Here is a 139,036-nt window from a genome sequence, read left to right on the forward strand (position 1 = left end):
AGGAATCAATTTTGGAATGACTAGACAGTCTCAAAGTTTACTTTGAAAAACTATGCCATCCAGAATCAATATCGATATATATAATATCCTGAAATCTTCAAGATGATAGATCATTTCTTCTTACCAGTGAAACATCCCATAGCACCAATTGGTTAAGTCCACAGTGAGTGTATATTCCAAAATCGTGACAGGCAGCATAGTGCATATTACAAGATCGTGTCGTAGGTACATCATCGTCCATGTGCTCTTCAATGATAGAAAGCTCTTTGAATTTCGGTTAAGGTTGCCATCTCCCTTTCGTCATCCCCTCGCTCTTCGATCCACTCCTCATCACCGCTTATATCTAAACCGGTCCAATGTTGTTTCTACACACTCGGGGCGGATTTGGCCGGCGAATTCAAGATCCCTCACGGACGCCAAGAGATGGGATGTGAGTGTGCGTGCGCGCGCTTGTGTGTGTGTGTGCTGTGATGCGCTGCTATCTTTACTCCGCTGACTGTTATCAGTTGGCAGGTTGGAAGCTGTGCGTACACCTATCCTGCGCACAGTGTAAGCGCCCCAGAAGCTTGCCGTGAGGCACGTTTTCCTCTAGCGCCCATTGCTGTCCATTACGTTGGGAGCAAAACCATCCGAGGCCGAGAAAACAGGAGCCCTCAGCAGCACGAGATTTGCTCGCACGGTGCACGAAAGGAAAGCCACCGTGTGGTAAGTTTACCGGAGCTTAGGCTGTTTAATGGCACCCCCGTAACAGTGGCTGGTTACTCGCTTATCAAGGTTTGAGGTCTCTGTAAGCCCTGTCGAGATGTTAGTTAGCAGGAGCAGTGTTTTAGGTAGCGCTGCCCTAGCACGCAGCAAACAAACGGACTGCTCTCCAGGCGCATTCATTGACAGACGGATTGTGTGTGGTTGCACAAGAAGCAGCCTGTTGAACGTGGAACAGAGGCAACATATTGCTGTGCTCGCGTTAAGCTGCGCTAATAATAGATAATAATATCGCCACACTTTCCACCATGCGACTTTATTGGTTTGTTACAAAAATAACACACAGCCAGATGCGAATTTCAAGAACTCAGCGTACGAATTGCAAAACGTAATCGTTCGGTTCACGGTGAAAAGTTCTATATTGACTCGGCTAGGCCAAGCTGATTGGCAAAACTGCGCCCCACGCTTGCTATAATCGCGAGCCTAATCTGCTACTACTTCGGCGAGGTGCCATTTTCTAACCCGACCTGCCAAGTGTCTCTCGAAAACCCGCGCCTCGACCGAGTGCGAAAAAACACCTTTTTACGCGCTGCAGTCGCTAGCAGCACGCGTTCGTCGCACATATTCGTACGGGAAATCGCGCGCGTTTGTGTGTGTGTGTGTCTGTGTGTTTTCACAGTGAAGGTTGAACCTGATTTCCCGCCATTGTGGTTGTCAGGGTTTTTGCTGTTGCATCTCCTCCTTCTTGACATCAGCTAAATGACAATTACACGCCATATTATCTAACATTAGCGGGAATATATCTAGAACCCGCTCACCCGGTGCCCACCGTGCGACCGTCAGCCGAGGGTGGAGGCGATCCGAGCAGTAGCCAGCCGAGGGCTGGATCGTCAAATGGCGATGTACGCACGCCGCTGCATTGTGCAGCAGCGCAGGCCGCTATTATCCGGGTTGCGCGGGTGCGGCTTTGAAGGCCTGCACAGCAACGACAAGAGCAACAAAAGCAAAATATGCTCACGATTGCTGGAGAGAAAAGAAATATTTAAACAACAACAAAAAAAAAGACATACACAGCGAAGCTTCCCCCACATTAATACTGCTGCTCGTTGTGCCATGGAAGAAAAGTGTGGGAGCTTCGCAGTTCAAAGTTTCGTCGCTGGATGTGCTTTCGCGTAGCGGAGCGCCATCTGTCGGATGGTGATGCTTGAGGGAAAGCGATTGTGTGGCTAAAACCAACGGCTACCATTCCCGGACGGATATTCTCAATCAACTATGTTAAAACTAGATGTGTTAAAATTTATTTGTACTCTTTTAGCAACAACAACACAATTCATGGCGGTTTTGGATACCTTAAGTCAATGCTATAAGTTCAGTAACCAAGGTAATACACATGTGCTCGTTTTTTATTACAGCCTAAAACTTTAATTTACTTCTGCTAAAACCCTAAAAGTTTTAAGATTTTAATATCTTGTGCCCGAAACAGCTGTGTCTTTTTTAGCTAGAAAACTAAGTAAAATAATGCTTTTTCTTCATCTGATTTTTTGTTCTAGTTTAATGTTGCACAGACCCAGTGTACAATTGTACCTGCTTATTGCAGAAATTAAGGAGATAAGAGATTATGAGATCGATAGATTACGCAACGCTTAATAAAAAAAGAGCCAGGTATACAGAAAGAGAGATAGAGAGAGTGAGATAGAGAGAGAGAGAAAGAGAGAGAGGGAGAGAGAGAGACAGAGAGAGAGTGAGAGACAGAGAGAGAGAAAGAGAGAGAAAGAGAAAGGAAGTTCTGCTATCAAACAAAAAATGAATTTGTTTATAAAACACTAGTTTTTATACTAGGGAGATGGTTTAACTATTTTGTTAGAGAACTTTTGAATATTTTTTTTTGTTTTTGTAGAAAATAAAAAATTGTAAAACGATTAGTCATCCAACAATCAGCTGTAACTTAAAGTTTCATAAAATTGTTAAAACTGGTGTTCATAAAATTGTTAACGAAAACCTCCAGTTCAAATCGAGGACTAGCTAATCGAGCGGCACTTTGTTTCTTGTGCAAAATTTTACTTCAATGCTGCAAAACATATAACGTTCAATATGACATGCGTTTATGGATTACAGCTTCAGGAATCGAAATTTCCGTTAAAAATGGTAAAATTTAGCTTTCACTACAGGTTATTTGGCTGCAAAATAGTCTGTTTGTAAAGAAAAAAAATCGTCCAACAAATATGTTATTTTTACTTTATTAGGTTATGATTTCATTCCTTAACTATGCATGCAATAATAGCAAACATTTGGGCTCTGCTAAAAAATCGCTGTGTTTTTGTGTCACTTTTGTTCAATCAGATCAGTTTTGAACCATTATTTGATAAGGATCTTACGGCAATTTAAAATAATTTTTCAAAAATCTTATTACATACTTTGGTCTATATTTTCAAAACAATCATCATCTGTTAAAAAAATGACAATTTTTAATACTGATCCAGCTATGGTTGTAACATTTTCTGGCTAACATGAAGATTTTTAAAGATGTTTTCAATGTTTTGGAAGACATCATTTGACCCTCAGTGATTCCAGGCTGGTTCTTAGAATCAGATGTAACGAGGGCAATTTAAGAAGGGGGTAATTTGATTACAAGGTAGGACTATGATGGACACTATTCAAGTATGTATGTTTGAATATGAGGAAAAAATTTGCTGCAGAGAAGAAATAGTAGAATGAAGAATGTAGAAATGTAGAATGGAAGAATTTTTAAACAGCAAATTAAAATGCACTAGAGATCAAGCCGGTCTCGTAGTACAGTCGTCAACTCGTATGACTTAACAACATGCCCGTCATGGGTTCAATCTCCAAATGGACCGTGCCGCCATACGGTAGGACTGACTAACCTGCTATGGGGGGAAATCAATTAGTCACTGAAAGCCAAGCCTACAAGTGGCCTTGACCGACAACGGTTGTTGAGCCAAAGAAGAAGAAGAAGAGACGGGCATTTCGGTTCTTTTAAGTGAACGTGAATGAACCGAGTCGTTCATCACAATGAACGTGAACGTGATCTTGGTTCTTTCATTTATTTATAAATAGCAGTAGAACTACAGGTTAAATGGCATGTCTGGTCAAACCGAACAGCAAGCCAAAATTGACAATCTTTCATATGATGCTATAACGAATTGCGCAGTTTAAAATAGACCGTTTCTTGTTTTGCATATAGGGGAAAGCGGGGCAAAATGGGCATGTTTAGCAGTTTACTGAATATTCCATTGAATATGCCACAAAACACAATTATTCATGCATTATTGTATGCCTCCACTATTTATCTTTCGATTTAAATTGCCACATAGAATGAAAACAACTTAAAATCATGAAAACAGTGTAAAATAAAAGTTGATGTTTTACGAGAAGCTATTTTGACACGCGGGGTAAAATGGGCATAGCCCTGGGGCAAAATGGGCATATGTAAACAAACTGTGAAACGTCAAAACACTGGGGTAAAATGGGCCACAACAACTGCGCTTAGGTAATGGTCTATGCTTTTGCGCACCGTTTCGTGAATTGTATTTTCGTTCTATCTTTTGTTTTGCTGGTCAGGTAAGCCCTTAAAATTCTACCAAAAATATGTTATGAAAATTAAAACAGTTTTTACACGTTTAAATCTACAAAATCGATTCTTTTGAAGCTGTGTCTGTTATCATTATTGAGGCGACAAATACAACACCATAGCCTCACCAAACGCCATTTGTCAAAAGTATCTGCCCATTTTGCCCCAAGCGTAACTGCCCATTTTGCCCCACGTGAAGCATTTTTGTATTTTATGTTATATTAGTAAAAATACGCATTCGATCGCCTTGCTTTCTTCAGACAAATTGTATAGAAATATCAAATCTTTAATAATATATAATGTAAAACTTCAACGCATCCCTGTGACACTGGGTTAAGCTTATTTTCGAAGTGACAAAAATTACATCAATATGCTACTAAACCGTATTTTGCACTTCTCTTGGTTATTTGTTGTGTTAGGGTTATGAAACTTACATGGTGTTCATAAAACACTCTAATGAATACATTTTGAGCATTGGAAAGTAGCTTTGTAGTCAAATAATGCTTAAATAGAGGGTGCCCATTTTGCCCCACATGCCCATTTTGCCCCGCTTTCCCCTACATTTGCATGTGTTGGTTTTTATGGATTTTTATTTCTTCAAAACGATCATGATTTCCATTAATTCATTTTTTTGTTTTTATTTTTTTATTTCAATGTATCAAACGAATCATAGCGTTCTATTCTTGTGAACCGGCTCATTCAATTTTTATCGTAAATTTAATGAACCGTACGGTTCTGGTTCATTTGGCACACCTCTATTTTGCATACCTCTATGCGATACGAAACACATGTGTTTAATCAACTCAAACTCATAAATCATCGCGTGGGTTTTAAAAATATCTAAGTTTAATTCCTATAGCGCTACAACCGAGCGCTCTATAGCTGAATACAAAACTCCATAGCTCTTCTTCTCATCTTCTGAGCGTTTAAAATATTCCCCTATATGCCTGCAAACCTCAATAGCAACGTTGCAAACATCATCTAACCATTTGAAACATGCCACCGAGCGCATCAAGTAGAATCCATTATATGATTCGAAAGCTTGCATGCTTATAAAACTTATAAAACGCTTTAAAAAATTATTAAACACGTTTTAAAACTTGTTAGAAAATGTATTTCTGTTAAACCTTTCTAAAATATGTTATTAGTATTTTTTGACGATTTTGAAATGCATTAGTTAGTACAAACAACTCATATTTCGAAGTGTCTTTATAGTTATGGTACGGCCCTAAATTCTTTTTTTTAAATAATGTTTTGTTTTTAATTATACACAGATATGAAATAGCATTTCGCACAATTCATACACTCACTGTGTTTTATCTATCTCTTCCGGATGGCGAATGTCCTTATAGTTATGGTAGGCGGTGTACTTATTTAAACTATCAACCAGCGATGTGAATCGAAAAAAGGTATAAAATAAAACAAACTATAATTAAATACAGGATCGTTTGATACAGAATAATCTAAGACTTATGATTTGGATCTTTAATTTAGAATGATTTTAGAAACGTTCTAGAAAATGCTTGTGTCAAAAAAATATGTCTATGTGGAGTGATATTGATAGCCTATGAATATGTTCACTGCATTGACAAAATACATCTAGTATACCTAATGTACAATGTGTTAGAATTGTCATTTGAATGCAAATATGTAGCTTAGAAAACCAACTATCGGGAAAAACTAAATTGTTTACTTTCGTATGCATATTCCAATGATTTATGTCAGCGGTCGGCAAACTTTTGAGGCACAGGGCCAAATTTAGTAAATGATCTAAAGTCGCGGGCCAGGAGAATGCGTTTATTTCCATAACTGTGCTTTAATTATTACATTATAAAATTTTAGAAACAAGAAAATTGGATAATGATATCAAGCAATGCGATTGGTATTATTGCTGTTTTGCTATAATTGTGTCATCCAAGCATGGTTCAAAATTGATAATACCTACTTTAAAACTAATTGTATCCATTAATCATTTCAGGATCGCTAAAAGAAGGACAAAAAGTTAACAAAATAACAAAGCAAGAGCAATATCACACGACGTAAAAATATAAAGACTATTCTGGGGATGATACAAAAGTGTTATTGACTGAAAAATTATTGAGGCAAACGTGCATTTAGTAATTATAAAAATGTTTTATGGACAAGTAATGCCATGTTAGATACATTGATTAATGATTCCTTATGAATAACTTTAGCACTTTGACAACAGCAACAGCGTGGAATCGTCGTTCTCGTTCAAATAACAGGGGTTTATTTAAATGTTCTTATTTATTTTCAAATACGATGCAAAATATCCCTAAAGTATATAAAAAAGAAAAAAAACTGATTTGTGTGAAATTAAGAAGAACGAATAGCAGAACAAATATTATAGCGGGTAAAATGTATGCAGCTATTTCACTACATCCAAAACATTGTTTTCCATGTATTACGTTGGTGACAGTCGCATGCAAAACTTTAAATAAATTCATTGCAACCAGACTTTAGTGTATCTTATCTTTATAAAATTTCGTATGCGACCTTCATTTCGATAGTCTTATTGTGGCGTTAAAAGATTGTTAATATTGTCGTTAATATTGTGGACAACAATTGTCGATTTTTCATGGGTTTATCTTAACTCGCACAGACAAAACGTTAATTGCACTTTGAGAAGTAGTATCCCATTAGTTAGCAGACAAAATTTGACACCTCTATCAGTCGAACTCTAACCATGATGGCCAAAAAAGTGAATCAAAAGCGTGCGCGATCAAAGAATGGCACCCCGTAGCGTCCAAAATGGACTCCGTGCGGAAGTTTGTAGACGTCGTATATACCTGTCGCATATACGCGGCATTTTGGTCGCCAACATCTTGGCATTATTAGGCAACAATCAAAGCATCGAAAGAAAGCCCAGGTTAATTTTTGAGGTTCCAAAAGAAGCTGAAATGAGGATAGAGGGACAAAAGGCTACATTACTGCGTTAGCTGGTCCGGGCGATCGATGCAACCCACAATCGATTTTTTTCTGCACCAACGTGATGCAAAAACTCTACTCTAACAATTTTGTAGCGAAAACTTAGGAGGAATTGATGAAAATCGAAGGTAGAACTTACATGTGAACCATGGTGAAAATTCCTAATAACTGACGAAAGGCAATTCGCAAAGTCGTGAACTTATTTGTGCAAGTAAGCTTAAATTATTCCCTTTCAACGAATGTAAATGTTAAGAAATTATCTTTCCGTCCGTCATTCCATAGTACGTTAATTAAAGTTGAAAAAGTACGATGGTATAATATGGTATACTAAAAGATCTTCAGTAGTTTGTGTACGAATCGTTTCTTCCCATCTTTGAAAATCAGTCATATCCTTTCGCGGGCCGGATTGAATGTTGCGGCGCGCAATTGGTTTGGGCAATTGGCTCAAAGTCTCTATAAAAAAAGAAGAAAAAAGATTTATGTTTTTGATGAACCACCGATGGTCAAAATTTTTAGATTTACACCTCATGAATTTAAATGCTATTAGCTAGCTGCATTGAAAAGCAGCTCAAAAAATTTCAAACAATTCTTGTAAATCCGGTAAGATATTAAAAAAAACAGAGACGCAATTATATTTTCTTAATTATTTATTTATTTATTTATTTATTTATTTATTTAAATCAATCATGCTTCATGCTTCATGCTTCAAGTTTGACCATATCCATTTCTATTTTCTATGTTTGTGTTTATAGTCCATTTTATCGCTATTGAATGTCAAAATGTTTTTGAAATTATTAAGATGCATAAGAAATATAAAAAAGAATAAAAATAAGTGGAGTTGGAAATTTGATTAGCGACTTTTCCACACATACAAACAAAGTACAGGGAAAAACTAATTTTCTTCAGCAAATCAAAAACAGTACAAACAGTATTCTTATTAGAAAAATCCAGAAAGTGGCCGTATAACTGATTAGTGGATTATTTGTCATATTATTGCTCTGCCTAGCGTCGCTTACATCTCAGTATACATAGCTCAAACAGGCTCATAAAACACTCCCCTGTGTAAGATAACGATTTAAAGTACTAGGTACAAGTCCAGGTCAACTACAATTACTGCCAGCGCCTTTCCCTATCCGATGTTGATCTTGAGCGATTGGTAAAGCAGTGTCCTTGCCAAAACACTTCTCCTCTCTATCTCTGTCTGCCTCGTCTGCCGATGTGTGGATTGCCAAAATGTATAAACAACCGCGGGACTTTCTAGACATCAGCTCGCCACACCGCATGACGGCCCAGCACGATTGAGCGGTGCCGCAGGGTAAACAAACTTTCCGTTTCCGTATGCCGGCTGACCACACGCGCAAACGATATTTCATATCGCAAGCGACGTACCACCACCACTGCTGGAGCAAATAGTCGGTAATAAGCGTTGGGTTAGCATAGGTTTTCGTTGGTAGCAACCGTCCAGCCGACCGGGCGACAGCAAAGGCAGCGTTAAAGCAGCTGCGAATTAAACTAGCCAGCGCCGTACAGTACAACCTGCAAGACGCTACCCGGGTGAATGTGTGCGACCGTTTGAAGTCGGTCGCTTGTGAGTAGCTTTTTACATCGAGCATGGCCGCTGGCATTCCCATCAACAGGGATTAGATTTTGCACCTCATTACCGCACAGCATGGGCTCCAGCCTCCCGCCATTGCTGGCCAGCGCTAGCAGTAGAGCCACGTGCTCGGCTTGGTACGAACCCAGATTGCGCTCCTCGGTAAGGAATGAGTTCACTTCGCTCAACTACATGCTTTAATGTGCAACATGTAGGGGTTTTTTGACGTGAGCCATAATGTGAGTTCGTTTTTCGCTTGCCCAAACGTCCTGTCGGTGACATGTGTGCGTTTGCAAATTTTATCAATGTAATACACTGTTTCCCTACACCGCCCATCGGTAATGACGGTGCGTCGCTAGGAAGGCGGGCAAATTATACGCCCACAATCAGCCACTTTGTGCTTTTCTTGCTTTCGGGGGGTTTCTTTTCCCTTGCTACCTCTACTTTAACATCACCGGCATCATCATCGCACTAGGATCATTGGTCAAGCTTGGGTAGCGATTGTCCTGCACAGCAGAACCGATTACGACCGCTCTTTGCGTTGGTGGCGTTCCAAAGCTCGGATCATGCAATGGTCGAGAGCCCGGAGATCCTATGCACACACTACTCGGTGTGCTATTACGACGCACAAGAAAATGGATTTCCCCGACACAAACATTCAATAAAAACGGTACGCAGAAGAGGCAAACAGTAACAAGCCCATTAACATGCGGGGTTCGAGAATGAATGACGATTGTTACAAGCTATGCACTTTTTTGTTCCGCTCCTCGTAGAATAATTTCATTTAAATATTCACTTCCTGTAGGATATCTCTAAGTGTTTGTCTAGTTTTTTTTTAATTTACGGTAACAGTAGAAGATGTAAAACACATCATTAGTGTGTCAACTCTTTGTTGGTTGAATTAAATATTTACACAAAGCAGGACGAATGAGGCCGTACAACCGTTAACGTTTATGGGTAGCAAGTTATTGCAGCAGATAATGTTTTATATTCTGATAATAGTGTTATAAAATAAACATCTATGCTATATGCACGATTGCGTAACACGCCTATAACTTTTTAAATCTGTGCTTTTATAATCAAAAACATCCCATACATAAATGAAAAGGAAAAAAAATGTTTTGTATTTTTATGTAATTACACCGTCTACCATAACTATATCGACAATTGCTGTTCGCGATTTGCGGCAAATCCGAAAGAGAAGAGAAATGCTATTTCACATCTTTGTATATTATTTTGTTCAAAGTTTTACGAACATTATTTCATGACTAATTACAACAAAAACGAATTTAAGGTCGTACCATCCCAATAAACATTTCCTATACCTTTTACACTTAAACATGTCTAAAGAATTATTTACTATGAATTTACTAAGCCACATAGTTTTAACATGTCTTTTTAAGATACTTAATATTCTATAAAGTTGTAAATCCTTTAAAATTTGATTTCAAACTCATTTGACCCCGCGGGCCAAAATGCCACTGAAAATAGTAGCACGGGCCGCAGCCTAGTTTGTACATAATAGTATTTGATACAAAAATCAGATCGTTAGCAGATCTTTTCATTTCATTTGGTCAACAACTGGCCATGACTAACGCGTTAGTTAGCGATTGGTGTCATTTTGATTATCAATATTTCTGAGCTGGAATTAAAGTAGCGAATTCCTACTTTTGATGCTGTCTAAAGTCCATACATTGCAACAGGTCGTTCAGTGCAGTGCATCTTTACAGAGGAGTGGAAGATGTCATACAAGTCTTTAGTACCCGTTATTCCCTTCCTACCAATCTCCATAGAAATCTCCATTCATTATGGCGACCAAAACCAGAGTCATAAGCCCACCTGTAGTTAATCTGATAACATAAGTCTTAATAGGATGTCTGATGGAAGCCTGATAGAGACCGTTTGTAATATTCTATCAAAAGTAACACGTGTTTGTGCTGACATCTGACTTCATCTGATTTCTAAATGTTTTGCAGAAATTTAATGTTCTGTCTTTGGTATACCTAAAGATGGGTTCGACTTTTTCCAAAAAAATATGTCAAAAAAGTGTGAGAGCTTGCGTTTTTAATTCCTGTTGGCTGAATGATTTTGTTAATTTGTACGTCTTTTTCTTATAGAAATTTTTTAATTGGTCGCCAAGTGCCTTGATTGATGGCTTAACAATAAAAAAGTAATGTCCCTAACTACATACATATGAGTAAGGAATGTAACCATAGTCTGATTGTTTTTTCTCCCACCACCCACTTCACCATCAAGGGTCTCGTAGACCGCTACAAACGCGCCCATAAATGTTTTGGAGGAAGTGCAGACGCATACAATATTCAATTGTAGTACATACATTTACTGTTTTTATCTATTTCTTCCGCGAAAAACGACTGTTCATATAGTTATGGTAGGCGGTGTATAAATAAATAATATGAAAGAAAATATAATTTATTAAATAAACTTACCGATGACATCTATCAATGTAGATACAATACTAAACTTACTTAGTTATTGTAGGAAAATTAATCAAGGAATAACTATCCATGGTTTACTTCAAAGGCGTTGATCTTTTTATGCTATTTTTCTGGCCAAACGCTGAAAGGACAGAAAAACATTGATTGGATTTATACTAACTAAATTTAACTTTCGTTATTTAATCTCTAAACCATTACATGCCTGCCGCAATATATATTTTTAAATAAATTTATAAAGTTTTTTTTTATTATTCAGGTGGAGACGCATGGTGCCGTACCGTAACGCTTTAGTTGGAAGAGTAAAAAATTCAAAACTGCAATTTTTACGTAAAAATTCAAAACAGATCTTTTTCGGAGTTTGTATTGTTTTCCCTTTTAGATTTGCTTACAGAATTTGCATTTTAATTAAGTGCAGTAAAACCCCAAAACTAATAACAGTATTACTTGCGTAAAGCGTTTCGTTTCTGTGATAGATTGAACCAGTCCTCCCACCGAGCTAATGGTCCATTCAATAAACATGGAATAAACTAGATCAATACAATAGCAAACAAAAAACGTAGCAATGAACCGAATCCGAAACCCCTAACCAAGAGCGCTTTACAACGCTCAGCTGAAGCTCGTATGGAGGCGCATGGTGTCTCGTGTCCTTTCGGATTTAAACTCATCTATTAAAACATCTCGGGGTATTTGAATCTTTTGTGCACCGCATAACCGCCACTCATCCCCACCTCTTTTCACTCATCAAACATCCCAACAGCGAGTGTGTCTGCATGCAACTGCGTGCATCGCACAAATCGTGTCTAATTGTGTTTCGTTTGTTTGCATTTGGTACTGGCTGCAGGCCACTCGTCGTCCGGCCGGCAAGTGTGATAAAGCGGGCATGGTGGGGAAGGGATGTGCGCGAAAGAAAAAAAAAATGGAAACAGAGTGACAGTGCTAGAGAGAAGAAAAAAAAAAGAAGCCATAGCGACAGAACACTTACACCCCAAACACCTAAGGACCTAGGCGCTCGAAAATCGCCCTGCCACGGACGTGATGGCCGTTGGAGTTCGTGCGCAGGCACGCCTCGCTACTCGTGCACACACAGCTGGTGCCCGGAGCGACCGCTGGTTTGCGAGCGGGTATATAAGCACGTGCGGACTGCCGGCCGTGGTCGCAGTTCTGCTGAGTGACTAGCCAGTGCTTCGAGGGCTGCATTCGTTTCAGTGTTCAGTGCGGTTTTGATTAAGTGTCGTTTCCGCTGCGGAGCATTCAGGCAGAGTAGCAAGTAGGTTTTGCGTTCCTGCAGCATGTCTTATTCATATCAGGTTTGCACAATGTTACACAAGTTTCGCAATGTGCGTGGCGTGTTACTGTCGTTCGGCCGCTAAATTCTTTCCAACAATTTGCACCAACAGTGTTAACGGTTAAGCAGTGCTGACTCTAAGTGAAATGATAGTTCCGAACTGCACCAGTCATGGACAGCGTGTCAATTACCTCTCAATTTCAACCATTCCTCACTTGCTTACTCCAGGTTTTGTGCTTTTTAAGCCATTTTACTAGGTTTTGAAAGCATAAATTATTCAAACTCTGCAGCTCTTTTCGCAAAGAAAGTGATCTCTTAATTATATTCCTTTATCTCGCCCAGCACTATTCTCCTTCTGTCTCCTGACACTTCAAATTACTTTCTGACACCCTCTGAATGCTCTCGAGAAGTGCATTTTAATCTACTCAAGTGCAACAAAATGTTATTCACACTCACACCCACAAACACACCAAGTGGCCAGAGCTAGGGTGTAATTTAATTGGCTCTAATCTTTTCCATCGCTTATGCTGGCGCTCGATCGTCCGAAATTCGTCCCTTTTCCCGCGGGCGAAACGGGGACTAGATAATGAAGGTTGATTTATGCGATCGCTCAGCTAGTGCGCTCGTTGTTTGCTTCGTTTGCTTCATCATTTGTGGGTTTTTTTTCGTTCGTTCAATGGATGAGAACGCCCATCGTATGCTTTTGGGAGCAAAAATTTGTGTCAAGTGATGTGAGCGGGATGTGACTCAATTTGGTGAGCAAATTAGCTGACAGATGCAAAAGGTAACGTTCAACACACAAACTGAGCAGTTAGAGTGTAGATAGTAAAGGGGACTAAACGGTCTGTAAAATTCAACCGTCCATGATCAAACAGGTATGAACGGAGCATTGCTGGTTTCCCGAAATTTATATTTGAAACCCCAGGGCAATGATTACGTTTGGTGAGTGAAAATCATAAATTGAGATTAATTTGCTCTATTGAAAAAAATCTACTCATTGAATATCTAAAATAGCCAAGGTCCGCATGCTAAACGGAAACGAAAGATATGCATCACGAATTTAGTAAAGGACATAACATTTGTATTGTTATGCCGTATGTACCTCATGAGCTTTGTAATGATGCTTGTACTCTATAGAATTCAATTCTTCTGAAAATATATTAGGAGTACCAATAAGTTCACATGTCGTGTGGATGTCAGATGTTCATCACTTGTTCTACATCAATATTGTTGATGTTTGATGTTTCTTATTAGGTACGCTCATACAGCCCATATCTTTGTTGGAGAATTTTGCGCCATCAAACTAGAAACAGCTACCAACAAAAGGTTCGCCCTGCGTTCACATACCACGAATCTTCGTCGGATACAAATATCGTAGTTTAACAAACTAGTTTGTAACAACGCGGGTTTCTGTTATAAGAAACATACAATTATACCACCGTGACTGCACTTTGACCCTGGGGGACAATTGAAGAGTTATGTTTAAACGTGAATAAAAACTTGTTATATATCTTGCGACGGATAGCTTCAATTGAACTACTTGACTTCCCTTAATCCTGTAAAAAGTGTGTTTTAAAGATATTTTCTAATAGAATATGGGCTATGTGAATAAGACTATTTTGACTTGCTTTTCCACTCTCTCTTACAAACGTTTTGTAAGAGTGCATTATTACAGGGAGCTCTGATCTTGTTATTTACAATATGGAGAAAACGTCTGCCGAAATCCATCGAAACTTGGTTGAAATGTGTGGCAAGCAGGCTTTAGCTGAAGCTTTATTTCCACCTTGATTGCAGGGTTTAAGAGTTATCACTTTTATTTAGAAGACCAGAAAGTTCCAGGGCGTAGAACCTGCACCATACCATGAAAAAGCTTGGAGTATCTCAGGAAGTCAATTTCCATTGATGAAAAGCAGCGAGAATTATCCAAAACGTGGAGTATTAGATTATATGTGAACTGAGGACGAGAGACGACGAAGGGCCTTTGCTCATTTGTGAGTAACTGCTCCAACGACGATTATTCAAAAGTACCAAGAAACATTGAAATGGGAGAAAACCACCTGTTGTATGGCAAAGACATTGCTCCTTTACCTTGCTATCTGTTCTGGAACATGATTTGGCCGATGAAATCAAAAATATGTGGATTGATTGTCTTATTGTATAAAAATTGTTGAGCCTTGAATTAGAAAAACAAAATAACAAAAACTGTCAAAGTTTGATTAAAAACGTTACGAAGTTATTGGAACTGCTGATGAACAATAATTTGATATAATAAAAGCGTCCAGTAACGAACCACACTTTCGGAGCTCTCACAGCAGAGTTGTTAACGTAGAGTTAAACAACGCAGACAAGCGCGTGCTCTATATTTCGGTTCCCGATTAGATCCGAGATTTTATCATTTTCCATGAACTGAGATTTCAACAATTCAAAACAGTGCAAAGGGACAAGAAGATTGAGAGAAGTGCCGCTCACTGCCATACTCCTAACGAATATAATGGGATTTGAGAGAGCCCATTAACACATGACATTTAACTGCCACACACACAATCTTGAAAAAGCGCCCAAATACATGTCCTCTCGTGCGGGAGTGAGTAAAAGGGTATTGAAATGCTGCGTATGTTAGGCACGCTGTGCATTCAATAGTCGTAAATGCAACCCGGCAATTATCTATGTCCTCTCAACATAAGCACCTCCAACATGTGTAGGGGAGGATTTTTTGTGTGTTTATGCTTGTTATCTCCAACGGCAAACATCCATTTTGCTCGTTCAGGATTTGTGATATTTCGCAGTATCACCCGATGTCCACAGTCGGTTATTGGACAGACCGAACAGAAAAAAAACGCAATCATCTCCAAAAATAGGGCCCTCACTCGCCAAAAGCAGTGTAAACAAAACTGCCGTACTAGCAAAGCTTACGCTGCGAAGATTGCAGACGAGTGATGAACGATTAACGGCTAGCGTTCGCACGTCGACGACTACAGCTGTGCAATAGTGACAGTATCATACAAAACTGTCTTCAAAGTTGATTGAAGAGCTATTGCTGAAGCAACACTAAACTGAACAACAATCAATGCTATAAAAACTGGTCGGTTTACACGCAATTAAGGTTCTTTATTGCTATCCATCGGGACACGCCATATTCCAGACGGTTAATTGGGTACGATGGTGCCCGTTGTTAACAGCACCTGCACAGACATCGTGACGTTTCAACACAGCTCTTGGGCTCACGTTAAGTAGGCTCTTTTTTCTGGGAAGTACATTGCTAGACATACTGGAAGCGGTGCTGCCACCCAGAAGACGACCCTAACAAAACATTTCAATGCTTGTGCTTGTTGGCCCATACCTAGGCATACTGCATTGGGAGTACTCATATATCTTCAGGGCTTCTTGCACCGCTAAGGACCATTAGCGTGTGACACCGTGCCAGCAACCACGCCCGTCTCTGGAATTAAGCGACAACTATAAGTTGTCGTAACAAGCGGAACATTCGAAACCCTATAAACCGTTGGGTTCTTTCTCTTTTAAGTAAATTTCATATATTTTCATATATTTTATATCTTTCGTTATTTCTTCCAGTTCACATCCCATCAATTACAAACCAAAACGCGGACATTGAATCTTTGAATCTTGTACGCTACATTGTAAGACATCAGACTTTCGCAGGATATTAGATCTCGCTCGCACATCTTCAAGGACTCTTGAAGCGACAGCGATGAAGATGCACCGGTGTCTGCTTTGTGTAGTCATCGCGCTGATGTCCGTGCTACACTGCAGCGGCCAGAGTTCGGAGGAACGGGCGCTGGGCAGCGATCCCAACTATCCGGAGCTGGATCGCAGCAAGATGCCGATGGCCAGCCTGAACGGCTTGCTGGACACGCTGGAGCACGATAGCACGCGACAGCTGGGCGGCGGACCCGACGACTACGAGCTGGTCGACAGCCTGGCGGCACGTCTTGGCTACCCGCATGCGAACGGTGACATCAAGCGAAGCTGGAGCAAGATGAACGCGGCCTGGGGCAAACGTCTCAGTGGTGGCAATCGGAATTCCGGCTGGACCAAGTTTGGCGGTAGGTATCGCGCTTTCCGGGTCGAAATGGCCCAACAGAGCCCGGGGAATGGTTTAGATTAATACGCTTGTTACTCGTTGAATTTCGTTGCCAGCGGCCTGGGGGAAACGAGAACCGGGATGGAACAATCTGAAGGGGCTGTGGGGTAAGCGCGCGGACAAGTGGGACAAGCTTGCATCGGCTTGGGGCAAACGGCAGGAACTGAGTCGAAGTTACTAAAGAGCCTCCTGGCACGGGGAGATTATGACACTAGCACATTGCAGCATCCTATCATCCACCTACGCTTAACCGTGGCCCAATAGCCATGACGGATAACCAGCAGCTCTACCACCCGATTGAAGTTCCCCTCGCCCACTGCAAGCAAGTTAAGAAAATCCAAAAGAATACAGCATCAGACATCGGAGCAAATCACGCTGGTGCAGACACGAAGACGGTTTTATGATCTCGTTAGCGTTCACTGTAACCAATGCCACCAACAATGTTAGTGTAAAGGATCTAGCAATGCAAAGAGGATGCGGTTTTACACTATTTACAGATACACTATTACTCACACCACACCACGCTAGTTGTACACATTTCGCTTTGATCAAATCTTCCCGATGTGACGATGAAAATCAATTTTTAACCCTCGGTAATCGTAATGTTTAATGATCAATGTATAAATAAAGAGAGAACAAACAAAAAAAGAAACGTACGCACACCAGCGGCATGCAATATGTTTTGGAATGATATCACAACCCGAAACTAATCAATCAAAAGCTGCCGTAGCGACAGGGTGTGCGGGGAGAGACAAAAAAGGGGCAATTTCGGCAACATCTCATATCGCACCACGTGTTGGAGTGCCGAGCAACCGGATTAGTTACAGCATTCTCGGCTAGCATTGGCGCAATAGTCTTGCACGTCAACCCGACACGTTTATTTACTTGCTTGCGGTACTACTAAAACACTGCCGCTGCGTGGTTGCGGCGCTTTAGTTATTTCGCCTCCAGTTAAAACCGCCCGGCTGATCCTCGGGCAGCGCTACGTAGTTTGGATCCTCTGCCACCTCGTCAAACAATAGTTTGCTGTTGGGGAAACATAGAAACAAACGAAGAGATATCAGTACCATTGGGGGGGTTGGAGACAGTACTACTGAAGACGTACAGGATTCGAGGTGTTTTAAGCAGCTTCAAGCCTCCCGGTTGATTTGGTAGCACATCCTCGAGGAAGTAGTACGTGTGGCCTACCACGATTCCGATCAGATCCACCCAGATCGTGTTGCCTATTAGCACGGAAAACCCGAGCAGTACCCACGGTAGGTAAGGAGCCTGGAAAAGAGGAACAGTCGCTCGGATCAATTGCACCGCTAGTTTGGACAGGAAAGGTTACATGTTGTGTTGTTGAGAGAATAACGTTTACATCTTTCACGATGGTAAATGATTGAATCAAATAAAAAGAGTCGTTTGACTAGTTTGTATTAATATATCGAGCTAGATAATGCAACAAAAGAACAACTGAATAGACATAGCATTGAATTACACAAACGTTTCTAATGTGTAACCAGTGCAACCAAAGGTGGTTTTAACTAACCCGGGGCCCTAAGCGGGGGATCGAAATGGGGCCCCTACTTTCCTCAAACGTCCCCAAAATGTATCAATATAAAAAAAAAACATTACAATTCGCTTTTTTATGGATATCTTTTTCGAATACCAAATACATAAATCCTTATTTGTTAGGGATTAATTTTCTTCTGCCCTTTTAAATGGCAGATATTGTATTAATTTAGTGGTATCTATAATCTTCGTGAAGAGAGACATAACTTCGTGTTAGAGAAGTCTTTCAAAACAAATATGCATTTGGTCGTCTTTCTAAAGTAAAGGCCGGGGGACACTGTCCGTACTCGCTAGTGTAATTTCGATTTTCACTAGCGCATCTGGCGGAAGCTTTTTTTGGTCATCGAGGGAATGCTCAAGCCGGATCTCAAAATTAAGTAGTTTTTCCATCGTTTTTTTTTGTCGGGAAAACGGATGCAATGCATGCAGGACATGTGCATCTACGTTTTACAAAACGGTTTTCATTGTAACATTGTTTCGTTACACTAGCGTTTCATTGTTTCGTTACACTAGCGAGTACGGACAATATACCCCGGCCTTAAGAATATACTACTATGAGAAAGATTTAGTTTTCCATTTCTATGTGCATTAATAGAAAATCGTTTATAAAAGCGAACTAACAAGTGGAGATTTAGCTGGGGGCCCTGCAGCCGCTCAGTCCACTTAGAGGAAAATCCGATTCTGAGTGCAACAAAACTAGATCGAACAATAGCTGCCCACATAAACCGATTGCCCTAATGTACTTCAAGAGTTTCCCGTTCAACACCAATGCGTAGAGTGTGGTAAAATGCTCTAACAATCACAAATATTGTTAAATGCTCAAAGGAAACCAACATTATACCGTTATGCTTCAAACTCTGGACACTCGGCATGTTTTTATTGAATTTCTTCAAATCTCATGATCATACCATTATTTAATTTAACATAATTACCATAATGTACTAGAATCGATTAAAAAAGTGTCTGTGTCCTAGTAGGCTCTGATACCACAGTCAATAAATATTTTCTGTCGATCAGTTTATCACCACAGGTATTCTTAGCAGTTTTACCTCAAACTGACGCCAGTGTAATTTATTCGATAATTCCTATTAATCGCGTCCAGATGCATTGAAATACATCGGAATCTCTTGTGGAGGTAGTTACCAATTTGAAGAAAAAAAAAAGTGTTTTATCATATTGTCCGGAATTCAACTCTGTCTGGAATTCGAATCACGATTTTTTACCTTGTTTTTAATTCCGGACAGCCCAAGTAAATTGAGATTAAATGCACAAAAATATGTGCTTAGACACATAATAACAAGGACATTTGAAGCTAGACCTTAAAGGCCGTTCGGAGAAGATCGTCGATTCGCACAACAGTACTTCAGTTCAATGCATCTACGAGTGCAATAGAAAAACCGCGCTCAAAATCAGTCCGTCGTCCTGTCGGTTCAGTAGGACACTGACCCTCCGAATTTAGTATCCGGACGTTAAAATAAGTTAAAAACAAAAAAAGGTGTAGTGTGTGTGTTAATGTGAATGTCCAGAATTCGAATTAAAACGTCCGTAGTTTAACGACAAGAGCTCGTAACTGACCGGAATATGAATCAAAATATCGTTGCTTATGTATGATTTTTACAAAGTTTCCAGTAAAGTTATTGGAAATATATGTTTCTCAATTGTAGAGAGTTTGCTTCATTAAACTGTGTGAGGTATGGCGGGTCAAATTTGAATTAGTGAGAAATTATTGCATGCCAAAAATGCCTAAGTGTCCGTAATTCGATGCAATACGGTATATCATTTTTGACTGATACTCTTAGATGAATTGTATGTTAAAATAAATAATGAAATAATTTTAGGGTAATTTAAAAATCAAATTATCAGCAAAAGCTGTATGATAAATTCCACTTTCAACTGGCTTAGATTCTACAGAGAATTTTGCGCGCAAAACATAAAATGTATCGCTACAATTTTGACGCATCTCGCGCCATTGCCCTAACAGTATAGGCTTGATAGACAGGGCATTATCTTTGCACGGTCACTGGCAGGATTTGTAATTTAAGGATTAATTTGTTGGCAAGATTACATATAACACCCCACGCGGATGGGGCACTGATGGCACAGATAACGCGACACTGCTTGCCAATTGATTTTACCTGAAAGTTTAGCACGCCGAAAAAGTTCATTCGCACGAACGGATTCCGCCGTGACCAGACGTACACCAGCATTATGGTAAAAGCTTGCCCTAAGAAAAGTAAATTAACAAACAACGCACAAATCTGGAGAGGTCACGTTAAGGGAAATGCTGTGTGTATGTGTGTGTGTGTGTGTGTGTGTGCATGCAAAGCGAAGCAAATGTTTGTTTTGTTTTCATTTGGAAAAGGATACCACCAACACGGTGCCGCCGAACAGAAACATCATTACAAAGTCGGAGCTTCTCCCGCGGAACGAATTTTCCTCCAGCATACGGCAATACCTTTTATCGAGGGAAGAGACACAAAGAGAGAGAGAGAGAGAGGAAGAGAGAAAATGAGAAGGAATGCATTGGAGCAGGGTTTGGTAAAAACGGAAAGGCAATAGGGAGGAAACTCACCGAAATGTGAAGATCATGTTGAACAGAAAGTTGAACCCGAAGGTGCCGAAGAACAGGAACGTGGTGCAGATGCGCCATAGCTGGTAGTGTTCGAAGATGAGCTTTGGGTTAAAGTACAGCTGAAAGGGCGTTACGATGTCGAGATGCTGTGAAAAGCAGAGGCAAAAGCAAAACAAAAAAACAACACCAAGGCAGCTGATTAAAGAGAAATCCCCAGGCCAGTGACACGCCTCCAACTCCTTCACTTACCACCGACAGTGTCGTGATGATGCAGGCCGTGGAGTACACCCGTGTCACTATCGGTATCTGGAGATATTCTTGCCGTATCGTTTGGTATGCCATTGTACATCCTAAAACGAGCCGGAACACACAAACACGAAAAAAAGGTTACTTTTGGAGGGTGGCCATCAGAAACGACAACAGCACGACAGTCGTCGGGTCCGTGTCGCCCGTCCGCGATCGACTGTTTCCCCGTGGAAAGGAGCGGGGGAGGCGGGGAGGGGGTCGAAGCCCCCTCCTCCCCATCCTTCCCCTGTCTTCGTGGCTGACAAAACACACAACCTTACCTCAACGTGCGCGCGCTCGACCAGAAAGGGTGTGTTACGGCGGGCACCACGGAAAACGGCTGTTGATGGAAGAGTCGGTGGCTGTCTGCTTGGACTCCGCTCGCTGGACGTTGGCGTTACATGGGTCGGGGAAACTGTGTGCGAAATCAAAATAAGCTCCCCTGGTGCATGATACTGTTCGGAGTCGCGGCTTAGCTCTGTCGTGTACCAATCACCAGCTCGACGGACGGGCGACGGTGCCCGCGATGACGTTTATGTTTTGCTTGCGTTCCCCGCACACCGCGCACACCGCACACACAGACCATCATCGCCGGTTTGACAGCTGTTGCCAAACTGCTGTGCGCCGAGGGAAAACCGTCCGGCAGTGACCAGAATTATTCGTTTATCTGTAGTCCTACCGATTTTTAATATGCTTACCGATTCTCACATGAGCACCCTAAAACTACCGATTTTTTTTCCGACAAAAAATCAAATACTGATAGAGAAACCATCAAATCATTTCCCCATTCATTTTATACATAGTACTTTCATTGTTTTTATTCAGGAGAGAACGGCTTTACCATATTGCTTAATTAGACTCCATATGTAGAAATTGAAATCGCTAGCGACAAAAAAAGAAGTTTTTAAGGCTGGAAATACACGAACCGAGATCGTCGCGGTATCGCAAAATTTGTGCCTTGTTTATAACAGTTGTAGAACAGTTGGGCTGTCAAATCTTCCGCGCATCCAATCGCGCCTGCTGTTTCGCAGAGATACCCAACTTCGGTATTGCTGAGAATTTCGCGGTGGCGCGAACCGATTGTTTTAACATTTCCTGGTGAATTTGTTTGGAAACTCACGTCGAGAAACGAGTTTTGCATTTTATTCTGCATAAGCCATTTGAAATAAATAGTTTGATGTGCAAATTGATAAAAACTATTTCATCTTGGGACATTCAATCGACACCAAACCTCGGATAAGTCCATACACAAACCACGATTATCTCGCCTGTCTGTCAGATTTTATAACAGTATAAGTTATACGACATTTTCATGGTACCTTGAATAACTCTCACTCCCCCCCCCCATCCCTGCTCAACACTTCTTCATAACTGAGGCTCGTGGCAACGCTCATCGGATGCGATTTTATCGGACGAGATTTATATGGGATTTGACAGATAATGTCGGACGTGCGATTTCGTCGTCCGACGTTATCTGTCAAATCCCATATAAAAATTTGACAGGCCGTCCGATAAAATCGCATGCGAAAAAGCGATCCACCCTGACCCGGCGCTCTAGTAGCAATCGAACACGACATCGGACATGAAAAATGTATGGGATTATTTATTTTAAATTTATCCCATAAATTTTTCATGTTCGATGTCGTGTTCGATTTCTGCTAGAGGGCTGCCTGAGTTTCAAATTTAAAAACCAACCAAAAAGTACAAAAAAATCTGAAACACCTACCGAAATCTGCCAAAGTAATCTGGTCACACTGAACGGTCCCACCCCGCTTGCGAGACCCAGAATGGGTGGTTATAAAAATAGGAGCACAGTTGGGGCAGCCCATCGCATCTCCGAGTTTGGCCAATTTGAATGAACTGTTGTCTCCCTTTCTCTATCTTCCTCTCACGTGTCACCAGTCGTGAAGCGAGATGGAAACGTATTTCTATAGCATTAGCATATCAAATCTCTGTGTTTTGGGGTTTCCTATGTAGTGATTGTTTTCAATAACATGCTTTTATACACATTGAAAAGTTTCGTTGCTTTGCAACAATCATACCTGTTTGAATTGATAGCTGCATACCTGTTTGATTTGATATTTTCCATTTTCTATAAGCAAGTATACCTGCAAAAATTGACCTACTAACGGTCATGTAAAGTTGAAATTTCTAATCTTATATTACAACCTAATACGGTTAATAGCAATGCGTATCATTTGCTCTGAGTAAACACAAAATTATAATATAGACGCACATTTTAAGATATTTTTCGAACAAACAGTATCGATCTTGATTCGATCACGCCGTTTTCCTTATCTATCCATTTGCCCACGTGTCGAAACGCTAGCTAGCTGTCTAACGGTAAAAATACCGTTACGATTGGGGATTCTTCGCTGCCAATTCCTACAACAGCCCACCGTTTGTTTGGCATTTTCCGTTCGAATGTGCTTGAGAAAAGGATTCGTCCGTTGCGCGGAGAAAGCAGTTTACAGTTTGAAATGGAAATCGCGACCAGGAGTAGCGAGAGGGTCGTCGAGCTTTATTCAACGCAAAAACATACACACACACCTCCGCACATCCCACACTTCTTCTTCTTCCTAGCAGCTTCGGAAAAACGCCTTCGCTCCCCCCGCCTCGCTTGGTGGGGCTGGGGGGTTTGTCAATAAATAATTACAGATGTGTTTTCTTTGCAGCCGCCGAATGAACGGAACGGAAAAACGCGTAGAAACTATTTAACCAAAAGTGGGAAAAAACGGTTAACCTCCAGCCACCACTTCACTCCTCGAACGTGAGCCGGCCCGGGCCGTGATTTTTCATGTACCGGCGGTACGCCTTGTACCGGGGATTGTCTGCCATCTGCTTCTTCTTCTCGTTCTCCTGCTCCACCTTCCACCGGTCGTAGTTGGACTTGATCCAGAGCTGCTGCCGCAGGAACTGCTCCACCGTTTCCGGCTCGATCGCGTCGAACTGGACCGCGGTGAGGCGCATGTACCGGCGGATCAGGTAGAGCTGCTCCTCGCGCCCGTACGGTTGCTTCAGCAGCGTAAACTTCCACACCCACCGGCCCGCCCACCAGAGGTACCGGCCGACCGTGTACGGCAGCAGGAACAGCTGTATCCAGAGGATGTCCTTGATTTCCGGCTTCGCGTACGCACCCTGGATGTCCATGTTGTTCTCGATCACCTTCCGGATCTGCTCGTCGTGCTCCTTGCGCTGCTCCGCCTTGGACAGCTTGATCCGGCCCTGCTTGCCACTCCCGCCACCGCCACCGCCGCCGCCTCCCCCGTTCGATTGGTTGATCATCTCCATCGCCTTGTTCCGGTACTTGGGCAGCGACATGAAGTACTTGATGGCGGTATCGTACCGCTGCCAGCGCGTCACGTACTGGATGCAGGAGATGATGCTTATCGTCACCACGATCACCAGCCGCACGTCAATCTTCGCCTTCCGGCGGTAGTATCGGTAGAAGTGCGCGTAGTACGCCTGCGGATTGTCCAGCAGGTAGTTGTAGTCGTTGCGCGACTCCTCGTCCTTCAGCACCTCGTACGCGGTCGCGATCCGCTTGAACGATTCCTCGGCCGCCTGCTTCTGCTCCGCGCCATGGTGCAGGTCCGGATGGTACTTCCGGGCGAGCTGGCGGTACGATTTGGCGATCTCCTGCTTGGTGCTTTCGCGCGACACGCCCAGCAGCTCATAGCAGTTGTCCTGGCCGCAGTAGTACGAGTCGAGGTAGTGGCCATCGCCAGTCGTGGCGCAGATGCCCAGCAGCACCACGCACCAGCCCAGGAGTCGTGCTGCCGTCGTCATCCTCTGCGTCCAGGTCGGTTGCCGGATTGTCGAACACTTACGGATGACACGAGACGCGTTGTCGGTCGGTTTGCGGAAGATGAGAGCGGGGTGGTATGGAATTTTGACAGATTGATTTGTAAACATACGCTGCGTTTAGAGCGGTGCAGCTGAGCGATCAGGCTACACGTAGCCATTCAGTAGCTTCTACACGTGAGAAACTGGCAAACATGAATTAGAATGGGAGAGATGATGTAAGCTGAAAATACACAAACCGGAATTTCGCTGCCGCGGAATTCCGCTTGCTGAAAAATGTATGGATATGGCTGTTCGGGAGAGTGGCCGTTGACACTTTGTTAAATAACTGTACCAGTTTTCGGCAGGCTAGTGCAGCATTTGGCAAACTAACTATGTAACCGTCCAAATAGACATACAGCGACGACATCGCGCTCGACAAAAAGTAGCTCAATTTTGCAAACAGAGCTACTCGTCGCGCGCGGAAATTTTGGTTCATCCTAAATAATCGAATTATCTAGTTTTTTTTACAAGCCAGATTAATGCCAAACGCAAAAAAATTGATTTGTACACATTTTAACCTATTTTTGTGTGTTTTCAAATAAAAAACAAGTTGGTTGACTGAGTCAAATGAGCTACTTTGATCTACACCGAGTAAAATTTTGAGCTATTTTTCGTCGCGCGCGACGTTGTCGCTCTATGTCTATTTGGACGGTAGTGGCTGATAATCGTTGCGATTCGTTGTCCGACGTTTTCTCTCAAATCTCTTATAAAATTTGGACAGGCCGTTCGATAAAATCGCATGCGAAAAAGCGTTTTCATCACCCTATCTCTGTCGATATAGAAGATTAAAAAAATTTAAACCCCAGCCCAAGGGGCTGCTCATGCCTTGTCTGCACGGTAGTGTAAAGCAGCCTTTAGCGATTGTCTCAAGCACTGGAGTGGCTCTGATAGCCACCGAATGTGCGGGCTGCCACTGAAGGGTGCGTTGCGTCCGTGCCCATAATCCGTGTCAGCTCGATTATCCGGCAGGAGCTAGAAACGCATCACGAAACACGAACCCAAAGCATACAAGTCCAGTGACGCTCTCGCAAACAACGCGCCCGCTCCAACGCAGGGAAGCCAAACGACACATCACATTGCAATTAAAACCGTCTACAGCTCCTGTAGACTGCCTCTGCTTCTATCAACCTATCAAACGTCGTATTTCAAACCTAGCAGCGTCCATCCGTGTCTCTCCAAGTCCTGTGCTTGCGTATCCGTGGCTGTGTGTGTGTGTGTGCGCGTGGTTGTTCGGCATCAATCCAGTTTAGTGGCGCGTTGATTGTGTTCATCCCTTTAAACCCTTCGCTGTGTGAGTGTGCGAACATAGTTTCAACATGAGTATGCCCGATGTTGTCGACATTAGAAATGAAATAAACAAAGAGCATGTGCGGGAGAGCTTGGACCGGAACGGCGACGAGCAACAGCTGGTGCAGGACGTAAACGATGCGCTCGGTACGCGCAAGGGCCAGTAAGTAATCGGGCGGCGGCGCGTCTATCCCTTTCCTTTGTGTCTGGTTTGGCGACACATCCTCAGACCCCCTCCCAGCGCTCTTTCCCATTGATGCATCTAATGTATACCGCTTTTTCTTGCCAACCCCACCCCTCTCCCGCTGCAGCGATCCCACTAACCATCTCGTGCGGGCGCGGATGCCCGTCGAGCGGTACGCGTGCGATTACAACATGAACCACAAGCGGCGCGGGCTGGCGCTCATTTTCAACCACGAAAACTTCGACGTGCCGCAGCTCCGGTCGCGCGCCGGAACGAACGTGGACTGCGAGAACCTGACCGCCTCGCTCAAGGGTCTCGACTTCGAGGTGCACGTGTTCAAGGATCTGAAGCTCCGCGACCTACAGAAGGAGGTCGAACGAGGTAAGCGCGCCCGCTTCCTGGCATGCTCGCCGACGCGCGGCCACCCAGCATTGCCGGACCAAACCAAACAAAGAGTACGCCACAAGGGCGAACGAAATGCCCATGCACGGTTGCAATCGAGCATAAGGGAAGGCTACCTTATATGTTGCTGCCGACCCTGTCTCGCTCGGCTATCTCGCTCGCACACTCTGTGTGTAAGGGCAAAAGGGTACTCCATCGGCGGTACCATATTCAGCGAGGAGTGATTTACCAAATAGGGGTTTTCGTTTTTCAGTTTAGGAAATGAAACATTGAGCCGGGACCCCGGTAGATAGGTTTTTTTTTTGTTCTCATGGTCGCATTAGTTGACCTATTGGTTGTTCTATTGCAACGGTGACAAACCGTTTTTCCTTCGCGACTTATTCATCTAGATGCGGATTTTTTTATGTTTTCACCATACATATAACACCTTTCCGTTTTAAATGATGTCAATAGGTTTCGAACACTTCGTAACATCAAAAACACGGCTAAAGTGTCTTTATTTTATGGCCAAGTTTTAAAGCGGCATATCATATATCTAGCAAACAATTGTTGAATGCATCACTTTCTTCATAAAAACCTTAAAAAAAAAACATAATGCATCATACCTGTCCACAAATAACTGATTCAGCAATAAGAAAAACGTTTCTGAGTACCTGTCACAACTGCTTGATGCGGAGGTGTACAGATATCGTAAAACGGATTGTCTACCTGGCTAAGTGTTTAAGGTTTGCATTCAAACTGGTGCGACATAAGGTACCTGAAAGAAAGGGGTCTTTCAGTTGTTTGCTGAAATTATTATTATTCTTATTATTACGGCACAAAAAAACCCCGTAAGCGAACTTGGCCTGGCTTAGCCACCGCTGGGCTTAGATTGCTACATTGGGTAATGGTGAAATTATGTTATTGCTGGACAATATAGGAAAGGTTGTTTCCATCATTCTTGATGCTTTTCGAGCTTTTATTTGAAATCATTTGGATACTCTCGTAATTCCTCTTTACAATGGTTTTTTGCAGAGTAAATTAGGCTAGGAAGCCTAATATTACAAAAATGGTTAAATTAGAGAACATGAATAGTGATAATTGTTCGTCGCAATCCTTTGTGAGAGTGTCTTTTTTTACAATTAAATATCATACTAATAGCCTATTAAAAATTTAAAAATCCTATACAGCAACAAGTACATGATGGATGCAAAAGTGAACCAATTTTATATTGAATTTTGTTATTGTCAAATCTACATTGAAATGGTTGTATTCCAAACCAAATCACTACTACTATCACTCTTCTGCGCAAGGGCGCATTATTAGGCATTATAAATGAGTTTGGTTATGAGGTTATGAGAATGAACTAGTGATGAGTAAAGTTGGCAAACATCCGAAGTCAACTCCGATCCGACTCCGATAATTTAGGAACCGACTCCGGACGGTAGGTCCGATATTGGAGTCCGGAGTCGTCCGGAGTCTTTGTCCTCCGAAGTCATTCAGAATCGTCTGAAGTTATTCGGAGTTGTTCGGAGTCATCCGGAGTCATCCGAAGCTATCCGGAGTTATCTGGAGTCATTCGGAGTTGTCCAGAGTCGTCTGGAGTTATCCGGAGTCAGAGTCGTCCAGAGTCGGAGTAGGCCGAAAACAGCCGGTGTAATGTCTGGACGTATCCGGACGACTCCGACTCTGGTCGACTCCAGATGATTCTGAATGACTTCGGATGACACCGGAAGACTCCGGACGACTTGGGACATCTTAGAACGACTCCGGAAGAATCCTGCTCCAAACAACTCCGGACGACTCTGGACGACTCTGGACGACTCCGGACGACTCCAGACGACTTCGGGCGGAACTAGTGGTTCGGATTTCGCCGGAGTCGAATCGGAGCCGTGGGTGCGAGCCTCAAAGAGCAAATCACTAGTCTGAACTTTTCAATCGATACTAGATTACGAAGGGTTTAACATACTTTGTAAGTACTAGGCAGGCATTTACCACGTAGTTTGATATGGTTGCATCGTTTGATTTCTTACGCTCTCTCTCTCTCTCTCTCTGTTCCCTTTTCTGGTTGCGGCAGTTTCACAGATGGACCATAGCGACGCGGACTGCCTGCTGGTGACGATCCTGTCGCACGGCGAGCTCGGCTACCTGTACGCCAAGGACTGCCAGTACAAGCTCGACACGATCTGGACGTACTTCACGGCCAACCACTGCCCGTCGCTCGCCGGCAAGCCGAAGCTGTTCTTCATACAGGCCTGCCAGGGCGACCAGCTGGACGGTGGTGTGGTGCTCGAGGCGAAGGATCGCACCGAAACGGACAGCTCCTCCTCGATGCTGACGTTCAAGATACCGATGTACGCTGACTTCATGATCGCCTACTCGACCATACCCGGCTTCTACTCCTGGCGCAACACGCAGAAGGGCTCCTGGTTCATCCAGTCGCTCTGCCACGAGCTGAACCAGAACGGCCGCAAGTACGACCTGATGGTGCTGCTCACGTTCGTCACCCAGCGCGTCGCGTACGATTTCGAGTCGAACACGCCGGACATACCGATGATGCACCAGCAGAAGCAGATCCCGTGCACCACCTCGATGCTGACCCGTTTGGTGTACTTCAATCAGAAGAAATAGTGCTAGAGGGAAAACTGGGAGCAACTATGAGCAAGTGTTTTCTTTTTTTTTTCAAATTCATTGCTCTTGTTCATTTTTATTGATGTCAGTCACTGCTGAAGTTTAAAGGAGTTTTTCTTTTTGTTTCTTATCAGTTCCCATTCCACGACCTTTATTTTTTTTCGTTTGGAGGCCGTTGTGGGGGTCTAAAGCCCTACCCAAAAACACACTTTGGCGCTACATTTCCCACGGTCTTATCACCGTAAACATTTACTTCAACTTTCCCAATACTTCTAATACTCGTCTAGACGCCCGCGCTGTCGCCCAAATACAGTCGTATCTCGGGGGACACCTGTATTTCAATCTCCAATTCCATGTACGTAACAAAGCAACACATGCGCGTGCCACGTGTGAGCGGAATTTTTAGTTTAGAGGCTGCTGTTATTTTCACACTTTACCTTTTGGTTTTATCCCACCCCAGGTGATGGGCTTAGGAATCGAATTGATCTCCCCTAAATTAATGTTTGCACTATAACAGCCTACAATTCCTTTGCACGAAAGCAAATCGCTGCGCAACGTAGTGTTTAGGCTAGCTTCGTAGCGGAATTTTTAACATTTTAAAGACGCACGACGGAATCCGACGGAAGTCAATTTTGCGCCGTGCTAGTGAATTTTTCCGTTTACTTAACATTCTTTACTTTAGTAGAAATTACTCTAGTTATCATTTAAATATGCTACAACAACAACAAAAACTATGAAAACGATCACTTTAACTACGCAAAGAGAAATACACATAATCGTAAGAGATAGAGATAGCAAGCTCTCGTGGAAGCGGCATACCTATCGTCGGAACAGCAAAATATCGTCTAAGCAGCATACGATGGTTGTATGGAGTGATGATTCGGTGTAAGTGATTTTTTTTTCTAAAAAAAGGTACTCAATTTGAAACCTTTAAATCGTCAAAGACAAAAAACAGCCAACAAATCTAACCTCTCAAGTAGCGCAAGCGATAGGCGATACAAAACAGGAAGGAAAGTTATTGTGCGCGCGACCAGTTTGCACACACACACAGCACAGGAACAAAATCGCAAATATCTACAAATTTATCCAAGTTATAAAGAAGAAGTGCCCAATGAATGATTGGGGAAAGGTGGGAGGAGGAGGAGAAGGATAAAACTATTTTTTTAAACAAAATCGAAATCGAAACGTGATAAAAATGGAACTAAAATTTAGAATGAAACAAAACCATAAAACAAAACGCAAGCATATTTACACCATTAGTTAGGGCTAGGGCAGATTCCTCATACCGGGGCTGTACGCTGTGTACGCGGTAGCACGGAAGGGTACAGAGAGAGAGAGAGAGAATGAGTTCAAGATTTCTTACACATTTAGGATTAAGCAAAAACACACAAACAAAAAAATGCATAAAATACATTAAAAAAAAAAACATATGGCTCTTATACATAATACCTCATAACATTGGCATGCTCCGCTTAATAATAGAGGTGCAGTGAGAAAATGGGAGAGGTTTAAAATAAAAGCTACAGCTGTACAAAAAAAAATGCTACCTTGGGCGTGTTTGCTACTTTTTCTGCTGCACTACATGTATCCGAAATGCGGCGATTTGGAGGTAACATGTTTGTCCCAAAGCGAAACATAACCGCACCCACACACATCCGTCTGTTTGCTGTGGTTAGCGACGAGCGGTGCTTAATCTCTATCACAATCGCGTGTCTCACAAGCAAAATCGTCATTAAAATGCTCTTATCGCGTACGCAGCGGTACTATTACGACTGGGATGCAATCATTAACTGAATCAAATAGCGATGGTGAGGAGGAGAAAAAAAAACACCGCAATCCGATTCGATTTTTCCGCCGTCGAGCGACAGGCAGGCAGTCGTTTGGGCAGCATACGAAAACGGTTGCCGGAGTCTTTTAAGGTCACATCAATGTTAGCGTCCCGCTGGGCTTTGCCCTTCACCCTGTCCGCACAACCGCACAAGCGCGCCGCATTCCTTTCCCTTTTCCGTCCATTTATGTGCAATCAAATATTGATCACAACGCAGCGCCCGGTAGCAGTTTTGTTTTCCCTTTTTTGGGAAAAAAGAAACGGCTCGCTACGATACAGTTTCCTCTTGCGCTGAGCGCGTGAGCGACAGCTCGAGAGAAGGACGGAGCTGTGAGGAGAAAAAAAAAGAGCTCAGCCCCGTCACAGTAGGACCAAAAACGGCAAGGAGGTTTGGGCTCTGCTTTTCCTGGTCGTGCCTTACTTGCTCATTATTGTGTAACTGCCCCGGGAAAGGCCCTTATAAGCCCCGTTGCTAGTTCTTTCGATTTTTATGGGCAAATGAAAACAATTAGATTTTCTATTTATTTTTTTTTCGTAACTGGTGAAGTGTGTCTTGTGGGCTATGGAGATTTTGTTTTTTTATTTTATCAATATCAGATCAATGAATATTTGAGAGTTCCGCCGTGTGTGCTTTTCTGTGTCACGCGGTCGCCTAAACACACGCACACACACACACACTAACACACGGACCGTCACGGCCAGTCGTGTCGTGTGATCATATCATCCGACCAGATTCGTCGGACCCGGGGTGTCGTTGTCGTTTGTTTTTCCTTTCCCGTTTTATCCGCCACAACCGACTCCTACCCCTCCCCACCCTCTCCTTCCCCACAACGCCGCCAGCGTGTTTGCTGTTAGAAGGACTTGTACGGCGACGACGATCGGCCTGCCAGTGTTAAATAAATATGGCCAACAAGTTCACGGGAAAGGGGGCAGGGTGGGGGGAAGGGGCCGTTTCTAGTTGGAATATCGTTTCCGGGTGGCGGTTTGCCAACGGGGGGGGGGGAGAGAAACACCATCACAGCTCGCCACCGTGCTCGCCCCGGCTCGTGCACGGTCTCCCACGCGGTCTTCCCGCCCGTCGCGCTCTAGGTTATCATGCGGGGTGAATGCAGCTCGGACACGTTCTCGATCGGCGGATAGTGGGTGGAGGAGGGCGGTCCCCAGTCGTGCAGGCCGCCCGAGTTGGCCAGCCGGTGCGTTAGGCGATGGGCTATGCTGAAGCCGCCGCTGCCTTCCAGCTGCGTCAGCACGATGATCACCTGTGGGTCCGCGAGAGCAAAAGGAGAGTGCGGGTTTTTTTGTTAGCAAGCCTTGGCGACACACTTGGCACAAGAAATCCCTAGTGGGGATACGCACCTGTCGCTGCAGCGGTGGTACGGAATCGACCGTCTTTAGTTCGCCTCGCGTCGAGACGACGTTGTAGCTTTCCTGGCAATCACACTTGACGTGTATCCACTTGTTCTCGTGCCGATTTTCCACCATCACGACCAGTCCCGCCCATCCCTGAAACGGAAGGAAGGAGTGTGAATGTTAATTTTGAAGTTTGTTTTTTTGCAATGTTCCGGTTACTTTGTCACTTATTGACAAATTTTAAGTACACTGATTGAAGTGACTGCTTTAGAACTCATGTTATGCGTTTGGACATAACATTAGTTACAAAAATAGTTAGTTTTTATCGTTCCAAAAATATTAAAAAAAAAAACGGAATACTTTGAGACTTTTTTGTTGTTTTAAGAATATCTACAGTGAGCCCAACAATCCATTCGTCCAGCTGAATATTTTACAGCAAAAGGCAAACTATGGCCGCTATAGGCATGGGTCGGTAAACGTAATGATGAGGTTTGATAAAGGAACCATCAATACATACGTTTGCCACAAACAAGCATTAAAATAGTGCAATAGAAACTAAAACACGTAAAAAAACAAAAATCAACGTTATTTGGTTCGCAAAAAATAATCGTCTATCCGGATGTTGGCTCATCTACGGTGGCCAAACACTACGTAGACACAAATTAAATGTATTACTATGAATCTGCTAGTTGCTCGATTCAAAATTAATGCATTTCTATTGTTTGAATTGCATTTTAAGTGGTCAGAGAGTAGCCTGATGGCGAAAGTTGTATCTTAAGCTTATGCATATCCTATCCGAACCATTTTAAAAGGCTGTAAGACATGTACGAGACCACATTCCTTCGTTTGGCCATATTTCTGTCCCGAAATGTGTGTCACACTGTCTATCAAGCAGCCATCTTTAATCGTAATCTTTAATGTCCTAAAAATTCAAATATATTCCAAGAATCAGTGCATTTTTTGATGGCCAATGAGATCAGGAGAAGAGATGGTACACATTTGGTTGATGCTGCATTACATTGTAGCTGGTCATCTTATGGCTTGAATGAGTGAGTTGTTACGAAAATGTTTTGTTGGAATAATACCATAGGCAGAAAGTGGCCAAATCTGGAAAGGAGTAGCAAATAATTCAGGTATTCATTTCAAATTAGGCTCTACTAACAAATTAAAACCATTTTGACTCGTCTAGGTCATACGGTCGCCGTATAGTTTTACGAAAACAGTATACTAAGATGCACCTAAGGCTAAGTAGACTCTCAATATGATATCAGTTGCATTGTTTTTCAATTGATTTTGGCCTCGTTTTGCGAAAATGGAATATTTCTACCAGAGATTAATTGGCACAAGTCTTGTAACATAAGTGGTTAAAAAGTACGCCCTTTTAACGATTTAAATGAGGTAGCGTGTTGGTCATGGTAGTTACTAATAGCCATAACTGGATTCAGAAAGATTTTGTTTGTTTCCATAACCTATTTTTTTCATATGCATGTAACGCCAAAAGCTAGATAGACTAGAATACTTTTTCGCAAAAAGACCCGCCAAACGACGTTTTGTTTGTTACGTGTGTTAGTTGCTATTGCACTATTTTAATGCATTTTTTTGCACTAAACGCATTGCAATACAAGAAACGACTTCTTAGATGATCACCCGTTGTAATATTACCTACTAACGACGTTCAACAGACTGTTACTATTAATAATTAAAAGTATTAAAATGTATTAAATGTTTTAATATTTAATTATAAGCTTAACCTCCTCTGGTTCAGTCTTTTCGACGGACGAGTTATCAAATAAATAAATAAAATAAATACACGAACAAATGAACAGATACAATTTACCGCAATTAATACGTTTGTTCTGATAAACTTAAAATTAATTAATATCCAAAATGCATTAAAAAGGTTGCAAGAGCAATCTTAACTGACTTATATTAAAAAAAAAAACTATAAAACATCTAAACAAACAGTTGTGTTTCTGTTTTTTATCTCTTGCTAGGAAATTCTTTATCGTTTCGACTTGCGATCCAATCTCGTAAGCATATTTTGATTAAATCGTTTCCCAAATTTGGTTCGAAGATTTGACGTCGCCTACAGTGATTTCAACGGCTCGTCTTACACCGTTTTCGAGCCCAAATAAACAATCAGCCATACCGGCGAACTCGTTCGTTCCTGAGAACGTTCGCTGCGACGCTCATTTTCACTCATTTCATAGCCTTCTAGATCAAAAATTAGAAAACCGAATAGATTTTTACAGGCCAACCTAGTGGTACAACCCTGTCCACTCATGATCGACGAATGTGTCTCGTACGGCTGAATGTTAAGCTGCTTTTGAACATTGTTCAGCTATAATCAAACTTTTGACGGCCAAGTGAAATTCTGATGCTTTGCCGAGCCTTGTTCAATCGTAACTAAACAAGTGAACCCCACAAGTTGATCAGTTTGCTCGCATGGATTTTAGACTTTTGTGTGTACCTTCATTTACAAAAATAGTTTCCAAAATACAACGTATTTTCCAATAATTTATCCCGCTACTTTAAAAATTAATAATTGGCTATTAAATTACTAAAAAATCAATTTAAATGAAGCTCCAAACAATTAAATTGCAACAAAATGATCATCGTAACCCCAGAACGAACCCGGGTAATATAAACGTTACGTTAATATTTGGGGAAAGCAAACGTTTAGTTCAAGGTGGATTAAAAATATCAGATGGTGGATAAGGGCCTTTGAGGGGTCGCCATAGTTGAGGGACTTTACGTCATTTTAAAACCGTTAACTAATGGTTTCCGCACTTAAAGCTTAGCAAATAGAACAGATTTCTTTGTTATTGTGTGCATTTTTGTGTGTCTATTGATTTTATCGAAAAATGAGACATATTAACAAAAGATTTGATGATTTGTTTATGTACGAAATTTAAAATCATGTAAGTAAGAGTTCTAATCTCAAGTAAATTGTCTATGTGGCTCGTAGATAATGAGGAAATAATGTGAAAATTGAAAATAAAAAATGATTTCTCAGTTTCTACCATCAAAAATGTCGAAAGTATAATGAATTATAGAATAAATTCGCGGAATAACACAAAATAACACACTTTAATCTATGTTTTAATGTTAAATAAGAACAAAAGTCCAAAATATAGTTTTAAAGAATATTTAATCAAAAAACTGGAGTAAATAAATTATATGAACAAATTTAATAGATGTAAACAAAGTTTGAATCCTGGGGACCTTAAGTCAAGTGACGAATTGTCAAAATGCATTAGAGTCCACCACCTGATAATTTTAAATCCACCTTGGTTTAGTTACACGAGTGAACGAAGTTCAGAAAAGCATCCGAATATCAGTTGGCCGTTAAATGTTTACTTATAGTTGAACAATGTTCAAAAGCAGTTTAACATTGTTTACTTGGGCTCGAAAACGGTGTAATTGTTTCTTCTTCTTCCTTTTTGGCATGGTGAAGGCCTGTCTGTACTAGTAATGGGCTTGGCTTTCAGTGACTTAGCAGGATAGTTCAGTCCCACGTATGAGGGGTACTTTCCATTCGGGGTTGAACTCATGACGGGCATGTTGTTATGTCGGACGAGTTGTCGACTGTACCAGACCGGCGCCATAACAATGTCTCTAATAGACTTCAAAGGCAAAATATAACTTTCAAGCAGCAATCTAGTTATATTGCTCAGCTCGAATCGAGTTTGAGAATGGCATAAGCCTATAAGCAATGAATACGAGACAATAGTGTTCGGGTTCGTTCACTTTTGCCATTTAAAGGTTGTAGAAAGAGCTTCATCCAATCCCAATGAAAAAAAAAAAAAACAACTACTATGAAGCCTTACGTAAACAGAAATCAATGCATTACAAATCCCTTTTACCCCTCATACCTTCGTCAGGTAGTACGCGGTCATGCCTTCCCGGCCCTCGTGTCGCTGCCCCTTGGCCAGCGTCAGGTTGATGATGGCGTCGGCCAGCAGGAACGGGGGCGGCGTGATCTGCTCGACCAGCAGCCGCTTGGAGCTGTGGATCGCCAGCACGCACTGCGGGTAGTGCATGAAGTCGTCAATTCCCGTGTGCCAGTGGTTGAAGGCGAGACAGACCAGCATGTACAGGTCCGTTTCCAGCATCTTGTGGCAGCCGACGAATCCACGAACCTGTGTGGAGTTGCAAACAAAAACAGAAAGTACTGTGTGCTGTGGGTTTGCTTTCCAACGCGTTGCCTCTCCCCGTCCATTACCTGCCGCTTGCTGTGCTCGACCAGTCGGCCCACCTCAGGGTTGGCGGGGTTTCGCGTCCGGAACAGCACCACACACAGGTCTAGCTGGGAGCGTTGCGATTTTTCCGAATTACTGCAAGCAAATGGGAAAACGGTCACTAACACAGACACAAGTTTATGTTTTTCAGACGCGACAACGCAGCTGGGCGATTGTTTCCTACCGTTGCCCCTCCTGGAACAGGGTGAACTCGGCCTCGGTCGGTTCGAGCACGGTTATGAGCACGCAGGACAACGCGCGGAGTGGTTGCAGCGTGCCAAACAGGCGCACCTCGTTCCATTCCGAGCGCACCTTGCAGATGTCGATGCAGTCAAAGTATCTGTGGATAGGTGTGGAATGGAAAAAAGGATGCATTTGCTTCTTCTGCTTCGGTTCAAATGCATCCCCCCTCCCCCCCCCCCCCCCCCCCCTAGTACCCTGCTTACCTCAGCACATCTTCAAACGATATCCAAAACACGCCCTCCGAACCGCCGTGCGGCATCAAGCTGTCGCGCAGCTCGTCCGTCCACAGCTCGGAATCATCCGACCAGTCGCCTGCGAAGATGAAGGTAAGGTTTGGTGTAGTGATGGATGTGTAGTGATGATGGAATCGATTCCGGATGGTAAGCCCGGAATCAGTTTCAGGAATCGATTCCAGAATCGGCTCCAAAATTGGTTCCGGAATCGGTTCCGGAATTGAAATTGGCTCCGGAATCGAAATTGGCTCCGACAACAGAATCGGCTTCGAAATCGGAGTCAGTTTCTACATCTCTATAAGAATAGACGTATGGATCCAATGACGCTACGCATTGATAGCCGCAAAGAATCAAAATTTTCTTGTTAACGATCCATTCTCATGGAGATTGCCGGACTGCTTTCGCTTCTGAAATTTCTTATTTTAATCCAAGAACAGATTCTCATTCTGGAGCTAATGCCAATGCTGGAGTCAATTCTGACTCCGTTACCGGAGCAAATTGCGATTCCCAGGACGATTTCGGAGCCGATTCTGGTTCCAGAGCCGATTCCGGAGACGGAATTCAACTCCAGAATCGGCTCCGGCTCCGGTATCGACTCCGGAATCGGAATCGATTCCAGCATCGAAATCGACTCAGGAATTGTATCGGAATACGGAATCGGAATCGGATTTGTTCAATTCCGTGTTTCCACCACTAGTTTAACCACCCAGAGAGAGAGAGAGGGAGAAAGAAAGATACGCAAGTTTCCCTGCGGCTTGCACGCGGTACCTTACCTTGCCAGGAAAAGTGTCCCCACGGGTTGCGCAGCTTGAGCAGCCGGTGCCCCTTGATGTCCCGCACGTCCAGCACGGAGTAGGCGTGGCGCGGCCGCAGCCCCTTCCGTTGGTACTCGTCCTCGTCCACCTTCATGTTGCCGCCGCCGCAGCTCGCCCCCATCAGGAACTTTACCAGCCGGGAGCTGAGCAGCTGGGCCCAGATCAGGTCGCGGTCGAGATCGTCCTCGCTCGGCAGTGGCAGTGAGCTGGCCTGCAGTGGAATGCTTTCGCACGGTGCGCCGGTCAGCGTGGCGAGGCCCTCGATCGCCCGGCCCGACACGAGCGCCTCGTAGCAGCCGTGTATCTTCGCGACCGCCTTCTCGATCAGCGGCACCCAGAGCTGTTTCCGCTTCGCCTGGGAGTAGACGAGGTGACCGCGCTTGTCGCACGGCAGCAGATCGTCCACCAGCACCGTCGTCCAGCGGCCGTCCTTACACAGCTTCACCTGGTACGCGCCCTGCGGGCAGATCTCCTTCGTCAGCAGCACCTCCTTCACCAAGTCCTCCCGCTCCGCCAGCACGGCCAGCGCGCTCAGCAGCCAGCAGTTGCCGAGCACGCCCTGGCAGATGTCCGACGGTAGCGGCGTGCGGAAGACGGCCCACTGCGGTGCGGTCGACTGGTTACCGCCCTCGCACAGGATCTCGTTCGGCCGGCGCCACTGGGCGACCGGGTTGCACTCGATGTTGGACGACGGCTGGTAGTAGAGGCTTTTCATCGCCGGCGGGAACGAGTCGTCCACGAACGCCTGTCCGTTCTCCACGCAGTACTCGATGATGCTTTTCCAGCGGTTCAGCGCCTCGAGATCGTCCAGCTGGCGCTGGTTCTCCTCGAGCCGGTTGCTCTGCTGCAGCTGCTGGTGCTGCTGCTGCCACACCAGGCAGCCGGTGTCGATGTGCCGGTGGCTTGAGCAAATGTCGCACACCACGCACGCGAGCGAGTTTTCGTACGTGCACGCCGGACACTGCCAGGTGCGCTTCGGTATCGTGACCTGCATCGCCGGCACAAGCGCTTTCGCTGCACCGCCGGACGGCTGGTACGCCGGCACTGGGGCCGGTGGATGGGCCAGCGGTTGCTGCTGCTGTTGCTGCTGCTGCTGCTGCTGGTGCTGCAGCTGGTGTAGCGGCTGTAGCTGCTGCTGCAGCAGCTGCTTTGGAATGGCACCGGAATCGATCGGCGGGACGACAGCCGCGCTCGACGCCCTGCTACTGTTCGACTGCTCGTCGCACTGGCCCAGTATCAGGCGGTTGGTGGCGAGCGACTCGTTCACCAGCACGCCCTTGCCGGCCGGGCGCGCCGTCTTGCAGGCGCTGCAGTCCGGCTGGACGATCGAGTTCTTGAGCGTGCACTTGTGGCACGCCCAAAACTCGCCCTTCTTTAGCGTCATCTCCTCCACGTTGCAGATGCTGCGCAGCTTCGAACCGCCGCAGGCAACGCACGCGAGCGCGGCGCTCGAATTGACGAGCGTACACTTCCGGCAGGACCATTCCTTTTCGTCGGTCCCTTTCGATGCAGCTGAGGGGAGGGGGGATATTATGAAAATGATTAGTAATCGTTTTTGAAAGGGAACACGAGCAGAAACGCTGCTTACACTTTGTGCACCACTCGTCGTCCAGATCCTGCTCGAAGCTCGCGATCGGCACCCGTACGATCGCTGGAATATTATCTAGTTCTAGTATCGTGGAATTCTGGTGCGTGCTGTACTCATCCATTACGGAGAAAATGTCATGCTCGCCACCGTGATAATTCGCTACAAAATAGAACGGAGCAAGAGACGGAAAATATGCGTCATTATTATTACTGCTGCCTGTCGCGTTTCCGCGCTCGGCTTCTGCTTGTCTGCTTAACCTTTATCAAAATTATTTTTATAGTTCGATAGTTGCTTATTATATTTGCATTTGGCGGCTATCTTCTCGCTGCCCGCGCCAGTGCTGAACGATTCGTCCTCCTTCTCCGCTTTCCTGCAGAAAACGGAACAAGGTGGGGCAGGGTTTCAGTTGACAGAGTGTTTTAGTGTTAGACGGCAACTGCCGGCGATCGGCCTTACCCATTTTTACAGCTCACCGGTGCCGGCAGGTTCGCGTACTCGTCCCGCAACGGGTCCTTCGCGTGCGGCTGCTGGCCGACGCTGGTCGGTGCATTATTATTTACAGCATCGCTCGCTAGCTTGTTTTTCCGCTTCGCCTCCTTGTTGATCACTGCGTAGATTGGTTCGAGGGCGCCGCCCGATGGGGCCGGATACTTTTTCCCTACAAAAAAAAAACAAACAAACGAACGAACAAACCTATACTGTAGGTAAGTGGAACATCGAATGGATGGGAATTCTCGAGATAGGTTTTAATTAAGTAATTTAAAAGAATAAATTAGCCTCTAAATGGATTAAATTTATTTATGCTCAATTGAACCAATAGCAATGTTTCATTCGTCATATAAATTTCTTGATACATCACATTCAGGGAAGCGCATTAACAAATAATACACAAAAACCTAAAAAAACACTTCACTTTGACGTGACCTCTATTCCTTATCGATATCGTGACCTCTATTCGATATCGATCATCTCTAAAACTAAACTAAAAGCATTTCCAGTAAGACATTTCAAATGACTATGGTGACTATCTAATTAGAAAAAAAGGATTTTTACCGAATGTGTAGCATTGAAGCAATTAAACTACTCAAATGTTTAGCATAATGCTGAATGCTAATTAAACTCGTTTGATGGAAATTCTCGTCCAGTGCTGCAAAATATCATGAGCATCACGGAATGCTCACCAACAAAAACAATAAACATATCCGTGGTAGCTTGATGCTCATTGCTGATAATAAACGAAAGAGCGTCATGACAAGCTGAACACGACATGCGAGTGCTTGAGTCAACCGTGATACTCTGACTCGCAAGCTAAGTGCGCAAGCTCATTTTGTTGCTGTGTGGTACACGCCAAGTATTTTGTTGGGATATACTCCAAGTATGTCGTGAATATGACCGACAGAAAATGTCGCGACCAAGTGACTGACCAAGAGATGGTTGTACACAATACCACCAAGCATGTGATGGTCGCACCAACTGTTTGAGTCTCACCTCTGATCATCACAGTAGAGCTCGTGACGCTAACATTATTTTGTTTTAGCCGTATTTTGTCATGACTACGTCAGTGATATTTTACAGAACTGATCACAGTAAAAAAAAGTCATGACTTAGTGACTGACCAAGCATTGTGGTCGCAACAATGTCACGAAGCGTGCATTGGTCACACAAATGGTTTTGAGTATCACATCTGATTATCACAATTGAGTACGTGATGCTGACGTGGATTTTATTTCTGACATCGACAGTGACATTTTGCAGCACTGTTCTCGTCATTCTCCACAAATTCTTGGAGAAAATGTGTTCGTTTGGTTCAAAAATTCAGTGGTCCGACGCTGTCATTCGTCCCCGGGAACGTATCACTACTTTCATAGCTATCTTGAGTAGTATTCGAGTCGTGTGGTCTTCTACGTATTAATTTATTATTTATGGTTCGTTGAATTTTAATCTAATAAAAAGAATAGATTAAGATGTAGAAAAAACGTTCGAATTTTCTACTTTTACACTCATAAATGTTGAATGTTTTTTCCATGAACCCTGGACGAGCGATTAAACCCTTTTCCCAGTCAAACCACAACTCTCCATGCGATAATTTCCGCATTTTCCTAACGCAAAAAAGTGACAAAAAATAATGGAAAAGGTCATACCTGTCTGGCTGTGCGCCGCCGCCTTGCCCTTGCCATTCTCCTTGAGCCGCACGTTGATTGTGGCGTTGTCGCTGCACCGGGCGGAGGACGTGGTCGACGGTACCACGATCAGCCCGCCCGTCCGCTTCGTGATCGTCGTAATGCTCTGGCCCCTACCCGGGCCTGAACAGGCGCCACCAGTTCCCCCCTCCTTGGGGGCGCGGGACGGTTTCGCCGGTTCCCGTCGGCAGCAGCAGCAGCACGCCTGGGCCGCCGTGTCGCCCTCGAAGCTGAACTGATTGTAGATGCAAAACCGGCACCGGGCGGCCGCCCCGAACTGCTCCATGCTGCGGGCGGGCGTAAGGCGCAACGAGGCGAACGGTACCGCCGTCGAGCCGCCCCCGCCGCCGCCGCCGCCGCCGTAATAATGGTCCGCGGTCCGCGGCGTCGCCCCGGGCTCGGCACTGCAAGCAAGCGGCGTCAGTGGCTTCCGTATTGTGTCCTTGTAGACCGGCGCGCTCACGCTCAGTGCCTCACAGTTGATGCAGTGCCAGGAAACGGTGCGATTGTACACCCGGCACCGGTGGCAATTCCATTTGCGGTTGATGCTCGGCTGCGACAGGTGCCGTTTCCGGTTCCAGCAGCAGCGCGGATCCGGCACCGGATACACGAACGATCGCTCGATCTTCTTCCGGTTAATGTGTTTGTGTGCGAGCGCTAGGCTGTCTATCACGCGGAACAGGCAATCGTTCGACACGAGCTTTCTGCTGGCCGGGTGCGCGTTTGGTGATGATGTTGGTGTGGTGGTGGTGGTGGTCGTGATGGTCATGGTGGCGTTGGTGTTGGTGGTCGTGGAGGGAAGAAAACAAAGAAAGAGATACAGAGAGCGAACAAAAGCTTGATGTGAGTGCGGGGAAACACTGTGCGCAAAGGTGCGGGAAAGGTCTGCTCTCCCTTGCTGCCGGCCATCGGGGTAGGGTGGGGTGCGGTGGTGCAGCAGTGCATACCGTACCTATTCACATCCTTCATGCGAACGCACGACGACGAAACGGGACCGCTGGCGGCGTTGCCGCTGGTGGCCAGTATCGGATGGTGCAGCAGGCTGCCAACGTTGCCGTTCGCTTTCCGGCTGGTGCGGCACCTAAGGCAGCGGACGCTCTCCGTCGGGTTCAGGTAGTTGCATTTCGTACAATACCACTGGAGCACCGATGCTATCGTACCCATTTTGACACATTTTACGTACGGTGCATGCTTTACCCCACTGCGGCTGTGCTCCCGGCGGCCGACCGTGCCATGTACTGCATGGAACACCCGGGGCCTGTCCCCGTTTGCTGGCCCCGTGTCCTCGTTTCCAGTTGCGGGCGTTTCTGTGTGTGTGCGTGTTTTTTTTCGTTCCCTTCACGTTTGGGCCCTCGAACTAGTTGGCTGCTCTGTGGCCTCTGTGTTTTTGTTTCACGCACGGTATCGATTCATCGGGCCTTCGGCTGAAGAAAATCCTTGGCTGTCAAACGGTTGTGTGCAAGCGGGGGAGGGGAGCGGGGGGCAGGTTTTGACAGTTCCAGTTCGGGCTGCCAAGAGCACGGCCTCAGCTGACGTACGGCTGTAGCTTGCGGTATGTTGTATGCGCTGACGGTACGCTGCGCTATTGCATACTTTCGGGCGCTTTCCCCCTTGTCTAGCTACGACCAGGTGCACATATGGGTCGTTTAAATGGACGGTTGACAAGCTGAAAAATAACGTGGCACCCGGAACCCATGGAAACGGTGCGGAACTGGTCAAGAATGGAGATGCACGACTTGAAAACGAAAATTCTTCAAATTGTTAGTGAGGGGTGGGATAGCGAATCGATGCCTTGTAATTGGAATAACCGCATCATCTACCCCATATACAAGAAGGGAGACAGGTTGGACTATTGCGTTGTTGAGTACCGCCTAAAAATATTCTCCTTGATCCTTCAGAACTAGCGGAAACTATCAAAGATGATCCCGACACGGAAAATCACCCACCGACTTCATCATGCGGCAGATCTTGGAGAAGATGGCAGAATACAGACACGACACATACCATCTCTTCAATGACCTCAAAGTCTTTTATGATAGCATAGCCAGGGTAAAACTGTACGACGCTATGAGCCCTTTGGGATTCCGGCCAAACTGCTAAGGCCAGTTAGAATGACTATGACCAACGTCACTTGCCAGATGAGGGTGGATAGAAAACTCCCAGGGCCTTTTGCTACCACCAAAGATCTGCGCCAGGGGGACGGGCTTGCCTGTCTCCTATTCAACTTGGCGTTTGAGAGGGCCATCCAGGACTGGAGGGTGGAGATTTCGGGAACCATATTTTATTTAAGTCAACCCAAATCTTGGCATACGCTGGTGACATATTTGGTCTGCGGCTCTCCTATGCAACAGAAGCCTACCAAGGGATCCAGCAGGTGGCAGAGATCCTCGGATTGAAGATTAACGAGGCAAAGACCAAATTGATGATGGCCAGATCAGCGGGCCTACCAACAACAAATCCAAACCTACGTAGGCGTGACTTAAAGATAATTGAAAGCACTTTTGAAGACGTGCCAGACTTCACCTATCTCGGGTCAAACGCTAAGTTGTGCGCAAGGATGCTGGCTGCCAATCGGTCATTCTACAGTCCGAGAGAGTAGTTCTCCTCAAATAACCTATCGGAACGGACGAAGCTGGGATTATATAGTATCTATATATTATAGTAGTACCTATATGGTCCTCTATGGGCACGAGGAGAATAATTTTTGATCGGGCCATGTCACATCGACGTGCTCTATTGTGAGCAGGCCAACAAGAAAGAGAGAGATATATGGTTCCGGTACTCACATACGCTTCCGAGACATAGACTCTTTCCAAATCTCCAAATCCAAACGATACCCTCTTAGCCGCGTTCGAGAGGAAGCTTCTCACAAGGATTATTGGCCGGGATAACAGACTGGCAGACGAAGGCGCGAGACCGTGAGCGGTTTCAGACACTCCTGAGGCGGATATGTAAGTATGTTCGGTTTTGGGGGAAATCAATAAAAAAATATGATTGCTCTCTTTTCATAGAAAACACAAAACGAATGGCTGCATGAGGGAACAAAGGACAAAGGTATTTTCCAATGCGCACGGCTCAAGACAAACAAATAATTCGTTATTGTATGCTAATCCGTTTTACATCGAGAATGTAACGAATCTCCGTTTAAGCTACAGAGCCAGTAGTTTGGGTAGAGCCGTTGTTGGAGTTGGAACTAGAGATGAGATTTTCACTAAACAAAATAAGCCCAGTTCGTTGTGACAAATATTCAATAATTTTATTGAATTTTTATTTTATTATTATAATTTTATTTAATTGTAAGGTGCAGGAAATATTAACACAAAAAAGAACATTAAATCTCCTCTCACATACGCTCAGGCTCATACGATCGCTTTCCTTGCGGGGAAGCGGCTTCCTACCACCCGTTTACTCGACCGTATAAGTATTGGCCGGGGTTCCAAATTCTTGTTATCCCGGAGCGCCCGAGTTTTAAAATTATTGCCCGCGTGTGTGTGTGTGTGAATGTGCTATCCAATCCTAATCTTACCGGCCGGGAGAGGCGGCCGTGGGTCGCTGACACTCCCGCACGTGCGCTACTTTACAAATTGAACGCTTTCACCTCCCGTTCGCTGTTTGTCGGCTCTCTAGTTAACGCCCGGCTCGTAATTTTCCCGCACATACTTCCGGAAGTCGACCCGGTACACGCTGTCCGCCGACCGGTCCGCGCCGTACTCCGGATCGACTTGGTGCACCGTTTCCCACCGCCAGAGCAGCCGGGAGTGGTACGTCTCCTCAAACAGGGCCATCGTTTCCGGCTCGTGGTTGGCCTGCTCGAACTGCTCCGGATACCGGGAGCTCTTCGTCTTCACGTGGTAGTAGTAGAACATGCGACGCGTCTTGGACAGCGACTTCATGTAGTCCGGCTTGGTTTCCTTTAGAAACAGCAGTCCGTACGGCACGTAGAACCGGTCCGGATCGATCAGGTTGCGGACGCGGTAGCCGAGCCGGGGCGGCCCCGTCTTCAGGCTGTACGTTTCGAGCGAGCCGAAAAAGTGCTCGATCTCGTGCAGCCCGTACAGCCGCTTCGCCCGTATCTGCACAGTGACGGCGGTCCCGTTCGTGCTGTCCGCCACCGTGCCCTTGAGCGGTTTGTTGAGCGCCTTGGCAAACTGCTGACAGCGGGCGAGCCGCTGGCGCAGCGGCAGCCGCCGTATGTTTTCGCCCCCGAGCAGCAGCCCGTCGATGATGTGCAGCGTGTGGATGACGATCTGCGACTTGCCCTGGCCCTGCAGCTCGCGCACGATCTCCGCGTAGATGATCGTGCCGGGCGGCAGCTCGATCGACACCTCCGTCACCGGTATCCAGCTGCACTGCTTCGGCTCGAACCGGTACACCTCCTTGCCGCCCTTGCCGAGCAGGATGGTGCGCAGGTTCTTGCCCGCGTTCTCGACCGTCCCGATCGGCACGAAGCACCAGTCGTACACGGACGGGAAGGTTTGCCGCAGCTCCGGGTTCTGCACCCGCTTCTCGACCTGGCACACCTCCTTGGTCAGGCTGTTCCACTCCTTGTACAGCTTCGCGACGTACTGGTCCGGGTCGCCCTTGTTTGCGAACTTCCGGATGCCGTCCGGGAGCTTCCACAGCGCGAGACACTTCTGCTTTACCTCCATCTGGCGCGGCTCGGCCAGATCGCGGTTCCGGCAGAACGCGGCTATCTTGAGCAGGGCGGCGATCTGGTTCCGCCCGATCGCATTGTTGCTGTCGCACACGTACCGGTGGAAGGTGGCGTCCGCCCGCAGCACCTCCTCCGACACGAGCTCGAGCGTGTCGATGTTGGCGTTCCGGTTGTCGTACATCTGCCGGTTCACGTCCTCCAGGTGCCGCTGGATCAGGTCGGTCTGGGGCAGCTTCCACTTGCACACAAGGTAGCGTTCCGAGTTGGCCGGCCGGCTGCTGTTCGGCTTGCAGATGGAAATCTCCCGAAAGCACCGGTACGCCAGATAGACCAGCCCGACGCTGAACGGCGTGAACAGGTCGAACACCTTCATCACAAAGTGGCCGTCCGGGCGCACGATCGCGAGCGCCACGATCAGCTGGCACAGGTACAGCTGCTTCGACAGGATTTCCTGCACGTTCTCCTGCCCCTCGACCGAGAACCCGCCGTCGGCCATCATCAGGTGGACGCCCGTCTCCGTCTGCGTCATCACGTACTCGGTGAAGCCGACGATGTTGGCCGGATCGAACACGTTGCCGTCCTCCTTCGGCCCGTAGTGCGGGTCGAACGTTTCCGGCGAGCCGGCGGAAAAATCGTCCAGCCGGAAGTCGTACGCCCCCTTCAGCGTGAAGCCGAACCCCTTGGCGTACCAGCGCTTGCGCCACAGCACGTACTCGGAGAAGCCGCCCGGCCCGGCACACACGTCCGCAAAGTAGAAGAGATCGTGGTCGCGCACCAGCGGCTGCCCGTGCCGGTCGACCGGCGACGTAAGCATGAAGCCAAACATCGAGTCCATGTTGGCCATCTTGACCGCCGCCCGGTTGATGAAAATGTTGCTCTTGATCAGCTCGAACGGGTTCGACTTCGAGCGGGCCTTGCGCATGTCGTCCGCGCCGAGATTGTTAAACACCGACTTGCTGGCGAGTATCTGGGCCAGCACGTCCGGCTCGCAGTACCGGTGCTCGTCGTCGATCAGCAGCTTGCGCGGCCCGACCCGGATCCACGCGTCCAGCTGCTCGCGCGTAATGCCCGGCGAGCCGGCCTCGGCGTGCACGTTCACCAGCCAGCTGCACACCTCCGGTATCTGGAGCCGCTCCTCTGCGCCGTCCCACTGTTCCGCTGCCGTGTTTAGCTCGTTTAGCTTCATGCCTTCGTTCGAAATGGGGGGAAAGTTTGAAAGAATGACAATTAATCAATTAATACAACCGGATGGGTGATCCACGCTAGATGGAAAGGAATGTGTTGTAACAATGATCGATGGCTAGAAGCATGGTATGGGAAGTGCTAAATTGTTTCATTTTTCCAACGATCCGAAACACCGGGCCGTATTCAAAGGATGCAGCGATTCTCATGCTAAGCATTCCTACTAGTGTTGGGTTTCAAAAATCTTTCGTTGAGATTAATTCATATGAATCTTCAGTAATGAGTGATTCGAATATCGAGTCGATTCTTCAAAGATTCAAGAGTCTAAAGATTCAGGAATCTTTGAGCATTTGAGCTTCATTCGTCTCTTTCAAAGTCTCTATAAGCAAACAAAACAACAACAACATCGAATCTTTGAAAATTGATTCACGAATCTTCATAAATTCATCAATCTTGAAAGATTCATGAATCTTCATAGATTAATGAAACTTCAAAGACTCATAAATCTCCAAGACTTCTATAAGCTTCATAAGTCCAATAAAATTCATAAAACTCAAGTGATTCATGAATCTTTAGAGATTTAGGATTTCCAAAATATCAATCCCACCTAAAATTTGCCCATTGTGGGTTCAACTGTCTACCCGTAGCTAAACAAACTACATATCCGGCTGCTTGGTATTTGCCAAGAAGTCTCGAAAGCATGTATAGGCAGCATGACCTTATAGGTTGTTATGCCAAGAAGAAGCTTTGTGATTTTCTAGAGATGTAAAAAAAGGACATCCCCACATCGTTTAGGTCCCCTACTTAAGCCCGCGTTAGAGCCATAGCGAAATTGAACGTGAAGTTTTGGTGTTTTCTGCTATATTTCAATATTTTTTTATCAGAATTCTGCTTATCGTAAAGGATATTCAATTACCCAACTATCTAGACCAGGGGCCTCCAAACTTTTCAGCTCGCGGGCCGCATTGCTTCAAAAATAACTATGTTGAGGGCCATTTGACGCTAGCTTTAACTGATGATTGAACGTTTAAATCTCGTTTTGATAACAAAATACTAACGTTACTTGTATAGCTTCGAGTAACCAAAGCTTGATTTTTGTCTAAGAAAAGTAAAAAATACATTTTTATTTGAAAAAGTCTTAATAACGTAATATTTATATTAACTCTGGCAAAGTCATCGTGGGCCGCATTATAAGCTCTTGAGGGCCGCATGCGGCCCGCGGACCGTAGTTTGGAGACCCCTGATCTAGACTATTAAAAAAAACATTGTATTCATAAATTAAATACATTTCCTTTTGATTCCCCGCTTTGCGCACGGTGAAAACTAGTTGTCAGCGGGGAATCACAAGTAAATGTATTTAATTCATTATTTTAATAAGTTTTACTAACTAAATCATTGGGGAATTGAATATCCTTGCTGTTGGTGTATGATAAGCCATATTCTGATACATATTTAATGAAATATTGTTAAATCACCAAAATTTCACGTTCATTTTCACGCAAGGTCTAAAGCGACCTTTAAAAGTGGCATGCGTTTAAATACATCGGCCTGCACTGCAAAAGGTAACCTACCCAAACCGCTCCGGCCCTTCTGCGAGGACGTTTCGATCAGATCCACCCGGCCCTGGCCGGTCTTGCCCAGGCCGGTGCCTGCCTTGTACCCCATCTGCTTCATCATCCGGAAGGATTTCTCCGAAAACTGTGAAAACGGTGCGGCGCCGCCGGCGGCGGCGGTGGTGGCCGCGGCTCCCTGCGACCCGTCCATGGCGGCCGGTGCCATCGAGATTCCCGGCCGCTTTTGCGGCTGATCCGAGTCGGAATCGCTCGTGTGCTTGCGCTTGCCGTTCTTGTGCGAATCGTCGGACAGCGTCTCCTGCTCCTCGGCGGACGAATCGGCCGACAGGTTCGCCGAGCTGGCCATCGTCGTGTCGCTTTGTGGCTGGGTGTGTGTTTGTGTGGTGCTGTCGTTGCTTGTCCGATCCAAGCTCCTGCTGCTGCTGCGGTTGCGATGTTTGATTGGTGAGAAATGCCTCCAAGCGTGTCTACTGCAGCACCAGTGAGGCTGCTGCCGGCATTATTGTTTTGATAGAGGCTATTTTTACGGCTATTCCAACGGCTGGTGCCGATAAACACTCTGGTTTGCGCGTCCTCCTGCCTGACCACCCGATGCCTGATAGTGCGGGCTGCGGTGTAGAGATCGCTTGGGTGATAATTTCGATGCCTGTGAGTGCACCACTGGTACCGCACGCGAAGCTACGGCAGCATCACATGCCCCTCTCCCGACGCGTTGCTGTCCACGCGAAACTGTCGCGGCTAGTGTGCAGAAGAACTTCCGGCGCGTCCGGCGGCCGGGTGGCGGCAGATATAAAGCTGTAGCTTTGGGCGCAGAACCCACACACGGCGTACGGCAGCGGCACAACACAACTGTGAAGCACAATGTGCAACGGTTGGTACTGTGAGTATGTGTGTGCGTGTGAAGGGATCGAAGCAAGCGGGACCAAGGTAAACACACGGTGTTTGTACGGTGCGCGAGCTACAGTGGAAAATGGAGAAAGCAGTCTTTCGCATGCCTCGTGTGCTCCGCGCCATGTGCCACGAGCTTGAGCTTGAGCAGAAGTTCGTCGGAATATACATTGCAAAGTTTTGATGCAATGTATTTTAATTCTTGTTGGACCATCATTACTTATAGCCCTGTCACTGGCAACCAAAAAACATCATATTCCAAGCTATCGGGCTACCCACGGGTAGCGCCGCGACTTTGCAGGCTTATAAGTTTTGAATGCGTAATCCAATACCGTTGCAATATCCTGGTAAAAATTGAATAAACTAATTTAGTTTCTATGAATTTACATCGATCGGTTCGACTCACCATCGTTTTTATGTTAAAGCTTTTCAAAGTTGACAGGATATTTTTGGAAAAATACAAAAAAAACATTTTTTTACTACTTTACAACATTTTTACAGCAAAATGGTTTTGACAGTTTTGAGAACTGTATATTACACATCTAACATAAATTTTTCAGAATGTTGCTACGAGCAATTACAAAGAAAAAGGAATTTTCATTTGAATAAAAACCGTTAAATTGTTACTCTTCCTGGTAGAAAGACACCAACATTCACACACAACGTCTAAAATCTGGCTCTCTACAATGTTTATTCAATACAATTTATCAATAGAGACCATTCTATGACGTTTTGTATTTCTTGCAATTACGTATTTTATAAAATTATGGTGACTGGTTTGTTGTAACCGTTTTTATTCAAATCAAAACTCATGTACATATCTTTTTTATGGCTCATAGGTAAATTCTGAAAAAAATAAATATTACACGTATAATCTATAGATCTAAAAACTGTAAAAGCCATATTCCTGTGAAAGTTTTGTAAAGTGCTGAAAAAAAGGTTTTTTACGTTTTGCAATTTAAAAAAAATCCTGCCAGCTTTGAAAACCTATAATATAAAAACGATAGTGAGTTGAACCAATCGATGCACAGTTATAGAAACAACATCGATATTGGATTACGCATTCAGATTCAGAACTCTTCTAGAATTAATGAATAAGTCATCAAAATCGATTTGACTGCCGTGCAGCCGTGCAGCTGTTTGCCTGGGAATAGAAATAGGACTTCGATCCGACTTCGACTGTCGTTAGTCCGATTTCGACTCCAGAAAAATAGAACCACTAGATTCGCCCGAAGTTGGAGTGGCCCGGAGTCGCCCGAAGCCGTCCGCCCAAGCCCAAGCCGCCGAAGCCGTCGTTGCTACTGCCCAAGCTAGTTAAGTTAATTGAAGGAGTAATATTCAGTGAAGTGATTTGGATTGTACAGTAAATTGTGTGAAATTTTGTATAATTCATGAATATTAAGAATTGAAAAATATACAAATGTACACAAACAAAACAAATCCTGTTGCTTATTTCATCAATGACGCTTGCTTGAAAATAAAACACAAAGAAAAATAATCCCCGGTACCCTGGCATAAGGAAGCTGCTTAAGCGCTGTTTGAAAGTCCCACCTGGAACTTTGATGCTGCTTATCTATTGCAAAAGGCGAATTCAAGCAGCGATCTTTAGCATGCCAAAATTGGCTGCTTAAGCAAATTTGGCTATTTGGGTAGTTCCGTCAGCTTCAACGCCAATGTTATTCGTTCGGCCGTTCGGCCGTTCGGTCTTGGAACTGATTTCGGTTTTTTTTCCTATTTCATTAGATGCTCAACCACTGGGACACTGTATGTAAAAAAACGATTACAAAAAAACTCAAAACCATTTTCAAACAATTCATCCTTTTCGCCACGGCCAACACCTCCTTGAGCAACCTTGGGCAACGGCTTCCCGACAGTGCTGAACTGTCCACCATAAACTCGTGCACAACTGTCATCCGCTTGCCATGGCCTGTCAAAACCGTGTATGTGTGCGAAGAGTTGTGCTGTTGCGTCTGTTCTCGCATGTGTAGTTGTGTGGCTATGTGTGTTTGATGTAAAGGGTGTGTATGAGCGGGGGTGGTTGAGGGAGTTGCGCGCGCGCTCGCGCGTGTGTGTGTGTGAGAGAGAAAAACACATTAGAAATAGAAGAAGGATCTGAGAAAGTTTTGTCACTGGACGGGTGCGCTGGATGGATGGGGGCCGCTCAGCCAGCAGTGTAGCCAACGCGAAATCCCAAAGGGAAGCGAAAACGAGCGAGCGCACGCCCAAGGCAAGGCACGCAGAGGCTTGCAGAGGGGCAGACAATCGGTCCCAGTGCGCACACGGGTTAGCAGCGATCATCGTGTGGCCCACGGCGCCACGGGCACTGTCTTTGAGGGGCCATTAGGGGCCTAGTAGCCCTGCCTGTCACTCCGGACCCGAAACCCGTGTTGGATCTTTTTTTGTTGGTGTTTTTTTTCTTTCGCTTCAACCCTACCACCCCCGCATTCGGCCCTCCCTCCGCTGGCATCCCTTTTGTGAGTGTGGTGAAGTGCGCGCGGGGGGCGGGAGGGGCGGGTCCACATGGTTTCCCCCTGAGACGGGCGGGTGCGCAACAACAACAACAACGACGACGACGACGACGGTCACACGGACGCGCGCGCACGATGGACGAGGAGGAAAGCCCGTTCCTGTCCGGATATCTTACCGTCAAGTCGCAGAGTGGCTTTTCATGGCGTGTCACCAAAAAGGTAAGAGAAATAGACAAAACACACACACACATACACACGCACCACAAACAGTGATGAGGAAAAGTCGAGGAAAAGTGAGGGAGAGTGCGATGTCGGATCGGTCCGCCGTCGCAGTTGTGGCCAACCCTCCCTCAATGCTAATGCCCGTCTATCCATTCTTTCTATTCCCCCGTCTGCTACTCCCCCTGCTGCTCCCCCTCTGCTGCCGATCGACAAATCAGGTCAAATACTGTCAGCTGTTCAAGGCGAGCCGCCACGGGATCGAGCGGCTCGAGATTAGCGACGGCGAGCACGACAAAACCCGCCGGATCGTGACGCTCGAGAACTGCGTCAAGATAGTGCTGGACCAGCCGCCCCAGAACACAATCAACATCGTCTCGAAGACGGGCCAGATTCAGCTGTACTCGCCAGACGAGGCGCTCGCCCGCCAGTGGACGAACGCGCTGCAGATCGTCGCGTTCCGGGACAAGTCCGGCCAGGGGGCGCCGCCGCCCCCGCCCCGCCCAAACACGATCGAGGAGGACAACGACCTATACTGCTCGTCGTACAGCGAGGGCATCTACACGGTGACGCTCATCCCGACCGACGCCTCGATCAAGAACGGGCTCGAGCCGACGATGTACACGCTCGAGCTCGGGCAGACCGATATGCGGCTGAAGTGCTACGAGGACGAGAGCGTCACGGTGGCGGTGTGGCCGTACCGCTACATCCGCAAGTACGGCTACCGGGAGGGCAAGTTTACGTTCGAGGCGGGGCGGAAGTGCAACACCGGCGAGGGCACGTTCAAGCTGGACAACGCGAACCCGCAGGACATCTTCCGCTGCATGCTGACCAAGATGAAGTCGATGAAGCGGTTCATCTCGTCCTCGTCCGAGGCGGAGGCGCACGCGCTCAGCAGCCAGCTGTGCGCGGCGCTCGCGATGGAGCCGGGCTCGCGCAGCCCGCTGCCGGGCGTGCACTGCGACGAGAATATGGCCGCTCATCTGTCCTCGATCGAGCTGCTGCACGAGATGTCGGCGCCGGGCGGCTGTTCGATCGGTGCGATCGCGCACCTCAAAAGCATCCCGACCAAGCCGCCGCGCAAGCAGCCGGGCGGTGGCGGCGCCCCCGTTGTCGAGCTGCCCGATCCAAAGCATGCGAACGTGTCGACGGTGTTTATCAAGAGCAATGGGCATACTAACAATAACAATAACAATAACTACAATCATAGCAACAGTAACAGCGGCAGCAATAGTGGCGGAACGACGCCGACCGGGCCGATCCGCACCGTGACGCTCGGCACCGCGCCCGATGGCGACGCGGGCGAACCGATGGTCGGAGCGGGCGTGGTGCTGGTGAGCGGAGCGAAAGCGAAGGGCGACCTGGACTACGAGTGCGTGAAGGACATTACCGACGCGTGGAAGCTGTACGGGCTGAACGAGGTTAGGCACACGGAATCGATGGTGGACGGTGGTGGTGGGCCGTTGGCGGGCGCCGTCAGTGCAGCGATCGTCACCACTGTCACAGCTTGCACCACCACCACCAGCACCACCACCTCCTCCACCACGACCGCCACCACCACCATTGGCCAGCAGGGCGCCGCCGAGCACGTGCGGCTCGAGTACGATCGGCTGGACTTTTTCCGCACGACCACGCGGCACCCGTCGGCCGACTACAAAACGATCGTCCCGATCCGGCTGTCCGGCGACGGTACGGGCGTCCCGTGCCCCGCCCCCCAATCCTCGGACGACTACGAAATCATCGGCGAACCGTCCCCGCCGCCGCCGCCGCTCCCACCGCTGGTAGCGGCGTCCGGCTACAGTGTCACGCTGCGCAGCCGCAGCCAGGAGGACGGCGGTGGCGGCGGTGCGTTCGACTATTCAGTATTCAGCGGCGGCGAGCAGGACGAGCAGCATCCGCCCTCGCCCCAGCACCCACTGCCCCACCAGCACCATCTCCACCATCACCATCTGCCGCAGCAGCAGCAGCAGCCGCCGCCGCCGCGCAACAACATAACAGCCACGATCAACTATGCGACGATCAGCAAACCGAAGCGGGTTTAACGGCGGGACCAACGTGGCGCGTGGAGTTTGTTTAGCCACGGTTTACGGTTCCAATTGGTTTCCTTTTGTTTGGCCGTTATTTTCAAACGATAAGGAAACCAATGCCACCGGCTAAGAAAAATGTTTTTTCTTTTTTTTTTTGCTCCTGGTTTCGTTTCGACATGGGTTAAAATTGATACTGCTTACTATTTTTTCTTCTTTACTAGTAAGCTGGTACGCAAAATGTGATATGTTTGTTTTGTACTTTTTTTAAAACTTTTTGGTATTGCAAACGGACCAAGAAAAGCGGAAAACTCGCGCACTGGAACACGCTCCCTCTGGAATCATTATCTGGGGGAGTGGGATTTTTTTTTTAAATTTTATCTCTCAACATTCCAATCTCAAAAAAACACGCCATTCCCCGAAGCTAACGAAAAAGGTAGATGTTAGGGAAGTGAGCGCGACTCTGTTGCTGAACTGAACTGCTTGCGAATGCGCACACCGGTAGGAAGGAAGTACGTACATCTGTCGCTGTGTACTGTGATTTGCAAAAAGTATTGTTTTATGTGGTTTTAGTTGTTTGTTGTTGTTGTTGTGTAAGCAAGCAAGAAAAACGGTGGCCCGCAGCATTGCGCAGGATGCAGTTAGTAGGCACGCGGACAAACTCGATGCAGCATAGTGTGTAGGAATTGTTAGGGACAGCGTTAGAGCGTTAGACCGTAAGCAAGGCAACTGCCGCCAAGTGCCCATTTTTGGAAACATCCAACCCCCAAGTGCCTATCGAGACAGTAATCACTATAGAGTGTACGCGCGTACACACAGACCCCGCATAGACCATGCACAGCAGAGAATTATTATAGTGTAAGAAACCAGCAGTACGGTATTCCGTAAACAAGCAGCACGTAGCAGTTTACGGCAAGCAAGCAAAACGTTGTGCCATAGATGTTTTTGGCAGCCCATTTTTTCTTTTAAACCTTTATTACCTATACCCTTGATAATAAGCGCCATTACGCGGTACTGACAACGAAACTGACCACGAAATAAAAAAGAACGCGACAGCGGCAAGGATTTCCACTTTAAAGTACGAAAGTGATAATGAATGTTCCTTTTTTTTCGTTTTTATCTGGCTCACTATATGCACAGAGAAAGAAAGCAAAGGACGCACCGCTCGGGCGGATTGGAATGTGGAGGACGGAGTTTGTAGGGAAGAGGTGCAAACAGCAATTGAGAGGAGGGGGCATAGCAAAACGGTTTGAAATGTGCTATGAATAAGATGGTTGTAACGAAATGATACAATTAAGCAGAATTTTAGGCACTCTGTTTAATGGGAAAGAAGACCCGAGAGAGACAGAGAGAGAGAGAAAGAGATAGAACCATAGAAAACCGTCGTTTTAGTATTAGGTAGATTTGTATTTGCCTTATTCGTTGGTGCTATATCTAAGGTAAAGAAAATAACCGCAAATAAACTAGAGCTAAGGTGTAAATAAATATCAGGGGTCGTCAACTCACATTAAAAAAAAAAACAATGAATCAGAAGGAATTAAATTTTGTTCGCCAATCAATCAGACTTAACAAAAAGTCTTACAATTAATTAGTCCAATTAATTCTAGTGAGAGTAGTAGCAGCAGTGGAATTTATTGTGGATACAATATACAGGCAGTCCCCGAGATACACGGTATCTTTTATATGCGGTTTTCTAAATTTGACAGTTCTTGGAGCAAATTGTACTGATTTGACACATCAATGGTAAAATGCCAAATAATTTCCCTACTGATCGAATGCTAAAAACCATTACAAAATGTTTACATCTATTATATTCATTCAGATTTATATCAAATAATTACACCCTAGATACAAAATTATACAAAAATTAGTGATATTTTGACTAGAAATGACGAGCTTTCGCGTATAGCGGATTCCTATGGAAAAATATACTACTGGTTCGAGGATCGAAACATATCGAAACACAGTTTTAAATTAAATATTTTTACTGAAAAAGCAGGTATCTTTTGCACAAATTCGTTGCAGCAAAAGTTTTTGAAGATTATTGAAATTCAAAATTCGCGTATAGCGAGTATCGCGTACTGCGGAAAATTGCTGTACGTGATATTTTGCGGCCGTTTTCGGTCTCCATTAATCGCTGTATTGTGCGTTCCTCCATATTTTGAACTATGTAAATAGCATAGCTGTGTTAGAATGTGCCCTTACTTGATTATAAATATACAGTGGAGCGCCGTTTATACGGGTACCTTTTATCCGGCTGTCCGTTTATCCATGCTGTTGAGAAATGATAGTTCAACAACAAAGGATACAGTCAGAATTCAATAGTTGAACGCTTTTTAGTTGGCATGCTTTTTAGTTGAACGCTCGATAGTTGACTGACTCTTCTTTCTTATCGCACCAACAGTTGACTGACAGTTCAATTCAAGAGCATGCGTTTGTATGGGAAAACCGGTTTTTTGAAAATTTCATAAAAATCTCAAGCCTTACCGAGATTTTTTGTATGGAAAAACGTGCTAAAGCTAAAAAGCACATATTAAATAGTTGGCAGGGAATCGAAGTTCAACAATTGAGTTCAGACTATATTGCGTTTTGAGGAAGATATTTGAAAAAAAAAAACGGTTATCGAAGCATATTGGCAAAACAAAAAAACAATATAATTCCTGGCAAATTTTAAAAATTATCATTTTAAAAACTTCAAGTTGATAAAAACTGGATAATTTTTATCGAAACATAAGATAAATTTAAAATGAGGAAATTGTGATTAAATGTGTCCATTGATCCGTGTTATTAGCATATCCGGGCGAGGTCGAGTCTCGATGAGTCCGGATAAACGGCGCTCCACTGTATGTGTATGGAAAAAAATCTAGCGCAATCCTAGCGAAATACTACAGCTTAATCACTTAAAAGCGAAATTAGAACTGCTAATATGGTCTGGGAATGGGCTAAAAGACAAATAATTAAAACATTTACAGGATGCTGGAATTGCAGATGAGGTTACGAAACTGTACAGAATATATTTATGTGTCTTTGATGTTATTGTTTTGTCTAAAAAGCCTACTGGAAAAGGAAAGGACAAATCCTTACCTTTTTTCTAGAAATCACATTTAGAAACCCACGTTTTATTTAACGATTTCATTTGAAGTTTAATTTAACGAGCAGCGCAAAAAAATGAGTTCGCTAGTAAAACTTTGATGACCCCTGGACTAGATTGTACCTCGATTTATAAAATGTTTCGATTGGATTTGTGTTGCATCGCTGATCTAAAATGGCCCATTCTGTTCACAGTCGGAAGAAATGCTCGTTTAGATATATATTTTTTTAAATTTGTTGATATTATACCATATAGGTTGAGCATATTTATTATTGCTTCTGTCTCCAGATTTTGAAGATTTTTAAATTTTATTGATTAATTATTTAATTTTACCACATTTAAACTATATGACTATGACTGTGTTAAATGTGTTCAATTCATTCGCAATTTACTCTGAATACTGTAACCGCCGCAGGCATTCATAGTATTCGTCCGAAGTGAGAGGAACTTATTTTAAACAAACATTTTATTTACATTTAATTGAAATGAATCATTTACCGACCCGATGCGATTTGTTATTTGCACAAATCGCACCAACACACGCAGTGCGACGAATGCGAGGAAGCAACAAAAAAAAAAAGAATGATAAAAAAATCCAAACCCAAACACGATTCCAGAGAGAGCGCTTGCCCCCAGAACCAACAACCAATAATGCTGTCGATTTTATTTACATTGCAAGCGCGCACGCGCAACCGCACACGCCAGCCGCCGACCGTACTGGACCGTTTTGACAGGCCTGCCGCGTTGAAAGTGCGCAGTCGGTCCGCAGTTCCTGGAAACAGCCACCCCTAACACGGGAGCGATGGCGGCAAGAGGGTGTGCGCGCGCTGCAGAGCGGCCCAAGATGCGAATGAAAGAATTTTATCTTTGCTCGCTGTCAAACTAGCTGGCTGCTGCTGTGGGAAGACAGAGATAGCGCGGGTATGCGCGAGCGAGTAGAAACGAGACACAGCGTGCTACAAGGGGCTAAGGCAGGGGGCTGCGAGAAGCAAGCAGTAAGGGCGCAGACGGAAAGGCTGAAAAGCAAGGGCAACAAAACGTCAAGAAACAGAGAGCACAAAGTTTGGAAGCGTGAGGATCGCGTCGCGTTGTGTGTGCGTGCTTCTTTTTGTGTGTGTGTGTGTTGTCTGCTGTTTCAATAGTTTTCAGACGCGACCAAGGGGGCGACAATTCGGGTAAAAAGGTCGACTGGGTGTGCAAAGGGAAAGTAACTAACCAACCAATCAACCAACCAGCCAAACCCATCCACCTCGCATCGCTGAAGTTAGAAGCTCGAGTGTGTGCATGAACGCGTCGAGTATGGGCCGTGCACTGGGGCTAGCGTTCAGGGTGGCGATGGGCTGTCTGCTGCTGCTCGGCTGCTGGACGCCCGAGGCCACCGCCGCGACGGCGACATCTACGCTGTCCGGCATCTACGTCGATAATGGCGTCGGGCAGACCGTGCTGGAGGACGCGCTCACGTACGAGGAGCAGCAGGAGATCGAGAACGAAATACTGAACCTGCTCGGACTTCCGGGGCCGCGGCCGGCCGTCCGCCATCTGCATTCCTCGGTCGGGTAGGTGTACTGGCCGCGCGTTTGGTTGCATCGGTGCAAACGCTCCTGTGCGACTGTCTCACTCTCTCTCTCTCTCTGTCTCTCCGTGCCGTTCTGTGGTGATATGTTCGGTTTTTGTCTTCCTCCAGCAAATCTGCGCCTCAATTTCTGCTCAATGTCTACGATCAACTGCAGCAGGAGGAGAACGACGCGCCAGCCGGGGCTGGCCGGATACGAAAGGTTCGTAGCACTGACATGGACATCCTGATCACCGAAGCCGACAGGAAAGCGATTGATGAGAGTGATATTATAATGACGTTTTTGAATAAGAGTGAGTTTTTGAAACCCGTGCCTGGCCCGGAAGATGCCACCGCCTTCGGCTCGGCGCCGCTCGGCCTTACCGGGACCACTTTTCCATTCGCGTACCTCCCACGTTCTACTGACAAATCAACGTAAACGTAATGGCTAATCCAACCAAGTAGCTGGCTGAAGGACATGGATTGATATCTTAACACACACACATACACACAAATGCCTACACACATATACATCTTCACAGCTAATATGACTAATAGTAGTCCACTAATTCTAGACGTTCGGAAGACATCGGTATGTCTCTCTCTGGAGTAGACAAGATCTCGCTATGGCTAATGCATGGGACCTAACTTCTCGCTCCCTTACAACACTAATTCAATTCCTGGAGGGTTAAAAGACACCCAGTGGGAAGGTTCTTACAGTACAGATGCCTAACATCGACAATGTCGGAAACTTATCCCTTGCTTTGCTGCATGTACTATTACCCCGCCAGAGCGTACTGGATGTGTGTTTTGGTTGGTGCATCGGATGTCTCACAGAGTATGGCAGTAGTATGGTTGTAGTCACTAGCACCCAACTCGGTGTAGCTCGGAATGTAACTAACGTAGCAATGGTGCCGTCTTGCTGTCTGGCAGTACCCACGTAGCACGTACACTACTAACACCCCAACGTTTCTCCCGCGCAGACCATCACGGTTCGGAGATGCGGCACGAGAAGGGACGCCGCCTCTGGTTCGGCATCGCCAATATCGAGGATGACGTGAGCGTGCTGATGGCCGAGCTGCGGCTCTACCGGAAGCTGAACCTGAACAAGTACACCACCTACAACACGTCCCTCACCCTGACCGTGTACGCACTGACCGAGCTGAACGGGTAGGTTTGAGCTGCAGGCGGGAGGATGCAGTTTTCTGGAATGTTGAGTGTTTTTTTTTCTTCTGTACGTTCCCGACTTCCAGCGAAAGTGAGATGACGGAAATCTCCAGCATGCAGCTGACGGGAGACTACGAGGGTTGGCTCGAGATCAACGTTACCGGTGCGGTTAATCTGTGGCTCAAGAACAGGCAGGCCAACCACGGTCTCTACATCGGCGCCTACTTTGGCGAACGGGTCGGTAAGTAACTCACTGCGGAGTAGGGCTTCCTGTCACTGCCGTGGCCACTGAACGTTGTCCCAATTTTTTTTTATTCCCCCCCCCCCACCCAATTGTACGTGGCAGAGCGGGAGGTCAAGCTGGACGATGTAGGATTCGTGAGTGCGCGGGGCAGCGAGGAGTATCAACCGTTCCTGGTGGTGTACGCGAACAGCCAGCAGGTATGAACGCAGGCGGTAATAGACTCAACTCCCCAAAATTCCCACAATATCCAGAGTTCGCATAATGCCGTACTTTTGCTTGTCTGTTTGTTTGTTTCGTTCGCCCACGGCCCACAGCAGATGATGAAGCCGATGCTGCAGCGGCACCTGACGCGCAATAAGCGCAGCCAGCCGGCGCGCAAGCGCAAGAGCGGCAAAACCGACCACCGGCACCCGTTCCAGTACCATCCGACGTACGATCAGCACAAGAGCTGCCGGATCCAGCAGCTGTACGTGAGCTTCAAGGATTTGCAGTGGCATGTGCGTATCTTCTTGTGTCTTTTTGTTGTTGTTTTCAATTCACGCAAACCCAAGCTAACATGTTGCGGCACCAATTGCAGGAGTGGATTATTGCACCGGAAGGGTACGGGGCGTACTACTGCAGCGGCGAATGTAACTTCCCGCTGAACGCGCACATGAACGCCACCAATCACGCGATAGTGCAGACGCTGGTACATTTGAACCATCCGACTAAGGTACTAAACGGGGGGATGAGGAAGGGGAGGGGGGGGGTTTTGAGCTTCGAGCATTGGTGATCATGTTGTGTGGTTGTTTGCTTCCCCAGGTACCGAAGCCATGCTGCGCTCCGACCAAACTGATTCCCATCTCCGTCCTGTATCACATCGACGAGTCGAACGTGAATCTGAAAAAATACAAGAACATGGTTGTGAAAAGCTGTGGATGCCATTAGGAGAAGAATGGAAGGAGAAGAAGCAGTGGGCGATAGGGTAGATTTTCATTTTTGTAACAAAACACACACACACATTTTGTAGGATATCTCACATGATATGAACGAATGAAGCGGTCATACTATCGCGAGCGTTTGCCGGTCGCACGCCTGCAAGCCACACGTGGAAATGGCGCTGGCTTGCGCAAGTGTTGTGCGCAAACTTCTTTGTTTGTGCGCGTGCGAAAGGGCCGTTCGCGAATTAGTGCTTAAGGGACGCGCGTCCAGGCAGGGCCCCATCGTCGGGCTGGGTGGTGGCTCATCATATTATGCTGCACGAGTGCAGTATGCTTTCGTGTCGCTTGCTGTAACTAAACCGGTAGGGGCGTGCGGTCGTTGCGAGAGGTGTGCTGCTGCTTTCCCGTGTTGGTGCGCAATGCCATGTTTTCGCCTCGTCTAACATGGCAGTTGCTGCAGCAGGAGAACAGTTTGAGAGAGAGAGAGAGCGAGCGATGCTTCTCCCCGCCCCATACGTCATCGGTATGGAGCGTTTGGCGAGAGGAGATTTTGGGGACAGTGGCTCACTGAACGGCACCCCCACTGGCCGTCATTGCAGACATGTACATCACATAAGGAAAAGTATTAATTGGTTAAACATAATGGCTAATCGGAATCTCGGGCCAGAGTACATATACACGAAGGAATTAAAAAAAACACAGAACAAAAAAGCAAGAAATGCAACGAATGTATATTAAACAAACTTATTTGATAATGCTGATCTACTTGTGTATAATATGCTCAACACTGAAAGCGAAAGTGGAAAATCAAAATAAAGCTACTCATTTATTGTCGTAGTCGGTGGTGTTTATTTACTATTAGCAAAGAAGCAATACAGTGGAACCCCCTCCCCCGCAAATGTGGTGGTAAAAAGGGCATATTCGTATCTGAAAAAAATGCTAATCATTGGGAAGATATCTGCAGTACACTATTTCTTCAGTCAGTAGCTTACTTTAGTAGCTCTTGTCGTTACTATTGGTGCTGAAAAAGTGGTCGATTGTATTAGTCTTTTTTTAGAGATCCTGCAATTTATATATATACGTCATCCGAAGACATTTGCAACATTTTAGCTGAACGTTTTTGCGATGCCTTCTCTAATTCTAGATCTAACGGCGATTTCATGGGCTGCATCTTACACGCCTCTGAACATGATTGATTACACTATACCTACGTTTGATATACGCACAGTAGAAAAGCATCCCGAGTTTCATTATCGGTAGATGCTGTCAGTCCCTAGCACCTGTTAATTAATAGACATATGTAACACGTCTCGGAGATCCGATATTTTCCCACGCTCATGGAAGACCTCGTGGATGGTACCAAAATTTAAAAAAATTATCGCGGTATCTCACATCACTCTGTGCGGAATCAACAGCTTTTGGGCTTCTGCTTTACGGTCCTATGCTCTCTGCCACATCGAATTACATTATGGATACCCAACACGGGTTCGTACCCAAACGATCAGCTAGTTTCTGCAAACGTAATCTCCACTCCGGCGGTCAAGTCGATGCCATCTACACTGATCGCAAAGCTGCTGTCGACCTCATCTCACACGACATTTTAATCGTCAAAATTGTAGGAGTTAGCGGTTTCGGAACAAATAGTTAAATGGTTGCATTTCTACCTCACAGAACGCTCATACAAGATCAAGGTCAGCGATCATACATATAGAGATGTGCTTGGCACCTCAGAGGTGCCTCAAGGTAGCAATTTGGACCCGTTGCTATTTGTTACTTTGATCAATCCATCGGGATGTTGAAGATCCTACAGGAATATATTTAATAAACTACACAAAACTTCTTAAGATCGGTTTGGGTCGGTGTGTTCCGCTATAAGACGTTTCCAACTAGACTTTTTTGTTTGTTTTCAAAATAAGTAAGTTTCATCACGTTTGAAACATTCTTCAGTGCAAAAAAGATCATTAAGAATTTCGATACAATTCTTGGCATGTAATCTACAATACATTTGCACACCACATATGTAGTCATATATAGAAATTCTTACAAAGAGGCAGCAATTGGCAGGGGAAACTCTCGCATTCGTAGTCAGCAAGAGCAAGTAGAGATCCAGAAAAAAACATGCTAGAAACACTCGTAAAAACAAAAAAAAAAAACACGCACTTGGGCTTGACACAATTATACAACACTGTTCTTCCTGAAAATAGCTTTATATTAAACGAAGCTTAGTATCAAAGATCTTATTTGCCTGAGCATGATAAGCAAAATTAGGGAAATACTCAATGTTTGCCGACCTTGCTCTTAATATCACATCGGTACCAAAAACGCATCAGGAACACAAACGATGTTGTTCGTTATGTGACATTTTACTCGGTAAGAGAGGTATTTGTTGAGCATTTCGATTTGCTCGATTTGCAAAAAACTCGTTTAAACTCGTTGGGTTCCACTATATTAAAAAAATCAATCTGCTTTTCCTAATTAGCAGGGAAATGCTGCAGAAATTGTCCTGTATAAAAAAAATGAAAACAGAAAAACGCATTAATAAATGACAATAAAAAACAATTCCATGAACAAACCTCATACGTTAGCCACGTATACCACTCATTTTATCACATCGGTGATCCTACACGTAACATGTAACACACACAAACAGGTAGGGAAGGGGTCAGACGGTGGATGAAATTACCGAACGAATATAAAATAAAATTTTATTCACCTTACAGTTTAGAGAACACAATCGATTCAATAGACATTTACCATAATTCGTTAGCGAACAATCTGGGATTCTGCTGCTTTTTGTTTCTATTTGTACGAAGAATGCGTGCGCGCGCGCGCTTGTGTGTACGATGTTTGTATCATTCAAGTTTACATACATATATAAGTGTTGTGACCTACGTGTAGGCAGAATGTGTCGCAACCCGCCGAAAAAAAAAGAACGGGAGTGCTTATATCTCGAGTACTACACTTGCTTTGCATCGTTTTGCTTTTCTTTGTTCGTTAAAGTACAACGGTAACTCTAGCTACGGACTCAGCGAGAAAAATATACTCATATGTGTGTTTGTATATATCTTTATATATATATATAATGTGTGTGTATATAGATAAACGTATAGTATTAAAATATTTAGCATTAGTTGCACTAATCGAGCGTGCCTACTAGAGTTCGATTTTTTTCTTGTTTGTTCTTTTGTAAGTGTGTTTGTAAATCATATAAATAAGAGCATAATTGCCATTTTTGTGTGTTTCATTTCTTTGAAAAGAAATTAAAAAAAAGCATCAAATATATCGATGCATTTTGTTTTTGGCTTTGGGGGAGGACGCAGATTACTACTAATACTACCATATTGTGTTAGTTCGTCCGCAGCACAGGCGGGCGGGTTTTGTGCGCTGTCAAACACTTATCAGTTTTAAAAATACATCTAATAAAACGATTCGTTAATGTTAACTAGGAGACGGATTAAGACGGAGAAGAAACGTGGTTAAGTATTATTTATCGTTTACGATTAAAAAACAAACAAAACAAAAAACTAAAAGCTTTGTCATGGCCATTTGTTGTTATAAGATCTACATCGTAGGGATTCGTTTTCGTTTCGTTATTTAGTAAATAGGTGTATGTATATATGTACGTATGGATACTAGCGACGGGTAAACCGATATCGCGCCTAGAGTGGATCCAGCTGCGGCCGCTCAGAACCTCTGCCGGAGTGCACTCCGACATCGGTTCTGGCAGAAGGCAAGATCGGTCCAATCGACAAAATACCTAAATTCACCCTTCGCTAAAGGATATACACCTATAAATATGCATACGACGAGGGAGACATATAAAAAAGAGGAGGGAGAGAATCATAATAAAAAAAGCAAACTGTCAATCGATGACCGATTTTGGCTTGGTTTGCTGCTGCTGCTGCTGCTGGCACTGCTTCTCCCCTTTTAGTGCTTGTAGTTATCGTTTCGGCGGATCGCGCAACACAGCAGCAGGGAAAGTATCAACGTCAGCAACTCGATGCCGACGATCGCCGCACCGACGTAACAGATCAGCTTGATGTTATCCTGTACCGCCTGCACCAGCTTTTCCATGCAACCCTGCCGAGGAAAAAAAAAGAGGGGAAAGAGAGAAAAGGTACGTATAAGTAAAATTAAGTATGCATCATCGCGTTGAACTTCAACAGTGCAGACACGCAATTCGCAAGCCGATACAGTGGGGAAAATTTGCACATGTGCAGTTTTGAGCTTGAGTTTAAAAATATTTTACTATTGAGTGTTTATTGGACAACCTTTTCAAGCTGAAAAAATCTGTTGACTGAAAATTTATTGTTAAATTGAGCACATTTTGGCTGGAAGAATCGTTAACTTTTTCATAAAAGAAAATTTCTATACCCTTTTAGACCAATATTACAATAAATTAATCATACTTCCCGAGTCTAAAAAAAAAACTAAGAGGCTTGCTGCAAGATGTGATAACTGCTAAGTATAACCCTTGAGAATTAAATTCTATTGCAACACTTGCAAAGTATTTGACAAAAAAGGAAGATTTTAGAGCAATAGTGAAATACTGTTGATAGTACCTTCGAAAAAAATTAACGAATTTCGTTACTGTTTGGTAATTACATCAATGACACGAAATATGAACCTTCAGTAAAATGATGATAAGTCCCACATCCTCTTAGCATGACAATGGTTCGAGAGGAAAAAAATATCACAAGGATACCTTAATTTACAAGATACAGTGACATCTCTTATTTATGTAGTCTCTTCAAGATGAATTGTTTCTTTGATCATTTCGACGGTCGCGTCATATTCCACACATTTTATGTTTCTTTAAGATACATATCTCCCTAAGGTGAATATTCTCTAAGTTGTGTATGCAATTAGACAGCCTAAATTTTCTGAGATGAATTTTGAAAGACAGTCCACAAAATAAAATAAATAAAAAATATTGGTTCAAGAATGCCAGGGTTTTCTCGTGATTTCTTGTAAACTTCATAGCATTAAACCTTCATTAGTTTTTCTCATCATAAATATCTCTCTAAGCTGACGGTCCCTTGCAGATACACCTTAGGGAGATTAAACTGTACTGCAATACAAAAATGTGTCAGTATCAGGACGTTACTGTATCATCCATAATAGATTGGAGCGAGCGTACAACATAGTTGACACTGTCCCACATTAAATTTGCCATCCAGTTTAGGTGTGGGTCGTGGAAAACAGCTCTCTGAGTACGAAATAGGCCATTTGGCAAATCAAATTAGTCTACTTATTCAAAGATCTGCGTAAGTTATTAACAATTATCACATTGATCAAAATGCTTATGACCAAAGGAAGTCTACGGGGCGCACAGAAAAACTATCCGTGAGAGATAAACGAAGAATAATCAGAGCAGCTTCGAACTCAACAAAAGGATGTCTGAGAATCAAGCGAGAACTAGGATTAAATATAAGCAAAACAACAGTGTGGCGGACACTCGATAAATCCTCCGATATTGCAAAAGAAAAAATGAAGAAAGCTCCCCATCTAACTGCATCCTAAAACCGCCAGAATAGAATTTGCTTCCGAACAAATGACGTTGAAAAGGGAATGACGTAAGTTGTCGTGATGTGGTATTGAACATATTTTAAACTATATATTGATTGTAGATCTTTAATTGATGAAAAAAAAGTTCAATGTTGATGGACCAAACCATTATTCTCACTAATGGCCAGATTCGCGATATGAACCACGGTATTTTTCAAGACGTAATTTTGGAGGCGGTTCTGTTATGATGTGGGGTGCATTCAGTAGCCATGGAAAATATGATTTGGCGATTGTTCCAACACGAATAGACAGTGGTACTGATCACCATATCATAGGCAATTATTTGAAACCTCATTTGAACATGAGCAACGACAACCAGTAGATATTCCAACAAGATAATGCCTCCGTACACGTCAGCAAGAAAACAAAGGATTACCTGGAAAGTATGCAAATTAATACTATGACTTGGTCAGCCGTTTCTTCTGATCTTATTATAGCATCGAATCTGGGGCATTTTGCTTCGAAAAGTATATGAAGATGGGAAATATTATAAGACCGTACAGCATCTGCAAGTAGCGATTAGAAATGCCTGGCGAACCTTGCCTGTTCAGCCTTTGCTAAATTTGCTGTTTATCGATAGTATGCCAATGCGGATGTTTCAGGTGATCAACTGTAAAGCAGGATGAACTGATCCCTATATTTAAATAAACTTATCAAATGAGTTATTTTCCATTAGTTTTCATTGAAATACTGAAGTGAGACTATCATTTTGAAACGCCCCTAATTCAAGTTTTTTTTATTATCACCAATATTTCCAACATTTTTGTGACTTTTTACCTGGCAAAAGTTTGTTCAAACGCATTGGAAAAAGTGTGATTATTTTCAAAATCTTCCGATAGTTTTTAATTGCCTTAAATCAACAAAAACTAGATGAGACTATCATTATGAAACGCAGTGTATCTCCATTACGCGTTTTCCCACATAACGAGCAATATCATTTATGTTCCTGGTGCGTTTTTGCTGCCAATCGGCCAAAAAAGGTCACTATCGGTTAACATTGAGCATTTCTTTAATGCTGCTTATCGCTCAGGCAGAATTTCGATCGCTTAATATAAAACTATTGTCAGGAGGAGAAGTTCCGTGTAGTACTGCACAAGTTAGAGGTACATTTACGAGTGTTTCTTGCGTTTCAACATTAAGATTTGATCAACCTATGATCGGCCAATTGCTGCCACTTGGAGGAGTTTTGACTACAAGTGTGTTGTAGATTTGATGGTAATGAATTTAATTATCGAAATCTTAATTCGAGCTAAAGAATATTTGCCACAAATAAATTTTCAATATTTTGAAAAAAAAAGTCTAGCAGGTGAACAACAAACTCCGATAAAAAAAAATCGTTTGTTATTTTGCAGCAATGCCTGACTAGAAATTGTTTCCTCTTATGTCCGCAAGCACGCTGCGGCTCTACACAGAAATCACGTGTACGATCGAATGGAATTTGTCCATTTTGGAAAATAATTTAAAGAAAGCTGATCATTATTATTGAACAAAGACAATACTGTCCCAAACATACTATATGAAGACAATTTTTTTCTTTTTTCATATGCGTGTATGCCCTTTCTACCAGCACATTTGCGGTTCTGAAACCAATTATTTCCCATTTCATAAAAATCATTTGGAAAAGAGTTTCATTTTCGTTTTAGAATTAGTAATTAACAACGCAATACTGTTTTTTGGGATGTAATGAATACATTATTCAGTTAAAAAAAAATTGGCGGGGTAAAAAATATTGTCCCCACTGTACAACGAATGAAAGTAAGAGACGATCGAAGTGAAAAAAGGAATGGTACTGGTGGAAGGCTATAAATACAATAAGCGGAAACGACGCTTTTTTATGATCTTAGCTTATTAGTCGATTCGGTTGGTAAGCCGAGTTTGCTTGCTACTTCCACCCTCCCCAAAGACTGCGTGTACACACGTACATGGGCGATATGTATGGATTGCCTCATCCAGAAAACCCGTGGAGGTACTATTTTTAGCGCACACTACATATTGTTTAGCGGACGCCCCATGCACATGCCCGCCCGGGTCTCCCAGCGCTTGCTCGAATTAAACTCGACTGTTTAGCGCGTCGGAGGGTGGGAGAGAATTTATTAAAAAAGAGAAACAAAGTAAACAAAAAACAACAACCCGTTCCCGGGGCTAATAATTTCCACCGGGCCACCGATGTGGTCAGAGCTTTGTTTTGTCTCGTGCATTTGGCTCGTGTAAGCATTTGTACCACCCGCCCCTTCCCCGCTATACTCACGTCGGCGAACAGATGCGGCTGCTTCTTGGTCGACGCCAGGAACTCCATCTGCGTCGCCTTTTCGCACTGCTCGGGCGTAATGTTGGACACGCAGCACGTTTCCGGCACCTTGTAGATGGTCGGTTGATTGGAGATCTCGATGCTCGGTGTCGGCCGCTCCGCGTTGTTGAACGCGCTTGATTGCCAGTCGTTCGGTCCCTCGGCCCCGCAGCACTTGTACTGTTGCAAGGAAAGCAAAAACCAAACAAAAATGCATCATTTTAGAACCAGTGTGCGTCTTGCTGTGTGCAATTTGCACGTGTGTGTGTGTGTATGCGAGAGAGAGAGAGAGAGACAGTGCAACGGTGACTCAAAAATGTGACCAAAAATAAAGTCGCTTACATGCTTCTGGATCGCATCAAGCGTGGCGGTGCGCATGGGAATGACGCCGTACTGCGTCTGGACCGCTTCCTTCACCGCCGACCGGACCACGTTGTCCAGCTTGTCCGAGTTTTGGAACGCCCAGGCACCGGCGGCCAGCTCGGCAACGAGCACCATCAGCAGGCAGCAGAAGAACTGTACGTGTACGTGCGGGTGGTGCGCGTTTTTCACGCGAATGGAGCGATAGGGAGAAAAGTTGAATAAAAAAAATATTTAAAAAATCACGTCACGCACGCAGTCAGCACCACCCTTACCGAAGTGAGCATCCATTGCGATTCCTTAAATGCACCGCAGCAGCCGAGAAAGGCGACGACCAGCATCAGCCCACCGACCACCAGGAAGATGTACAGCCCGATCGTGTAGTTCGTCTCGTTCTGGGTCATCGATATCAGGAAGGTCGGATCGGACAGCATCCAGATGGCGAGCGACACGATTAAAAATCCGACGACCTGCAAAACAGCCCACAGCCCCGTGCGGGCAACAGCCGATTAGAATGGGAGAACGAGGGGGACGCGTTCCGGCCACCAGCGCGAGCCACTCACCCAGAACAGCAGGTTCACCAGCACCACCAGGTACTTGACCACGGAGCAGCAGCCCTTGATCGCCATTTCTGCGTGTGATGGGAGAGATTCGTTGATTGAGATTCGGAGGGATACGCGAGCGCCGCGCTTCGAACGCTTATTCTATCGGATGGGCTGTATATGTACGGCGCACCCAGCTTGCATATGCTGGGCAGATGTTTCGATTATGGTTCGAAAATAATAAAAGAAAAGCCACACACGCCCGCACAAACACACAGACACACACACACACTTGGGAGGAACAGTGTCGTTTCCCTGGCGCGCACCAAATTTGTTAGCTGATTGTTGGGTTTTTTTCGGGGAGTTTGCGTTTTGCTTCTACTTTTTCCTCTTTCTGCTGGTTCGTTTTCCTTTTCGTTTGGTTCATCTGACAGCGCGACGCATCTGTTGACAGTACGTAGGGCAATGAGAAGTTAAGGTGTGCGTACATTCATAACCAAGGTTAATACAATTGTTTGGCATCAGCTGGTTAATTTTTTTTACAAATAGTAAATGCTTTAGAGAACATAGTTTAGAAAGAAATGGGTTAACATTTAAAATTGTGTACAAAAAGGACCATCAAAACAATACTATTATGATAAGTGTTGTTCTTCTTTTTCACTGGCAAAACAATTGGAATTTGCAGGCTAGTGATGGGTGGATCGATCGACTGATCTAAAAACACACTCTTTTTTTTTCTTCTGATTACTTAATTAGGTTCAAAAGTTTTAAGGAATCTACAAGCTATTCAACAGGTTGATACGTACACAAATCAGAAACGCGTACTCTTATGAACCTACTGAACTCATTAACCGAAATTACATTTGATTGTCTGGTTGGTTGTCTGAAAGAACAAAGTTAAAGAGTTTCTGTATAATGATGAGTTTGGTTTGAGCTTCGAGATAAAATTGGTATTATTAATAATTAATTTATTAATTATTACATAAATATTATTTTATAAATTATGTATGAATAGTTAATTTATTATTTACTAATTTAATTATTGATCACTTATTAATTTAATAACTATAGAAATTGTACTAAATTTCTTACGCTATTTCCTACGCTATTTCCTAAGCTAATTCCTACGCTAATTCCTACGCTGCGCTGCGGGTGGTTTGCAGACTGAAACTGGATTTGTATCGGTTCCAGGCCTAGAATAGGTCCAAATATCATTTCGAATCCAAATCAGGCACAGTTTCAGTAACAGTTAAAAAAAATATTTGGGAGCTATGTATGGTTCAGTATGAGTTCATGATCAGTTTTAGGACCGGTATGGGCTCAGCATCAGTTCCAGGTCCTTTATGGGTTTACTTTAAGTTCGAGGACCGGTGCGGGTTCATGATCGGTTCCAGGGCCGGTATGGTTACAGTGTCAGTTCCATGTCCGGTATGGAGTCAATATCAGTTTCAGGACCTGGATAAGTTCATGATAGTTTTCAGGACCGGTAAGGGTTCATGATCGATTCCAGGACTAGTATGGTATGATCGGATCCAGGGCCGGTATGGGTTCATGATTGGTTCTAGGACTAGCATGGATTCATAATACGCTCCAGGACCACAATGAACTCATTATAGGTTTCTGGACCGGTATGGGTTCATGATCGATTCCAGGGCAGCTCATGCGTTCATGATAGGTTCAAGGATCAGTATGGATTCATGATTGGTTCCAGGACCAGTATGGATTCATGTTAGGTTCAAGGATCAGTATAGGTTCATGATTGGTTCTAGGATCAGTATGGATTCATTATCTGTTCCAGGACCGATATAGTACATATTCATGATCGGTTCTAAGACCGGTATGGTTTCATGATAGGTTCCAGGCCTGATAAGGGTTCATGATTGGTCCCAGGCCCGGTATGAGTTCATGATCCGTTCCAGTACCGGTATGGGTTCATGACAGGTTCCAGGACCGGTATGGATTCAGGATAGATTACAGCACCGGAACGGGTTCAGTATCGGTTCCGAGACCAACATAGGTTCAGTAACCAAGTTCAGGACTGGCATTAGGTCATGAGCAGTTTCTGAACCAGAAAAGATGACGAGCGGTTTCGAATGACCGATTGATGACGAGCGATAGTTCATTCTGTGCAAAGATTCAGCAATGAACAGGGTTTTGGTTCATTTTTAGCCAAACTTTGTCCACTTGGGGACCGTTGAAATTCATTTTGGTTCATTTCGGAGTCATTATAGTTCATTTTGGTTCATTTTTTAATCATTTCATGAAATTTTTGTTTCCTGGGTTGTGTTATACATATAACTGAAGTTCAGTTTTGTTCATCAAGTTCATCGCAAATGATCGATCATGATCGATCGTTGGTCAGAAAGGGCCTCGATGTATTGGTTTCAGGACCAGTATGGGTTTCATCATAAGTACCTCATTTTAATTGGGTTTTGTGACCATTATTACGAGATACAGTAAAGAATCTTTGAAATTTCGCACTGTAACATGGCCAAATTAACTAATTGAATGAATTAAGGAGTTAGGAACGAGGTTCTGGAGCGGAACAACTTGGGTATAGTCTTTCCCCTAGTTACGCATATTCGAGAAAAATAAATTTTTAATTTTGATAGTTACAGTGGGACGTCGTTTCTCCGGCTGTCCGTATATTCGTGCTGTTGAGAAATGACAGTTCAACACAAAGGTGACATTACGTGCTCAGGAGGATTTAAAAAACTTTTCTTAGAGCACATTTTTATTATGAAAAGTTATGTGAAATTGGAAACTTTGCATTGAACAAATCATAAAAACTGACCAAAACATTATAAAATTTTGAAAAATATTTCAAAGATTTGTGATAAAAATATACTTGGATTATCCGTCTTATTCGAGGATCCGGGCGAAGCCAACCCAACTGACATTTTCGAGCACGAATAATCGGGAATTCGAGCAAATTCCCTTAAACTGGAGCCTTAAATTTCCCTTAAACTGCACCAGTTTAAGGGAATTCAGAAAAAGTCCTTTAAAATCAACTGTGATGCGGCTTTTTCGTTACTTTCTTCTAGATTTGCTCGGAAACGATGTTTTCTATCGTTACAGTTGGTCATGTTACCATTTTATGCTTAAATAATATCCATTTTTATAGAATAACGTCACACAAAATTAGCTTTTGTTTTTCATCAAAAACCCAGTGCTATTAGTGAAAAATGAGCTTGATAGCATCGTCCATCGATCGAGGAACGTATAATTTACAAACACACCAAATCTTGGCGCTTTCAACACACTTGATCATACACAAATCCACAATTTCAAGCGTATCGAGTACTAATCGAGCAGATATGGGAAAACAGTTTCGAGCAAATGTCACTTGGGAAGTCCCGATAAGCCCGAATAACGCAGCAGTAATCGTTCTTGCGAGCGTGTGGGAGAGATTCTTTGATGATTCATGAATCTCACAATTAGAAGTTCTTATTCAATGATTCACTCACAAAATCCATTTAGATTAATGAATCTGAATCAGTGTCACCCATCTCTAGTCCATAGCGTAATAGCTTATTTTTATATAAATAAAAGTAAAAAAAAATCAAACCTTTCTCAAAGCTCCCGATCTTACAAACCTTGGTAATAATCGTAGTCGAACGCTATGAGAACCTGGGTTACGCTGCACAATGGGGAAAGCAATTTATCAACACCCATGAGTGAGATCGAAATATTTTTTTGAAACTTTATTCGGTATATGAAATTTCAAACACTACGAATTTCGGACGCTCGGGCGAGATAACCGTTCTTTGTACAAAAATATCATTTCACTAAAATTTTCGAGTAGATACGATGATTAATAACGAATACGCCAACGCGTGCTGCATCATTTCCAGTTCTCCATCCTTACATTTAATTTATAACTTTATAGCGATTAGAGGTAAACTTAAGATCAGTCTTACTGATCGTTAAATGGTCGGCTTGTCATTGTTTTAACCAAACGTGGCACAACACAAAATCGTTGAAATAATTCCACGCTCTTGACACGTGCTCCAAAAACGGGGATGCTTTGGTTTTGCGTAAACAAATCACTTATATATTGACTAATAAACGTTGTAACAAGTAATGGTAAAGAAACGTTTCATATTTTACCGTGTCCGAGATGGAATAAATGCGACCCTCTGTTTGTTTTTTCTTTTGGTTTAAATTGGATGCGCTCAACTGGTTTTGGCTAAAATAAGAACCCTCTGTGTACGGTCCAACATTGTGTGTGTCGGTGTTGCCCGTACTGTAATTGCATTCGTGGTTTGCAGAATCGCGTAAGGTACTCCTCCTTTCCTCCCACTCTCCCGTGCTCACATATACGACATTCCTTCCTCACTGGTAGTAGCAGTTAAGTAGTAGCACTGCACTTCCGCCTCAGTAGTTGCACTGGTTTGCCCGCTGGTGTTTGGATCCCTAGAGAAAAAAAAAACAAACAAATCGAAACAAAGCAAACGGAAACATCCCAGAAGGTTAGCGCCAAAATAGAGCTCCAAATTACAACCGATAGATACCCCCGGCATGCCTTCGGAACCGCCGGTTCGCGTTCGCTCCTCGCCGCCAAAGTTAAACACAGTCTTTTGCGAACGGGGCCAAAAGGTCGGCGGTGGTGACCGTATCATGTGCTCGTGCACCTGTGGCAATGCTAGTGGATCGGTTTCCGTTTCGCCATTAAATTCCTGCATACAGGGGTAGGTAGGATGCGATTTAATGGGGGCATAGCACGTCCCGCGAATACTTCGCCACGCGGCAGTATACACTTACATCGGACATCAGTATCAAAATGGCGTCATCGGACTCGGTGTCATCGATTACGTCCGTCACGTTGTCCCGGCTGGCCAGGACCTTCTGGACGAAGGGATTATCGTTGCGTGATAACCGTAGGCGCGTCACCTCCAGTTCATCCGACTTCTGGAACTTCCCCGGGGACAGGCTCAGCATCGAGAACGAGGGCGATGACTTCCGTTGGGAACCCTTGCTGGTGCAGTTATAGGTAGACACTACATGCGGTGTGAAAGAGGGTTGATGGGGGGAGGGGGAGGGGAATGGGTAGTGGAAGTGCGATATAGCCAAAATGAAGTCATTACATCCAAAACATTGAAGACGGATAGGATCTTAGGAACTGGATCTGGACCATTCTAGATCTAAATGCGCGGGTAGTGTATAGCAATAAACACACTGACACCCACACATTCACACATACACACTCTTACACGCGCACAAATACGCACCTGATGGTTCCGATCTAGCCCGACAGTTCATCTCACGGTGGAACATAATATCCTCAAACTTGATGATTTTCTTCATCTTCCACATGTTGGAAATGAAGTGGAAAGGCTTCTTTCGGGTACTGCTGCGGCTGATCCGGTTCGTTTGCTGCTGCTGCTGCCCATGGCTGTTGGCGTGGTGTTGATTGTTGGTGTTGTTGCTGAGGAGGTTGCTACTGTTGAGGGTGTGATGGTTGCCGATGCTATGGTTGCTGCTACCCCCGCTGTTGACGTTCATAGCGGACGCGGGATGGCGTTCTTCTGGCAGATTGATTGGCGGGATCGCTTACAGCGTGTGCTTCCGGGAGTGTGTGCACCAGCAACAGCTCCGATGGCGTCGTTTCTCTGGTCTGGCCTGGCCTAATTGTCACAGGGCACGGTGTGTAAACATAATTTTCACGCACGGTGGCGTTGCCTGCACTTCTCACTGCCAGCGGTGATGATGATTGTTGCCAGTTGCCTGCTACTGACAAGGCAGCTCGTCGCCTGCCTGAGAGGTCAGACCTGCGCAATGGAATGCACATTGCGTGCCCGTTACACACACGGGCACCGCCAGCAGCACACCCTGCTGGGCTGCGCCCAGATAATTCTCTCGTCCTTTTCACTGTATGTGTATGTATGTGATTGTGTGTAAGTGTGTTTGTGTGTGTGGATGAGTACTCTCTTGAAGCTGTATATTTTTCCACTCTCCTATGAGAGGAGGAGGAAGGGTCGTAGTAGACATAACATCCGAGATATAGACGTAACATCCCAGATAAAGACTTCGGGAAGTCTCGGCGGAACATAAATAAACACGCATGTTTGCACAGTTGGTTGTGTTTGTCTTTTTAAAGGTAAAACTTTGTTTTTATTCAACTATGTCATGTAAGGAGCACACAATTTTGATCTTTCCACTGCAACGTACGATGCGATCAGATCCAGATAGGTGGCAAGTACAGAAATCGTTATCGACCAACGCGCCCTCCCGCCAGAACCTATTCAATCGGTCGTCATTAGCCGTGTAGTAGCCTCCGCGTAGGTAGAGGGTGACACACATTTACAAACACACCCCCGGGGGATTACTTAGTGTCCCGAGAGAGGGATAGGAAGGTGTTGATGCCGGTGTCGATAAGCCTGTACTGCACCCGAACGGAAGCGTGCGACGTTGGGAAAATTATTCTACTGGTATCTACGCTAGTACGACGAAATTCCAGGAGTACAGAGTTGGTCGACTACGGGGTGAGCATGTGGCCGTTTTTTCTCCGTCCCAGATGAGCGATGAGTAATGATGATGATAATGAATATGAGCTTGATGGTAACGTGCAAATCATCTAGTTCCGTTCCATGTGGCCGTTCGTGTGATGAGAATGAGTGGTGATTGGAACGAGCTGAAAGGTTGGAACGCCAGTGGGAGGGGAGGGAAGAAAATTACTAACGAACTAAACGGTGGCTACCAATGCACCAACAGCGTGTGACATTCGCTAGCCCCAACCTTAATGTACAATTAAGTCGTTTTTTTGTCGTTGCTGTCGCTCAAGTCTGATTAGGTCCCCGCTTGGGGTCCTCTGGCTTAGCTCGCCGCTACCATGTAATCTTCACCCTCCGGCGGCTCCGCGGCACTCTTGACGCTCTTGCCGTACTTTGGTCGCTTTTTCCGCTCGAGCAGCGTTTCCTTTTTCGCCTTGCTGCGCAGCCGGCCCTTCGAATCCGGTGCCGCATCGAGCGACCGCAGCTCGTCCAGTATGTTATCCGGTTCGCGCTTCACCGCCGGATCGGCCGTGCTGCTTTCAGGTACTGTGGCAGGTGCCACCGACGATGGCGGCGGTATTGCGAGCTTCCCACGCCCGTCCATGCCCATGTACAGGGGCGCATGGTGCGAGTACGCCGGATCGTTCGAGATGTTGATGTCCGCAAAGTCGCGGAAGTTGGAGAACTGTTCCTCCTTCTGGGGCTTCTGCACCAGGTAGGCGAGCTGGGGCCGACCGTGCCCGTTGTTGCCGCTGTACCCGAGCCCGTAGTACTCGTCCACGAACCCCTTGCCCGGCACGTCCGTGTCGTAGTAGAAGGTGCCACCTGATGGTGAGAGAAGGTGAGCGGGAGAGAGATGAGCGTTAGTCGTGGCACCAAGCAGGAGGCTCACCGCGTGTCTCTTACCCTTGATGATGCTGAAATCGCCCGAACCGAGCAGGGGCGATGCGACCACCTCCGGCAGGGGGACGGGGGCGGCCGCCACACCGCCACTCCGCAGCTTGTTGAACCGCTGCTCGATCGCTGCCTCCGTCGACTGGTAGTAGGGCCGCGAGTGCCCCAACGGTGGGATGTTGCGGAAGAAGGTGGGATAGATTTTTTGGGCCGCCGGATTGAGGTGCTCCACATCCGCCTGCGGCTGAGATCGGGTGCCGGTGCGGCCGGTTACGGCAGCGGGCTCGCCGCCCAGCTCCAAAACCTGCTTTTCCGGTACGGGCAGGGTCGGCGCGAACGGTGCCTGCTCGTCGCCGGAAACGTCGGCAGGAAAGAGGCTGCCACCGTACAGCGAGAGCGGGGTGAATGACTCTGGAAAAGAAAGGAGCGGACAGGAACGATTAGCAAAGTGCGTCGTCAACCTCGGTTCCGTGGGTTTTACGGCGTGTGGCTTCAGTACTCTCACCGAAGTCCACCTCGATTATTATGTAAGTATGGTGCGTTGTCTTTTCATAACTGATGTTGATTCAAAATTCAAAATTACTGCATCTATTTATTGTCAAATGACCCTTTGTGATCAAAACTTTTGTAAAACAATAAATGCACAATTAAATTTGCGGTAATTGAAGGACGTTCTATGTATATTTATTTTGAGTTTAGATTATTTGTCAAACATAACACAGACTGCCTACATAACAAATATAATATCACATCTAAATCGAATAGAACTTTGACACAATAAAGCTCAGAGCAAAGAATGAAAATTCATCGCACAAGTAAAAAATTTAAAAGGAAATAAATTAACGAAAAAAGAGAACGTTGCTGTCTGAAATTGTATCTTCAATATTTGACATGGTTTTTCAGGGTTTCTCATACTTGTGGTATACTTTAATGACTCTTACACGAAATGAGCTTAATGTGATGGGAATTTGACTCTATAGCACCCTTTTTGGACAAATCCAATAGGAATTGCCAATAAGACTATCCAAAAAGTGTGCCATACAGTCCACTTCTCATCATATAAGGCAGCGGTCGGCAAACTATTGAGGTAGAGGGTCTAATTTATTAAATTATCGAGTGCTGCGAGCCAGGATAATGCAGGTTTCTGTTTTACACTTAAATTATTTCACTGCAAAATTTTGGAAACATGATAATTGTTTTTTTTTTAATTATTCTTTCATCCAAACCAGGTTCAAATGTTTTATCATTAAATTACATTCCTTAAATTCTTAATTAATTAAAGATTCGTCAGTTTAAAACGATTAAAAGTTCCAAACAATAAAGCAATATCGCTGCTGGATTAGCCACTCATCCCATGCTGTAAAAATTATTGGGGATTTAATCTGGGGATAGTAAATGCATGAAAAATGTAAGTTAATTATAAGAATTGGTCATTTGTATAATTGGGTCATTAATGCAGAAGAGTGTGGAACGAAAATCTGTAGTTTAACAATTCGTAGATCTCATCATTCTTTCCGGAAAAGAAAAATCGGGTAGTCCAGTAATCTTCTTCTTCTTCTTTGGCTCAACAACCGATGTCGGTCAAGGCCTGCCTGTACCCACTTGTGGGCTTGGCTTTCAGTGACTAATTGATTCCCCCCCATAGCAGGATAGTCAATCCTACGTATGGCGGCACGGTCTGTTTTGGGGATTGAACCCATGACGGGCATGTTGTTAAGTCGTACGAGTTGACGACTGTACTACGAGACCGGTCGTAGACGAGTCCAGTAATCAACTTTTGAAAAAATAAACACTGAGGCGTTTTCAGTCCAAATAAACAGCTAACATCATATGATGGACATTATACACTGTTGTACCAAGGTGGTCGATAACACATTATTTTCGTACATTTTTTAGAAGACGTTATAAACACGTATAAAGACGTTATGACAGTTATAAACTGTTAAATTAAACCTACATTTATATTTCTTAGGCAGAATACAGGGACATAACGTGCCGCGGGGATTTGTGAGGGGATAAAACGGGTTTTTTTTTTGTATTAAGTTATATTTATAGCTACTTCACAACGACATTTGGGGCATTTTACCTTTTATTCGGTTGAAATATAAATAAAAATTATCTCACCCTTAGTTTCACCAATGCTATTAATAGCATTGTTTGAATCTGTTGGATGCGCACCATAATAATTGTGGTAGATGTTTGATCTCAAGCTATGATTTTATTTTTATGATATCCTAGAATTTTGACACTAGCAATTACTAACAGATGATACTAATAATAGTGTACTTGTGACAAAACACGCCACTGTCTCTCTGCATGAATAAAAAATCCTTCTATAAAGTGCCAACTGAAGAATTGCGAATGAACGAGAAATCGTCGTTGTGAAGCCAAAAAAAAACCTGGATTATTGCTTACAACGAATTCAATTTATATAAATATATCAAAGAAAGTTATAATTTGGACAAAGATAAAAAAGCCGAAAAGGCTACATGGTGGTTGGGTTATTTAGAACCCCAGCCGATAATGAATTTACAGAAACAAGCGAGCGAGAAGAAGCCACAGCTCCAAATGGATGCCGTCAAGAGAGCAGCAAGCAATGAGTTGCCAGAGAGTTCCAATCGAAAGCTATGGAGGCTCAAACTCTCTAAGGGTTGTCGCAACGTACAGTTTGTAGCATACGTAAAGATCGTAATCGCAATCAGATGAAAAGCGTATATGCTCGAATTCAGCACGAAGCAGGCAAATTCGAGAAAATAAGACTCTATATCTCTATCAAATCTTAATTATTCTCGCTGGGTTGACACTGAACACGATCTTAACACGACTACATCACACATGATTACATTACTTATGGCCTAAAGGTGAGATAAGGAAAATCTTTCTGATCTATTTTCAATTTATTCTTTTTTCTTTGACATGATTGTCGACTGCTTGCTCCAATATGTGTCAGCCATGTGAATAAAACATTTCACAGATGCACAAAAAATAAACACATAAAAAATGGGAGTTTTTGAAACGCTTTTTATATCATGATTGTTACAGCACAGCCCTGACATATTTTTTGGGTCGAATTGTTAGTGTATCAAAAAGAAGTTTACACTTGTTGTTTAAGCTCAACATGCTGCTTACATTTGAGGTGCCATGATATCATTCAAATTATTTTGTTGTTTTTGTGTGCAGTGAAAGTTTTTGTGGCATATTGCTCATACGCATGCGATTTCATTGGACAAATATTAGGACAACATTTAAAAAAAGTCCCAAGAAAATATCAATAACAATATGATATTAGTTTAGAGCCTCGATATGGATTTAACAAATAGTGTTTACAGAGTTATGTAGCCCTTTTAGAATTAAGTGATATGCTTCATAGACCATACAAGACAAACCAATGTGTATGGCATAATAACATTATTGTAATAACATTATTTAAAAAAATAAACCTAAGGATTTTCGCTTATAGTTTCTGCTCTACCCTGTAATGAATTGACTCAACGAATCCAACAAGAACGTTTGGAATTTGATACGATTCCTATATTGCTGGGACTGGCTTGTAAGTGTTGCAATCTAGAAACCTATAAGAAGATGAGTTTCTTTAGGTTTTAATAGCTTCATATCAGTGATAACAGAAGAACTAAACTTTACAGCTTGTCCGCTTGAAAGGCGCATATATTGGTTGTCTAGTTCTAGAACCAGGCTAGAAAAAAATGGGGAGTTTATGGAGTATTCGTGCGCTAAGACGCTAATCACCTTGGATAAACGATAATATTAGACAGGCAATTCTGAACAGAATGTAGCCTGTCACTGTTCAGAGAGAGAGAGAGAGAGAGAGAGAGAGAGAGAGAGAGAGAGAGAGAGAGAGAGAGAGAGAGAGAGAGAGCTAGATGGTGCGAGGTAATTTTCCCCCGCAGTGACAATTTCGAGCGTAGCTCATGCTTCCCAACTTAGAAAGGCAAATAGAAAGGAACTGTGGCGTGCTAATCACTTCCCGTTTAGCCCCAACCCGTTGCGATACCTGTAGGCGGTGGTTAAAGTGGTCAATGATTAAAATAAACCTCTCGGGCGTTGATTCCAAGTGCTGCTTGGAAGGATACGGATGACGTTTGGAGCAACAATCAAACAGTTCATTTTGATACATTCGCGACATTAAAGATTTTTTTTTGAAGTTTTGCTGCAAACGCTACGCCCTCCCCTGTTATCTGATCTCCCGTTCATGCGATCCTGACGCGTCCAAAGCGAAAGGCATGGCATGACCTTGATGCATAGACTACTACTAGACTAACTCACAGACAACATGTATACCCCAGGATGGTGTTACCGTTCGGTGACCCTGTCCGATCCCGATTCCGTCACCACCAGCCGGCAGCTCCCAACCATCGTTTCCTAGTGGAAATGAGGAAACAATCTCCTCTCAGCGCGCTGGGTGGAAAACACGCTGGAATGGAGCGAGAGCTAACACTAATGTGTTTTGCTGCATCAATTAACGCGGCCAAACGCGCACGACCGCCGGGCCCTTATGACACAAGCGAGACAAGCGGAGGAGCTGCGTTCGATACGTCATGCCGGCGCACCCTTGGACGATATTAGTGCGGCATGCGTTAAGTAATTCAGCTTCACGGCTGCTCACAGGTGCCTAATGGAGCGCGCGCACACACACACCTAATCGCCCAAAGGCAAAGAAGGAAGCACACGGTAGAACACCGCCTGCTGGCGATTGTTGGACACCAACATTTCCTCAAACCCTTGCATGATCGTTAATCATGCGCGTCGGTTTCAAATCGTAATATTGCCGCTTGTTGGGCAGGCGGGTTTGGTTTTGGTCGAGCGGCGAAGCTTTCGGTGAAGCATTTGCTAGACGGTTTTAGGGTTGTTGGGTTGAAAACAAAAAATAAAACAAACTAACACTCACACACAAATCAACCTCACCAACTCAAGCTAAGAATTGTGCAACGGCATGGGCGAAAGGCATCGACGATGCGGGGCAAAGCTTTTTGCGCAACCGCTTCGCTTAGAATCGATTCGCGGGTAAATGGTAAATCGAAAGAAGAAAACAAAATTGGCCGGCATGGCAAATCGAGCCGTAACTGCGCACGCGTCGAGCAAATAGCACAAGACAAAACAAAACAGCAACCAAAACGGTCGGATAAGCTCAAGCGCGCATTAGGGCACGAACTCACGAACGCGCGCAGAACGCTCGCTGCGCAAAGGGGCGGCTGGGAGGGGTTCCAGCGCGGCAGATGCGGAAGAGCATTGGCACGAGCCAGCCTGCCATTGCGACGGTGCTGATGGGCCGTTAGGCAAAGGTCTTTGTGTGGAGCTGGAAAGCATAATTCTCGCAATAAGCCCTTTTTTGTTGTTGTAATACCTTTTTGGGCAACAGTTTGTTATGAACCGTTTCGCTGATAGAAAGTCCTCCTAACCGCTTGATGGGTTGCATTAGGGTTTACTGCGCGCTCTTTGTGCTGGTGCTGGCTGATCGATAATGTGAAGCCTTGCCCAATTTTGCACCCACCAAGCCATCCCTCCCAGGCACCAAGATCTGGCAGCGTTCTATTGGGTCCGTGATCACCGTGCATTGCTAAATCTCACTAGTGCCACACTGGTAGTGTTGGGTTTCATGAATCGTTTCTAAAAATTCATTCGTCTGAATCTTCAGCGATGAGTAATTCGAATCTCGAATCCAATCTCTGAAGATTCGTGAATCTTTGAGGATTCATAAATCCTTGAAGATTCATAAACAGTGCTGCAAAATGTCATGAGCATCTCGAGATGAACACTGAGCACTGAACAATGAACATATCCGTAGTAGCTTGATGCTCATTGATGATACTCAATGAATGTGCATCATGACTAGCCGACCGCGACGTGCGAGTGCTTTAGTCCAACGCTATACTCTGACTGGCAAGCTGATCTCTCACATCAGCGCTGATCAATCGCATGCTTGATGACATTTTGATTAGCACCCAACTCTTGGTCACTCACTTGGTCACGACATTTTTGTCGGCGATAATCACGACATTCTTAGAATATACTTGGCGCGTGAACTCTAGCAACAAAATGAGCATGCTTTCTCCCTTGATCTGTTTTGATTATCTGTCGGATCAAACAGAGCGAGAAAACATGCTCACTTTGTTTCCAGGAACCACTCGCACGCACCGCATATCTCATCGCGATGATCACCGACTGAAAATGTTGCGACCAAGTGACTGACCAAGAGATGGTTGCACACAATGACATACTTGATACATACTTGATGTGATGTTCGCATCACCTGGTTAAGGCTCGCCTCTGATCATCACAGTAGAGCTCGTGACGCTGACATGATTTTGTTTCAGTGGGAATTTGTCATGACTATGTCAGTGACATTTTGCAAAACTAATCACAATAAAGAAAAGTTATAAAAAAGTCAAAGTGATTGACCAAGCGCTGGTTGCTAAAATGTCACCAAGCATGTATTGGTAACACCAACCGTTTTGAGTACCATCTCTGATTACCACAACTGAGTACGTGACGCTGATGTGGATTTTGTTTCAGTCAGATTTTTTTATGACATTGACAGTGAAATTTTCAAAGGATTCATCAATGTATAAAGATTCTTTATAGATTCCTCATAAAGATTCCGGTGATTAAAATATATATTATATATATCATTAGACATGTATACTTTTCAAAATGTTGAATTTGTGTGGTTAACTCGCACGTCATTCCCGTCGAGGGTTAAAGTCACGCATGGAACCGTCTACCCTTAGCAAAACAGACTATCCGGTTGCGTGGTACCAAGAAGTCTTGAATGTCTGTATAGACTGGCATGACCACGTAGGTTGTTACTCCAAGAAGAAGCTCAAACTGTATGAATCTTTCAAGATTAGTGAATCTTTAGAACCGAGATTCAGATTCATTGAAACATTTCAAGGATTCATTCAGATTCATGAATCTGAATCAGATTTACCCAACACTACACGCTGAATGCCGATTGGGATCGACTACTTCGAGCTCGGGGCAGGGGGAGGGGATTGACCGCAGTGCTTGCAAAACTTTCCGATCCCGCTAAGGAAGGGAGAGAAGGAAGGGGGGGAGGGGAAGAAGAAAGAGATCTTTTCGTTGCTGTAGCCGTCCAGCACCCGCTCAAGGTTAGTGCCTTCGGCAAACGGTTTCTGCTGCGCTGTGATCGATCGATCCCGCTGACTTCCGCCATACGCACGCAGCTTCAACACCACCGTGGGGGAGTTCAGGCCTGGCCTATCCACCGTCTGTGGCCCGGCTGTCAGGCGGCGGCTGCGTAAGGGTAAAGGGTAAGGCTACAAAACGGTAAAGCGGTGTCGGCCCCGATCGACGAAAAGCGAAAGTACACGGTGCGAGCGTGTTAAGGTTCTGGCGGAGCGTTTTAGAACAGCGTCGCTCGAAAACCTGGGCTTGGAAACCTGTTTCAGGCCATGGAGGGGTTTAATTTTTTTTTTTGGGAGCGGCTGTACCGCGTGTGCCACGAGTTCAACATTCACCGTTTCCGGCACAAAAGCTGCCTACAAAGTGTACACGCGTACACTGTGCAAGTAGCGAGGCTTAATTTCTAACCGCATTTCAGCCTCCAACTTCTCAACGCGAAGCAACTTAACTTAATGTCAAAGTCGTTGCCATAAATAATTGTAGCAAAAGACCTCCAACCTTAGCTAGGCTAGGGGAGAGTAATAAAAGAGAAAAAAGAACATACATACCGCTTTCGAGATGCAAAAATCCAGCATAGTGCTGCCTTAACAACGTGTGCCGCACTGTTACTGTTGCCATTAATCTAGACGAGCAGGCCGAGAACATGGCAGAAGCCGAGATGCAGATGATGTACGGTGTGCGGAAATGTGCCGCGATCATTTACTTCCCGCGAAACGGAAACCGAATGCATTATGCCACGGACGCTGCACGCAGAGAGGCAGGGGAGAGCCATGTGCACACATGCGACACATCAGCGGGCCAAGGGTAAATGGTACAAATATTAGCCAGCCATAATTGTAGGCTCGTTGCGGGCACAAAGACCGGCCCGCGGCCTGTGTGCTGTGTGTGTTCGTTTGGCGGGAAGGGGGTGTACGTGTGCAATGGAACGCCAGTACCACCGATGCAACCCAATTTGGCAGCATGCAGCACAATTGAGCGAACGGCGCAGCATATGACCGTTTGTTTGCACACACACACACACACACACATCTACAAGCACATATTTGCAGCAGGAGTAAGGTTGAGAAAATTGGTCCCCTCGGAAAAAAATGGTATGTTGGCCGAGAGGTGCCAGTGTGGAGGCGGGTGGTTTACAGAGCAATTGTAGCTGCTACCCCCCCAGTCTGTGTGTGTGTGTGTATGTGACAGTCTATTGGTACTGGCGAGGTGCCTCCAAGTTGGTTGGCTGTGCTGGGTTCGAAGTACAGAAAACATAAGACAGAAGCTGCAATGGAGGGGAGGGCGCTGTCATGAACCGTGGTTGAGAACAGAAACTCCACACCGATGCTGGGCAGGCTGGGCGAATGCGTGTGTATGTGTGGTTTGTGGTAAAATAGGAGCAATATGAGACAACGCTACAGCACTACAACAAAGCTGCCCGTACGAAGGTCTAGCTCGCCATTTTCGCTCGTTATTGGGACGTGGTTTTTTTTTTGCGGGGAGTACACCATACACCAATGTCGGCTACACTCCCACACACTTACCCCCAATTAGAAAAGGAAAAAAGGTACGCATTTTGTCGTCAAAAGCGTCGCTGTACCATCAATCCTTAGTGGATGAATTTTAGTAATGAAGTCGATATTCAGGCTTATGTCCTGACGTCGAGTTGAATATGGTGAAGAAACTCAGGTCCACTTTGCTACTAAACTATCCCAACTTCTAATTGCGGTTTCGAGGTTTTCGTGGAAATGTGTCTAGTGAAAGAGTTTTATCGATAACGACAACGTGTTTTTTCGATTCCAGAATCGATTGAAGCCATTTGTTCTCGACATCAAAACCTTAGCGAGCAATGGATCGAAGTCGATGTTTTCGCGGTTTTGAAGTAGAACATTTCAGTTTCCTTCCATAAACATTTGAGTACTGATATGTGTTAAAATCAATTTAAGAAAATCATTTAAACGCCGGTGAACCCAAATTTGATAGACCAATCGATAATTTAATGAAATTAGACAAAAAAAATATTTCCGATGATTACCCATAAGAAAATTCCCTATTTTTTGGGTGAGATCTGAATGTTGTAAGCGCATTTTAAAGTCGCCTCCGAGAGTTGGTCTGGCTATTTGTCGCCAACTGTTTTTGTCGGCTGCCCGTCTCGGTTGATTTTTCATACCAGACTTCTTTACAACAAGCATATTTGAAGGAACTTTATTTCAGTGCTACTTAAGAGTAACCGTCAGCCTGAAAGACAGTTTTTCTTAACTTGGAATGTCTTAAAAATCTGGTTTTAACCTGAATAACATACTAGATCTGATATTATCACAGAATACCATGAAATCATCAATTCTTGGAGAATGGTTCCTAGAAATTGAAGGATATGATGTGCTGCTATCTTTTTACCGATATGTTCTATTTTAAGCATGTGATTCCCAAATTTGTATTAACAAAATGCTATCTAGCTACAGTGAATTTGAAAACATGAACCTAAAAGAAAAATTCAATAAACGATTGGAATCTAAAATTTGAAGCTGATACATAAGGTACACCGTTTTGCAGCCCAAGTAAACAGTGTTATGGTGCTTTTGAACATTGTTCTACTACACATAATCTATGACGGCACACTGAAATTCTAATGCCTTTCTGAACATTGTTCAATCGTAACTAAACATTTGTTTTCCTCAATATTAACTTACGTTTATATTCTCCGGGGTCGTTTCTTTGATGTTAATTTTGTTAAAATGAAATTGTCTGGAGCTTCGTTTTAATTGATTTTGTACTAGTTTAATAGCCAATTATAAATTTTAAAGGTATTGGGATAAATTATTGGTACATATATTCAAAGTATTTTTGTAAATGAAGGCACAAACTAAAGTCTAAACCCCATACAGTAAACGGATCAACTTAGGGAGTTTACTTTTTTAGTTACGATTGAAGGAAGTTCAGATAGGCATTAGTATTTCAGTTGTACGTCAAATGTTTACTTACAGTAAAAAAATATTCCAGAGTAGCTTGACATTGTTTATTTGGGCTCAAAAACGGTGAAAGTTGTAATAATTTTCAACTAATAATACATTAATTTAATAATATATTTATTTTAACCATTATTACACCATAGCGGACCTCATTTTAGGCTCCCAACGGCTGATTCCGGGCATTGTACGAAAAGAAAAGAATTTAATTTGAATTCTGAATTCTTTCATAAATCCTGAGTTCTTCAAATGTCCTGATTGAGAAAACCATCGGAAGCATTGTAGAGTTTACAACTTAAATAAAGCTCTTGCTCACTTAAAGGGCACTCTATAGTGATGAGCGAGTTGCCAGAGTTGATTGTGTGGAAGACGAACCCAGAAAGAAGATTACGAAAGTACAATGCTGCCTGAAGACGCTCATATTAGGTGGTTGAGGAAGTTTTTCTTTTAGATGTAGCCACTCGATGCTCTTCAGAGCAGAAACTCGTCTTTCTGGCACCGAGTCGTCTCGGTAAGGCGACGCTGATGGCGACCAGAGCACCGTCTAGTAACTTCAATATGTTTATTGAGCGTATAGCTGGTGTGCTGTGCAATGCTAATGAGGCTGATGTGCAAGTGCATACCACGCGATGGCTCTATTGCAAGATCTCTCTATCGGGCCACAAAACCCGTACACCCGGAGATGCGTTGTCGCCATAACTGACCGGTTTGGAAGCTTTTCCGCTTTGTGCACGGCCGTATTTCCGGCAAGAGAATGAGCGAAAGAGAAAACAAAACGACGCCTTTCGTCACGAGTGACTGGACGCGTCCAGATGGTGTCCCCATCGAGCGGTGGACGGCGCTTGGATTACCCGTCCACGAGGGGTGTCCAACGCTTCATAGGATGGCTATGGCGGCGACTCTTTACACGCCTCGTCTAACGTAACATAATAGTTTACGCCCCGGGGCAGTCGGACGCGTCCAGCGCGCAGAGAAAATGCGGTCCAGCCTCCTGGCCAGCCGTGGCCAACGCAACAGTTCGCCTATTATGGCAAGTGTTTTGGACGCGCGTTTTCCCAAAATCGCACGTCTTGATGGCCCGAAGATGGTTACGATACAGCCTGGCACCCCCTCCCGGGCAGGTGATGGACGGTGATGATCGAAAGCGAGCGAAGTAACAGCTCCGGACCAACGGTGGGTAAGGAACGGCGGCAATAGAAATGCCGACGCGGTGATAGTTGAGCGCCGCGATGCTGGGGAGCGCCGAATGGGCACGCAAGGTGTGCCATCGGCCATGGACCGCACGGGGGTGTAGGAGAAAAGGCCGGTTGGAGGAAAACAGAGAGCGAGAGAGGGGAAAAAAACGGCATACCTATTATGAAACAGTAATCCACCACCCCACCCCACTGTTGTTGTTGTTTTTTCGTTGTTGTTGCTGGTGTGTTTGTGTTTGCGCAGCGCAACACAGTGGAGAGTTCCGCGTCGGAAGTTTCGGTTTTCGGCGCAACCTCCCCCCGAAGTGTTTCTCAGCGTAAAACGCCAAAATTGCTATTCTTCTGCCTGGTGTGCGGACACCTTCCTACCCTGCCCGCCCTGTTTGGCCCTTCGGTCGGTTGCATTTGCTTGCTTGCGCAGAGCTTCCCGAAGCACGGAAGGGACCGGATAGAGCGTAATGAATGGTTTTGGTGCGGCGTTTCACGGGGGTTTTTTTTTGCAGCTTCCCATCCCCGGAGGTGAACTTACGTACACTCGTTTGATGGTCCACCAACAAACAATCTTCCCTTCCCCTGTGCTTCAGCCGTTCCCCACATTTTGGCTTCAATGCGTTCGAGGTGATTGCGTTCGAAGTGTGTTTGTGTGTGGAGAAAGTAATGGCAAAGGAACCAGTCCATCTGGATCTCGTCTGCGGGAGGGTCCTCGGCAGGGTGTTCGAGGGCCTTTCCCCCTACCCGCTGAGAGCTATCCTCCTGTAATGCTTCCCCGGCCGGACTTACCATCGCTAGACGCTGATTGATGGTGGCTGATTGTGGATTTGGACGACCTGCTGTCACCGGTCGCGCGGGAAGCAATGCCAGCGACCAGCAGAACGCACCAGGCAAACCGGTAGTAACACATCTCGCACTCTCGCTTTCAGTTGTAGTAGCGGCTCGGTCGTTAAGCCGGTTGCATAACCGGCCACTTGCTGGCACTGCGCGCACTGTCCGAGCGGTTCACGCTTTCGCGCGGCGTCTTTGTGGTGTGCCGTGGTTTGCCCCGATTTTTGCTGCGCCCGTTTCACACATACACACCCGGACGATAAGGATATCTTCCTCATACACACACACACGCACGCACACACACACACACTCTCTACGGTAACACGCTAACGGGCACGGACGCGGGTTTGGAGCTCAGAACCATCACACCATCGGGCAGCAGGCTGACTAGGCGGGAGCGCAAACGATGCTGACAATGCGGCCGAAACTTTGCTCCAGTTTTTGTTTTCTACAGCCCTGCACGCGTTCTCAAACGGCACCACCGCAACACTGTGCGCGGGGGACACACACTGGTGAGCCGCCTGCCTGTCCGGGGACCCGTTTCGGCCGTTCGGGGGGGGTTTTTTTTTGAGTGTGTGAGCCGAACGCTCGCGCGTGCGCTCGTACTATCGATGTTACCGTGCCGACGGGCTTTGCCAATCTGAGCGCGAGCGCGCGCTGTTTACTTTTCCCTCGGCTCGCTCGGTGAGAAAAACCACTTTTCACTTTCTTCAGGCCCGCGGGCTCGGTTGGGTCGGCGGGCGTCCGCTTCGCCCCTTCACTCTCGCACACTAGCGCGCAGTGCTGCTGCTTTGTTTTCGACCAAGATGTGGGGAGAAGATGAAGGAGTGGAGGAGTGGACGAGTGGGGAGGGGCACCTTGGTAGGGGAAGCCGTGCGCGCACGAAGTTTCGGCCGTGTCGGCATCCGTAGGCACCCTTCTGGGCTGGCTGGGCGCACTCGTGTGTTGGTGTGTTGGTGTGGGCCTCTTTTTTTGCCCTGCTGAATGCACACAGGTGGTAGCACTGGGAAGGGGGGCAAGGGCAAGGGAGGCTGAACGATAGCACACCTCGTTTTTGTTGTTGTTGTTGTTGCCGTTGTGCTGCGAGTACAAGACACGTTGGGGTGACACTATGGGCGCTCCCAGGAACCACACCGCAGCGTTTAATGTCCGGCTGGGAGTGTTTGGAGCTGGTGGGATATATACATACACCAGCTCAAAGCGGGCGGGAATTAGAATGAGGCTAGAACTAGTGGGTCTAGGGGTACGGCCCGTGCGCAAAAGGCGGTAGGAGATCGTACATGCCGCGCGGCGGATCTCATCCATCATCCAGCTCGTGCCGTGCAACGGTGGGACCATGTCGCTGCACTGCAGCACGTCGCACACCGTCTCGTAGGAGCTAGGCTGTTGGTCTTGGTCTTAAAGACCCAAACGGCTTCTCTCATACAACCAGCACCAAGCAGCGCAATTACTGCAATATGGGCAGCTGCTGAAACCAGGGAAAACAATAAACCGTCCACTTAAGCCTCATTAATAAAAGTGAAGAGTGCAGCACTTGCGCCTCATTGAAGTCTTCACAATATGGAACAGTTGACCGCATGAGCCTGCGCCGCTTGAGCAGACGAAACCCGGCAAAAGACGTCTTTGTGTGATCTTGCCATTCTCCGCCAAGGTGCAACACACGCCGTATTGGTCGTATTGGTATAGCACCGTATAGCATACGACCGCTCTGGAGTGCATCTACTCCAACACACGCTCCAGCACGCTAGTGATGGGTAAACTTGCCAAAAATGCGGAATCCACTCCGATACGTCTCCAATAATTTAGGAACCGAATCCGGAAGTTAGGTCCGACCAGCATTATCCGGAGTCGTTCGGATTCGTCTGGAATCTCGCGGAATCTCCTGGAGTCACACCCGAGTCGTTTGGAGTCGTCCGATTCGATCGATTCTGGACGACTCCGAATAACTCCGACTCCAGTCGACTCCGGAGGACTCCGAGCTTAAACGACTCCAGACGACTCCGAACAACTCCGGGTGACTTCGGGTGACTCCGAGCGACTATCAACGACTCCAAATAACTCCGGGTGACTTCGGGTGATTCCCAACGACTCCCAACGACTCCCAATGACTCCCAACGACTCCATTAGAGGTGTGCCATAAGAACCAGAACCATAAGTATTACCAGGACGTTCATGAAAAGAAAAAAAAATGAAACAATTTACCATATTATATTCAACTGAACTGATCGAATGAATCGCGATTCACGTTCAGTTCATCTTAATTAAAGAACTAGTACGTTCACGTTCATGAAAATGAACAGAATTGCCCAAGCCTAGACGCCATATGACTCCCAACGACTCCGGGCGACTCTGCATGACTCCGACTCCGAGCGGAACTAGTGGTTCGGATTTTGCCGGAGTTGGAATCGGACTAACAATTGCTGGAGTGGGATCGAAGTCGTGGGTGCGCTCCAAAAAGCACATCACTACAGCACGCCACTCGCGGCGAACTGCTGCGCGGAAGGAGAAGAGTTGTTCGTGATGCAAAAAAACAAAAAGAAAAATTAAAACAGTTTGTTCGCAGCAGAGCACCTCTCTGCAGCAGCAGCAACAGCAACAAACATGCGCCAACTCGGTTTTTCGTGGCCATGTGACATAAGAGCGCCCCACAATCCCCCCCATCGCTGCTGCGTCTGATTGGGTGGTTGTGTTTGTGTGAGACTTTTTGTTTTTAGGAGCGGTGAGGTTAGTTTCTTTTTCAACCGAGCTCCTCTCGATTACACTGCACCCCGACACTCGTGCACCCAGCCACCCTCTCCGGGCTGAAGATGGTGCCAGGTTTTGGAGGCGCCACACGCGACGGCTACGGTTACGTCTTCGCTGCATCGATTGTTTGCGCGCGCGTGCGGGTAGGGATGACATGGCACCGATAGAGCACATGGACTGCTGGCGCTAAATGGGACCCGGCTGTATGGTGCGCTTAACCCGAATGGCGCGCAGTTTGCCATTTAGTCATCGAGCCGTTGTTTGCCGCACGGTATGGGTAACACATTCTCCACGGCGCGAAATGAGAAGTCAAACACACACACGCACACACTTGCCGCAAAATCGAACGAAAGTAACACCATCTGAAGTAGAGCAAGAGGTCGGCAAGTGGGTGGTGGGGGTGCAGACATTGAAACAAAAACATACACACAAAAACTCATAGCCCCAGACATCGGGCACAGAAAATTGGCGAGTGAATTTTGAAGCGTTTTAATATTGCTGTTGTTGTTGTCATCGCTAAAACCAGAACAGCTTCGCAAGAGAAAGGGAAAGAAAATGTACGAAACGTGAAACGCGGCAGGGAAAATTGGTAAAATAGAAAACCAATAAACCTCTTCAGCACAGTCCCTTCCCCACCCATTGCGAGAATGGTTATGGCTTAATTTATGAGCGTGGTTGCATGGCCCGGATCGGAAATTATGCCAATGATTCGGTGACTCAACAGTTGGCAAGCATGCGTTTTTTTCGTTCAATTTTGGATTTGAGAAAGCTGTACCCTTTATGCTTAAGCTGGCGCGTATTCTTGGCGCAATCAGTTGTTTACATAAAACCGATTACGTGTCGGTCGAAACCAAAAAAAACTGCATGCGCCATGGTTTATGGCGAGTTTCGATGCACTTAAATAATCCGCCAGTAAGCGGAATGGGGTGTTTTTAAATTGTTTTTAGCTAGCATATTTTTTTCAGAACAATAATAGCTGTCATTACTTCCTGATAATATTTCTGTGAAATAAAGTAAAAACGAAAAAAAAAAAGGAAAACGAACACCAAACACCGTACTGCAAATGGAGTTCGTCGCTTACGGCTGTAGTAAATGGAAAGACTTCAAGCCGGTATCACGAATTCGAAAGTTACGATTTAAGAACCACTGGCCAAAAGCGTGCTTCTGTGAAATGCGCTTAAAGCTTTCGAATGAAATGTTTCGTGAAATATTTCAGTGAAACTTATAAAAGCTGTGTGTCCCGGCAAAGCTTGGCTTTGTGATTCAGCATTAACCTTAGTGTTCGTATGGTGATATTTGTATAATATAATGTATAATTTGTTATAATATGAGTTCCTGAGGATGATTAAATTATTTTAAGCGTAAAAGAGACATTAGCAAAAAAGAACGACAAGGAAAGAACAATAGTAGTACTGTATTATAATTGCTGCAGATTTAGTACGTTAGCTCGTGAGTATTTACAAGACTGGAAGGGATACCCAAATAATAAAACTGGAAGCTTGAATGATGTACTAGTCAACGTATTTTTTTGAATAGTGAAACACAGCCAGTTCATGAGATACGGGGATGTCACTCGTGGTTGTGGATATACGCAATTCTTAAATTTGACAGTTCTTGAAGCATAGTAATTGTACGGAAGTGGCACAACTAATGCGAAGCGTAATATTATTATTTCTGCTATTTGCTAGATTTTTAAAATTTTATTTCTGAAATATATTTTAGCTGAAAGATGCGAAATTCGACTAATGCGGTTATTCGAGCTTCGGAGATGCCACTGGAACGCATTTCCCGCTAAACTCGGAAGCAAACTGTAACATAGCAACTGTATATTTTCATGACACTCTTTTTACTGGTAACACTTTCTAGAAGCTAATAGTTTAGCTTGAATTTCTGAAGAACAGATCAAAATCAATAATTTGTGTTTGAAATTTACCATTAGATTTTGTATTTGGTCAAATATTATAACAAAAACAACAAATCCCATGAGTTTAATACTAAACACAAAAATTATTAGATTTTTATAAACCTCAACTGGTTAGATATGATTTAAAATTTATTCAATATTTCTGAATGAATGCATTATAATTAAAGCAATATAAAATTTATTTATTTATATATTTATGTATTTATTTATTTAATTATTTATTTATTTATTTATTTATTTATTTATTTATTTATTTGTTTTTATATTTATATTCACATCAAAATAATCTAGCAGTATGCCTAACTAACGAAATGCTTACATTGAACAAGTTTAAAGCAGGGACGTAGAACTAACTCGAATATGCAGACGGAACTGACCAACGCATAGATTAAAATCAGCTGATAACCCTCACCTGTTATAACCCTAGCATATCGATGACGTTGTAGCCAGAGGAAACTACTCAGCCTGGTTATCCGCGCAACTAAAGCATGCTGCGACCCTATGTGTTTGGAATTTTTGTGCGTAGTCTGGAGGCCAACTACAGCCTATTAAGGCAAATTAAAGATAGCTCATGCGATATTCCCTACGCCTACTTCCCTGGCGCAATCATCTTCCTCCGTATGCTGCGCGGTGCCGTCTTCTAGGTTTTGAGCCTTTTTCGGTTAGAAGAAGCAATGTACAGCTATGCTTTTGTATCGCTGGCCGGCTAAATGGCTCTATCGATTCTTCGCCTTTGATATCTACGCCCTATGCTCTAGACTCTACGGGTTATTCAGCCCCGCTCTAGCGATAGTTGGTCCGACCCAATGTTCCGCAAGTCGGTTAAATTTAACATTGTTTGGGATTATTTTGAAATTAATATTTCAACCCAGTGCTTCAAATAATGCTTTTGGTTTGTTTAGTGACCGCAGTGAAATAAAAGGCTTGATTCTGCTGTGTAATTTTGTACTGTTACCCATATTAATTAGGTCGTTTGACCCGTTAACTATTAAAACAAAATATACATGTATCATTTACAGAAGTGGGTGGTTGGTACCAACATTCATTGATTTAAAGAAGCTTATTTAAAGCTCTCCACTGCTAAGACCTCTAGAGGGAGTAAAAAAGTAAATTAAACTTTAAAAGGTTGTGCATTAAAATCACCAATCAATAATTTATGCATACGTTTTCTATGAGCTCAAGTTTTCCTACGTTGCAATGTTTTCTAGCCAAATAATAAACATGAAATATTTAAAGAAGGACGTGGAATTTGGTTTGACCAGGGAAAATGATGGTACATGACGATAAAGAACAGTATAATGATTTTAAACTATTTTTAATGGGGCGGTCCCGTGATACAGTCGGGATACAGTCGTTCTAGTTGAACGACTCAATAACATGCCCGTCATGGATTCAAGCCTAGAATGGACCCCTCCTCCGTAGCAAGGATTGACTAACCTGCGTTAAGTCTCGAAAGCCTGTTTAGGTCGGCATGTCCGCGTAGGACGTTACGCCAAATAGAAGAAGAAGAATGATTTTAAACAGAAAGGATCTTTAAACCTTCAGAGACACGTAATTCAAATCCTAAGAGCCTAAGAGAATATGTGACGCCAGTCTGGTAATGACAAGATAAAAAAGCTTGCTTTCTAAAATCACTCCTAAATCCCGAACCTGAGATAAACGTGTAACGCTATTTTGTGCAATTGATTCGCCAGCCTCGGGACCCCAACGTCCATCCTTCCGTGTGCCCTTGTCGCTAGTACTCTGTCCATACGGCCTATAGAATGGCGATCTACGGGGCCCCTAAATCGGCGGGGCCCCAGGCGACCGCTTAGTCCGCCTACCGTTAGATCGGCCACTGGCGTGCTCCAACCTTAACGTTAATGTAACGATCAGTTAAATAACTTCTCAACCCCTAATCAGAATTTGCATGAACACCGTACATTAGGTTTAGAATTTAGATAACAATAGAAAGTGATAGTCCTTGTCATACGCCACGCAGACGTCAGTGTAAATGACATCAACCTGTAAGCCCTTGTGTGCCCGGCAAACTTGAAATCAATATTTATATATAAGACGGCTCTCGAACGTTTCGGTATGAAACCCTATTGTACATTGGGAATGGATGCTGGAAAGGCATGTGAATCATGTTAAAGCTTTTTTTAACTGGTAAATTTAATACCATATTGCAGTTTAATCGAAATGCAGATTTTCCCCGATTTTTCATAAATTTCGGATGATCATGAATGACATGATGTTGATAAAATACTCCACTGTATGCATTTAAAGTCTATGAGTCTATTGTAACTGTGTTAAAATGCCAACGATTCCATTTTTCGCATGCATACGCCGACATTTGTATGATGAAGTTTGAACGATGTTGTTTCTAAAGTCAATGCTTTGATGGATGGACTAAGGGAAAAAAAAATAGTTGGCTTACCCGCGACATGTGGGCTCCGATTATTATATTGCCCTCTAGATGTAATAATTTTTTCACAAAAATCTCACATACACTTATTTACGTAGCAAATCGACAACAACGGCACCTTGCAGCCATTCTTTTCGTTTATCTATCGTTGTCAAAAGTTTCACATAGCGTCCACGCAACCTGCACACGGTTGCGCTCTGTAGTGGCATTTCATTCGCTTCAAGGAAATCCCCAATATTTTCCCAACAATTCCCATAATGCCACACACAAAAAAAAAAACGCACACTCTATTATAATGACATGACACAACTTTCGAAAGCATTTTGCTAATCCCGCACCGGTTTTATGTTCGCTCGATCACGCTGCATTGAATGCTACACTGAGAAATGCGATACTTTCGCCCTGGAGGATGGGGTGTAAGTGTCGGGTTCAGTGTAACAGGACAAGTCGATGTCAGCGAATGATTATGATTTGATGCTCACACGCTACAATACACATCCGGCCGTGTGTGTGTGTGTATGCCCGCTCAGCAATACCCACGCGAAGGTAGTGAGCAAAGCGTAAACAGATCGGACGATTCGATCAGGTTCGGGTGTCTCCGCCATAATCACCTTTTTCTGCATGCCCGGTGTGCAGGGCTATCTATTCATCTTCGACATCTATATGCCACTGTACGTCGAGACGGTATGCTGCGTGATGGTATGAGCGTGAGAAACACGATAAGAAATCTTATTTGTCTTCTTTGGTAAAATAAGGTGAAGCTAGAACAATCAACAAGACAGATGTGCATGATAACAGTAATCCAAAAGGATGTAAGTAGAATGTTTTGTAAATATGTTGGCACAACCTTTCAAACATCAGCCTTTTGTAGAAACCAAAACAAAACACCGGACCAGGAGATATGGAAATCACTTGCTGCTTCCCATGCGGGATACACGTCATCTCATCGTGGCAGTCGGTTGGCAAACAATAGAAGTTGGCCGTGTTGTCGTCGGCGTCGTGGGTTATGGCATCTCATCAGGAACACCCACCAGGTCGCGGCGGCGGTCGATCTCATCTCGACATCTCGACCTGGCTTACGGGCAAGACCCGCAGCGCAATTCGGCACCGATCGTGGCCTGAACCTGAGGGCGGATGAGCACGGAAAACAATAAAAACCGACATACAGCAATAAATAAATATAATAAACACGCAGCTTTAACCGGCAGGATGATGATGGCGTCCTCATGGAGACTAGAGCAGCTCAGTATTCAATCAAACTTCTCAAACTCCCGGGAGGTCCTGCAGGAATGTTTAAGGTCGGTGAAGCGGGTAATGCATCAGGGGTGGCATTAACACGATTCAGTAGTAAGTGTAGTTTTCTAAAAAAAAAAAAAGAAACACTTTCAAGTCATCCACGGCAGGCAAGGGATTTACGCACTCCCGCTGTTTCTAGTCTGTTTTTTCTCACACACGCGACCACACCGTACCACAAGGGTCACCGACATACTTAGAAGAACAGCCCGCGAAGTCCTCGAAATCCTCAAATATCCGCGCTACAGCGACCCTATGGCAATCAGTTTTTGCTCCTTCTAGCGCCTATCGATGGGAATTTGTCATAATTTAATTCGTTCGCTGTCTCAGGTAGAAACATAAGCGGTTTTTAATCTGGATTTCAAGATTGTCATCTTCAATCACGGTATAAGTTGCGCGGCATAGAGCTCACAGTTCCGTGCGAATCGAAGTATTGAGCTTGGTAAGCGAGGAACACTTCAAATGTATCAAGTCCATGACCTTACCGTGTAACCTCCAGGAAAACTGTGAAGAAACGCAGCTTGAACCGTTGTGTTTTGTGAAGTGGCTTTTTAGTTGAGAGGCTTCTAGAGGGATGGAATTGGAACCTCGATTCACCGTCCATTTAACCTTATTAATCAGGGTCGCTATTATAAAGACGTTGGTAGTGGATTGTTTCTTATTGAACAGTGTAGAATTCCTTGGGAAATAAAAGGCTTTTAGGTTCCGTGTCAAGTGCGCTCGCTCGAAGTTCCTGTGTGGATGATGTTCATCTAAATCCGTGATAGATGCACATGAATAGCATCCTATTGTTATAAAAGAAGAAGACTGTAAGCAAGATAAATGTCCGTATATCTCTTGGTGAGGTTTAGTATGTATATTTAAAAATATCGACGAGCGAATAATGTTAATGCTTCCAAGCTATTGAAGATACCACTCCATTGTTGAAGAAAGTCTTGTACCTGCTGGTTAACACAAACAATTCACGGTCTGGCTAAAGTCTTATTAACTGGATTTAAACTTTTATAACACACCAACACTATTGAGACTAGGATAAACCTCCTGATGGTGCTACGCTTTATGAGTATCTTCTTTATTTGCCAGAACAAAACGAACTCAATCCCACCCGAGGCACACTTGATAAGCACAAGAGGTGCAATTAATCGGTTCAGGAATTTTCAGATATGTGTTGCGCTTCGTTCCTCCCATGTATTCCGACCCGACCAACCCATGGGTTTTACCGAGTTACGCAGTGCTGCCGGTCGGATCATTTTCCGCATCACTGCACCGGCTGAGGGCTCGATGCATCGACCCGATCGATCATCCCGGCTGAGAGGGTGCTCAGAAGGATTCCTTCTAGCTTTTCTCATTACACGCCTCGGCCTGAGCCCGGCTTATGCCCCGCGGGGGCACTGCCTTGTCAGGCCTGTCTAATGAGTGCCGAAATTGCCTTTAAGACTTTAAAGCAAACGTAGCCGTTACCTTCAGAACCATTGGTCCAGAAGTTTTTGCAAAGTTTCCGAAAAAAAAAATGCAAACAAAGCGTACCACCCTGAAAGGGAACGCTAATTGGCCGCAAGGCTTTGCGCTAATTGCCTACCAGGTGGGTTGCGTCGCTGAGATGTAGCTTTTTTTTGGTCAGATGTATGGGCATTCTTTTATCGGTCAACTCTCGGGCACTCCGGCAAAATCTATATCCCACGGCAAATTGGCAAGGTACAAGCATCGGTAGCATGGTTCAGCTCGTTAAGTTATAAGTTGGAAAGGCATGGGAACAAATTGTAACAACATTCATCGATGGTGAATGATTCATGGAATAGAGAGTTAAACGCAACAAAACACCCATACGCAACATATTGAACGAGCCTAGTGCGATGCTACTGGCGGGTTGGTGTTACGATTTTCCCTCGTTGATTTTTTTTTCTCTCTTTTCCTGTTTTACCCACGCGATCGTCACCTGCTGCTGCTGCCCTCACTGTTACCAGTACGGCACCAACTGGCGTTATCTGTCGTGTTTTCCCACACCAGCGAAAGGATGCTCCTCCGGATGACGATCCCGTACAATGCACGTTATGCGAGGGTCAAACGACGTTAGGGCAACGCTGCACGGTATGTGTGGGGAAACGATAGTGTACCGTTGCGATGAGAGAATCATTACAAATAAATGTATAGCTTTAATTGGCCCATTGCACCGTCTCATCTATGTAGATTTCCTTCAGGACCTTGCATATGCAGAACTGGTCTTAGAAGAAGTGAGACTTTTTGGTGCGCTCTGCTCTTTTGAGTGTCCTGCTCACAATGCTCAAAAAGATTGATTTTGGCTTTCAATAGGGTCACAATATCCACAGCGAAAAACTCCTAACGAGCGTACGAATCGTGTCAGGATCGCATGAGCTGACATTGTTCAAACGCCACCCGTCAGCTGTTACGGCGACGAACGTGTAAGGGCAAACGCCCGCGAGTTTCATTCCAGGGGCCGCCGGAGCCTGCAACCTGTCGGTGCAATGTAACGAGGGTGGATGCGTTTTTTTTTGTTTTCGTTTGAAAAAAGGGAGCATCATTCGGCAGCTTCGAACTTCCGGTAGGATCCCAGAGGGGAACACATTTTCCTATGGCGGGTATGCGATACGTCCGTCAGTTGCGTTTTCACCCCTGGGTTTTCCTCGACTCTGGTTGCTGAGTGCTGTATGGGAATTGTGAAATTGTTGGAGCGATGGCTCGCACCGTTTGATTACAATTACACTATCGTTTCACACGCTTTGGCGGGAGGGAGTGAAATCGCTCGAATCACGAAGCTATAACGGCAAATGGGAATGAGGGGCTCTATGTTCGTTTCAATAAGTGGTGATGTTTAACGCAGGGAGTGGGATGTTCAGAATATGCTCAAATTAATGATTTATTGCTTTGCTGACGAGACATGAGAATGTATAAACAATATCACGCTGCATGGGAGTAAAGTAAGATTGAAGTAAAATCGTTTGGAGGCCTACAGTCGCTTAGCTTTACAAGAAATGTTAAAACTCTGGCATTGCACGACGTACTGTACTAAAATGTACAAACTTGTTGAGTTTTTACTTCTTCTAGTTATGTGATTAAAAATCGGATTTGGGTAATGGTGACTATCTGTAACCATTTCCCAATCGTGCTAGGGAAGCATATATAAATCCTAGGTCAAATTTTTATATTGCCTATATTAGTTAATTTTTTATATTTTTTTTTATTTTTATACAAAGAAAAAAGCATTTTATAATCGTTTTGATTACTTTTTTGCTGTTTGAAATGGGCTAAAGTAATTTTTGTACACTTAAAAATATCGAATCAAACAATTTTTATGGTATCCATAGTAATTGTCAAATCATACATCGTCGTAAAACCTGTTCGGCTATTTTTCCCACATAAAAAAGAATAATTTGAGCTGTCCAAAACTGTTTGAGTTATAGAAGAACAAAACCAAAAAAATAGATGAAAATGAGCATTTAATTCCGGATAATTTTAGTTAAATGGTGTAAAAATGTATGAAAATTCCAAACGAATAGATTTGTTAGCAAAAAATATTTGATGAACAATTCTTTAAACAAACAACTTGCGTTTTAGCTTCACACTTATACAAAATCGTATTTTACCCATCAGCATATGGTTTTGGAAAATTATTATTTATTTTTAAGCAATTAATAAAGGTTCTTGGTGACCCTCTTTAGGTATGGTTGCAGCTTAGAATATTAAACTTCTGCAAGATGTTTAGAAATCAGCTGAAATTAGATGTCAGATCAGCATAAACGCGGTGATAGGATATTTCAAAAGATCTCAAGCTTTCCATGAGGCAACCTGTGATTGGCAAGATCAATGTGATTAGATTGATCACTGGTGGACTTATGGCTCTCATTTTGGTCGCCATAACAAATGGAGATTTCTATAAAGATTGACAGGATTGTCACTGAATATCTGAGACATACTCCGACTGTCAAATGAATATCTGTTTAAGCCTAGACTGGACTGGACAAACCGACTTGTAGTAGTTTGTAGTAGAAATGGGCATTTCGGTTCTATTAGGTGAACGTGAATGAACTGAGCCGTCCATCAGAATGAACGTGAACGTGATTTCGGTTCTTTCGTTCTTTTGTAAATACTAGTAGATTCTGTAAATCGGTACACGTTTCGAGAATCGTTAGAGCTACAGACCGGGTTGTCTGGTGGCCTAAACAGCAAGCCAATATTTACTATCTATAATTTGAAGATAGAACGCATTGCACAATTTAAAATCTATGCTTTTTTTGTTTTGCATATACATTTGCGAATATTATAAGTTTCTCCAATTATTTTTTTTTTCAAATTCAAAGTGCTTGAATGCAAGCACTTATTTTGATGAATTTTATGTGATTTTGGTGTATCGAAAGAATTAATTATTGTGAACCAGTTCATTATTTTTTGTGAATTGAATGAACGGTTCTTACTCATTTGACGCACCTCTAGTTTATAGACCTTAGGCAGCATAAAAAAATAACTCACTGTTTCTAACGTAATGCTGTTCACAATCAATATCGACTCAACAATATTGATAATCAGAATGACACCAACATCAACATAAAATTTACAACACTATATTGCACTGTATTGCCTAAACCAACGTAGTAACGTAGTCATAGCCAGTTTTGCCACCATTTTTTGGACAAAATCTGGTTAGTTGGCACAAAACAAAACAAAACTTTACATAAAAATTTTACGTTCATACGGTTTATTTTTACGTTTTTTGCGTTAACAAGCGAAAAAAGGATTTTTTAAATATAGTGAATAACGATACATTAACTGACAAGAAACATTATTAACAACACGCAGCTAGAAAAACATTAGCTAACAATATGAAGTTATTATCTCTTCAAGCATTCTATCGAGCATTTTATCTGTTTTTTAGATGAATCTGTTTATATATGTGAAAACAATTATAACACAAAATTAACATAACTAATCGACAGTTTTAAAAGCATTACAACACAATAAAACGTATTTACTGTTTTACTAAGACTATATTTACACTAATAAAAAATATTATCTTTTATTTTACAAACATTGGTCAATAATTTTTATAGTTTAGCTCAGTAATTGCCGGTTACCTCTGCATTTCTTGAATAAATAAAAGCTTTGAATTCTTCTTGAATTGTGTCTTTACTTTGAAGTGAGTCTTTTTGTCTTGAAGTGAGAGTTTACACGAGGCAACCATGCGATTAATTCGGCGTATTTAATTTGTATTAACGTTTTAAAACGTTTTCAAACGATTTCACACCATTAATAGTTTAACAAGATTTTTAAAACGCCGGACCATAACAACATAATTGCAATTCACTGTACGCAGCGGTTAACTAAGTTGCTGTAATGAGCGGCGGTGGCCAACAATAGCTCCCGTTCCCAAGCAGCCACTCGGTCAGAGGCGCAGTACGGTGCGCGTTGCTGCGTGTAACATGTTTTCCTGTTTCATCAATTTACAACCATTTGTTGTCCCGCTCCTCCCGCACGCAATCAGCATCGCTTGACCAAGCACACTGAGCCGGCTCTCGCCAGTTGATCGATTGATTCGGTAACGAATCGATTATCGAGACGGAAAGCAAGGCAATCAAAGACTGCTGTGCTAATTTACCACCCTGAAGTAAATGTGCCGGGTTGTTGTCTGTTGGGTGTAAGTTTCTCTAATGTTGGCGTATTTGTTTTGTTGTTGACTCTCACTAAGAAGGTAATGAAATCTTAATTTCATTAGTTTTCAGAAATTTTAAAACTGATTATTTGTTGTGCTATATTTCTGGAATGTGTTCCATGTCTGCAGGTGTTTCAAATCTTCCATCACATTCAACTTTCGACTGCATGACGCTCGTATTATTTAAGCTCTACTAAGTTGCACGACTCAGCCGGTCTTAGGTGTCGTGTGGGATTGCAAAAAAAACCCTCCCCAAAACGTAACTATGCAACACTATGCGTGCGTGCGTTTAGACCTAAGGCCGGGGGTTCTCCACCCACCTGACAGCGCTAACAGGCCACGAACTGTAAAGCAACCCGGGCGTTATACGTGCGCGGTGAACGGGTAGACACGCGCGAATAGCTCATTAATAACTTCATTTCCTTAAAGCAAATAGAGAAGCCGTCGGCCGGTGTGCAGGAAGAGCGAACGAAAGGCGAACGACAGCAGGGAAAGTGAAGGCAGGGCTCCCATTGAGGCAGGAAAACAAAACCTCAATCGCGATGGTTGGCAAAGCGCGACGAACGCACGAAATCGATATTGCAATAGCTGTGTCCAGCGCCGGTTGGAGCTTATTTCATTAAGCTTGTTCCATTGATCGGTCCAGCTAAAAAGGGGTCGTATGGTAGTTTTGGGGCAAATCGAATGCGAACGTTGTGACTAATGAACGGAAAATGTAGAGCACGCATAGTTTCTTCTGGTTTGCGTCCGTTCAAATCCATCCAACAGGTGTTTGGTATTTGCTTGCACCGCAGCTAGCACCGCGTGGAATCGCGTTTCGTGCGGGTTTGCTTGGAGGAATGTTCCTGCGGTCGTGCCCGACACGGTGGGCATTCTATTCTCGTTGGGTTTGCTATTTCTGTTTCTCATTTTTCGCATCTGGAGCGGTGCTAGACATTGTTTTTTTAGGATCAATGTGTATATGTCTGAAAGTGAGTATCATTGAACGCAGACGTGGTGCGACAGCACTGCAGCAATGCCTAAGAGCCGTGTCATTTTGTTTTCTTGCTCTATGCCACTCTCCTGAAGCACTCAGTAGGTCCAGCTGACAAAACTGGTCCTCACCTTGCCTTTAGAACATTATGTTGTTGTTGTTTAGCTGCTTTGCGCAATCTCGATCGAGTGTAAAAAGGTGAAAGCATGATCGTTGAGGCTTGCGATCGATCTCGATGTGCGAAAGTAAAGAAAGTCACGACGCGCAGGGTTGCGTCCTAAAGCAAAGACCTACACGCTACACCAAGCACAGTCTGGCGAGGGGTACTGTGCCGTCAAACTTTGACAGGGATTAGCGTACCATTGATAGTCAGTGGAGCCTATCGCGAGACCTTGGATCCCGCAGCGGTACACACACGGTACACAGTTGGAGGTACCAAAATCCTGCAAGCACATCACCGCGCAAAAGCCCGAAGCCTAAACGTTTGATGCCCCTGCAGCAAAGCAAAACCGGCTGCGGACGAGACTGCAGAGCCCTGGGACAGAGCAGAGCAGAACCACTTGAAGTTACGGGACGATTCAGTTGAGTTGCAATGATGCGGTGCACACAGTCTATTCCCTCAGTGAATGGCGTATTTGTATGTGTACCACATCCCAACCGTACAGCCGAACCGTGTCGGTGCGCATCCCTTGTCGCGGTGTAAAACAGTAAGAAGGCAGATCATTGCCGATGCCCGAAAGTGCTGGCGAAAAATTAAAACTCCTCTGCCGGCAGCTGTACAACGAACAGGGAAACAAACCCTCGAAACGGATGTAGAACGCGTTCCCGATGCCGGCGACGACTTACCTGTGTGCTTGCTAGGCCGGAAACGCGTTCGCATTAGTTGGCTCGGATGAGGATGCGCTGATTTGTATCACGCACTCGGAGTGCCCCGGTAGCATACTGGCAATGATGAAGGGATTTATTCTCTTTCTTTTTCCCTTCCCGTTATTGAAATCCCGGCCATGTCGAACGCAGCCATGTGTAACCGGAGCGGGACCATTGTCTTCCCGGTTCGGTGGCAACGTTAAGTTGCTAAATTGTGCCTTTACGAGTGACTTTCGCCGCTTCTCGCCGCACCGGACGGGGCACTGAATGTATTGGAGCCGGTATATTCGGAAAGATGTCAGAGTTGCAGAGTTTATTTCCCAACAAAATATAATAAAAAAATCATTCCGGTGTAGAGTGAATCTACACCGGTATTGAATTTCTGCATCTAGCCGTTTCGTGCGGGACATGCCGTTTCGTGGAATCTACCAAAAAACCCCACTCGAAAGTCGATCGGGAAATTAAACTCTTGCAGAGGCCCTACGACACAGCTGTGCACCGAAACCGATCTCTCAAAGTGGTCTAAGCCATTTCTGCAGGTTCGGATATTGCAGATCTCTGAAAGAACAGCAATTTAGAGATTTGGAGAATCACTAGCGCTAGCAGGAACGGGATGGGAAGGAAAACGCGGCACTAATAAAATCATCACACTCAGGTTCTTGGCATCGAAGCTACGCGAGATGTTCGTGGAAAGTGATCCGCGGTAAAAAAAAACCCATACCAGTGTCCAGCTTGGCAGTCAACTGCACTGAACGGGCCCCGGTGAAAGCCTTTATCTTCCTGTCACCTCGGGAACTTCATTACCTCCATTAGCCGGCGCCCTTAATAAAGACCAACCGAGGTCCCGATAATTCCCGTTTTGCACGATCCGGGCATATGGCGACGAACCGCAGAGCTCGGCAAAGGGGGAAGTAAAGCCGTTTCGGTATCGCGCTCGGCTATCACTCTCCCGGCCCTATCATGCCGGCAATTACCGTACCTCGATCTCTCGTGGCAAATCCCATCGGGCAGGATTAGCTTTCAGCGCTCCCCTGTGCGAAACGCGCCCGTGTCTTCCTGACTCCTTGCCGTTGTTGTAGCCGCTGCTGCTGCTGCTGCTGCTGCTCGGTGTAGTCAGTTGTCCTCAGGGCGTCGGGATTTGATGGTTCCGGATGTTTGTTGATTTGCTCGATAAGTTAGTCGGCGAAACGGAGCGATCAGATTGGTGCGGAAGAGCTCCGATCCGATCCGGACCGTAATCGGTGCGCGCGGGGTAAAGTGAGCACCCTGCCATTGCAGCCAAACTCGGCCAGCCAGATTGTCACCGTTTTTATTTGATTTGAAAATGGGAACCTCTAAGGACAGGAATCAGTTTGGAAGAGGGGTGCGAACTGTCAGCAACTGGATGAACGCGCCCGGGGTAGTACCCGTTTATTGGCAACGGTCGGATTAACGGCTGCCATTGATGCGACCAAAGTGAAAAGAGATAGGGAGACAGAGGGACAGAGAGACAGAGTGCGAATCCCCGAGTCCCTGAGCAGCCAGCGTCAGAACCAGGGGGAATCTCGGCACGGCCGGCGAATGGTGGACAGGGGTTGGCCGGGTTTATTGTGCGACAAGGCATAGGAAACGAAGGATAATGAACTGCGCCTGACTGCATGACTGACTGACTGACTGAGTAAATGATTGAATGGGATCGGTTGTGCGAGAAGCGGCAAAATGAATGAAGGAAGGGACTGGTTAGGAGACGAACCCTCCTTGACCTGGGCTGCCAGCTTTCGGCTAGAGTCTACCAAATGCCTCTGTGTCTTCGTGTGTGTGTGTGTGTTGTGCTTTTATGGTGCAAATGGCGCACGGAGGGGTCTTCCGTTTGTGTATGTGTGTGTTGGTTTTTTTTTTGTCAAGCTCATCCTTCCTGCTGCCAGAGCGAGAAGAGATACATGAAAGACAAGAAACACGGAAAGACACACCAAAATGGTGTGTGACTTCCTGGTTCGGCTTCAGAAAGTCAAATCACGGCCTCATCTTCAACGTCTGCTCGTCCTGGAAGTGGTTGTCCTTGTTTTGCTGCCGTCCTGTATGCGCAACGTGCGCCGATGCGCGTTGTGGAGTTGAAGGCCGCGTTCCAGTCCACGTCCAGATGGGCGCGTGGCACTGTCACGTTGCGAAGGGATACCTCTTCCTTACCTTCAAATGCCCAGTCGTCGCGCCGGTGGGGTATCTGGTGTGGTGTGGAGCGCTCCAATACTTTTTGCTTAACGGAACAGCAGTGCGCGAACACCGGTTGGCGCCTGTATTTGGTTTTGGGGAAAGGAAAAGCGAACGTTTCCCAGCCCCTCTCTAGACACACGCATTCAAGGTCAACCAGGCGGAAACTGGATCTGGCCGATCTGGGAACGGGCAAATTGTTGCCAGCCGCCGGATAGCCTTTTGGGAATGGACGCCAAGTTGCCCCTGTGTTTGCGTTTCTTGTTGTACGGGCGTTTCTTGTTAGTTTCCCTTCGCCAGCAGCGTCCATGCGACCCAAGGACCAGGCTGGCTAACCGAACTGACTTAGAACGCAAAGAGTTAGATATTACGTCACACGTAGCGCTTTGTACGCCCGTCCACCAGCGACTAATGTATGCAGCTAAAAGGGCAATTAAACCAATTAAACCAAACAGCAATCCCGGATAATCGAAAGTCACCGTCGGCTGGCCGGTGTGTGTGTGTTAGTGGATTTTGCCTGGAATTAACTTGGCAGAAACTATTTTAGGAGAAATGATCAAGTTAGCACTGTTTGAATGCGGAATGCGCTTGGTTGAAAAGCTGGTAGAGGACAAACACATTCATCCCCCTTTTCCTCTCTCTCTCTTTTTCTCTCTCTCTCTCTCTCTCTCATTATACACATTACACCCACGCTTCACTACACAACCGTGGACGGTGGCGGTAGACGTAATGCATGAGTAGGCTCGTTTCGGTTTAGGCGACCGCTCGATGCACGCGGTGAACGGTTGGGTCTGGGTTCGAGCATTAGAGCGACACGAAGAACCACAGCCGAAGCGGTACTGTACCAGCACGCTATCCGTGATCGCTCGCCTTAACCGGCACTCCACCCAGGCCGCCCGCGCGTGTGCAATACTGCCCGTGCTGAAAGTTGGGAGCTCTCACCTTTGCTGGGAACGATTATCCTCTCTCTCCCTCATCTCCACTTTGCTGGCATGTGTGTTTGCGGTCAACCTGCACGGTGTTGCAATGTGGGTTCGCCTACGGGTAGCCCCAAGAATTTGGGGCGCACGGTTCGGAATGGACGCGAAGCGCGACCTCGCTACAAAAACACGGAAATGTCTTGCACGGTTTCGCTCGTAATTGTAGGTGAGCTGTCGTGTGTGTCCCAGATTTGACAAGAACCACACCACAGCATGCCAGCAAGCGCGAGAGGTACAAGGGCCTACTACTGCCACTGCTACTACTAGCGTCACGATGATAGGCCCCTGCAGGCCCGATTTGCAGGTTGCGCATTTCATTGCGACCCGAGATGGGACGCTAATGATAAGCGGATGGGATGTGAGCGAGATGTGGGAAGGTGACCGGTTCCTAGGGCAGGAAATTGGAACCTATCGGCCATCTAATGGAGCTATGTGCTCTGTGCCATATGGTGCCCTAGCTTCCTGCTCTAACCCTGGCGCAGGATATCGGCAAGAAGTTGTACGGCGATCGGTGTCATCGTGCACTTGTGCCAGTGATGCAATCGCGCCTGTCACGCGGTAGCCTAATGCAAATGCTAAACCACCAGTATCGGTGACATAACAGTTTGATTGTAGCACGAACCAATTCGCTTCGGGGCGCTCCACGGTCAATGATTCGGTTGATCGATAGTTTCGGCGACATCTTGTGCCGAGACTTCCGCGTCTTATGCCGAGATTCAGGTCGAAGCAAGTACTTACTATGCCTGCTTGCGAGGTGGGAGGTGGAATTGCCCTCTATGCTGGTGCTGTAGGCTCTTGCGGTACGCTCAATTGCAAGCTAGTTCCTGGGTGAAATTGAAACCATGTCCAGAAAGTTGGCAAGATTTTTGTAAAGCGCTCCCTCAAGGAATGTCCAATTCTAATGCCATTAAATCGGCCCCGGTTCCCAGTAGGTGCCTGTGCTCTGCTCAACAGGCTCTGTAGGATAGTTTGTATGTCGCAACGCGATAAGCTGACATTTACAGAACGACCATAAAGCATGGCATTATTTCGTTAATAACTCCCTCAGACCGCACACATACGCAGAGGGCGGCCTGAAGCAGGAAGCGAACGTTACGCCCGATAACGGTGGAGAGCGAACCCACCAAACCAGCTAGCGATAGGCCGTTCCAATCGGCCCGGTGCCAATGTTTCAATGTCATCCGCCTCTCGGCTGTCACTCGCAGCGTCGTGTGCGTGCAACACTTGCAGACTTGGGCAACACCTAACCCCTATCCTCCTCCTCCCACCGGTCGATGGTTGGGCAGGGCAAGAGTCGGCACCGTTTTGGGGCGCGGTACCCAACCATTCTGGTGTGTAGCCATTCTTGCTCTCCTTTACATCCGACGATATTGTGAAGAACGAGCTCAGCTTACGCTTGCACCATCTCGACCCGCCACCAGGGTTCAGGGTGTCATGACGCTGGCACGCAACGAGTACATGCATGCGGCGAGCGACGAGGATTCCGGAAATTGATCCGAATCTTTCGCGAAGACACCCTGTCGTGGTGGCCTTCGGTGAGCGAAACCGCGCGCCACTCTTGTTTGTCCGCTTTGAGGGGTTTGAATTTCTGGCCAAGCCGCTCTGCACGGTGACACGATCGGAAGACAAGGTGAAGCGGCAGTCCTTTTTTGGGTAAGGGGGAGCGGGTGCTCGTTCCGGTTTGTGCACTGCGCTGACATTTAGTGTTGCAATCGGTGGCTTGGGTATGCGGTTTTGTGTGTGTGTGTGTGCTGAGTTTGATGTTGCATTATTCTACCGACAGCATCCAGCCCGGGCTCGGGACAACACTGAGCGGGCATCGTCTGGGCTGCGGCCTGACCTTGACGCTGGCAGCTCATTGCGCTTGTGAGCGGGAGTACGGCAAAAAATAACCTGCTGTGACGATCTTCACGGGGGGAGTCTTGTGGGTGCAGGGCCGGTATGCCCATCGATATGCTTCAATAATCTTGCCCTTACTCGGCTGATGCTCTCATGGCTTGTTGGAAATACAGATATTTCACTTTCCAAAACTGATGTTCAGTGCGTAAAGCCTACGGCGTAGAGCATTCGCAGTGTTACTAAACTGAACATATTATGGATATCAAATATTTGTTTTGCTGTCAGGTTACATGGCTTGGATCCTGTGGAATATGTTACGGAATAATGTTAACACCTATTCTAATAATTAAACCACTATTTTGTTATAAAGACGCTGTTAAGACTTGAGGATAACATGACAAAACATTGACTATAAACTCAAAAAAGAAATACGATTTCAATTATGTTTACCATAAGAATTGATCACCTTTATACGTACCAGTGTCAGCGCACTGTACCATCCAGAGGCAAGAAACTTCCGCAACAGCATACCGTAGACGGTTCTGCACGGACGGCCGAGAAAAATGGGCTTTGATAGGAGCGATGGTCGCTGCACGGCAAATTGATTGATGGCCCCGTACGAGATGATTGCAGAACTTGCCGATCGCCTGCTGCCGGAGGCCGTTCGGTGCCGGCTCTAGGTGTGCCACCGATCAAGCCAAGCGTCCGGGGCGGTCAAAATTCTGCCAAACAGCCGCGCCGGTGATCGACGCCACCGATAAGCGGAAGCCTCACGCGCGCGCGCGCACTCGCCCGCGCGCCTGTTCGAGGACTGCCTTGCGACGCCGATTCGTACAAGGCGTCGTCTGGTTGCCTAGCCTCGGGTCGCCCCCAGGTCTCGCAATCAGGTAGTAGGAGTAGATGCAAAAAGTCTCCGTGTTTGTGTATGTGTGTGTGTGTGTGTCTGTGTGATGTTGCGCTTTTTTCGCCCACCGTGCTCATAATTTGTGTTCGCTTTCCGTGCCAACTGGAGCTGATGATTCCTTGTGCCTTCTGCTGTACCTTGGCGATCCGGATGAGAAAAGGGAGGGCGGGAGGGTGGGGGGCGCAAACAAAAAAGGGAAGCAGGGGCTCAGATCTACCCTTCGAATAAGACACCCGCCTGTTCCATCTTGCCCCTTCGTGCCTGCATGCGACCGGTATTCATGCGCAACGATGTGGTGCCCGAGCCGTGCGGCCCAACTTGAGGTCCACACTTGGGGGCTTCCATTGTCGTGGGGCGGTTTGCCACCTCCACGGCACTCTCCTCTCCCCCTCTCTTAAATTCCTCTCTCTCTCTCGCTCTTTCTCTCTCTTACTACTGTGCTCCCTCCCCTGTTCTTTCGCTCGACGCTCACACTTCGGCACCACAAGGCGCACTTTTCGATGACGTTTCCCAAGGTTTCTTTCTTTTTCTTTTTTTTTTGCACGCAACTCGCGGCGCTCCGGCTCACCCGAGCGGGTGGGGGGGCATCCGTATAAAAGCTACCGGGCCCGGCCCGGCATAGTCAGTTCTTTCTTCGCATCCAATCGGCTCTGATCGCTTCCGCCCACTACGTGCTGGAAAGGATCTGGCCGTGTTATCCTGCCCGCCCTAAAATTCCCACAATCTTTCCCTCGAGAAACCGAAGTGCGTGTTTTGTGAGTGTGTAAAGGCTCCGCCCGAAGCAGTTTACCACAAAAGCTGTGCTTTTCAGTGAACCCAACAACAACCCGAAAATGTTCAGATTTGTGAGTTTCGTTCAAGTGGAGTGCGTCCATCGCAGCCACAGGCTCCCGGCACGATCATCCTTTTCGCCACAGTCAGTCAAAACAGTCGCTTCAATCAATCAAGTTACCGAATTGCGGCCCGCCGCGTCAAGTGGTGATGGGCGACGGCCGTGCCTGTGCCTGTGGCTGGATGGATTCTTCCGCGGCTCCGTGTGCCACTCCGTAGCTGCTGGCTCGGGCGCACCATGCGGAGCCACACGATCAGCAAGTTGTAACTCTCTTGTCGTTGTTCCCGTTCCCCCGGTTGCAGGTGCTCCTATCAACGCTGCTGGTCGCCGCGACGGCCCAGTACAACGGTGGCTACCACCGCGACCCGAAGACGGCCGCCATCCTGAGCGAGCAGCGGTACCAGTCCGGAGACGGCAAGTTCGGTGCCGCCTACACGCAGGAGGACGGTACGGACTTCAAGGAGGAGACGGACGAGCAAGGTAACCGCCGCGGCTCGTACAGCTACGTTGACCCGACCGGCCAGCGACGCACCATCTCCTACGTGGCGGGCAAGAATGGGTAAGTGTGGTGGTCGAAGTGGGTCTAAATGGAACATCCCGGGCACGCTGCTTTACCTGTACCGTTTCGCCACCCCTTTGCAACACAGCTTCCAGGCGTCCGGTGACCATCTGCCGGTAGCGCCGCCAGCACCGCCACAGCCGGCCCCGCAGCCCCAGTATCAGCCGCAGCCGCAGTACCAGCCGCAGCCGCAGTACAACGGTGGCCGCAGCTACGACGACGACGGCCAGTACGACCCGCGCTGGAACGACCCCAACTTCAGCCAGAACCAGTACTCGGCCCCGGCCCCGGCCCCTGCCCCGGCCCCGGTCCACAACTACCATGCCGCCCCGGTGGCTCCGGTCGCGCCCGTGCCCCAGTACAACCAGCACAACTACGCCCCGCAGCCCCAGACGGCCCCGGCCTGGACTACTACGCCCGCACCGCACCGCTTCCAGCCGCCAGGCAAGCTGCAGCTGAACCGAACCCCGGACGGCTACAGCTACACCTTCAACAAGGTTTAGGGTGCTAACCCTCAAGGCCCCGAGACCCCGAACGCTCCCAAGCGTCACCACCATCAAACACACGCACTCGCACACACACACACCTACTGCGAAAGAGAGAGAGAGAGAGGGGGGAGCTGCATCTGAAGAGTGAGAAGTTCCTCAACCTCCAGCCCTGCTGCCCCTCTTTAATTTTTCTTCCCAACCAACCACTCCGCTCTCCCAAACTAACTCCAGAAGAAGCACAATATCTGCCACCAGGATTTCTGATGGCCTTTGCGCCTGTCCCAAAATTCTCTCCACTACCCTTTTCACTCTTCTACTCTTTCCGTCCACTAAGTGAGTATGTGTGAGTGCGCGCGCGTGTGTGTGTATGTGTAGGAGAGAGTGTTATGTTAGCCGTTAGCCGAAGTAAGCGTTACTTTGCCTGTTGTGATATGTAAGCGTTTGTAAATCGTAGAATGTCCTTACTACCACCCTTGCCCAACTACTCCCCTCCTCCCATCCCATCTCCTTTCACCTCCCACTTCCCAATATCCTTTCCTGGATTCTTCTCGCCTTTCTTCGCACCTTCACGGCCTGGCCGCGGTAGCGGGGAAAGCGAACGAGAACCCGAGTTTAGCTTTTGCCCTTTTGGTACAGCGTGTGTCAAGTCTACGCGCCAAACTAGCGGGAGGAGAAAGACGAGAGCCACGCAATACCTATACGCGTTGAAGAGCGAGGGAGGGTTTTGTGCGAGGGCTGCAGTTACAGGATGGCAGGGAGCTAGGTAGATAGACAGAAGCAGAAGAAGAAGAAAAAAATGGAGAAAAAAAGTCATAAAACTGAACAAAACTGTAATTTTCACGAAATAGAAAAGAATTCACACTATCCCAAAAACAAAAAACAAAACCAAAGCCTGATGAAGTTTTTACTGATTGTTAATCGTCACGATACTGGAGCTGCTTGGTGGTTGCATCGAAAGGCGCGCCACTTGCTGAACAGCCGAACCTGGTATCGACTCCCGTCATCATTTCATACTTCATTTGTTTCATAACCAAAGGAGCGGAAAAATGGAGTACTACGGACCAAGGAAGAAGAGCAATGGATAGAACCAATATATCATCGAGCAGTGGTAGTGTTCCAAAACCATTCAAAATGCTTTATGAAGTGGAGTAGCAGTACAACAATGACCTGGATTGGCGTTTCCTTGTTTAGAACGAGTTTGCTCTCATTATTCAGACTTCAAATGCGTACAGATAATGAAGCCAACGTTAAGCATCATCAGGCCTGTATACAGCCCCAAGGTATCTGATTTGCATTTCAGGCTGGTCAATCATCCCTGCAAATATATGCAGGCTACTGCTAATGGCTTTCCGGGGGCTCACTGCGACAAACCCTAACCGTGTGGCGAGACGGGGGCTACACTTTCAGTTTCATTCCGGGCAATTCTCTTTGTGGCTAGAATTGGCGGCCGTCAAAGGAGTGGCCCAAGTCGATGGCATTCTAAATGATGTGGGGCACAAACGGCGATGCGGAATTGGCGCGCGGTACGAGATCAAGGCCTTCGCCGGCGCAATAAAACGCTCGATCGCGTACTTTATAAGGCAGCGTCACGGTACTAGCTTTTAACCCACCAATTCCCTCCATCGGCAAAGCGCAAAACAACAACAAAAAATGGTGAGAGGCGGAAGCAAAACCAGCAAAACTGGCATACCGGCTGCCGAAACTTGTCTTGACCGGGACGGTTTCGAAGGTGTTCGAATCGTGGCGAATTAAACGAGCCCTGTAGCAATGCTCCTTCTCCTCTCCCTCTCGCCCTCTCCACTCTACTTACACGATCTTACTAACCGCCTTTTGACGTTCGCGGCTTTGTGCTGGTGGCGGCCACGGCAAACATTACCCAGGTGACTTGTGTGCGCCCGCAAGCGAGGAAACCTGTTTTATTTATTATTTTACAAGCACCGCCGTGTATTTCGTTACTTCCATGGGGATTGCGCGAATTGCACGTATCGATTTGTTCTGTTCTCTTTGTGGCCAGGTCTCCACCAGCCTCCCCAATGCTTCCACTCGGCCGTTTGATTTGGTTTCGGTCTTGAGCGGAAATTATTGCCGCATTGAATAGACTGTGCCACAGTTCGTAAGCTGAATATAGTGGGGATGGTAACTTTAAAAACACAATAACAACAACAACAACGACAAAAACTACATACAAACAAACAATGTCGTGTGGTATGTGTCCTGCTGCTGCGTTCCAAATGTAGCATATAATTACGTTAATTAATTATTAGATACAGTAAAACAGATCAGGCCGTTTCGCATAACCTCTCACACAGCAAGAGTATCTCACTGGCAGCCTTGATCGGGCGCTATATTTTGTGCTTGTGCGGCTCGTGCCGTTTTTCTGCAACGGTGAACAACGGCGCGCACTTTGCAATGCGGATACTAGCCTTTCAGCCCACCCACCTGCCTCAGCCCACCGCATGTACTTAGTGGTGCATTCGATCGGCAATTGGGCTGGAACACTGACGCCGCTCGGTAAGTGGAGCGGGTGGCCCCGGCCCGTGTTTTACTCTCGCTTTTCCGCGCCAGTATTAATTGACCGAAAGGCGGCGGTTTCGGTGACGAGCTAAATGGTGAACCGATTTGAAAGGTGCAGCACGGAACAGAACGCGTACATTAAATCGTTCGGTCAGTCGGTTGGGTGCGCGAGGTGGAATTTTTGTTTGAGCAATCGCTGTACGTGCGGCGATACGATGGTAAGGCACGTGGAGATGAAGGTTTAATGACGGTGTGTGTAGGAGGAAGAATTGTTTATGATGGTCCAAAACAGTTATTTGATATTTTCGAACCTAGTTTTTAAGCGTGTCGCGATTACGTACAAACTTGCTGATTGATGAGAACGTAGATAACTACTTAAAATACCAAGCAACATTTGTTTGGCAGTTTAAAAACATGCAGTTTGAAATGATTGACGCTTATGAACGATGAGTTTTTTTTATGTGTATTTTTTTTAATTTAATTTAAGGTTAAGACACTATCGCTGGTCTCAGGAGTACACTAAAAAATAGATATAGTATTGATACTAATTTATATAGTTTATTTTTTATGAATTTTGTTTAAACCAGACCAAATTCAGACCAGACACAAAGAGTTACCTAAACTTCATAAAAAATACATTAGTATTCATTATTATTATTATTATATTAAATTATTATTATATTAGTACAAATACAAAAGACACTGAAAGTCAACCCCACAAATGGTACAATGGCAGGCCTTGACCGTCAACGGTTGTTGAGCCAAAAGAAGAAGAAGATAAACAGAAGATATTAGTTAAAAGTGTCAACATACGTTGTTTACATGATCGCTTTTCAAAAAATCGATTGACAACAAATCTATACATAAATTAAGCAATACGGCCTTTTTGGACCGTTACTCCTGAATAAAAAAAAAAAAATCTATACATAAAATAAAACTCTTGTTTTTGCGATTAAATGATCAAAACAAAGCAAAACAGTGAAAATGCAACAGGAAATGAACCAAAATTTTATTAAAAATAATTATTTTCATCATTTTTTCGATTGTTTGTAATCAGTAACTCTTCCCTGGATATTCAGTAACGCTTCAGTAGCACTTCATATATGATAGCAATAAAAAATGTAAATAAAAAGTGCTTGGCACCCAGGAAAATATTTGAAAAAAATTGGTCTGGCACTCAAGGTGTTAATAAAATATTTTTTTGTGTGTGGGGTTATGAGTTTGAACCATCAAATTCATTTAAAAAAATTGGAATGCTTTGAAAAATAGTCATCAAATCCGCAATTCCGATGGTGTACAACGATCCTAACGATTGAATTCTGCAAGATTATCAGCATTTTTACTAAGCACAACGGATATCTAGATTATGTTTGTTACTAGCTTCCTGGATCTATCATTTTCCTGGAAGGGCTTAGAATGCGTATGAGGACTTGCGTTGGTGCTAATTCCGTTAACCGCCACATGTTCGATAGTGGAATGGATCGTACTGCCGCACAAGAGCGGTTGCTTCGCATCGCCTACGCCAAACCACATGCACACGCACAGCGACACAGCTCGACCTGTTCGATGCGTACCTGTCCGATCAGACCTTAGTAGGCGCGGTGAGGTTCAAGGCTACGCGGCCGAGGCTTGCGTTGTGTGTTGCGTCTCGGCCCCCGGGGGTCTTTCACTCGCGTTCATATTCCGCGACCATCTCCCACCCCATGCACAGGATCTTTCACTTTCGACGGGCAGGGGTGGGCACACATCCGGTTGCATCGGTGCAATTAGCCAGGAACCGGAGAGTGTACTCGCGGGCAACAAAACACAAAAATCAGCAGGAAGTACATTCATGACTCATCCTCCCTGTCCAGCAAACTTTTTTTTTTCGTTCAGAAAATAGCAGTTGCCGGTAGGTGCAGGGATGGTTTCCTGAACTGCCCCCTTGGCACCTCGGAGTGAGGGGTTCCACATTTGTAACGCGTCGCTGCCCTCGTCATGTGCGAAGTGGCTTGCCGTTACCCATTTTCCCATAGTGCGCGGGCCTTGTAGAGCGCGAGCAGAAGGGGAAAGCGCACAACGCCGGAAGGATGAGACCTTAAAAGGAGAGCGCAGAGATAACTGTCAAAGCAGAGCTGGCCGTTGCGATGAGCGCTTTCCATCATCCCATCATGCGTGGTGCGGTCGTCGCTGTGTGCACGGCAGCCCCGGGCCCCGTCGACTCCGTGGAATGCGCCCTGACAAGGGTACGGAACGGAAAGGGGAAGAAACGGGAAACAGCAAACAATAAAAACTGACAAAGTATGACGTGATGAGTTCTTAATACTCCACGGTGCTTCCTTTATTACTTCATCGATTGTGGAATGTTACGCTTCAGCTATTCTATTGCTCTTGTTCGACCTCTCTGTCTCTTTTTCTCTTTGCTTTGCTTTCCTTTCTAACTGAATTTGTCACCAGCGGGCTTGGGAAGCTTTAGATCGATCGGTTAGGGGCCAGAGGAGCGCTCCGAAATGCTGAGCACTTGAAAAACGTAACGGCTCGGCGACATACGTGGCATTGCAACGAGGGAAACGGTTCGGGGCGAGACGAGCGGGCATGTCACCGCTCGGTTCGGATTGCCAAAATGTGAGGATTAATTCGGTCGAGATTCTGGCTCGGTAAACGGTAATTGCGCCAAGCGCCGGCTGCTTCCCCTTGCCTCTAATTGCGGCAAACAGGAAGAGTCGTTGCATTTTTTGTTGTTGTGCCGGATAGAATTACTGTCAACGCATCGCCAGAATTTGATTGCTTTGGTGGCCGGTTTTTTTTGCTTTATTGCCACCCGACTAACTATTCTTTCCTCCTTGGGCACTGTGCTGGAAAAGGATTAAGTGCGACAAATAAAAGTGTTAAATATCGGACGGCGATAGCTGGGATTGTTTCTGTCAGGCCAACGGGGATAAAGGGAAAGCGTGTAATCCCCGTTTGTTCGTGGTTTTGCATGGTTTGGACGCACGACGCAGAAATATGAGCGACCCATTCGGTTTGTTTCCAGAACCATTCCGTTTGCGTGCTATAAAGCGATGAACTGAGCGATTGGCGTTTGGGTGTTTTCGGCCAGGTCAATCCGGCAGACTTGATCATGACATTAAACGTGTTCATTCAGGATGGAAAGGGTGTGTAATGTTAGGATCACAATTATTTATTAGGAGAGAATAGAGGAGGGTGGATGGAACTGTTGATGTAGTAGTAGTGTATTATTCATTTTATTTTTTATGCGCAGAATTTGATAGTGCTATTGATTTCATAGTTAAATCTAAAGAGTCAAATCGAATGCTTCGATTAGTTGAAAAAAAAACCTAATTAGATGGTGAGCTCTTCTTCCCGGAGATATCACCTGGTATTGGTCACCCAATTTAATGCATTTATTGATATATTCCATAACCTGAATTGGCAGCAGTTGAAAGTACGTCAGGTGGATACGGCCGTTTTATTCGATATGTAAAATAATCTAACAAATCCTTAATGTATAACACTGAGCCGGTCTTATGGTACAGTCGTCAACTCGTACGACTTCACAACATGCCCGTCATGGGTTCAAGCCCCAACTAGACCGTGCCACCAAACGTGAGACTGACTATCCTGCTATGGGGGAGGTAATCCAAAAGTCACTGAAAACCAACCCCATAAGTGGTACAGGCAGGCCTTGACCAACAACGGTTGTTGAGCCAAAAGAAGAATAACACTGAGAGTATACTGCCTTACTTTAAAAATAAACATCATTTATATGCAAATAATGAAATGAATTAATATCACATTATTGTCTCGATCTCATACAATCACCAATTTGCTAGTATGTTATAGGCCTTTCGCAGATCATTACAGAGTTTTTCATTCTATCTCGAGGGTTTTCCGTCGAATCTTTAAAAATTGTTATATTGTTGTTTGGAAATAATTGGCTTTATAACGTAACACCCTATACCTTAAGTCTAGCAATAAATAGCACAAAAGCAACCGAAAAATTACAATAGATAACGCGCTGTACAGTCAGCATGGTTAAAATGAGTCGCGTGATGCCGTGCTGCGTGTTAAATTTCAGATCCATTGCAACTATGGGATCATTTTCACTGTAAGCTGGTTTAGCCAGTTGCGTTTTCAGAAGTCGATGGTTGTGAAAAGTTCTAAAGGGTACATTTGTGTTAATTTTTGCTAGTAGTTCGGACGTGTCAATCTCACCTGTCAGTAACTTACAGATACATGATGTGCTATATCACGTCTCTTTTGAAACGTGTCGTAGCCAAACAGCGTAAACTGCGAGTTTGATATGACGGACGAGGTGCTAAATTACGACATGGAGTAAAACGCAGGATAACACGTGTAACTTTTCCTGCACTTACGAAGAAATAAAGTTGTTTTGTTTTAATGTCGTTTTAGGCTAATATATGAGATAAGGTGACAAACACTGTAAAAACCATTATCAATATATGACAACACATTTGGAGGCTTTTTAACTACATCCTGCACTACGATATCTATGCTTTATCTCCAAACAACATTTGTCAACTTTACAGCAATATAACAACACATTTCAGATTCCAAGTGGCAGTATGTTACAAGATCGAGTGAAGGCTCTTAAACTAGTTTTGATTTCTTTAGAAGAGCTATCTTCATAGATTCCTTGAATTCCAAAATCCTGCGCGACATATTTTCAAGAATCTGGTGCATCTTGGACATTTAGGATCCATTATTTTAGTTGTACTATTCAGAAGAATCCATTTCCAACTACATATTTATATCAAGGCAAACGTTTCCCAATAGCAAACTATTCCTGAGATTAGTGCCACTGGATGACATAGTTCACACAAATAAAGGTCCTTTAAATCAGAGTATAAATTGAACAAATCGCAGTTACAGGGGTTAAATGTTGAGTGATTTTTATTTTTTTGATCTCAATACCCTGGAGCTCCTGGATGCTCAAACGAATTCTCGGTTCCTCAGGAAACTTTCATCATCTCAAGAACTGACCAGGTCGTCACCTTGATGGGAAACTCAGACGGCTTAAGAGTTACTCTGCACATCTTCAGCTCGGCCAAGAGTCACATAGTGCAGTGAAGCCGCTAAAAGGATTTCCCATCCGCTCCCCGGATAGCCGGAGAATGTCTCAAGAATCTTGCCAGCACCCGACAACGCCCTACCCGAGCACCAGGTGGAACATTGGTGTAGCGTGAGAAATACCACTGCATACAGCCCCTCCCAAGATGCTCCTTAGATGGCGACAAATCACCGCTACTACAAAAACCACCGAAAATCTCCAAATCGTGCCACCTGCTGGCCGATAGTGCGGTTGTGTTGTTTTTTTTTTCTATTCGAGACCCAACCACGTGAGCCCAAGCTCCAAGAGCGTCCTCTTGAGATGTATCAACATTTTTATACATTTTCTAGTGGGCCCTTGAGCAATTATTTGCGGCGCGCAGCAGATTGACGGTAAAACGCGGGCAAAACGCCAACGAGCGTAACAACAAAACGAAAAGAGGGAAAGCGTTGAGCGTCAGCAAGTCCTCGGCGGATTGTTGAAGGACTTTTTGGCCCTGGTTGGCGCAAAAATCCAATCAACCGAAGGGGTCAGGCACGCACACACAATCGTCACACGACTCGATGGGCATAGGGTTTCCTTTTTCCCGCGGGTGCAGTTGGTTTTTATTGTGTGCTTCATCTTTTGCTGCCGCGGAATGGTGAGCCGGTGGGCCCGTTTTGCTTGCACGGTCGGGCCAGTCCAATATGCTACTGGCAGCAGGCACCATAATGAGGGCAGCACGGCAAAAATTAGCCACACAGTGGTGAGAGCTGTGTGTGCTAGGAGCAACAAAAAAAAAAACACAAAACTGCACAGCCACGAAGGGCAGCATAAGGTTGCGTTTTGAATGCGGTTTTGGTGAAAGAGTTGCGAAATGGATAAGGGCAGTGCGTCGCTTCGATAACAAAGCAAACACAATAACGCACACCAATCGGTGCACTATTGTTTTAGCAGCGCAGTTTGCGAAACGGTTGGGAAAGCGGGAGGCATTAGTGCTTGTGAATTAATTTATGAACAATAAAGTGTAAGCGGAGAAAGAGGGAACCGTGGTAGAGCTTACAGAAGAAAGAGAAACGAAAAACGCCACCAACGTATGCAAAACAGAAGGGCCAGATTTGCAACAGTTTTTCGAGTAGTCGGTAAAGTAGAGTAGCCCGCTTTTGTGTTACGCTGATGACAATCGACAAGTGGGTGATTGTAAGTTACGGTCTAGTGGGCCGACAATAAATCTGTGTAATCCACTTTCAATTTTGCTACAGTAATTTACCTTTGTAGCCGTTTGTTTTATTATTTTTGGTATCATTTTGTATGCCATACTGAAGTCCCTTCGTGCATTGGTAGGCTTTTGTATTATATTTTGCATGCAGAAAAAAGGTACTTTTCATAATTTCCCACAAACATGTTCATTTGCTGCATGAAAATGAATAATCATAGTCAAAAAAAAGGACGCATCGTTTACCGTGCAATGCTAGCTTAATTACTTTTCGATTTTGAAGCGAACGCTCCGCTCGAGACCAACCGTTCGTTGTGGTTTTACACTTAAGTGGAAATTCTGGCACCAAGGGTGGGAGAAGGACCCGGGCATTACCATTGCCGTCGTGAATATTAATAAATCTAATCGCGAGTGAACGCATAACCGTTCCGCCAGCCGCCAAGTACTTCAGGGCCGCAGTGTCGAGAATGCAATGCTCATAATGGTTTATTAACAAATTTCTCCGGTTGACTGCCTGAGCGAGGACGTGCGAGGCCGCGACGATGCAGCGGAAGGGCGCGAGCAGGGAAAAATAACGACCGAAATGAATGTCAACGGTGTGATCTGCTTCCCGTGCCGCACCGTAAGTGCCGTTTATTACGCAATATGGTCGCATCTTTGGCTAGCTTTATTACACGGCGGCAACCCGTGTGAGGAATGGTAAGTATGTCGCCCAGAGCTTCCGGAGGGCTGGGGAAGGAAATTAACCGTGCACAAGTTATATAAATATTTGTCGATTTGTGTCCCGGTGCGTCTTTGTGCCACTGCCAGCGAAAGACGAAATGAGATTCTCGTACCGCTCAGTGGGAGGGTAAGGAATGAGGACAATTATTCTTTCGGGATTTGTGAAATTTCATTACGCAACAAACATTGTTTTTTTTCAGAACGAATCTTTTATCACCATTTTCATTTCTGCATAAAGATTTAATGGATTGCAAGACGATTTGAATTTGTGCAGTTTGCTAGTCGATAGCGCCTAAATGTATGTAGTCGATTATGTTTGGAAATGGACGACGCTGGACTAAAACGGTAATATAAGATCGATCTGTTCTTGCTTGGGAATGAAGCTATCCTTATGATCCTTATGTATCCTTCTATGTATCTTTATGATCCTTACATGATGTGTATCGTTATGATTATCCTTACGATGTGTTCTTATTTGATGTTTTTGAGACGGCTCGCTCAAGCTGTTTGATTTTTTTAAAACTAACATAGATGTTTGTTCAACGACTTTACTTTCATTTGCAGAAGAACACTCGGATCTTACCGTATACCGTATCTAAATGCTGTTTAATGCACATTATTTATCAACTTTTTTGTATAGTTTTGAAAGTTTAGTTTGCAGAAGAATGTTTAAATTGTTCAAAATACACCTTTTCAAACGTATTTTTTAATAACTCTAAAATTATGGTTTTTTTTTAATGTTTTGTATTAGCTTGTTTTGAACTTATTCCACTCAACTCATCAAAATATGCAATAACTCACAATAAAGGACACTTAAACCTATAAAAATTAAATCAGATATAATTCCAAACGCCAGAGCAGTCAAAATTTGAGGAGTTATCATTGACTCAAGGTTAAAATTTCGACAACACTTTCTCTAAGTTAAAAAAAATGATCAAAAGCAGATTAAGTATTCTTCATATGTTAGGTTGTGGAAATAAGAGATCGGCAAGACGCACACTTCTCACTATTTTTAACAGTTGGTTTGTTCCATAATTATTGAATTCATTACCATGAGCGATGCCAACTTTGGCTGCAAGCTAGCCCCAATGTACCACTCTGCTCTGAAAAAAATTACAGGAGCTTTTATCACTAGCCCAAACACCGCAGTACTTTGTGAGAGTGGACAATTACCTCTCGATCATTTTGCAGTCCACAGCATGCCCAACATAGCTAAACTCACAAGCTGTTCGATTAGACCTTGGTACGAAAAAATCCCCACAATCGACTAGACATTGCAAAAACTAAGCAAACACGAACAACAAATAGTACAAAACTATCAAATGCTAATCGCCAACAAATATAAAATATATAATAAAATTTATACTGATGGCTCGGTCTAAAATAGTTCTGCTGGCTGTGGCATATCATCGCCAAATTCTCGCTGTAGTATTAAGCTTCCGGAGAATACATCAATATTCTCACCAGAGGCTATTGCTTTTATGATAGCAACTGAAGAAGCGATCGTAAATGACAAACCTAACGTTATTTTCACAGATAGCGCTAGTGTTCTGAAAGCATTAGAGAAAGGATCCATACGAATCCCCGAAACCCCCCATACTAACTATCGTATCACTATCAAAAGACAGGTCAATCGAATTCTGTTGGATACCAGGACATAAAGGAATCGCAGGAAACGAAGTAGCTGACCGTCTTGCGAATGAAGGTAGGATGATCAAAGATCATGTAGATGGAACTATCTCTAGAAGTGATGCATCCTTGTGGTGGAAAGTATTTATAAATCAAAGCTGGCAAAACATTTGGAACAATACACCCCTTACCAAACTTAAAAAAATAAAACAAACAACGGCACTTTGGAACGATCCACTAGATCACAGCGATCAAAGAGTGTTAACAAGGTTGAGAATTGGACACTGCCCATTTTGTGGATGTGATACAACGGTGGAACACATTTTAATGAATTGTTTTGGATATTCCGCAGAGAAGAAAAGACACAGACTTGGAGAGCAGTTGGACATTGTACTTTCCAACAATTACAATGACATTGAAAAACTTTTGAATTTCTTAAAGGACACTAATCCAAACAAATTCGTACAAACAAGTGTAGGAATAAATATAAAGATAAAGATAAAGATTGAAATATTTATAAAAACATAATTTAAATGAAAAAAGCATTAGAATTAACAAACATTTTCACCTTTCACCATTACCATAAGAACTCTTGTTTTTTTCTTCTTTAACTTTTATTTTTTTAAATCTCAAATAGTATTAGTAGTTTCTGAATTGTAAATTACGAGAGGCAAATGCTAAAAAGCCTCGTAAAAAATAAAACAACAACAACAACTTCAAGTTTAAATAACCCTATAACCATTACCAGCAACACTTTCGTGTATAGGCAAAGCAAAAAAAAAAATAGAAAGAATAAGAACGAAAACTCCTCAGGTTTACTAATGCATGTGAGAAATCCTAATTATCTGCAATAAGTCTTTGTTGCCTTAGAATTAGCGCAGTGTTCCGAACCGAATTGTGCCGGACAATTGTGACTGCGCAAGGATAAGTAAACTACTTAAAACTCCCTTACACACACACACACACACACAATGCAAGCTGCATGCACTGAGCTCATTTGTGCCTTTTAACGTCCGTAACACAGCCAGCTATGCAAAAATCACCCATTCCTTCCTCGAACGAACAATACCGAAATCACAGGAAAAGCGAGTCGAAAGCTCCTTTCTATCGATGCCGCCCAAATCCTCTTCGAGCCGCCATATCAGCCGCTCGTGATCACCAGAACATTGCGAGCGAAAGCTAAAGTAAGAGAGTGATAAAGAAAGAGAGGAAAAGAGAGAGAGAGATAGAGAGAGACAGGAAAGATCGAGCGATCATTCGACGCATGCAAATCCTTGGCCAAAAAGAAAAGGGTCCCGCTCGGGACCGCATTCGCCGCGGCCATTTGCAAAAGAATGGCTTAATCCTGCAGCTAATAGATCAGATTTGTCCGGTAATTACTCCGGCAGAGCAGCAGCGGACGACGGAAAAAAGAGCATTTCCAAGAGCCCCTCGGCGGGTCGCTTTTGTTTTGCGGGGTGCGCCCTTTTGTGTACAAAGCCGTAAGGCGGGAGCTGCGATTGTTCGGGGATGCAAGCAAACTGAGGCCGCCGTGGCAGAGGCCGGTGGTGTTTTTGCAGACGTGCGAAGGATTCATGTGTGTGTGTGTGTGTGTGTGCTTGGATATGGCAGGGGCCACAGGGGCTTCGAAAAATATTGGTTGACTTTGTTGTCGTTATTTAGGACGCGCCCTCCCGGCTCTCGGTGCAAATCAATGCACCGAAATTGATAGAGAACATTCAGACCAAGCTAAAGGTAGCGAAACGAAACAGTGTTGTGAGCGAGGGCTCAGAGGTGGTGAGGAATCTGCACCACTTCCCATTGGCAGCAATTCAGCGCTGCAAGGGGAATCCGGTGTGCCAGTGTTTCCTTTTCATTAGGATCATCCGGAAAGGGAAAGATCGTCGGAGGACTTGCACGGCGTACGGCTTTCGGGATTGTTCTAGGCCGAGGGGCCCTCGCTCGCACTCACCGGGCAACCGTATTGCCCTGCTCTAATCCACTGCGATCGTTTGAGCCTGGTTCTGCAGGGACCGTGCAGGGGGGGGGGGGAGGGAGGTGTGCGGGTTTGTTTTTGCAAGCAAGCTGCCAATGTGCTTGTGTGTAAGTACCGGCCACCGGTATTTAGCGGTTAGCGGCAAAGGCGAATGCCTGCTGAGCTCCGGTGTCAAACGGCAGCGCGCAAAGCGGACACAAACTGACACACAAAGAGGAAAGAAAAGCGTAAAGTCTGTAAGCTGAGTTTGTGCTCTGCGCTCGATGCTGGACAGCGATATGCTAATACCATACCGATAGAGCCTCTCGGAGGCAGCGGCTCCAGGTAAGCGTACGGCCAGCTTTCGGCGAAAAACACTTGGCAATAGGGGTTTCGAGCTTACTGCAAAGGTAACGGGAAGGGGTTTTTGTGTATCCTGTTCACCCGAAAACTACTTGAAGGATGAGTAATTATCATCATTTACCCGGGATTTTGATGCTGCATTGTTGCGCTGCCGGGAAAGTGCCTGTGGACGAGGGGGCCCGGTCGTGCCTTGCGGGATGGGTTTAAATATTAAAAATAATATTTATGATAAATATTAAATTATACCGGCACTTGAGCGGGAAGCTACCGGCTGCACGAGACGAGCTGCTTCCCCCTGTTCGCCGGTCGGTAAAAAAGGTTTGGTGCGCGGCTGTAACTGTCCGGGCGTGCCAACCGGAAGCTCTGTTTCTAGCGACCGTTTTTTTTTTTTTTTGGCGGATGTGCAAGGATGGTGAATGGCTTTGACAAGGAAATTTGTCTGAATAAGGTGTGATGGAAAGATGAAATGCTGTTTCATAAAAGTGAACTCTTTTAACCATGAAATACTGTAGACATTGGGGTCCTTCACGATTCTAGTCAGTTTTTGGTATGGAGTTTGACAGTTGGAGGCTGAAATCAAGTAAACATTCCATACAAAACCACACACAAAACTAGCCTGCAATTTTCAGTCTAGATTATTCTAGCCTCAAAGCTAGAATTAGATTCGAGTACCTGCTCGAACCTAATGGCAAAACAAGGTGGTGTTTACATTTATCCCAAGGTGCATTCAAGAGATCTGATGACGGATTCCACGATCAAAGTGTATGTAGTCCGGGTGGTCTTTTTATTACCAAATTTGAATATCACTTTTTGACAGATGGTGAAATTTTTTGTTGAAAGAAGCTTTCTGAAGGCTGGCCAGATCCCTTCGGACTGTCAGGCTATGCCATTCCTACAATCAATCGACCTTTCAATTCAAGAGTTTGAAAATGTTCCCATACTCAAGGTAAATCCTCTAAACTCCAACGTTTCCAGTAAGGGAAACCCCTTCAGGGTTTCTATGATCGCCAGGACGATGATGTGTCGAACAAGTTTTATTACATCTCGGCTCATGTCCACCTCAGAGAAACCATAACGTACCGCGACGTCTCATCAAGCCTGCGTTAGAGCCCTAGTGAAACTGAACATGTAATTTTTTTGGGTTTTTTTTGCTATATTTCAATAAATTTTTATCATAATATGGCTTATTCTATACCAAAAAAAGAATATTCAATTCTTCATTTATCTAGACTCTAAACCATGTTGAATTAATAAATAAAATGCATTCTTTTGTGATTCCCCACTTTCTTCATAGTGAAAAAATAATGGTCAGCGGGGAATGACAAGGAAATGTATTAAATTCATTATTCCAATATATTTTACAGACTAAATAGTTGGGGAATTGAGAATCCTTTCTTTTTGTGTACGATCAGTGGCGGATTTAACGGTGCGCGGACTGAGTGGCCGCGAAGGGCCCCGTCAATGTAGGGGCCCCGTGTATGGTAATTCCAGCATATAGAACAGTGTGTACAGTAGTCTCAGCAAGAGCTTCTGTGCTAGATAGAGGCTCCATGGCTGAAGGGATTCATAAACTATAGGGGCCCAGTACAGGGATTCTGAGCACCCCCCCCCCCAGCAAACCATGAAAGTGTGTTTGATTCAAAACCAAATGCAACTATATGTACCAACCGGGGGCCTCCTCTCCTTTTAACACTTAAGGCCCCCAACACCCTAAATCCGCCACTGTGTACTATAAGCCATATGCAGATAAATATTAAATGAAATGTAGAAAAAAAATCACGTTCAGTTTCACGCAAGGTCTAAAGTGAACTTTACAGTGATATTCTATATTAGTAGATATTCGAGTGTAGCGAATGTCTTGGGACCGCATAAACCGCGCAACTAGGAAACATCCTGTACACTGTACTAAATGTTAATGGATTATTGGGATATTAAAAAAAGGTTTATTATGTGTATACCATGCGAACTAGCCGGTCTCGTGATACAGTCATCAACTCGTGCGACTTCACAACATACCCGTCATGGGTTCAAGCCCCGAATAGACCGTGCCGTCATACGTAGGACTGACAATCCTGCTATGGGAGGTAATCCAAAAGTCACTGAAAGCCAAGCCTACAAGTGGTTCAGGCAGGCCTTGACCGACAACGGTTGTTGAGCCATAGGAAAAAGAAGACCATGCGTACTATGAAGAGTTATAGTAAGAAGTAAAATAATAACTTAACTACAAAGATAGCTTGGGTCGGGTATATTTTACAAGCATTGGAACTCACTTAAAAACTCTCAATGAATCATGACAGATCTACAATAATGAAGCTATCTACCTTACTATTTCAATGCATGTCATGTCCTCAATGCAAATTTTAGGAAAGAATCAATCCATACCTAAAGCCCACTAGACAGCTGTTGGATCGAAAAGCCAATAATACTTTGATATAAAGTATGATAATGATACTTTGTTTGATTTATTATATCAAACTCACCAAAACGACAAATGGTTATCCGGTTACTGCCTAGAGTGGTTGAGTTGTCGGTAACAAAAATCCACAACATAGCTCTTCAATGCAATAGAAAAAAATATTTAATTATTCAAACTAGAGAAGGTAACAGCGCTAGAAACAGGCAGCACTAACGCAAACTAATCGGCTGGGTAAGTCTTTGAGGGGCCCCGAAAAAGGGAAGCCACTCCTTGCTTACAATTCAATTTTAATCTCAATCCTTCTTAGGTGTAGAATTTCCGATACAATATTTCGCTCGATACTTCAGAAAAGCCGATATTCGTATGACCGCTTAGTGCTTTCACTCGTGTTAATCCGCCACCGGCTAGAATATGTACCAGAGATGTACCAAATTTCTTAACTTAGTCGAAAATTTAATATCTCTTAGAACGCGAATGCCTTATCAAAAGTGTTAAATTGAAAGTGGCAATTAAATCAGTCGTAGTGGCTGCGATCAGTTCTTATCTAGTACCACAAAACTTTTCCTATCAATGTGATGAATGTCATTGTATTAATTCGGTATGTTACGTCAAGTGAAGGATGTATATATCCAGGAGAAACATGAACCACGAGCTTGCCAAACAGTAGTGGGTACCATATATACGGTACGGTAGTGAAAGCTAGTCCCGTGGTACAGAGGTCAACCCGCACGACTTGACAACATGCCCGTCGTGGGTTCAAGCCAAGAATGGATTATCCCTCCCTAGCAAGCAGTGACTATCCGGCTGCGTTGCACTGAATAAGTCTCGAAAGTCTGTGTACAGGTCGGCATGTTCGCAAAGGGGACGTTACGCCTAATATAAGAAGAAGTGTAGGTCGACAAGATACGATGGATGAGGCATACTATGAAGTTGTTCCACAACCACTAGTTGCAAAAGAGCACAGCGAGCCAAGATCAGATGAAGCAAAACCAGTTGGAATTCGGGGGTACCTTCAAGAATGGTAAACGACGTTGAACGGGCCATGGCACGACGACCAACGAAATATATAGAGATAGAGAAAGTACAGACCTTTAGTGTGTAGTACAATTGCATACATGTAAACTTGAAATCGACCTAGATGTATCAATCTTCCGTAACCGCTAAGAGTATCACAGCAAAAAGTGAAAGCTAAAAAACCAAAGTCCTCTCTAACCAACCGTCCAACAGCTGTGTGTTCCGTTTACCTGGTCACACCCATCCACATCATCATCATCGTCATCATTATCCTGATGCGCTCTAGCCGTAAAGTATGCTTGCTCGACACGCACACACACACACACATACCCAAAAACTCCTCGTCAAAGCGTGCGAGTCGTTTAGCACTTCATAAAATCGATCATAACAAATCATAAATCACTGGCACCAGCAGGGGCGATACCGTCGCAAACCGGCCAACAACACAAACACTGATATCCGTTTTGTCCACCGCAAGCCCACCCCCTGCCCCGCTACCTGCGAGATGTGGGAAGTCACCGGCCGCAAAACCCCGGTAACGGTACAACCATCGAATGCATGTATAACGGCGACACTGGCTAACGGCAAACAGACTTTTGTGATGGCAGGATGGCCATCCCTTTCCCGGTGTGCCTGGCCCGCTCGGTCAATTGAGAAGCCGAGAATAAACCGGCAAGAAGCAACAAGGGAGAGGGGAACAAAAAGGTAGCAACAAACCGGTAGACAGTAATCCGCAATAAAAGATTGTTCTTATGGTGTGGAAAAAAAAACGGGGAAACGTTATGGTAGGTCGGCTTTTCTTTCTCACACAGGATGCAGCATCATGAATAGACACGATCAGATTGCCCGGTCCTTCCAAGCAAATTGGTACCAATAATGTTCGTACACGGATTTTTCACCGGTTTGATGTGTAACCTGCATTGCAGGCGGTTTTTTTTCTCTCGGCACCTCAACTCAAAAGCCAAATTACTCTGGCTGAAGTGTCGATGATGACAGTTTTCTTCGTGTGCATTTGTTTGTTCCACTATTCAAATCCGGAGCATACTGCCACAGATACGGCAGCAGAGGGCTCGCAAGACGCATGATTGCCCGGCACACATAATCGCCGTCATAAAACTGAATTGGCAATAAACATTCCCGGTTAACTGACAACATTTTCACCAGCTTCTCCACCCTCGGAGCCATCGTAGCAAAATGGGGGAAAAAAATTATGATTTTATAACAGCTTAAAAATTACCTCCGGTCTGCAGCCACATCCATCTCGGAGGTACGGAATGCTCTTTGGGTTTGCTTTTGTTTTGCTTCCTTTCCTTTCGCTTGTCTCTGGGAGTCGGGCCGTTGTGGTGCGGGGGTCTTTTACGACGTGGCTACGGCGTCCGAGCGCTGGCGATTAAGCCTTGCTGACTGAGGGGCGGAGGGTTGGCAGTTTATGGCCAAGCGGACGTGTGTTAGGCTTGTTTGGTTTTGGTGTGTATGCGTTTTTTTATTGCACTCATAATACCAGTGTAATACCTGTCAGCAGGAGGGTGTTTTTTTGCCGTTTCCAGATATTCACAGCTTTTTTGTGCTTTGAGTTTGCCTCGAAGGTTGTTCGATTAACATTGAAGTCGACTGAAGAAACTGGTTCATGAATGTAGATGAGGTGAGATGATGTTTTTCTTTTTTCGAAATACGAAGGAGCATAAACATACTTTCATTGAACTGTAGTGTACCGTGCTAGCATAGAACTTGTTCGGAAGGAGATTCTGCTGCATTTGATTTTTTCAAACTAACAATACATGCACTTTACTCGGTTTTCATCTTCGTACCGAAATAATAACAGCAATCTTAGAACATTTTAGCACTTTAATTCTTCAACATGTTGGAATCTTGTAGATGTTATTCGTTATGAGGGATATTTTTTGAGTATTTTGATTTGCTCGTTATGCGAAGAACTCGTTAAAAGGGGGCTAATTAAGGGCATTCACTGTACTTGTTTACGTTAAATATTAAAAAGTCTGTTGGGTTTATTATTCAGCGACTGTATTGATCCACGTATTGCAAGTCAGTGTCCGCCATCGCATTTTTTATCTTCGTCCGTGCATTGCTCATATTACTCGCTGTCTACCGTCAGACGTTTGACTCTGGTGCTAAATCGAATCATTTTCCGACTGATTAGTAGAAACTATACGTAAAACAATCAACATGTTCATTTTGGAAGACCCTACTTTAATCATATACTGGGGAAGTTTGAGAGCATTTAAACATTTACTTCAATAATTTTTTGAAGCGTGATACATTTCAGGACCTCTTGACAAAAGCTGAAGCTTTGACTGTCAATGCAAGTACATTGAAAGGCTAAAAACTCTAGGCTTCGTATGGATGCATTTATTCATTAAAGTGTGTTTTGAAATAAGTGGAGACTTCTTTTCATTGTCATGTGTCTAATATCCTATAGTCTTGCTGCATTGTTCATTATAGTATTTGCTTCACGGATGAAAGCGCAGATAGCATTCGTCATACTGATCTTCGTTATCATGTTTTCCGAATCTGCTATAACTTGGAATGTACTTTACTGTATAGTTGTTTTTTGATCATCAACAACGCACGAATTAATATTTCATGTCTACACTTAAAATGCAAAACAAAAAATCACATCTCTCTCATTATCCCCTTCATCATGGCCGACAGCAAACTAATCCTAGTCGCCCTGCGTTGTCCCGTCCTTGGTGACATCACGCTGTCCCAGACACCAATTAGGTTCAATTAATAACACCAGTTAATGGCCGCGAAGGGTGCTGTGCGGAGTACCGGTGAAAGATAACCGACCAAGCACCCTTCTTTTTCGCGGGTTTCGCGTCAACCGGAAACCCTCCTGTAACGCACTTTTGAAGAAGATGACGCGCCGATATCCTAATTCGGTGCTAGCGCACCCGCAACTGCATACGGTCCTGCGTGCGCACACATACACACGTGTCCTAGAGTGGAAAATCTTACTATCCTGGTGGATTCGCCTTTCCCAGCGTGAGCGCGCGCACGCTGGTGTCGAAAAATCAAAACTTTTCCCGCACGGCAAACAACAAAGCAACCGCTCTGGTCGCACTGATTCACGGGCACGCGTGACGGAGATGTTTGAAGAAGTGATTAAAAGCAAAAGTAGGTCCCGGAACAAATCCCCGGCCACCGGATACCGGTGCCCCCGCACAGCTACTTCCCTCTTTGGGCTGTTTCGCAAGCAGGATGATACAATTATCGTGCTCGTTGACACGACGAACATGCTATGTTTGCCGATAAACAGCAGCCCATAGATAGATAGATAGAGAGTGAAAGAGAGAGAGAAAACGGCAAAACGGCTCTTAATGACACTCGAACACTTGGTCCCTCGCGAAGCTGGGATAGGTCCGGTTGGATTGCGTACTTCAGGACGCACCCGTCTGGGTGTCGAGTGTGACACCCCGGGAAAAAAGCAAACCACTTCTGATTTGGCCGGGTGCAACTGTATGATCCAGGGAGTTGGGAGACAGTAAAATAAATAAAAACACTCTTCAAGTGACAACCGAAGTCGGGAAATCGCATTATACTCAGCTTGTCTGATGTTTATAGAAAGACGCGTTTGTAATAGCGTTTGGCGTGGATTGAAGTTGGGCGTGTTAGGGCAATGATTAAGAAGGCGAATCTTAACTGCCCAATGGCCGTAGAAAGTATGCACCATGCAAGGTAACTAACCCGCAAAAATCTAAACACCAGTACGAAATCTATCATAGATCGGTGTCTATGGCAGTACTTATTCCAAATTAAACATCAAAGTTATACATTAGCGATAGAAATCTCAATGGACGTGGGGGAAAATAGGTATTTAAGAAACTTGCTCTGAAATTCAATAAACAATACATTTAACTCTATTATTTTTTTTAAATATTCGAAGCCTACACTCTACCGAATGTATGCTAATTTATGAGATGAATCTATTGAGCTTCAATAATAATAATAATTTAATGTTAAAACAAAACATAAATAAAAATCATCTACAAGTGTAATTGTGTGAGGCAATTAAAGATATGGTTCAACATAGTCATAGGCCATACTTCGTTTTAATGCATACTTGGTTTGTGAATATTTACTTAGTTAACACTTTGACCGCCAGCCTGACGTCACAGTTTTTGAGTGAGCACGTAGCGCATGGCAAGAGAGCGATGAGAGCGACAGTTTCTCGGGCCATTGTTATCACTCTTTTGTTTCATTGCGATAAGCGGCGTAGCACATGTCGTTCTCGTTCTCTCTTTCCTACCTCATTCGTTCTCAAGAGAATCACTGAGCGTCAGATACAAAGCTGAGTGGTGAGCAAAGCCGTCATACGAAATCATATGACGCGGCGCTTAAAGTGTTAAATAAAAATTTAGAATTTAGCCGGTCTCGTAGTACAGTCGTCAACTCGTACGACTTAACAACATGCCTGTCATGGGTTCAATCCCCAAATAGACCGCGCCGCCATACGTAGGACTGACTATCCTGCTATGGGGGGGGGAATCAATTAGTCACTGAAAGCCAAGCCCACAAGTGGGTACAGGCAGGCCTTGACCGACATCGGTTGTTGAGCCAAAGAAGAAGAAGTTAAATAAGATGACGTTTAATCGCTTTATTTCGAGTTAACGAGTCGGACGATAATAAAAAAAATCAATCTAAGGATTAGTTTATAATTCTTCATTTCAAATGACAGTTTAGGTTATAAAACGTACCTGCTGTTCATAAACTCTGTTTGTAATGTATGTTGAGCATACAAAATAGTTGTGAAGTACAGTTTTGCTGATATTCCAGGATATTATGTTGTCTCATTACGAGGTTATTTTTCGCTGGTTTTCCATAAAACCGTTCTTTGCTGGCAGATCACTAGCAAGGTAGTTCCAACAAGGAACTCCTTAAAAAAACATGTTCTAGATTGCAAAGACTACATTCAAAATACTTTTAGGAGATGAGTAAAGCACAAACATATTAGAAAAGTAAATAATAAACAACTCCACCTCCTACCAGCTCTGAACGAATGTCATGTAGCAACGGAATCAAACTACATACACTTTATTCTAGAAAAAAATCTCCGAATCGGTAACATATGCCGCATACCTTTCTATTGCCCCCGTCTCTCAATTTTTCTCTTACCTCTTCTCGCAAAAAAAGAATATAAAATAAACCATCATTACAATTGCACCTCTGCCCGTAATGGATTTTCGATTGCAACAGTAAAACCAATTAGTCACCCCGAACAAAGCCCACAAGCGATACATCGAATGCATGGGTAAGGACGATGCCAAAAAGCTAGACCTTGAAGGTCCCTTGTAGGCACATTCGGATTTAATTGATTTGCGAGCATGTTTTCGGCTTGTCGAATGCGACGAAACACGGCCAGGATCCAAACATCAACAGCAATGGCAGAAAAGGCAGACAACACTTTCTTTACCTGCGTGTAAAAACTCCGATGGGTGCCGATATTCGCAAAACCAGGAGGACGAAGAAACGGTGCAGCATTCAAATACAAAAGCGGGCAAAAACTCATTACATGCCGGCTCAAGGCGCGAGCGAACGCGCGCACAATCTTCGCCTTGGTCCCAAACTGGACCCGACAATGGACGGATTACATTAATTAGAAATGAAAATATTGTGTGCATGTGTGTGTGTGTGTGAGCTTTCTCGAGAAAAGAGCCTGGACAACTCAATTATTTTCCCTTTTCTTGTCTTCAATTCCGGAAGAAAAAGAGAACAGTGAATGGTAACAAAATATAAATAAAAAAACGCAACCGGCAGGACCAATCAGAGTAAAGTCGCACGGGTAGCCCGCGTGCGGACAGGGGCGACGATGGCAACTGTCAAATGATCAACAGTTTTTCTGCCATTTGGAGACAAATTTGAAAGAAAAAAAATTGTCATGTGGAGGCAGTCCAGGAATGTTTGTGCTCGGGCCGTTCGGCTGATCCTTCGGCTTTCGGTTCTTGGTTAAGCTGACAGAGTGATTGCTCATTTTTTGGTGTTGTGTGTTTGTTGCCTGCACATCCTGCGGTCATTCTTTGCGGGATATACTGGTATGCTCCATGGTAAGCAGCCTTTATCCCACCTTTGTCACTACACGGATGACGTAAACGTCGCATTTGCAGTGATTATTGTTTGCAGCGTTCCTCCAAAGGATCTCGTTTATGCTGGTTCATTAAAAAAATAAGCACACATACTCCGTGCTGCTCTCACTGGAGGCTCTATGGCGGGGTAGTAATTGCTGGAGAAAACACAGCAACACATAGCTGTCACGGCGGGTGCTTTTGCTAATGGCAGAGCAATGGAGCAGTTTAAATGTTTGCCAAAACAGACCGCCCAGTTGTTACAGGCTGGGTAGGGACGGCCACGCTATTGACGGTGTTCGACTAGATATAGATCGCAGATATAGACCGGCCCAGTACCTGTTAAAGATGCGGGAAGATGCGAGAGAGTGAGCAATGAAGACATCGAGCCCGACAAGACTACCCGTGTGTTCCATGCCGGCATGCGGGTACCTAACCAAGGGTGCGAACAGTTCAATTTTCCTGCTCCGCAACGGGTACGTTGGTTGCTGGAGTATCCATTGAATATTGGAGCGCAATGAAGCATAAGTTAGAATGATCCGTTAGCAGGCCAGCCACCCCTTCGGACACAAAATCAACGCGAAGAATAAACAGGTACCAGCTACGTTTGAAGTCTATAACAGTGGTGTAGAGCTGTTACCACTTTATGAAATAAAACACAAACAGTTGCTGAACTGATGGGCTCGTGCACGCCCATCCGAACTGGATGTTAATGAAGGAATGAACGCGTTGCAGCATTGGAACGTGTTTTGTTTTTTCTTCTTGGGGGTAAGAGCCCTCGACTAATGAACATTATTATGGGCGAATTGTTTAACGTAAATATACGGAGGCTTTACCGGGAGAATTGCTCAGCTTTATGATTTGGTTTAATAATCGAACCTCCCGATGGCTTCACTACCCGTTGTAGGGGTGCTTTTCGCCAACAGCAAAACGTGAATCGCTTGTTCACTTTTGCCACCCCTCCCCTGCAGCAACACTTCTTTACCAAGGACACAGTGATGAAGAACACGCCGCTGACAGCGCATGGGACAGCCAAAACCATGGCTCGAAAGAGCTGCCCTCCGCATGTGCGTCTTCGTCCAGTTCCTTTCGCGGGCAGGTTGACTAGCTGATTTCTTTCCTTCCCCATTTGCTGCTGAGTCGGTTTGGCAAAAGGAACAGCAGCAAACCACCCAATTTCCACGGAAGTGCGGAAGCTGCTCAACCGATGCCGATTCGTTGTGTTCCTGTGCGCTTCCTGCCTTAGCGTTCGGTGACTTAGAAGCTTTCTGCTTGCACGGCACAACACAATGGCAATCCCGGCTTTTTCGGGGCCGTTCGGCATTTCCTTCCCATTCGACAATCCATGCTCACGGGCGGAGGGGTTATTATTTTTTTTTTGCATGCCTTTGCCACCTTTCCTGAACAGTTCCCGTGAGGTGCATTCGGTGCGGAACCGGGAACCTGAGCCGTGTCCTGAGGTTGTGAAACGGGAAGCAACAAAGAAGGACAAGCAGCAGCAACAGCAACCAAAAAAGTCGAGCAATGAAGATGTCGAGATGTTGAATAGTCGAGTCGTCGCCAATGAATGGCGAACAAAACAACACGGGGAAATCAGAAAGACAAGAAAAAGAAGAAGAAGAAGGTTAGAACATCCCGCAAATAAAAGGAAAATCTCGGCCGGAATGGTGAAATATGATGAGATGCGACCGGGGGCCCTTCGCTTTGAAAAAGGACAATGGCTCACGTACGCTACCGGAGTGTCTTCGCGGTAAATCCGCATCCCATTGAAGCTTTTCCCGCTGCTGGGAGAGGCTGGAGCTATTCAGCTTTCCAGCGTTTGATTTGAACGTTAGATGTGTGTGCGCTCGTTTTGAATGCATTATTTTTTTTTCTTAGCTTTGTTTTGGCTGTTCTACCTTCTCCGCGGGATTTACTGGGATCGGTTTGCCCGGTTGCCGTCCCTTTGGCATGCCCTCCTTCTTTTTTTCTTTGCTGCCTTTGTTGGGTCTACTGCTGCTTCTGGGAACGACTCGGTACACTTTCCCACCGGTACCGTCGAGACGGCCCTATTCGGTAGCGCTCAGGCGTGCATATCATGAAGGTGATTGAGATTGGAGATAAACGCGCCTCGGTGTGTCGGTGCGCGCACACTGCTTACCGCGCCGCCTAGGAGGCACTTTTGCACGGGTGTGTACCGGAGACTGCGGATGACAAAATGAGCACATACAGCATCAACATCAACAACGCAATGCAGCAGACTTCAACAACGCACGGAAAGAAAGGCACAAACCTTGCGCTGTGCCTGAAGA

General features: G+C 45.0%; 12 protein-coding genes across 18 annotated transcripts; 5 read left to right on the forward strand and 7 right to left on the reverse strand.

Moving 5' to 3' along the window:
• The first annotated feature begins 16,255 nt into the window (after positions 1 to 16,255).
• Positions 16,256 to 17,336, forward strand: LOC120906295 (cerebral peptide 1). Its single transcript, XM_040317850.1, has 2 exons — positions 16,256 to 16,642; positions 16,737 to 17,336. The coding sequence occupies exons 1-2, from the start codon at positions 16,288 to 16,290 to the stop codon at positions 16,859 to 16,861; spliced, it is 480 nt and encodes a 159-aa protein (XP_040173784.1). The 5' UTR covers positions 16,256 to 16,287; the 3' UTR covers positions 16,862 to 17,336.
• LOC120906294 (derlin-2) lies at positions 16,888 to 21,670 on the reverse strand. Of its 2 annotated transcripts, XM_040317849.1 has the most exons (8): positions 21,373 to 21,670; positions 21,056 to 21,156; positions 20,807 to 20,952; positions 20,602 to 20,689; positions 20,370 to 20,492; positions 17,786 to 17,949; positions 17,566 to 17,706; positions 16,888 to 16,996 (listed from the first exon to the last, which is right to left on the reverse strand). In XM_040317849.1, exons 2-7 carry the CDS (start codon positions 21,146 to 21,148, stop codon positions 17,613 to 17,615), a joined length of 708 nt encoding a protein of 235 aa, XP_040173783.1. In that variant the 5' UTR covers positions 21,149 to 21,156; positions 21,373 to 21,670; the 3' UTR covers positions 16,888 to 16,996; positions 17,566 to 17,612. The 2 variants fall into 2 exon arrangements, with proteins under 2 accessions (XP_040173783.1, XP_040173782.1); XM_040317848.1 differs by lacking the exon at positions 16,888 to 16,996 and having other exon boundaries at positions 17,502 to 17,706.
• A 1,888-nt stretch (positions 21,671 to 23,558) lies between these two features.
• On the reverse strand, positions 23,559 to 24,964 carry LOC120906605 (dnaJ homolog subfamily C member 25 homolog). Its single transcript, XM_040318401.1, has one exon. It carries the CDS (start codon positions 24,878 to 24,880, stop codon positions 23,849 to 23,851), a length of 1,032 nt encoding a protein of 343 aa, XP_040174335.1. The 5' UTR covers positions 24,881 to 24,964; the 3' UTR covers positions 23,559 to 23,848.
• Positions 24,965 to 25,894: 930 nt separating this feature from the next.
• On the forward strand, positions 25,895 to 30,835 carry LOC120905765 (caspase-like). Of its 2 annotated transcripts, XR_005739942.1 has the most exons (4): positions 25,895 to 26,387; positions 26,536 to 26,789; positions 28,867 to 29,775; positions 29,881 to 30,835. XR_005739942.1 is itself a non-coding variant. In XM_040316866.1 (3 exons), the coding sequence occupies exons 1-3, from the start codon at positions 26,254 to 26,256 to the stop codon at positions 29,418 to 29,420; spliced, it is 942 nt and encodes a 313-aa protein (XP_040172800.1). In that variant the 5' UTR covers positions 25,895 to 26,253; the 3' UTR covers positions 29,421 to 30,835. The 2 variants fall into 2 exon arrangements, 1 of the variants encoding a protein (XP_040172800.1); XM_040316866.1 differs by having other exon boundaries at positions 28,867 to 30,835.
• Positions 30,836 to 31,767: 932 nt separating this feature from the next.
• On the reverse strand, positions 31,768 to 43,356 carry LOC120905764 (calpain-D). Of its 3 annotated transcripts, none has more exons than XM_040316863.1 (12): positions 42,851 to 43,356; positions 41,860 to 42,602; positions 40,175 to 40,376; positions 39,976 to 40,088; positions 39,719 to 39,877; positions 38,089 to 39,642; positions 37,286 to 37,394; positions 37,024 to 37,179; positions 36,824 to 36,935; positions 36,474 to 36,740; positions 32,605 to 32,751; positions 31,768 to 32,507 (listed from the first exon to the last, which is right to left on the reverse strand). In XM_040316863.1, exons 1-12 carry the CDS (start codon positions 43,060 to 43,062, stop codon positions 32,334 to 32,336), a joined length of 3,948 nt encoding a protein of 1,315 aa, XP_040172797.1. In that variant the 5' UTR covers positions 43,063 to 43,356; the 3' UTR covers positions 31,768 to 32,333. The 3 variants fall into 3 exon arrangements, with proteins under 3 accessions (XP_040172797.1, XP_040172799.1, XP_040172796.1); XM_040316865.1 differs by having other exon boundaries at positions 38,089 to 39,639; positions 41,860 to 42,605; XM_040316862.1 differs by having other exon boundaries at positions 41,860 to 42,605.
• Positions 43,357 to 45,192: 1,836 nt separating this feature from the next.
• On the reverse strand, positions 45,193 to 50,205 carry LOC120906378 (cap-specific mRNA (nucleoside-2'-O-)-methyltransferase 1). The gene is made up of 2 exons (XM_040317990.1): positions 49,306 to 50,205; positions 45,193 to 47,740 (listed from the first exon to the last, which is right to left on the reverse strand). The coding sequence occupies exons 1-2, from the start codon at positions 49,652 to 49,654 to the stop codon at positions 45,522 to 45,524; spliced, it is 2,568 nt and encodes an 855-aa protein (XP_040173924.1). The 5' UTR covers positions 49,655 to 50,205; the 3' UTR covers positions 45,193 to 45,521.
• Positions 50,206 to 52,162: 1,957 nt separating this feature from the next.
• On the forward strand, positions 52,163 to 56,571 carry LOC120906855. Its single transcript, XM_040318963.1, has 2 exons — positions 52,163 to 52,883; positions 53,105 to 56,571. Exons 1-2 carry the CDS (start codon positions 52,800 to 52,802, stop codon positions 54,923 to 54,925), a joined length of 1,905 nt encoding a protein of 634 aa, XP_040174897.1. The 5' UTR covers positions 52,163 to 52,799; the 3' UTR covers positions 54,926 to 56,571.
• Positions 56,572 to 58,824: 2,253 nt separating this feature from the next.
• On the forward strand, positions 58,825 to 62,718 carry LOC120906856 (protein 60A-like). 2 transcript variants are annotated; one of them, XM_040318964.1, is made up of 9 exons: positions 58,829 to 59,173; positions 59,234 to 59,554; positions 59,683 to 59,864; positions 60,534 to 60,720; positions 60,804 to 60,958; positions 61,064 to 61,158; positions 61,276 to 61,458; positions 61,539 to 61,673; positions 61,763 to 62,718. In XM_040318964.1, exons 2-9 carry the CDS (start codon positions 59,283 to 59,285, stop codon positions 61,886 to 61,888), a joined length of 1,335 nt encoding a protein of 444 aa, XP_040174898.1. In that variant the 5' UTR covers positions 58,829 to 59,173; positions 59,234 to 59,282; the 3' UTR covers positions 61,889 to 62,718. The 2 variants fall into 2 exon arrangements, with proteins under 2 accessions (XP_040174899.1, XP_040174898.1); XM_040318965.1 differs by having other exon boundaries at positions 58,825 to 59,554; positions 61,279 to 61,458.
• Positions 62,719 to 64,566: 1,848 nt separating this feature from the next.
• Positions 64,567 to 71,074, reverse strand: LOC120906858 (CD81 protein-like). The gene is made up of 5 exons (XM_040318967.1): positions 70,660 to 71,074; positions 70,372 to 70,566; positions 70,079 to 70,252; positions 69,698 to 69,916; positions 64,567 to 65,961 (listed from the first exon to the last, which is right to left on the reverse strand). The coding sequence occupies exons 1-5, from the start codon at positions 70,723 to 70,725 to the stop codon at positions 65,809 to 65,811; spliced, it is 807 nt and encodes a 268-aa protein (XP_040174901.1). The 5' UTR covers positions 70,726 to 71,074; the 3' UTR covers positions 64,567 to 65,808.
• Positions 71,075 to 74,316: 3,242 nt separating this feature from the next.
• Positions 74,317 to 77,362, reverse strand: LOC120905578. Its single transcript, XM_040316515.1, has 6 exons — positions 77,347 to 77,362; positions 76,762 to 76,879; positions 75,870 to 76,129; positions 75,403 to 75,638; positions 75,153 to 75,317; positions 74,317 to 75,054 (listed from the first exon to the last, which is right to left on the reverse strand). Exons 1-6 carry the CDS (start codon positions 77,360 to 77,362, stop codon positions 75,016 to 75,018), a joined length of 834 nt encoding a protein of 277 aa, XP_040172449.1. The 3' UTR covers positions 74,317 to 75,015.
• On the reverse strand, positions 76,879 to 90,835 carry LOC120906857. 2 transcript variants are annotated; one of them, XR_005740179.1, is made up of 4 exons: positions 90,106 to 90,835; positions 78,039 to 78,437; positions 77,377 to 77,957; positions 76,879 to 77,288 (listed from the first exon to the last, which is right to left on the reverse strand). XR_005740179.1 is itself a non-coding variant. In XM_040318966.1 (3 exons), exons 1-3 carry the CDS (start codon positions 90,224 to 90,226, stop codon positions 77,455 to 77,457), a joined length of 1,023 nt encoding a protein of 340 aa, XP_040174900.1. In that variant the 5' UTR covers positions 90,227 to 90,835; the 3' UTR covers positions 76,879 to 77,454. The 2 variants fall into 2 exon arrangements, 1 of the variants encoding a protein (XP_040174900.1); XM_040318966.1 differs by having other exon boundaries at positions 76,879 to 77,957.
• A 21,704-nt stretch (positions 90,836 to 112,539) lies between these two features.
• Positions 112,540 to 114,692, forward strand: LOC120906546 (larval cuticle protein 1-like). The gene is made up of 3 exons (XM_040318305.1): positions 112,540 to 112,773; positions 113,063 to 113,319; positions 113,408 to 114,692. The coding sequence occupies exons 1-3, from the start codon at positions 112,762 to 112,764 to the stop codon at positions 113,820 to 113,822; spliced, it is 684 nt and encodes a 227-aa protein (XP_040174239.1). The 5' UTR covers positions 112,540 to 112,761; the 3' UTR covers positions 113,823 to 114,692.
• The last annotated feature ends 24,344 nt before the right edge of the window (positions 114,693 to 139,036 follow it).

Source organism: Anopheles arabiensis, chromosome X, assembly GCF_016920715.1.
Source record: "Anopheles arabiensis isolate DONGOLA chromosome X, AaraD3, whole genome shotgun sequence".
Classification (NCBI taxonomy): domain Eukaryota; kingdom Metazoa; phylum Arthropoda; class Insecta; order Diptera; family Culicidae; genus Anopheles; species Anopheles arabiensis.

Excerpts from the sequence above, each read along its gene's own strand:
- LOC120906295 (XM_040317850.1), top strand. The coding sequence starts at position 16,288 with ATGAAGATGCACCGGTGTCTGCTTTGTGTAGTCATCGCGCTGATGTCC. Across the intron at positions 16,643-16,736 it reads CGGCTGGACCAAGTTTGGCG|CGGCCTGGGGGAAACGAGAA; the intron begins GTAGGTATCGCG and ends TTTCGTTGCCAG.
- LOC120906294 (XM_040317849.1), bottom strand. The coding sequence starts at position 21,148 with ATGGCATACCAAACGATACGGCAAGAATATCTCCAGATACCGATAGTG. Across the intron at positions 20,953-21,055 it reads TCATCACGACACTGTCGGTG|CATCTCGACATCGTAACGCC; the intron begins GTAAGTGAAGGA and ends TGCTTTTCACAG. Across the intron at positions 17,950-20,369 it reads TCGGCGTGCTAAACTTTCAG|GCTCCTTACCTACCGTGGGT; the intron begins GTAAAATCAATT and ends CCTCTTTTCCAG.
- LOC120906605 (XM_040318401.1), bottom strand. The coding sequence starts at position 24,880 with ATGACGACGGCAGCACGACTCCTGGGCTGGTGCGTGGTGCTGCTGGGC.
- LOC120905765 (XM_040316866.1), top strand. The coding sequence starts at position 26,254 with ATGAGTATGCCCGATGTTGTCGACATTAGAAATGAAATAAACAAAGAG. Across the intron at positions 26,388-26,535 it reads CTCGGTACGCGCAAGGGCCA|CGATCCCACTAACCATCTCG; the intron begins GTAAGTAATCGG and ends CTCCCGCTGCAG. Across the intron at positions 26,790-28,866 it reads ACAGAAGGAGGTCGAACGAG|TTTCACAGATGGACCATAGC; the intron begins GTAAGCGCGCCC and ends TGGTTGCGGCAG.
- LOC120905764 (XM_040316862.1), bottom strand. The coding sequence starts at position 43,062 with ATGGGTACGATAGCATCGGTGCTCCAGTGGTATTGTACGAAATGCAAC. Across the intron at positions 40,377-41,859 it reads GGCGGCGCACAGCCAGACAG|GGAAAAAGTATCCGGCCCCA; the intron begins GTATGACCTTTT and ends TTTTTTTTGTAG. Across the intron at positions 40,089-40,174 it reads CCGGTGAGCTGTAAAAATGG|GAAAGCGGAGAAGGAGGACG; the intron begins GTAAGGCCGATC and ends CGTTTTCTGCAG.
- LOC120906378 (XM_040317990.1), bottom strand. The coding sequence starts at position 49,654 with ATGGCCAGCTCGGCGAACCTGTCGGCCGATTCGTCCGCCGAGGAGCAG. Across the intron at positions 47,741-49,305 it reads GAAGGGCCGGAGCGGTTTGG|GCATGAAGCTAAACGAGCTA; the intron begins GTAGGTTACCTT and ends TTTCGAACGAAG.
- LOC120906855 (XM_040318963.1), top strand. The coding sequence starts at position 52,800 with ATGGACGAGGAGGAAAGCCCGTTCCTGTCCGGATATCTTACCGTCAAG. Across the intron at positions 52,884-53,104 it reads CATGGCGTGTCACCAAAAAG|GTCAAATACTGTCAGCTGTT; the intron begins GTAAGAGAAATA and ends TCGACAAATCAG.
- LOC120906856 (XM_040318964.1), top strand. The coding sequence starts at position 59,283 with ATGAACGCGTCGAGTATGGGCCGTGCACTGGGGCTAGCGTTCAGGGTG. Across the intron at positions 61,459-61,538 it reads TCAAGGATTTGCAGTGGCAT|GAGTGGATTATTGCACCGGA; the intron begins GTGCGTATCTTC and ends CACCAATTGCAG. Across the intron at positions 61,674-61,762 it reads ATTTGAACCATCCGACTAAG|GTACCGAAGCCATGCTGCGC; the intron begins GTACTAAACGGG and ends TTGCTTCCCCAG.
- LOC120906858 (XM_040318967.1), bottom strand. The coding sequence starts at position 70,725 with ATGGCGATCAAGGGCTGCTGCTCCGTGGTCAAGTACCTGGTGGTGCTG. Across the intron at positions 70,567-70,659 it reads TGGTGAACCTGCTGTTCTGG|GTCGTCGGATTTTTAATCGT; the intron begins GTGAGTGGCTCG and ends GCTGTTTTGCAG. Across the intron at positions 69,917-70,078 it reads TTGATGCGATCCAGAAGCAT|TACAAGTGCTGCGGGGCCGA; the intron begins GTAAGCGACTTT and ends TCCTTGCAACAG.
- LOC120905578 (XM_040316515.1), bottom strand. Across the intron at positions 75,318-75,402 it reads TTTTGATACTGATGTCCGAT|GAATTTAATGGCGAAACGGA; the intron begins GTAAGTGTATAC and ends CCCTGTATGCAG. Across the intron at positions 75,055-75,152 it reads GTTCCGAAGGCATGCCGGGG|GGATCCAAACACCAGCGGGC; the intron begins GTATCTATCGGT and ends TTTTTTCTCTAG.
- LOC120906857 (XM_040318966.1), bottom strand. The coding sequence starts at position 90,226 with ATGTGTTACTACCGGTTTGCCTGGTGCGTTCTGCTGGTCGCTGGCATT. Across the intron at positions 78,438-90,105 it reads TCAATCAGCGTCTAGCGATG|AGTCATTCACCCCGCTCTCG; the intron begins GTAAGTCCGGCC and ends TTTCTTTTCCAG. Across the intron at positions 77,958-78,038 it reads CGATTTCAGCATCATCAAGG|GTGGCACCTTCTACTACGAC; the intron begins GTAAGAGACACG and ends TCTCACCATCAG.
- LOC120906546 (XM_040318305.1), top strand. Across the intron at positions 113,320-113,407 it reads TACGTGGCGGGCAAGAATGG|CTTCCAGGCGTCCGGTGACC; the intron begins GTAAGTGTGGTG and ends TTTGCAACACAG.